At 40.2% G+C, this 104,880-nt stretch overlaps 3 protein-coding genes across 9 annotated transcripts; 1 reads left to right on the top strand and 2 right to left on the bottom strand.

The window, feature by feature from the left end:
• Positions 1–27,876: 27,876 nt before the first annotated feature.
• LOC122401286 (patched domain-containing protein 3) lies at positions 27,877–54,651 on the bottom strand. Its single transcript, XM_043403340.1, has 9 exons — positions 54,404–54,651; positions 39,680–39,956; positions 38,146–38,356; positions 37,574–37,759; positions 37,063–37,406; positions 34,494–34,694; positions 34,134–34,265; positions 32,262–32,575; positions 27,877–31,423 (listed from the first exon to the last, which is right to left on the bottom strand). Exons 1-9 carry the CDS (start codon positions 54,404–54,406, stop codon positions 29,975–29,977), a joined length of 3,117 nt encoding a protein of 1,038 aa, XP_043259275.1. The 5' UTR covers positions 54,407–54,651; the 3' UTR covers positions 27,877–29,974.
• A 12,879-nt stretch (positions 54,652–67,530) lies between these two features.
• On the top strand, positions 67,531–72,091 carry LOC122401327 (2-phosphoxylose phosphatase 1). Its single transcript, XM_043403407.1, has 4 exons — positions 67,531–68,582; positions 69,169–69,336; positions 69,423–69,988; positions 70,057–72,091. The coding sequence occupies exons 1-4, from the start codon at positions 68,492–68,494 to the stop codon at positions 70,798–70,800; spliced, it is 1,569 nt and encodes a 522-aa protein (XP_043259342.1). The 5' UTR covers positions 67,531–68,491; the 3' UTR covers positions 70,801–72,091.
• Positions 72,092–72,331: 240 nt separating this feature from the next.
• Positions 72,332–87,014, bottom strand: LOC122401326 (pericentrin-like). 7 transcript variants are annotated; one of them, XM_043403399.1, is made up of 19 exons: positions 86,778–87,014; positions 86,357–86,479; positions 85,980–86,228; positions 85,423–85,605; positions 85,022–85,357; positions 82,538–84,808; positions 81,817–81,957; positions 81,365–81,651; positions 80,603–81,282; positions 80,415–80,542; positions 79,815–79,871; positions 78,958–79,125; positions 78,187–78,252; positions 77,582–77,896; positions 74,174–77,512; positions 73,743–74,030; positions 73,414–73,593; positions 72,958–73,337; positions 72,332–72,881 (listed from the first exon to the last, which is right to left on the bottom strand). In XM_043403399.1, exons 1-19 carry the CDS (start codon positions 86,838–86,840, stop codon positions 72,761–72,763), a joined length of 9,375 nt encoding a protein of 3,124 aa, XP_043259334.1. In that variant the 5' UTR covers positions 86,841–87,014; the 3' UTR covers positions 72,332–72,760. The 7 variants fall into 7 exon arrangements, with proteins under 7 accessions (XP_043259334.1, XP_043259335.1, XP_043259337.1 ...); XM_043403400.1 differs by having other exon boundaries at positions 79,815–79,868; XM_043403402.1 differs by lacking the exon at positions 78,187–78,252.
• Positions 87,015–104,880: the final 17,866 nt, after the last annotated feature.

The following is a 104,880-nucleotide window of genomic DNA, read 5'->3' as shown; positions in this document are numbered from 1 at the left end:
AAACCCTTCCTTTTTCATTGTCATTTTGCCAAAAGTCATAAAACTAAGATAACAAAGCCAACCAACGATCGTATATTACATGATATTACACGAACATTGCTTCGTTGCTCCTAAAGATTCTTAAAAAATGTTTAAAACACACAAATAAAGAAAATTAAATTTTACGCAACATATGTAGTTAAATTTTGTCTAACGCTAACGTCGTTTTGTTCGTATGCAAATTGGGAAGCAATTGAAAGACTAAAGTTTCTAAACTATTCGCGCGAGTTGTTAGAACTTCTCCAAGGCTGAATATTTAACAACTCGCGGCTAAGACTCAATGTCAACATCCACGCATTTCTTTAACCTCGAGAAGTCAATACATGGAAGACATTGAACATAGTTTAGCTCGGCAACGCTGTGGAAATAATTGGGCCATAATGCCTATAACCTCCTGGTCCGAGGACCGTGAACTTGATCTACCTCCTCACAACTACCAGAGGGTTATTGGACTTTGAATAACTAACCTTTTAATAGTTATTCTAACCAAAAAGAAACGGGAGAATCCCACTCGTCCATACATAAACCTGCTAAATTATTTTTTAAATTCATGTAAGGAAATTTGCTTTTGATATTCTGGTCTAGAAGTTTGGAAAAATCAATTTTTTCTTATTCAATTTTCTTAGAGTATGTCTCTGAGAAAATGTTTGCTGCAGGATTTGTTTAAATGTATTACAACAGTAACGTTATGGGTACTTACACGGTTATGTACTGGTGGAGATATTCTAGTTGCACATACACAAATACGGTACGGACTGATCTATACTCGGTTATTCGACTCGACGTTTAGAACATACGCGCCAATATACAGATACCTGAATAAACATATATAAATGTTTATTCAAGTATCTACATGAAGGTGTATCTTTGTATACATATATACAGTGTAGATACATACGTTAAGCGTCATGCCGAATAACTGGGTATAAATCAGTCAGTAGCTGCATAACGTATTCGTGTACGTTCGCGAGTATGCATATATCTCTCCTGGAACTCGATGCAGCGCATTGAAATGTAATTATGCGCTCGAAACGAATGAAACTGACTTGTGTGCCGAAACTGTGCGAATGATCGAAGCGTAACCGAAGTTTCTACGAGGATGTGTTCGCACAGCGCGCCGAAATCTGGAAAATCTGACCTGAAATCGGAAAATGGAGTCCTTTATAATCTTAAATAAAAAATATTTCCTATGTTACCAAAACTGTTCCCGTTTAATCGATTTCAGAAAATACTTTTATCGTTCCTTCAAAATTACCGAATAATGGCTCTTAATAGGTTGGATATATTACCAAAAAGCTATCGTTGCGCGCAAGTATATTAAAATCGAAGGTGACCAGTTTGAGATCCTAGCCTCGTATGCCGAGCAGCATGCAAAGACATCCGGAATGCGTGATGTTATTAGTGGGAAGACCGGTCGAGACGCAAGCTGCATACCTAACGTTGCATCCGCAATTGCAATTGCGATCTACTCTCAACGGATGGATCTCGACTCCCAGGACCGGATAATAAATTCTCTGTTCCTTCTTGCGGACAACCGGGAGTAAAAAACCTCGTAAAAACTACCCCGTTCCGCACGTATTCCACATTTCGTCTCTGTTCCCCGATGAGTAATCGACCCTCCTTCTTGATTCCGTCAGGATCTTTCAGGAGAAACGATTTATCGTGCCCATGAATCATAGCTTTGATCGATAGAACTGTTTTACCTCGTTGCCGTACAATAACGGGTCTGACCCGTTACAAATTCCTAATATCAAGTTTCACAATCATGAAGCTCCTCACTCATCGTTCAAGTCTTGTATATTAAAATCCACACATTTTTACATTCACAAGGTATATAAAATAAATCTATTCTTTTTTGTGGCCATTCCTTGTACGAACAAATTTACATAAAATTGAATAGTATACGTTTGAAAAATTATTTGGAATTAAATCGTACGTCAAGTTAACGGGTTAACGGCCCTTGGCGCCGAGTGTGTTTTCTAAAACAATCAAAATTTTGAGCAAAATTAAATAATTACAATGTTTACTTTCAAAGCAGAAAGAAATTAACTACAAATTTTAAAAAATTATTTTTGATCTTAAATGCTTATTTATTAGTTTAAATCCAAAGAAATTCCCCTCGCGACTAGCAACGCTAACAACGATTCTGAAAATAACTTTAAGGAATTGTCAGTCTCGATTTTCTGCAATAATCGAGGTAAAACTAGGAGGAAATTGGACAAGCAAATATCTATCTGTAAACAAATGGAGGAAATTCCCTTGGAATATCAAAGAAGACTGAAAAGCATCCCCAAACGAACTACCACGATTAATACCGTTGTTATCCATTTCCAAGTTGTCTATTTTCAGCCGGAACTCTTTTGTTCTAATCGCGGAGTCCCTAAAAGGCTTCTTCACAGAGGCCAGCCCGAATTAATCCCTCCTGCCGGCAAATACGACCCTAGTTCCTATCTCTGGACCAGGGGATCGGGATCTGTTGTTTATTATGCTGACCTCCCTCTCTCTCTCTCTCTCTCTCTCTCTCTCTCTCTCTCTCTCTCTCTCTCTCTCTCTCTCTCTCTCTCTCTCTCTCTCTCTCTCTGCTGCTCATTCTCTGTACAGGACCACCGACTGAAACGTTGCAATTCGACGAGGTCTCTTCCCGGATAATAATAGCAATGTCATTCTAGTGTTTTGTGTAAGGGAGCTTCATATGACGTACGTGATGCTTTTGAATCCTTTGGGGCACGAGACCTAAAGAACGTTCAATTCGGGGTGCTCGAGGGAAGTCCATTTCGTTGTAATTACCAGAGGATGTTTATTAAACGGTCCATACGCAACACGATTTCAAGAGAAGTCGTTACAAGACACTACCCAAAGATACAACAACTTATAACGAAGCCTTCAAGATCAATTTCTTCAGTATTTTCGGTGGGAGGCACTAAATTGTATAGAAACGATTCGAAAACGAGAAAGTTATTGATATGCAAGTTAAACCACGCGAGAATTTTGTCGGGGCAAAGCTATAGAAATTTTCTGTGGTCCGGTATTTATTTGTTTCCCAGCTGCAGTTGTCACGGTTGTAAAAACATGGCAAAAATTGCGTTAGAAATCTGCGTTACACGAGAGCCGACATTTAAACTTATTCGTAGCATTTAAATATTCAAAATGAATTCATTGGAATTTTTACGAAACATTGTAACATTAAACTACCGATAGTCTGAATACGTATAAAATATTCGAAAGTTAAACCTCTCGAATATTTAATTATTCGAATATTTTGGCTCCAGAGCGACGAGTTTTAATCCGGAATAATTCTTCTCGAGGAGTTGGGATGCGAGGGGTCGAGTCACTCGTAAATCTCTGGAAAATCTTGAAAGATTCGGTGCCATTAAATGGCGATCGATCAGGTGACGGGCGGACTGACTCCGCGAGCGCGGATTTTTCAAACGATCTCATCGAATTCGATGGCGAGCCGGGATCGAATCCGCCTTCGAGCGGTGTAATTCGTTAAATTACATCGATTACATGCTCGATCGACCGTCACGGAGCTTCCACCGCGATTAATTGACGATTCGATTTCGCTGCAACGGATTCAGAAGCCGAGCATTTTATTACCTTATCCGTCGAAAATGACTTCCACGACTGTACCTCTTCTTCCAAAATTTTGTTCGTTTTTTTTTTCTTTTACCCGCGCTCCGGAGCCAACGGCCCGTTTCGTCACGCTCGTTTTTCCTCTTTAACCCCGGCCAACGCAGGGAAAAGGTCACCGGTGTTCCCGTTTTCGTCGAATGCTTTGCCGCCCTGAAAAATCGCCTCTAGCCGTGAAATGAAGATTTACGCGGCCACTATGTCGCCGTGAATGTCTCCGAGTTTGACCACCGACCACCAACGAGAACAGAACGTTTCCACTGGTTAGGCTCTTGGCGCTTCGTACTTCCGTTCTTCGAAAACTGGCTGTCGGTGATCCGTATCGTTTCTTCGTATCCGTGGGAACCACTAAATTCGTCTCTAACTCTGAAACACTGTAATTTGCACCTTCAATACTTGTTCATAAACAGAAGGAATTTCCGTTCTGTATATGTATCAACTTTTCTGCAGATATTACTAATTTGAAGAACTCAAATTCGCCATAAATCGTTTCACAATTAGTCGATCCTTTAGAACGTCGAGCTGAGCCGATTCTTCCGCTTGAAATTTTACTCCACCACCACCCCCGCCATCCCTTGGAATTTCGTCTAATCTTCTGTAAAGTTCGAGGGAAGTCCATGTTAGCTTTCGATTACGCCCGTTCCAGGTACTTCTCCGGCTTCATAATACTCGATCTCCGGAAATTAACCTGCTACCAGATCGATTATCCAACCGGTGATAGCAGTATGGATCTCAAAGGATGCGTGCACTATAACTCGTACGAACGGACAGACGGCTCGCAGCCAAGAATACGAACGGAAACTTCAGCCTCTCTTTATGGAAAAAGCTTTACCCGGCGTTCGACGGAATGTTCCGTTAAACTGTCGAAACTCATCCTTTTGGGACAGAACGTATCTCTTAGATTGTAACGTATGAAACGTCCGTTCCTACGTTCCGCATCCTTTGGCCATCCGGAACACCGCGTTGCAGTGTCTTTCGTGGCACCGATTGCACCCCGTGGATATCCGCGGCTTCCATTGCCGGTAGATTCCAACTCACGGTTTCCCCGATCCTTTATTCCCGTTTCTAGAAATTCCTTTGCATACCAATCGCTGTGGAAGAATCCCGAAAGCAACCGGGCGTCGAATTTCTTCGCCAGTTCCGAAATTTCTGCCTCGAGATTGGCAGAAATTAACTTTGCTATGAATCAACCTTTCATCTTGAAGAACGATTTTCAATTTGGACGAATGGAACAGAATACAGAACACGACAAATAGATCTAAAAATGATTAGAAGACTGAGAGCTGGGAGCACCTACTCTAATAATTTCTAACGTCAGAGAAGCATGTAGGAAATACTATTTTATGGAAGAATGGAACAGAATATAGAACACGACAGATAGATCTATGAATGGTTCTCAAGAACGTACAGTGATTAGAAGACAGACACTGGTGGCACCTACTTTAGCAATTTCTAACGTCAGGAAAACAAGTAGAAAATACTCTTCGTTGTTTGAGAAAGAGTCTAAGTGTGTAACAAAATAAGAACTAACTCGGTAAGAAAAAAGAGAACATTTTCGAGATCCAAGACCCAAGTCCTGGCTTTATTTTCACGATACCACCGCCCTTGTCCCGTCGTTATGAACGAAGAAGACGTTCGGAGCCTGGATACTCAGTGCAAATGGTTTCACGGTGTATAAATAAATAATGTTGATCGTAAGTAGACGGTCTGGAGCGAGTCTAGATCCACTCCCGGTTCGCCGGGAACGGCGTGTCCTCGTCCTGTCGGTCCTGATCAGTCCTGGAAAGAAGCACAACCTGCGCTAGGTCGGCGGGAGGTTGCCAGCAGGTGGCAGGTTTGCCGCGTATCGATTTCTTACGCATCCAGCCGGGCTTGGAATCGCTATAGCGCCGCTCTCGAGTAAAACGGCCCCGAAGCGATCCTTCTCGACGTATCTAGCACCTCCCTGCGATGTCCGATCGCCTCTTACCCGTCTCTTTCCCACGAGGGAAATTAGACTAAAAGAGAAGGCGTTATCCTAGCCGAACCCTTCGGCCAATTTCAGGGTAAACCTCGATTAATCGAAACGCGCTACGAAACGGACGTTCCTGGGGTTCACCTGGCAATCTGGGGAGGCGTTCTAACGAGCACCCAGCCTCGGTTCCCAAATAACCCACAATTAAAGGATCCGGAACAAGGTCCAGGCACGGCTGGCTCTTCAGAGGATGGTCAAACGCGGGGCTCGAGCTTTCTGGATGCTCAGAAAATTCTTAATCAACACGACAAACCGTCACTCGATTAAAGACTGTATTCTTCGTGTAATTTTATTTACCCAGCTGTGGATTAGTCCTCTTGCTCCAAACTTTTCGAATCCACAGTGTAACGCCAATCTAAAGTATATAATAGTGTAAAATGTATAATGCATGATAATCTCAAGAAAAATCGCAAAAGAAAGATTTATGAACGCATAACAACTCGACTCACTATTCAGGCAAAATGGCTGCGTACTTAATTTCGCAACAGGTTCTCCGAACGAGCGTCGCCCGATTCGTAGATTAATCGTTCGTAGACGCGACAAATATTCGTCTCGTAGCCGGTGGAACACGGCGCGGAACGACGGCGTCGACATTTTCTCCGACTAAACGCGGAAGAGGCCGTTCTCGACGCTGCAAAACAGATTTTCCTCTCCGCGGAGCGATGCAATCTCCTCCACTTCGATTTCATGCCACTCGTCTCGAGCCTTTACCAAGTCCTCGAAACGGAACTAATTAGCGACGGGCGTATCGTTATTGTGAAGTAAGCGTCGCGAGTACTCGACGAGCGAAACTTTTAAGCAATTTCCACGCTCGAAGTTGCCCGATTATTTCGTGGCTGTTTGGATACAGGCAGGAAAGGTCTGAATAATTCGAGAACCGATGGTCGGTAAGAAGTTTACGGAACAACCGTGCAAAGATAAGATCGGCCAGGCTGCAATTACGAGCCTCGTGTTTTCGCAAGCGCGGACCGCGAGCATGATCGCTCTGCCAACGAGTAAAAACCAACACCGGAGACACGAATCGCCCTGTTCGATGCTAATCGAACTAAAACAAACGAAGAAACATTAACATATTCGCTCGCGATCCCGCGGAGCATTTTAAAACGCGTGTCGGGCCGCGAAAGAGCCATTTTAATCATATATCAAATGTCTAAGAATTCTACGTTTTACTGTTAATCATTTTTAAAAATTATTCGAGTCCAGTAAACTAAGTAAATATTGTAAATTTGTGATCGAAAGGCTAAGAAGAACTATATAATTTTAACAAGTTTACGTTCAGATATTCCAAGAAACTGCGTTCAGTGTATTATTTTGTCTCCAAAAATGATATTCGGTCTACTTTTTCCCTCAACCGACCGTATGCGATGTTTTAATACGAAAATAGTATATTCGTGTTCTTTAATATGAAAAAGCAACATATACATATGTAAAAGTAAATTATATTTAGTGAGATTAGCACTTTGACCAGCTTTGTGGGATTTCCGACCAGTGCTCGACCAGCAGCCATAGCCTAGAGCTATCTGTACCACGCGTCAGAATTAATTTCATCCGCTAATGAAAATTAACATTTTTATATTTTCCATTATACTTTTTGCGATGGTATTACCAGAGAATCGATAAAGCCAAACGATACTGAGCTTAAGCACGACCTATCAGCAGTTAGAAACATTTAACCAATTATGTGTAAAGTTTTTTACGTCCTGCGTTGAAGCAAGGAAGATAATTGAACACCCCGTAATCGCTGTTTTAATTTTCTATCCATGAAATTAAAAACAGAACGAATATTAGAAGCAGATAAAAACATAAAAATATAGCAAAACGAGTCTGTTACAGCTATCTGATTTTATATTTATCGTGTGGTTTTCATTTGAAATCTCTTAAATTACATTTTTTATTTGTTTCCTACATATTTCAAGCCTTCTAAAATTGCACTGTGGAGACCGAAAGGTTCGTAATGGAGACGCGGAGGTGTCCAGGGGAGGTCTTTATTGTGTCTGAAGGAGCGATAAAAGTCAAATCTGAAAAGAGTGACCGAACAACCCCTGTCCTTCCGAATCGCTAATTGTAAGATCCATAAGATCGGGGGAAGGATAAAAGCGGTGGCGGATTTGACTGTTAATCGAGGCAGACAGAGTGAAAATAAACGCCGGGGCCGATGTTCAGGTCATTGTTTACGTCACCAGACTCCCGCAACCTTTATTCGACGTGGTTCGTTCGGTGATTTTCCTTTTATTCGCGCCTTATTGGCTGTACTCATTAGCAAGCTTCGTATCAGCTGCATTGTGTACTCCCCCACCATCATCCTCTTCCTTTTCAACGCAATCGATTTTTAATTTGGAGAACGAGTCTATTACACGGGACGAGAAAACTACACTTTCTCTGTAACCATTAGCAATATTAACAAAATGTATACTCTCCCGCGTGTAAAAAAAATTTCAGAAAAATATTGTTATGGAAGAACGCGTTTCGAGACACTCTGATCACCTTTATACTAAATTACACCCGACTCTTTAACGACCAGCATAACCTTTATCGGGTACGACGCGACTTTTAGTCTCGAATAGTAGGTTACAGCCTAATTCTTGCTTATTCTCAGTTATATCGTAGGGAATAACTACAATATCGGAATTAAAGCGTGGATTCACAAATATAAAAAGATTTCTAAAAAATGTTCAAAAATCAATTTTCGCTGAGGTTTCGAAATCGGGTGGACGAAAATGTCCCCCAGGGGTTAATTCTCGATTTTATAGGAAAATTTCGGCCCGTAAATCGCGAAGAGTTACAGCGGTTTCCCCGGGAAAAGCGAGACTCGGGTGCGTTTCGGGGCAAATCGTATTCCCTTTAGCTCGAACTCTCGCTTTCGAGCAGGACGATTATTTCGCGCTACAGCAGATGATACATTCGACGTCTCTGCGTTGAACGTGGTTTCATCTGGTACAATACACGCGTCCAAGTGGCCGAGATTAAATTTCATTTAGCCGTGCTTCACAACGGCCACTTTAATCCGGCCGTTCCGGGGGGCTCGTTGAAAGTCGTAACGTTCTTGACCGACAGCTATTTTTCCGCGTCATCTGACTGTCGTCGTGTCGATCTAGATTATCGATCCCTTCTGATAGCGAACGCCAACGCCAAGTAAAAGCTTCGTTCAAATTCCATTTACCTAGCCGTTCCTCGCGTTCCTTGTTTCCCGCAATTTACGAATTCTCGAACCCGAAAGATCGCCGATCCATCGTGTCGATCTCACAGCGATTCTTAATTAATCCTTACCGACAAATGGAATTTTCGATGACTTTGTTCGTGTTGCAAATATATAACAAATATCGTAATAGTTAAACTTGTATCGCATAAATGGATAAATGTACTTTAATATAAAGATAGAAATCTGCTAAAATTTAATTTTTTACGCCTGTCAAACTTGAAATTAAAGGCCTAAACTAAATTTTTGTTTCTCTGGTAATTTCCTGTTTACTAAACGAATGTAATGATTTATACTACATGGGGACTGTCCAGTGCTAATATTAAATAATTAAGTTTCAGTCCCACTGTTGCATAGACGAAATTCAAACTACGCTTAATTTGATATGCGCGAGACAATATTTCGTTTATTTAAAAAAAATCTGTCCGCTTCTGTCGTTCGATAGAGCGAGTTTTCCCAGGAACAAACGAACGAACCGGAATTCGTCGCTCGATTTTTCGGGGTCGAAACGCGTTTGTTTGCTCTTTTACGGAGACGCTCTTTTGTGTTATTGTAACAAGCGCGAAACAGAAAGCAAAAAGAGGAAACAAGGAATGAAAATGAAAAGCACACAAAGGCTGATTCGCGTTTCGGCGAAAGACGCGGCCCGAATTTGGCAGCAGCGAACGGATTATACACTCGCCCGAAAAAGTCTCCACCTTAGATGCTCGCTACCCTAACAACCATAATTTTCATTCAAATTTCCTTAAAATAGAATCTTCGGTAACAAATATCAATTCTATATTTCTTATTTGTGTTTCATGGGTGAAGAATTATAAGAAACAAATTTGCAAATTTTGACATGATTCTGATAATACTTATAATTGTTGTAGCAGTATTTACATATCAGTAAAATTTTCTTCTAAACTTTTATGCAGTGAGCAGAAAAACTGAACACACATACGACATTTTAACAAAAATGATTCTTTATTCAATATTTGCATGTAGACTACAAAAGAAATGAAATAGTATTATCTACAATCTTTTGGCTTTTCAAAACAAATTTAACATTTGTGATATTATTATTTCGCTTGGTACAATTCTTTTTCGTGTAGTTGGTTTGGCACCGCAACTAATCTTTAGTAAACATTTCAGATTTTGGTACACTTAATATTTCGCCCATAAACTTTCAACCTTGATAATTGCTTCAATACGTTTAGGTATACTTAATACTACAGTTTCGCAATACTCTGGCGCAATAGAATCGCATCAATATAACGTTATGAAATCATTACCTAAAGATATAAAGAATAATATCATTTTCCAATTAAAATTGAGTTTATCAACGGAACTAATTGCTAGAAAATTTGCTGTTAGTCAGGGAGTTGTACATACAATACAGAGAAAATGTAATGAAGTCCCTGCATCTTTTGGAGACCGTCCAAAATTATTATCTTGTCAGGATAAGAGAAGATTGACAAGATAAAACTGTTAGAAAGCGATGTTGGAAAGGAAATTAGTAAGTGGACATCTCGAAGAGCATTAAAAGAAGCCAATTTTACAGCAATGAAGAAGAAAAAAAAACCTGCCCTACTAAAAAAGAATGTCAAGGCACGTCTGAATTTTTCAAGAAAACGTTTAACCTGAAATATGGAGTAATTTGGAAAAGAGTAATTATTTCCAATGAATCAAAAATCAATCGAATTTCATCGGATGGATGTTGTTGGTGTTGGAAAAAGCAAGACGAGCCTCTTATACCACGTCATGTGAAGCAAACAATGAAATTTCGTGGTGTGTCACTTATAGTGTGACGATGTATTACTGCGTATGATGTAGGATTACTACATCGAATAGAAGATACGGTTTACCAGTATACGTAGAAGGATATTTTAGAAAAAAATTTACTAGAAACAATTGAAAATGTGCCAGTATCAGAGTTGATGTTGTATTCCAACATGACAACGTTCCTAGGCATTGTGCGAACAGCGTGAAGAATTGACTGCAAAGTCAACTATTTCAAACCATGGAATGGCCTGCTCAAACACTCGGCATAAACCCCATTGAAAATGTCTGGACATACTTAAAAATGAAGTTATAAAATAAATATAATGCTCCCCCAATAACGATAACTGATTTGTGGCATAGAGTGCAAGAACAATGGTATTCTATTACACCAGAGTATTACGAAAATGTAATATTAAGTATGTCCAAACGTGTTGAAGCAATTATCAAGGTTAAAGGTTTATGAACGAAATATTAAATGTACCAAAATCCGAAATGTTTACTCAAAATTAGTTGAGGTGCAAAACTGACTACATGAACAAAAATTGTACGAAACGAAGTAATAATGATATCACAAATATTAAATTTGTTTTGAAGAACCAGAAGATTGTAGATAATACTAAGTATTTTGTCTTCTTTGTATCCTATATGCAAATATTGAATAAAAAATTATTTTTGTTAAAATGTCGTTTGTGTGTTCAGTTTTTCTCCTTACTGTACTTATTTGACGCTTGTGTCCGGATAAGAATTTCAAAAATGTTCGCTGTGAAATAAATAATTAGAGCTCGATGGTAGTTTAAATGGATATAAAAATTATAATCCGTATAAAGAAGGGTGTATAAAGTGTACTTTTTTAACAGAGTGTAGATATAATCGGGAATCGAGCCACGTTCGACCTAACGGGCATGGTTATTGGTCTGAAACCTGACTACATAACGTGTCCATCTAGCCGATATAGCACCGAACACGTGGAATTTTAACGACCAGCCGAGACCCGCACATTTATTCCTCGAACGTGATTTTAATAACGCGTTCCGGCTGGCTAAAACTCTAAGGATGGCACTCTTTGAACTTTTAGAGCGCGTCGATCTTCGCGATCCAATTCCCCGGTGAAATAATTCCCACTTTTAAGAAACAAAATCGAGGTCGTAGGCTCCGAAGCGGGTCACGTAACGATTCTTATCTGCCACCGACAAAGGAAAATTGCACGAGCGGTTTTTTAACTCTCCTCAAAATAAATAATTTCTCCTCTCGGTTCACAGGGAAGAAAAAAAAACACAAATTTCCGAGTTCGAAACCTTTTGTTCATTTCTTAACAAGGAAAACATCTTGAAACGTTTTAATCTACAGAAATGGAAGAGTTGACTATTAATTACAATAATCATTGATCTGTCTGACGTACCTTTAGATATTTCTAGCAGATCTATTTTAAGAATTCTAACTAAATTAACGAGTAAATGGATCTTTCCATTTACGGATAAATTAAATTACATGACCAAGGATAAAATAACCGAGAAATATGTTGTCACACCTGGGAAATAATCTATTTAAAAAATTTTTAGAACGATCGTGGATCCTATCTGGTCTTTGAACGATTAAAGCTCGGTTAGGTCGTTCGATGCGACATTCTGCTATTTTTCCGGCCGTAATCGAGCGAAATGAAATTCGCGAGGGCATATCAGGGTCTCTGATATACCGTGAACGTTTCAAAGGATGGACGAAGAGAAGAAAACGTCGAGCCGGTGCTCCACGATCTTCTTAACTGCACCCTTCTAATACATGATGCTTTTGAAAAGATTGCTTTTTTTAGAAGAGTTTTTTTTAAGCGGCCACTTGACACCATTCGCTGTTATAAGCCTTATCCAGTCTCTCTCCGTCTCTCTCTCTCTCGTACAGAACATCCGACCGGCAGTTTCTGAACTCTATATGCCGAGGTTGCCCCTAACATCATATTAAAGGAAGATATATCGTTCCTCTATGCCTGCGGGCCTCGTAGTGTGAACTTCCTGTGTCCCACGATTGCGTAAATTATCCATCCATCGCGGAAGCTTATTCTTTTTTTGCGTCGAATCTCCCAATAGATCGTATTTATCCTATTTTTTACGTACAAGACGCGCTACGTGAACGATCCAAAGCGTGGAATTCTGACGTCAAATCCTGATTAAATCACGTCCAACGGGACGGGAAATAAATAAAATGGGTTTTCACACTAAAGCGTAAAAGACTCTGGTCGAACGGACCTGCGGCTATACACAATATTACCAACAGTGTAACAGAAATTCTTCAATAAAGTTTCGTGAGATGGTCATGATAAAAAAATCTATAAAATAACGGGACATTTGGCAAAGAAACGGTTCCGTTACAGGGAAAAACGAGACAAATGGGAACACTAGTATAGTACGTTGGTGTTTTCTTTGTTATCTCAAAGCTTCTGACCGTCTGGTAAGAACGTCTTAAAAGAAGGCGCAACGAAACGCGCGCTTGATCGGCGGGTCACGTTGGCCGCAATGATCGTGGACCAAGAGACTAACGATTGGTCGGTTCGGCCGAGGGGACAACGAGTCACTTCCGCTGACAATTGCGTGTTAGTCCATTTGTAAGTAACTCCGATGATTACCAGCGGATGCAGCCCGCATCTTGTTACAGGATGCAATTCACGGCACACCGGGCTCGTTTCGATCGTATAAATCGTCGACTCGATTTTACAGGGAAACCTGTCCCACGTGCACGGCCGCGCGACGAATCGAAACGAATCTCGACCACGGGACGGGAGAGACCTGCCGGTAGTTGGGCGGAATTAAAGTTCAAGGACGAACCCCAGCCTCGGCCCCGGCCGGCATTCCCATGTCGGCGACGCAACCGTTCGTCCCTAGCCTGTCATCGATGTAATTGAAACCAGCCATCGGGCCACCTCTGTCCCGACCCGTGCAAACCTCTCCTGACCTTTCTTCTCCTACAAGTATCGCTGACTCCGGCTCCTTGGGCCAACGACCGTCGCTTTTGGGTATCGATGCATCGATGTACCTGCGGCTCTTTTGGCCTGTAATCGTCCGATTCGAAGATCACGAGTCGCTGGATGCCCTATTCCAAAGGGTGAAGACCTAGAATTATTAACAGACTTCGTATCATCGTGGAAGGGTTGACAATCTTAACTCCAAGTAGCATCGCATACGAGAACGTTTTCCCTCGGGTCTTTCCTATTACGTTGAACCTAGATTAGTGTACTTGGGGCTCTATTGGCCTATAATCGTCCGATTCGAAGATCGTGAAATCTACCCCATGGTCGCTTCATTCCAAGGGTTGAAGATCTAGAATTGTTAGCAACAACTTCGTTCTTCTCTGCTTAATTTGAATCCATGTTACTCCAGCTACTCGTCCCGAGACCAACTCCGAATCGCTAGAAAATATTACAGACACTTCAGGACAGTATATTAACCTCAACATTGCAGAAATTACAAAAGCGTGCCCTTTAGTGAACCGTTAAACCTACCTCGGGGGATAACTTTCGACGTAAACAGCGGCGGGGGCGGACACCGCGTCTCGAATGCGGGGCAAAATGTCGATCTTGGAAGTAGCTGGTATTGCACTTCGTAACGAGCGTCGGGTACGCCGAAATTCGCCGGGCGTCTCGGAAGGTGTTCCATCGAGTTTTGAGGTTCCACTCGAGACCAATGCTGTTTGACATCTCCTCCGAGATGTTTGGAGAGTTCAAACGTCTCTCGGTCGGGTCTTGGCTCCGTTGGAAAATAACGCCCGTAACTTCCCGCCGCGTTTGGAAGTTTAGATAAAGCTGGGGATGTTCTCGATCCGGGCTCAGGCTGTTAGGAATACGTAGGCACGGTATCTGGATATCCACCGTCGGTTCAACGAATCTGTTAATTCGCTCGGTTTATAATCGAATCATATCTGCTCCCTCGGGCGCAACGGCGTAAGGGTTGTCAGACGTTCGTATCCCCGGCTGGATCGACGCAAATCGTGACGCCATTGATCCCGGGAAGCATTCCGCATTGGCCAGAATTCATTTTCCGTTTCTTCGGCGATACGACTCTTTGTGTTCTCTTTCCCTATTTACTCTGTCCCAGTTTCTGCGGGCTCGGTCCTGCGTAGGCTGGATCCTAATTGCGCCTCGAGCAGTCGTACTCGTTAACGACACCGTCATATTTCCGTGGTCTCTTCAATTACCAACGCGTTGCAAGTGTTTAAGCCGTCGCGTGACGTCGAGACGCCGTCAACGTATGCTTTAAACGTTGCCGCGAAGCCGAGCCAACAGTGGACGAACGAAAAAATTATTGGGTCGAACGTTCAACAAGTCCTCGTTCATCTGCAATTCTTTTATTCGGGTCTGAGTACCGATCACGCTCTAAGAACCATCGGTTTAATACACTAACAGTCTCCTTATTATTGAAACAATATAGGGAAACAGTATTCGAATACTCTCTTGCGAAAGTAACACACGGTATTTCGTCCGGAATGCAATATTTTACACGTCGCACGCTAACCTGATCTTGTGTGACCGGAGAAGGGTAATAATTTTGCACGCAATGTACAAATTAAGTTTGTTTACTTTCGAGACGCAACAGAAAATACTTGGAATTTTTATTTTTGTCATGCCCGAATTAAGGGATGTAAATAATTCTTTGAATGTAACATTGTAATTAACGAAAAACACATTGCTATGCAGTCCAGAATCTAATAAAGAGACCTAAGGGATTAAATCTAAGAAAACCTAGTTTACGAACGAATCTAACATTTTTATTCGGCATTCGAGAATAAAATGTGCGACGACTCTGGCGGTCGTTTCTCGCTGCGTTTTATTGCCCGTACGTCAGGATCGATGGAAGCAACGCATTATGCTACGGAAGAAAGAAGAAAACGCTAGGGCAGCGAGCTAACGAGAAATAAGGGAGCAGATAATGCTATTTATTATCCGAGAATTTATGGTATATCGCATCGAGACGCGACCGATTTTCTTGGTAGCCCCTGAAAACTTTTCCGCGGCTTTCGCTACGTTTAATTAAAATCTTTTTCGGTTTCTTTGAGAACTGTCGTCTTCAAGCTCGACGCGAAAACACAAAGGAGAAGTTCGTATCCGCGCTCTCGACGAACCAAGTTTCGCCTTTAATATTCCTGGCATGTAACCTACGAACCTTCAAATTCCGACACCATAGTTTCATACGAGGCTCTTGCTTGACAAAAGTTGCTCCCTTTTCTTAGTTTTGTGGAAAATGAACTTTCCTGTACGACGACATTACTCGCGACTTCCGTTTGAGCGGAATTCTACGGTGAAACGTTTATTTAAACATTTCTTAGAAATAAAATAATCATGATTGGCCGTGACTGTCTCATTGACACCGGTTCTCTTTAAAATACAGTTCCCCGTAGTTGGTCGCAACTTCATTATGCCATTTCGAAGTTCTATTCTCGCGATCCAGGTCACGATAACTTGCACTTTGCTTAGATCGATCCGCGATATTAACTTCAAAATAAATTCATAAAGTTACGTAAGGGGCGAAGCGAGATCCTATGTATCCCGGAACTACTTTGTATTTAAATTCAAAATATTCGGAAAGTTTGGTGCAAACGGTGTCGTAGACATTTTTAGAAATCAATCGTTTCCATTTAAAAATATCAACAAACTTAAAAAATAATAATAATAATTCTAGTGGCCTATTTATTTGGATAATCCTGTGGCGTCGCCTCCCATGCTCGCCACCAGAGGGGTCGCGCTCTCACAAGCGCTCGACCGACCTCTCGGTTGCTAAATATATATTCCTCGACCAACTTCCTAATATCCCACTCGTCTAAGGCAGGGTCTGCTAGAAAGCCTTACTAACGAGCCCACTAGCAGGCCCGGACGAAACGCATCCCCTCCTTTCCTTTTCTGTCCTGCGATTCTGACGAGTTCCTACTCGCAGCGAAGCAGCGCCACAATCCCTTCTTTGGAAAAATTATTCTCATCAAAACATTTTAAAGAAAAGTGAATGTCTTCTGCATAAAACGTTCTGTATTCGCCTAAATAGAAAGCGAAACAAACTTGGCTGGGCGTTAAATGATTCTCGAAGTAGTTCAGATGAACAGTGTTGCCAACGGAATGTCTGATCGCATGGAGGCAACATTCCTGGTAGGAAAAGGGTTGTCGAGACTCGGATAGGAATACTGCTCGCCCGACTAATAAATGCCAGCGCCGCAGGCTTTCGAACGAGGCTCTGTTATCAGGATTCTCCAATTATTGGAACTGACGCGTACTCAGTCGGATAACGGCTCCGCTGTGCGCTAGAGGTAGAAAAGAATGGTTGACGTTAACAGCGCGCACCGCCCTGGCCTCCGACCAATATTCAAATATCGACGGACAATATTAAACAGCGATAATGACGCCACGGACACCGGCACTCGTTCGCTTCTCCACTTTCATCGGGTTAATCAAACGTACCGGGCTCGTCTTACAGTATCTTTGGTCCAGCAAGGACGAACATTTACCATTTACGACGACCGTGGATCCGTTATCCCTTTCTGACCGACAGCAATTCTATCCAAGATTCAGACCTAGAAAAGACAATCGTTGATCTTAGAATACAAAATTTGCTATTACGATGTTCCTTGCAAGCTTATTAAATAATTTTAAATAGAACTTACTCGTGTCGCATCGTTCTGCTTGTTCGAAGACTGGCTTGGTAATATCATATCTCCTGGAGCCATACGATTTTATTTATGTATCGGTGGCTCGAAGCGTTGCAGCTGAACAATGGCTTTTGCTATGCAAATTAGGCATCGACCCCCGCGATATCAATTCACCGCAGGAGCGTCGTGTTCCCGATACCCCAAGTAGTTTTGCAATTTTTCCGAGCTAGTCGTGTTTCTTACCAACGGAATTACGCTTCTATCCGCAGAAACAGGGGTTTCGGCGAGCCTCGAGAGAGGAAACGAGGGTTCTGGCCGATTCTAGCAACCGAGTTGCCGGTGGTACGTGTCGTCACGTGCACCCCAGCAGTTGCCGCCGCGAAATAACATGTTTATGCGTGAAAAGAAAGAGGCGTTGAATGCACCGGTGCGCTCGAATGCACCCGTGCATGGGGTTCCAACGTCTAATACCCGAAGAGCCAGAATTTTCCTCTCACGTTTCCCCCTCTCTCGGAAATAACACTTTCCGATGGGCCGAACGTTCCTCCTTTCATTTATTTTTAAGCGACCGAAAACTTTTTTCGCCCGCACGAGTCGGTTCCCGGAATGTTGAGAGTTTTCAAATAGATTAAATTCATTTGGAGTATTACTTACCCCCTTTTCGGCCAGCTTGCCCCTAACCTTTCTAAACCCCGAGATTAGGGGTTGGTAGGAACGTGCGAGTCGTTCCCTGGAAAACAAAAATGCATTGGAATACGACAAGCTTGTATTCGGGAAAATAACGAATCGATGGACTAGGGGCTAGAAAAATGGAGGCTCGGGGAGCGTCCAATCGATCGCGACGCGGCACGTGAGCCACGCGAAATTACTGCTCGCAATCGTCTCGGAGGAAATCCTGCGATGGAATCGCTCGATCGGACGACACACTGTGACTAGTTATTACTTTTAAACAAAATAAATCCTCTGCGAGAAGTCGAAAATTTCTTTTTCCTGTAGACTACCGTAGAAAACTAAATAAGCACCTTCCAGAGCGAACAATCTTTCTCAAAGTCTGATTACTTAATAACGAAAAGAAAAAATAGACTCGGTCAGCCAAATTCATAACAATATTTGTTAATATAGCAAAATTCCGATTGTCCATCATACTTGGAGCTGGAGTAATGCCGGAAAGTCAAATATGCCGGATAATTGGACTATGTCTACATATGACGTGATAAAAACGAGGAATATAATCACAAACGAGGTATACGAGTAGACGTTACACCCAATGTATTTTTTCGGCCCATTTTTCAGGGACTCTGGAGCCCCATTACCATTTTCGTGTCAGTCGCAAAATTACCAACAAATTATAGCAATGAACACAACAGGAAGTGAGGCAGAAAATTAAATTACAGAAACATTTCTGACTATATATTCGGTAAAGAATTTTTTTCTCGAAAATGCGTAGGATTTCGGGAGTATGTTCATTCACCAAAAATGATTGTAATTGACCCCCGCAACCAAAAATAATTTTCTCAGAACAGTTTGAAATTTTTTTCGCCCAAAAATTTCTCCACCTTTCTGCATGTTTCTCTAATGTGCGTAAGATTTCGAAGGTATGTGTATTCACCAAAAATGATTGTAATTAACTTCCATAACCGAAAATAATTTTTTTAGAAGGATTTGAAATTTTTTTTTTGGCCGAAAAATTTAGACACCCTTGTCGATTTTTCTTAAAAATTAATTTTTCATTTTTCATAAGGTTGTTTGGCACTGTACAGAAATGTTGTCTAATACTTTTTTTGTAGGTACCCATGAGCACTACGTCAGAAAAAAATTTCATTGAAATACATATATTTACTATTGTAAGAGTTACGACCGTTTGAAAATTGGACCACTTGTATGGTGTTTTTCTCATTTTGCGGGGCTAAGGAACAACTTTTCGAATATTTTTGGAATTGATACATATTCTTCACCAAAATACGCGTTGTTTGCCGTTTGAAACATTAAAATCCCCCAATCCGTTCAGAAGTTATGAAGTTTTAAGGATTCGCATAAGAGGAACCATTTCTAGCCAAAAATTATATTTTCGGTAAGGAATTTTTTTCTCGAAAGTGGGTAGGAATTCGGATCGTATTTTTGGTCGTATATTTATTGACCAAAAATGATTATAATTGACCCCCGCAACCAAAAATAATTTTTTCAAAACGATTTGAAATACTTCAATTACGCCAAAAAATTACAGCGTCTACCCCCTGTCAATTTTTGTTAAAAATTCGTTTCGATTTTCAAGCACACTCGTGGTTAATGTAGTAATACAATTTATTAATAAATAATAAAAGTCCTACGCTTTATTCGTCAACTGTCGACGTCACTGCTAGATGCATGCTGCTGTGACTTCCTTATTTGTCAGAAATCCGTAACATTTACCCAAGAATAGTCGGGGTAAATTTGCCTGATAATCGGAACTCTACTGTATATCAAAAAGAAGAAATTGCTATTAATTTTCTCCTTTTATGCTTCGAGTGCTCAAGCATCGTACTGTTATGCCGTAAACTGCAGACTCGTCCAAATATCTGCGGCGTCACAATATTAGGATGATTTTGATTGGGAAGGATTCAAGCACTCGGACAAAGATATCAGGATATACCCTAAAGTTTATTAGGGCCAGGAGGCCCAGGAGGGCCAGGAGCGATACGCTTTTGTAATTTTTGGTTTAGGTACAGCCGGGTTAGGTCTGGGCGTATGACGCATTTGTTTTTACCCGTGAAGGAGTCAACAAGTTCGTCATCTTCTTAGTGTATCACTTATGACTAACCTTATTGCTATGAGTAATACTTATTTCTATGGGGGCCTACGGCATGGCAGTACGACGCTAATCTTAAAGACTCAGCTGTTAAGGTCCGTACTTTAAAGCTTCAAGAGCTCAAGATTTCTACAATTATATTACCTCACTGAACGCCCTTCCTTTGGAGCCAGCTAAAAACTGTAATAAGAATACGAGCTTGAGCGGACCGGGCACAAGCAAAGTACTTTGCGCCAGAGTAGTTGTTAACACAGTTAGCGAGTGATTAAAGTCCTCAGTAAACATTCGCGAAGCAACATAGAAGTTGCAAGCGCATCGCGAAGCAATGTCTGCACATACACTCTTACCCAATTCGACTAATCCAACGTCAGGAAGGCAAACACTTTGGTACCCGACGGTCCAGTCCGGGCCACGTCCCCGATGGTCCGTGTTCTTTTTCAACCTAGAAATTAAACGCATCAACATTTATGAAACGTTTCCCCAGCCGAGGGTGAAGCACAATTTGCAACAACGAATTGTCATCTTTCGCGGAAAGAAATGAAAATTCCCGGTGGTCGTCGGGGGAAAATTGAGCGCCGAGTTTTGACGTCAACGCGGGTGAAAGCGGGTCAAGCTCTTTGGCCGTCGTAATTATTTTGCGGAGCGGGGAAAAGTGGCGTCGTAAATAATTCTGATGCAACATTTACCGTGCCGAATTTAAACGGATAATTCCGTGCCGTAAGTTGCGCAAAGAACCAGCGAAACGAAACTTGTTACGCGCGAACGTAATACGTATTTACCGTGAAAGCGGAGTAGTAGACCGGCCACGCTCGCTCGAAGAGCTGAAACAGAGACCCAGAAGAATTTCATCCAGCCGCAAGCTGGAAGTAATGCAATTTGAGATTGCGCTGCGATAATTGAAATGCTGATGTTCCACTCCAATAAATCAATTACAGGCTTGCTAATGCTATCCGCGATACACCCAGATTAGACTTCTTAGACCATGGACTTCTTAATTTAAATCCTCCCTTCGAGCTAGGACATGTTTTGGTAAAACATTCTTTCTACTCTACAAGCCTCTTTGTGTCATCTTAGAGGCGACAGCCGAGTGCAAAGGGTTAGTAATTATTAGCATATTGACCTAGCTAGGAATTTCCTGATTTGGTTAAAAGTTAAGTGCATGGGAATATTAAAATCTCTGCAATTCTGTTGCAAAAATTCCGAACTATCTAAACAAGCCCAATAGGTGCGTTTGCTTGAACCGAGCAGTTCCGTGTCAGGACGGATAATACAAATCGGCCTTTGAGGGTGAAAAAAAGTTGACGGTTGTCGTGCGGGGGTCGGAACGGGAGGCGCTGGTTAGGAAGACACGAGGAGCAGTTGCGGTTGTTACGCCTGTAGAGATATTGATCGGGCAGGTCACGCAACAGGCTGCTTGTCAGGATACTCGTCAGGTTTCTCCCAGCCAGGAACTCGCCCAAGGATTCTCGACGATATCTCACGCGGCTGAAGGATCCGCGGAGCATGCTCGAGTGTTGCATAACCGTCGACATCGTTTCCATTAATAATTCACGTGCTGAAGCCGATGCACATTTTCGGCAGGATGATCCCTGTGCAGTCGTCGACTAATTCCATCCGTTCGGCACCCGAGAATTACTCGAACTCCGTCGACAATAGGACTCTTTGACGAGCAACGGCCGGGAGATTCACGGCAAAATGAGTCCATGAACGAATTATTCAAGGCCGAATATGAAACGCGACACCTCCGATTACCCGATACGCCAAATTTTGTGAAAATTTGCACGACCGTGATTGGCAGACCACGTTCTTTTTAATTCGCTGAAACCAGCTCTCGCTCGCAGCTTTGCCCAAATGTTTTAAAAATGTCCGCTAATGGATTCTGATCTACGGATTAATTCACGGAACGTAAACGAAAGTTTGGTCGCGAATAAATGATACGCTTCCGGCCGGTAATTCGCGAATGAGATTTATATTTTTTTTAACTTTCGGGAGCCGTTTGAATTTGAAACATTTTTTTTTTAAATAATCATCGGACAATAGCGTATTTCGTAATTTTTTTCGTGCGATTCAAAATATCGAAATTAGTATTTCGTTTACGAGGATCGAGAAAGATGAGAAGTTAATCCAATATTCCGCACAGAACTTTTAAAACGCAGCGGAAGAGAAGCAGAAGCTTCCTGATGAATATTTTCGTAGGCGCGCTGCGAAGCACAGATGTTCCATGACAGAAATAAATCTGGCATTTCTACGCTGCCCGGTAAAATCGGACGATCCTGTCTTTGTAGGCGTCGAAGTTTTTAGCATCCAGCCTCCTTGCCACTCTGACTATTCCATTTTGTTCGATCGATTCTACTCGAACTACGCTCTGGAGCAAAACTAAACCCTTTGCACTCGAATATCGTCTCTAACGGGACAGAAAGAGATTATGTAGGTCAATATTACGCACGAGTTCCTCGGAGTTTTTGCTACCTACTAAATAAATCGTATTTGTCTTTCTACTAACTGCTAATATAAAAAGTAATTCGACAACGTTGATACGGATATACAGGGCGTTCGGCCACCCCTGGGAAAAATTGTAACGGAAGATTTTAAAGGCCAAAATAGAACGAAAATCAAGAATACCAATTTGTTGATGGAGGCTTTGTTAAAAAGTTACTAACGCTTAAAGTTACGCCCGTACTGAATTTTTTTCTCGAAAATACGCGGGATTTCGGGGGTATATCTCTTGACCAAAAATGATTGTAATTGACCCCCGCAACCGAAAATAATTTTTCCAGAACGATTTGACATTTTTTTTTCATTCAAAAATTTAGGCACCTACCCCCTGTCGATTTTTCTTAAAAATTCGTTTTTCATTTTTAATTTTTGTAGATAGCTATGAGCTCTACCTCAGAAAAATATTTCAATGACATATATTCACTATTGTAGGAGTTATGGCTCTTTAAAAATTGGATCATTTTTATGAGGTTTTTGTCAGTTTTCGGGGTAAAGGAGCAACGTTTCGAATATTTTTGGAATTTCCACATATCCTTCACCAAAATACGCGTTGTTTGCCTTTTAAAACATTAAAATCGTCCAATCCGTTCAGTAGTGATAATGTTTCAAAGATTCACATTTTTGAGGAACCATTTCAGGTCTCAGATTATATTTTCGGTAAAGAATTTTTTTCTCAAAAGTAGGTAGGATTTCGGGGGTATGTCTATTGATAAAAAATGATTATAATTGACCCCAGCAACCAAAAATAATTTTTTTAGAACGATGTCAAATTTTCCAATTTTGTCGAAAAATTTCACACCTTCTTGAATTTTTTTCTAGAAGGTGCGTGGGATTTCGGGGGTATATCTATTCACCAAAAATGATTGTATTTGACTCCCACAATTGCAAATAATTTTTTCAGAATGATTTGAAATTTTTTAATAATTTTTTAACGAAGCCTCAGTTAAGAAATTGATATTCTTGATTTTTGTTTTATTTTGGCCTCTAGAATCTCCCATTAAAATTGTTCCCAGGGGTGGCCGAACACCCTGTGTAAGAGCGATAATGTTCAGAAATTGACAGTAGATTGGAACCGGCTCGAAGTCAATGGATTAAAGTAAAACCGAATAAATTCGAGCACAATATTCCGGTATAAAAACTGACAATTTCTTGAACCGTGGTTGAATGCTGCGGACGCAGACGTCGACAACATATTGCTGTTCCATGAATACAGGTTTGATTGGACGTCCCATGTCCAATAACGTTGTTGACGTTTGCGTCCCGTTGTCAGGTTGTGTTGGTTCGCCGTAGAATGATGTTCATTCAGTGATATCAGGAGGTACAACCGCCAATAGGAATTCATCCTCCAGGTGAAGGCAGATCAATTTGCCCGATCAACGGTTTGCAGGACACGAATTTAGACGCGGATATCCGACCAACAGGGTCTAATCAAAGTTTGCTTTGCCGTTATAAATATACCATCTCCCAGGCATGTTTCGTGGCCCGAGAAGATTAACCCTTCGATAACCCGGCTAAAAATTGCAACATAGTCGCCGTGATAGAATCTGCCTAGGCCCCGAAAATAATTTCGATCGATACAGGCGATGTACCTTCGTTTATATATAGAGAAAAGTTTTGAGGAAAGTTGTTGAATCTATACCACTCGCGTTTTTTAATTAATTTGAACGAGACTGGTACACTCGCGAAACAAAACATTTTAGTAAAATCCGCGACCCGCAATGGAAGTTTTTATAATGTAATTTTCACGAGTTATGAACGGGAGCGTATATCTGCGAACTATTTTTAACATTACCCGGATTATACAATCCTGGATCAAGGTAGAAGAGAATTTTTACCTTATTTCAAAATTTTTTTCCAACAAACTGACTATGCTGACTTCATTACTATGCTTTTCAACGTATCGAACCGATCCCAAGTTGCAGGGAATGTCAAACACTTCTTTTCCCCGACTCTTCAAGCTTCTTCGCTTAACAGTTTGTAACATTCCTCGCAACATCCAAAACTAGGGATTAGTACACACTTTGACTGACTCTGCAAGTAGAATTTCAATAAAATTACGGATAAAAATAACAGTGTTCAACACGAATTTTGTTTTTCCGTACCCACTAGGTGATTCTTGTAGAGCTTCGTACCCTAAACACGAATCTGGAAACGGAATTGCTGTATTACCCTCAGTTTTCGAAAAACACGAGTTTTTGTGAAAACGTACAATTTTGGGCAAAAGCGAGGTATTACGCGAAAATTAAAAACATCAGATAGTTCCAATTAATCTTAAAAGATAGAGGAGAGATTCCTGAATATGCTAACATCGATAGTTATAATATTTTGTGCTTTTGAACGGTTGTAAATGATCGCCAAAGTTTGAAAAAGTGTCGAAGTACATACTTTATACACAATACTTTTGCATATTTACGAAAAGTTGTTTACCTGACACGAAATCTATACACAGGATCTGATTCTGCAGACATTTCTGAAGAAGAAACTGTTCAACAGAAGTATAGAATCCGTTCTCAATTGTCACAGGTCGAAAAAATGTGTATTGGCAACGCGTGCACGGCGTTTTACCGCCACGCGGCCATCGCTAGCCTACCTCGGCTCGGCAGTGCCGTAGCTACGCATAATGGATGCGACACCGATAATATCTTAGGCTCCTAATTCCTGTATATGTTTATCATTTTTTATTTTTTAATCTGTTTGTGGATTTGTACAAAACATTTCTCGATCATTTCCATTACTAAACAATTTCAATGTTCATTGTATATATATGAATGGTTTTTTAAATATAAAGCCGTAAAAAAATAAACAACATTTTATTGTTGGGTTGCCTCACAGAATAGGAATAATATTCCTAAGAGCGAAGTGTGAATAGCAAGGATTTACTCCAGATCTTTCTTAGAAAAGCGTACATGTTCGAGTGATTCCATTGATAAGTTTACATGGATTTTGAAAATATAATTCAGTGATTAGTATCCTAGAGTATACAAATATATTAAGCAATAAAAGTTACAAAAAAAAAATCAAACATATGTACTATATACAGAGTGCATACCCTATTGCACCATTATACCAGTTTCGATTGTAGGTAGCTACGGCACTGCCGCGCCGAGATAAGCAAGCGATGGCCGCGTGGCGGTCAAACGTCGTGCACGCGATGCAAATACACATTTTCTCGACCTGTGACAATTGAGAACAGCTTTTACACTTCTGTTGGTCAGTTTCTTCTTCAAAAATGTCTGCAGAATCAGATCCTGTGTATAGATTTCGTGTCAGGTAAACAACTTTTCGTAAATATGCAAAAGTATTGTGTATAAAGTATGTACTTCGACACTTTTTCAAACTTTGGCGATCATTTACAACCGTTCAAAAGTACAAAATATTATAACTATCGATGTTAGCATATTCAGGAATCTCTCCTCTATCTTTTAAGATTAATTGGAACTGTCTGATGTTTTTAATTTTCGCGTAATACCTCGCTTTTGCCCAAAATTGTACGTTTTCACAAAAACTCGTGTTTTTCGAAAACTGAAGGTGATACAGCAATTCCATTTTCAGATTCGTGTTTAGGGTACAAAGCTCTACAAGAATCACCTAGTGGATATTGAAAAACAGAAAAAAAAATTGAATTTGTAGAACAGTGTAATTTGTAGTTTGAAAAAGTAAAGATCACATATTTAGCATGAAAGAGAGGCGAATCTTTTTAAAAGAATTTCTTAGAGGAAGTTTCATTTATATTTTCCAACATGACTGCTCTTACCGCGGTTATACAAACTGCAATATGTTAACGCAGCTTTAGGAAGAGAGGAAAATAACATCGGGCTCTTCAACAATGGAGCTTTTTCAGCAAGGTTTCTGTTTTCAACCGGTCACAAACTGTTTTCTCTGACAACAAATTGCTCCGTCGTTCCAGCGCTGCATTCGATAGCTCGAGGACTTATCACGGGGAGAGGGGGACGAGATAAAACGTTTAAAGTACTTCTGTGTCGAAACACGATAAAAGCATTCAATTCCTTTCGACTGCTGGTGCTTCTGCAAACGCTATCTCTGTCCTCCCAATTGAAGACGGGTCGAAGACCGGGAACTGGCAAGTTGGTGGATTGATAGACTGCTTGAAATTTTACTGCCTTCGGGAAGCGTGAGTTCCTCCGGAACTTGGACTTTTAAGATTCTCTTAGCTCGTATCTGGGAAGGTCTTCCTCGATGATGAAGTTCGACGCTCTGTCGCAGAGAGTCCTCCAACTTCCGAAAGTCTCCGGAGTCTTAAGAATTTTGAGGGGCTACGAGGGTCTGAAAAATATTGACATTCCGGAAGAATCCCGATGGAAACGTGTACAAGGATGTCGCGAGACGTTTCTCGCGGTCTTTCACGCTCGCTGAAATCCCAAAGTAATTTCTGGCTTGGAAAAAACCCTTGAAAGGAGCCGAGTTACGCGGAACGGAAAAAGCAATAGTCGAAAAATGGCGGACCGGCTTCCGAGTCGGTATTTCCACGGAGTTTCTTTCTCTTTTTCTTTACAGGAAATCAGAATGCAACTTGGGTGCGATCGTATCCGTGGAAAATTGGGGCGCAATTCTTATTTGTAAGCTCATTTCTACGGAACGATTCAAGAAAATGTTGCAAGAAGAGCATATAAGTTAAAAGAAACGCCGCGAAAATCTCAACCCGAAATGCAGGTTTAGGGTGAAGAAAATATCAAACTCCGTACCTCCTTAAATATATTTTCTGAGAGAAATCTGATCCGCCGAGTCTGGGAAACAGATATTAAGCGTAGTAAAAGCTTGTCTTCATTAAATTCCACTCCAAAGAATTCACACGTACACCACATTCTACCACGTTCCAACGTTTCAACACATTTTAAAAGTTCTTGAGCGGAACGCTGTTCGTGAGTAGAGGACGCTAAGTCCAGTCCTGTAGTTTTGAGTCGGTAACACAGTTTCGTTGCATACGCAAAACCCCATAAAATATTAGGTCAATCCTGTACCCCTGTAATCGTACACTATGTAGATGATTCGATCTTTCACTATCGAACAAGCTTATCAGATTGTTTGACAGAAAAGTTTCCTTTCTAATGGGATAACACCGACAGCCAGCAACTTCGGATCCACCAGGTTCTGTTCCATGCTGTTACCTTACCAATACCAATCTCTAAAATAGTTGTTTACACTCTCTGTTACATTCAAGTTTTACTAAATTAGGGTAGAAGGTCCATAAGCTGAAAAGCAAGAGTTTAAAGCAGTATTTTATGGAAAGCTGTGTTCCACATTTTTTGGTAGCGAAAGGAATTGGGAAATCTTGGAAAACATTACTCGTGAAATCATTACCAGAATATATTTCGCTTACAAGAATTTGTCCAATGGCAGCTGCCAGTCCGCGATAAACAATGCACTCTGTCATTCATAAACATGAATACTCGACCGTTGCTATTTTCAGAAAGAGTCCTGCCGTTTTCCAGAACTCCTAGTAAATTCATTCGCTCATCCACATCAGAGTTCGTAAGAGAGCCATGCAAACAACGCTGGTGTGTACCTGGGATCTCAAAAACTATTTGCATACATTGTATGACGATTAGCATTCACGATAAAAAAAAGTATGACTAATAGAGAAAGGAAGGGGCCCAAAAGAAATTTCGTATCCGATAAAATTCATCTTAGAGGCCCTCATCCACAGCCGCGAGCACTCTCAATCGACTTCACCCACGCTTTGTACCTTCGCGTCGCCTATTTTATTCGAAATCACGTTCATTTTCTCAGTAAGACACGCACCATTTTTTATTTTTAACAAGCGAACAATAAACATTTTCCTGACTTCAATTTTTCCTCTCCCAACGATTCAACGATAAATCGACATATATTTGGATGTACAATGTAAGAATGTAAAAATGCGTTATAAATTATTTTTCTTTACTTTTAATTCATTGGGGCATTTTCTGAAGTTTGAAGACGGGTCGAAAACATTTATTATTTGTTCGTTAAATTTTCAAATTTGCGAAGATACGTTTAGGTCGAGGGTTAAAACGTAGGTCAAAATGAGAAGGGTTCGCTTCTCCATTGCGCGTTTTGGTTTGATTTCTATTGAGCAGGTTTGTCGTTCGTTGCAAACAGTTCCTTAAACACTACGTAAAAAGTTCCATGATTCTCGGATCCGTAGATCGCAAACATCGAACAATCGCGAGGAACCATTAAAATTGAAACGAACCGTCTTTCGCGATTCTTCGTTCACTCGTGCGCGGATAACTCCTGCCATTTTCTCGCGCAAACCTAACGATAATAGTGTTTACTCGTATAAATTTAAAAAAAAAAGAAAGGAAACCATAGATTAATCGGGCGACGAGTTCAATGGTAAATGGACGTATCATGCACACTCAGTGTAATTATATTTACGATCTAGTGCTAACATTGTATTAGGGAATGGTCAACTATTTAACCCTTTTCGCTCCAATGACGCCTCACAGTTCAGTTTAAGTTTTGTTTATGATAACACAAACACTGTCCGTGCATCAAATAGAAAAATTTTGTCGAAAACAGTTCCTAGTCAAACCAGGTTCCCATGCCCCTTCGTAAATCGTCGAAGTCTCTCTTTATAAATTATATAAATATCTATAAGAGCCAACGATTCGCAGAGACGACTTCGGAAGACAAAAATATATTAAAGGTAGTTGGATACGTGAGATGAGTCCTAGAAGGAGTTAACAGAGACGAAGAAGGGATGAAGAAATTCGTAACTAAACGAATAAGGCTACGTTCTAACAAAGAACATCACCCGAGTGACGACTGTCGACGATGTTCCTCATAAGTCACACGCTTATCGTTCGGGCCGTTGAAAGTAAAAATGATGTAAATCAAAAGAATATTGAATACAATGATAATGTACCTTCGTTCGAGGATGGTATTATTATTTTAAATTAAAACTTAACGGTAATTTACAAAAGAAGAAATGCAATATTTTACAGAACTTCCAATTCGTCCAGAAATAAACCTTTCTTGACTTACGCCACTTCCGGCTTTCGGCGGCTCGATTTGTGAACAACGAAAAACTGATTCGAATTCTGTATACCGAAAATGTATACTGAAGAGTCGGGCGAGAATGCCTCCGGAAGAAATTCAAGCACGACGATCGGAACGCTGCCATAAAAATACGATCTTATTGTTGCCCGAAGGACATTCTTCGTAGCTGCCCGCAGTAACGCGCCATGATGAGACACTCGTTGCTCTCTCGTACTCGTCCATAATAGCTTAACGTCCTACGTTAAAAAAATCTATCCAAAAAAAAAAAAACGTATCTGACGCGCACTTTGAAAACAAGTCTTTTTTCCCGATCGACCGACTCACAGATCCACGGTTCGTTCCTCGATCGGCGATCGGTTCACAGTCCTGGGGTTCCTTGAACCCGCTTCCGTGAATTCGACGCGGAGCCCGGTGAGTTTGAATCCCAAATTCCTTAAGGATACCGTGGATCGGTCAAGTACCTTGACGAGTGATGGATATTATGATAAGACCTACTTCTCCTGTGGTCTCTTTGGAGCTGATTGGCTGGCCGGTGGGCGGGATACGGGCCCACGAAGGGCACCGTCCTGACTGCCCGACGTTCCTGATCGGCCTGAAGCTCCTGCAACGCTCCAGCGTAGTCCGGAGGCGGCGAGGCTGGCTGAGCGGCTGTCTGGAACTGCGACATACCGTAAAGAACCCCGATGGATCTTCTCCAGACGTCGTGACGCCTCTGGTTCTCTTGCTCCAACTGGCCCTCGCGCGGTCTGCTCTGCGAGGAGCCACTCTCCGTCGAGTTGCTGTCCTCGCTGGTTCCCAGACCGGGATCCCTTTCCTCGAATGCGGCCAAGCTGGTCGCTGGACTCCCTTGGAGACTCTTCGTGGCTCCTGTGGGATGATAGTAGGCGAGACTCGGATGTGGAATCACGTACGGCTGCTGGAGTTTGCTGGCCATGTCGTTAGCTTCCATCCCCAGCTTCCTCTGTTGCGCCTTCTCCGTTTCGTCGACCTCCGAGGAGGAAGGGCCGAACAGAGACAGCAGAACGGGCAGTAGAAACATGCCGTGCATGGCTCCTATGAAGATTACTAGGAAGACCATCTTGAAAAATACCATGAAGATGTAGGTGCCAGCTAAGAGCAGAGCGACCAGGCCTAGAATCGTCGAAGTGGCGCCCTGGACTATCGGCAGTCCGAGACTGTAAAGACTTTCTTTGACCTTCTCGTCCGGCGTTTTCTGTTTGGAACTCATGTACGCGTAGCAAATGTGGGCGGTGAAGTCGACGCTGAAACCTATGCACATGATCAAATTGATCATGGATATGCTGTCCAGGTTGACGTCCCAAAGGGCCATGTATCCAGCGACCCCCAGCTCAATGGAGATGATGCAGAACGCTACCCAGAGACAGCACAACACGTTCGGTATGAAGATGAAGCTGATCAGCATCATTATCAACGCGCCGAACACCATGCACTGGATGCTGGTCGGCTTCACCAGCTCGAACTGATCGAAGAACACGAAATACGGATGGAAAACACTGGCGTTCAAGGGAGAATCCGCGCAGATGCGACGCAACTCTTTCACCATGTCCTTCTCTTGATTGGTACCGGTCACGTTCACCGCCTGGATCACGAATCTGCTGGCCACGATGTGCTCCTCCGCCTCGTCCAATTTCACGTCCAACGAGAATACGCTGTTCGGCTGCAGCCAGCTTTCTTTCAGCATCGATATGAAGCTCTTCTCGTCCGTGGTGTCGTTCACGAGCCCGACAATATTTCGTAGCCAGCTCTCCGTGTAGAACTGGCCGCCGCTAATGTACTTACTGGCCTCCAGGGACCTCGTCAGGTCCTCCATTTGTTGCTGGATAACCGGGTCGCTGTAGTCGTACTCGCCGCTCACCACCACCTGGAATATACAATAGAGAAACGTGACACAGCCGTTTTCTGGCGGACTATCCCTCCTTTCTACGTGACAACGATCTAAGGAAAACGTTCTCCGGGGACGTACGCCGTCCTCTTGTTTTCTGTCCGTGTTATCCGAGTTTAAGCTTCGTAAACTAACGGTTGAATGACAGATGGTCTAAAGTAGGAGCCGGATCGCTTCTAATTAAAGGTGTTCAGGTAATTTTGTCTTGTTATGATCTTCGTGGAGGGTTAACATATAGCGATAACGTCTGATATTAATTTGATTCGAGAACCGCAAGCGACCTAGAACGACCATCTCATCCGGGCGTCGAACGAGTTCATCTAACTGAACTCTAGTCAAGGAATGCGATGCTCTTAACGGTACTCGGACGTCCGAGCAAGTTCGAGAAGATCGGTGGCACAAATATCGCGAAAGTGCCGATCTGATGCAACCAGCCCCGTCACTTTTCCTCGATTCCGCGCCACCTGTAGCCGCGGCGCCCGGAGAAAGTTGTTGGCGCGGATATATCGAACGTAGCAAACGTGACATAATTGAGAGTGTCGGATCATACGTCACGACAAAGCGTAACTCGTTCTCCGGAGGCTGCCCTCTCGATTCCTGCTCGAACGCCTAACGAGACGAAAGGCTTTCTCTGTTCCACGAATCCGGGAACACAGCATAAAGTTTGCACCGGACGAACAGGTGTGGCTCTAAATCTACTCCAGCCGCTTATTGATCAAACACGTTACTTTTTGCTCGCACAAGCTAAATAACCACGTGCTTACGGAACCGAGGAAAGGCTCTACGAGTCTCATCGTGTTCTAGCAACGATACCAACCTGTATCCGGTAAGGAAATTCCCGGAAGTAATAGTCCTGTCGGTCGTAAAAGACAATGGAATAAGAATCGTTCTTGGAGAGCTTGCGACGATCCAAGCCTTCCTGAAGAGTCGTCAATCCGTAGAGGGCACCGGCCAGGTAGCAAGCGAATATTAGAATGATCACGACCTTGATCGGTCGGCAGTTCAGCGCGACGGCCAGGTAATCGCGGAACCAACTCATGCAGCCATGTTCCGGGTTATCGATCGGATTGTATGGATCATCGGGGTCCACTCCTCCGGTGCACAGAGCTTTGTACAGCCAAGATCGATGCGCTGAAAAATAAAAATATCACCGATCACCGTCTGGGTTAGGTTGTACTTCGAAACTGAAAGCACACCACGAAAAAAATCGATGAAATCATCTTTCGGCGAGGACAAAAATATCTAGCAATCGTTCATGCAATGTCACGCGCCAAATGGCAATGTTAATTTCATTAGGACGCACGTTGTGTACTAGTAGCATACTTAGGCTCGATGACATACGATTTTTCTATAAATAAATTTATACAGGCGTTAAATCTACTCGCTAACAGCTTTTCAAATTCTGTTAACAGCGTCGGTGGATCGTTGACAATGTCCGAAGCTTGGAGAAAGCGTCTCCGTTACGTAATACGTTGTGATCTAACGAATTAACGACGGTCGAACGTAACCACGCTTTTCTGACGTAACACCGTATACCTGCACAGATCTTAAATCTTGTTTTTTTTTTCTTTTAATCGAATCACGACGAAGAAACATGTTTGGTGACGATACCGTAGCCGGAGAAAGTTTATACTCGACGATGCATGACGATCCAGATCCAGCGATTTATTTATGCGTGGACGATCAATATTTGCAAGTTTTCCTTCCGTCAGGATCAGGAAGAATGCTTGGAAAAAATTTTAATGCGTACACCTATGGAGAAATTGTAGTTTCTTTGATCGATAATTTGTTAACTTTTTGCTCGAACGCCTGATCAATTCCTATGTTTCTTCGTAGGAAAGATTTTTCTAACTCTTCTATTGTCAGAGTTTCTTTAGTAAATTAGAATGTAATATTCGCCACTTGTGTGGCCAATCGCTGTCCATTTATCTTTACTTTATATTGTTTATACCAACGAATGCCCCTCTGAACTAAATATTGGCGCTTGTATAGGATAATAAAAGTAGTTTCGGAATCACAACACGCGACATCGGTTTTTAAAGGATGAAACATTCGGTTCGAGAACGTTCGAATACTTTCGTGAGTCACTGTATACAGTCGTTTAATGTAGAAAGTATCGTGCCACGGAGAATAAATGAAAGTTCAAATAAAAACGCCACGAATGATACGTTCGAGGCAGTGGAGCCCGTGAAAGTATTCCGGGTAACGTCTTCTTCGGCCTTTTAATGCTCGCTGTTCCTTTCCGCCTGTGTGAACGTCGTTATGCGTACGTGTACAGGTAAACACGATGATTACATCGGATGCAGTAATCCACAGAAATGACCCCCCCAGATTGCCGGACTCTTACTTTTACCGGCAGCAAAAATTCCTGAATATTATTACGCAATCAAGGAACGCGCATGTAACAACTTCCAGGCTAATTTCCAATACTTTTTTTATCGTCGTTACCTCTATCCAAATCTATTTGCACTTAATCGTGACTCTTTCCTTTTGCACTAGCTAAACATCGTTTCTGGGCACTGAACAAAATTATTCTTAATTTCTAAAACTGTGAATAACATCGTAGAGGAACCTCTCGAATCGCCGACATGATCGACACTTTATTTCTAGGCAATTGTAAACTATACATATAGCTTGAGGATTAATTGAAGTGGCGATGTGTTAATAAAAACGTAAGATATGTACTTACTGGATTTGGAGAGCGGCTGGACCTTACAGCACACGATGCTGTGAAGATTCCTTTGCTCGCAGTAGCCACTGATGGCCACGCAACCGGTGAAGAACGTCAGATGGAAGAGAAAAGTGAAAACCACCGCGAATCCTGATTAAACAAAGAAAATTCTTTGAATTTGCATAATCGGAACCGTTGGAAAAGTAAAGAAAAAAGTCTAAAACGATTGGACTAATTCTATATTGTGTAGTAAATTAATTAAAAATGGAATAGGAAAAATTCAAACGGTGAAACTAAAAGTACATAGAAAAGGCTTTCCAGCTAATTGAGTATTTTTAGATGAATTTCCAACTGTCTGGCGAGGCTCCGGAAACTCACCCGAATAGATGCAGAAGATCTGAACCGATGGGAAAGGCGAGAGGATCCCGATGAAAAACGATATCATATCGGTCAACGAGGTGATCGTAATCGAGACAGCAGCCTCGCTGAGAGTCGCCGCCATCCTTTCAGGTACCGGTTTCATGATGCTGGTCCGTCTCCAAGCTGCCAACATCACGAACGTATCGTCGATTCCGATTCCTGCCAACAAATCATCTTTGCTCAATTTTATTTGCTTAAATCGTTTCGATCACTCTGGAGTTAAAAGAATGAACCCTCACGGTGAGGTGAAAAATTCGACAAGGTTCCAAAAATAAGTACTAGAATAAATTTTAAATCGAGTACCATGGAATTGTCTAAAAAGAAAACGATTCTCGTAGAACACGAATTTAACGTGTTAGCGAACAGTGGTAATTATCGAGACAATTTAATTCGACATCAGCGATGCGAGAAAGGTTTCCGGCCCGTGAAGATAACATACGTCCTTGCCGGGCATTGAATAAACGACTTCTTGCATTTATTAGTAGCTATAAATTGCCGTCGAAACGTAGACGGATGAACGACGGGGTGAATCACGAATAAAACATCCATTCTGATTCACTCTGCGCTCTCTAACTGCCGTCTCGTTATCGCGATAATGGCACCGCAGTCGTTTTTGTAATAAGAGACGATGACAAATCGCTCCTCGACCGACACGATCGCTCATTTTTCTCCAACGCGTACTCCCGCTTGCCGATAATCCACCCTAAATGTACAAGCTTTCCTTCCGAGCGAAACTTTTCCATTTTTTGGCGAATCAAACTAATCGTTGGCGAGCTTGACAGAAAGGTGAATTTTCCTGTAGTTTAAATATTTTATAGGGGACGATATCTCGAATGATTTCCTCCTAAACAATATGGCGGTTAATTAATTTCCGAGACATTAACAATCGTTGTATTTGTAAAAATGACGTAACAATCCGTACAATTAATTCGTTCTTATATCGAGTTTAATCAACGACCGTGCGTGTCGGTGAAATCAGTCACGGGACGCAATTCTCGTTGACGAAATCCTTGCAACATTCGTTTTTCGTGCCTCCTTCGACTCGATCGACCGACCACGAACGGATCATCGAACGAACGTCCTGGGATCACGAACAGTGATTTGCGTGAAAAGCGGAAGTATCCTTGCGCGACTTTTCCCTTTCCTCGTCATGCCAGCCTGCGTCAAAGCACCGATCAAAGTCGCTTGATTGCCGACGACGATTGCACTCGTGCACGTTCGACCGGATCGTTGCAAAATCCGTACCCTCCATCTTCTTTTTTTCCACGGCCCGGCGCTTTCGACGGAACCGTATCGCGAGCCACAAAGCGGTTTACAAAGTTGCACGAAATAGAATCCGATTACATGATAATTGCACAGTTTTTACACACTTTACAGAATCACGGTTACAATCAAATTACATTTTGTTCGACTCTGCCGCCCGGATTTCACGCAGTCTATGGATTCTTGAGAGTTAAATTATTGGAGCTTTTTCAATAACTCGAGAAAGAATGAGAGATACTTAATGAAGCTGCGAATATTCAAACTGTGTTCGAAGAATAATAGCCACCGCAGGGACATGCGAAATGTATTCGGCAGACGTTCGATCGTGCTCGGTTTCAATAGAATTCATGTAACAATTTTCATTATTCATCTCGCGGGAAGAAAAACCCACTGGTAACTTTCAAATTATCGGAAAATATGCAAATTGTCAACGACGCGACTCGCATTTTTCGATGCCTATCTATCATAAAGGAGCCTCTTTCGACTCCGACGCGACGGTGACTCCAATGACGATAATTATGATATACATATATAATACTTTGGAAACTAACGTTCACCGTGTATCGCTAATTAAACATTAATCAACGGGATTTTTCCGTCTATAGAAATAAATAAAAAAGCAGGACAACCGTTATACAAAATTTGATACGTTCCCCTGATATTGGAGATGATTACCGGTATGAGAACCTCGAGCACGTGCCCCATGTATTACGTGAACCGCTACGTCGCGGAATTTGTTTACGTAGAATCGAACCGCGTTGTGGAAGAAAGAAAACGCGTGTGCACAAGTACGATACCCCTCGCGTGGAATTCGATGGAAATGAGAGTCGTGCAATGCACCGCTATTAAAAGTCCTTAGGAGACACCTGTCGGCGAATCTACGCTCGAAGAATACTGATCGGACCGCTCTGTGTCATAGGAACAATCGACAATTGAAGAGCCAGGGTATAGAATGGTACTCAGCGATGCAAAGAAGCCATTTGCAACAAAATGTATGCATCTAGTCCGTCGCTGTTAACAGAACAAAGGTGTTCTTTGTGTAAATAATCGATACGCGTTGAAACGAACATCGAAGTAATTCGTTATAGTCAACACAATTGTGTCCTTACGGTACAAAACAAGTTAGGTCTGGCCAAAGTCGAAGAGGGTCTCTGTCTTTCATGGTAGGCTTAAAAACATAAACATAGTTGGCCCCCCGGAACAAACGGGAACAGGAAACGGTCAATTTCCAATGGCATATCGCTGTGTTTAGTTTCTGTCTCACCTATCATAAGGAACGGCGCAGCCAAATTGAGACCAATGAAGTCAACGCCCAAGTAGATGCAGAGGCCAAAGGCTGCGACGGTGGCCATGGCCGCGGAAACGTTTCCGAGTAGTCCCAGCCAAGGTTTGCTGCGAACCCAATCGGTCATCATACACGTCACCACGGAAAAGAGAGCCATGAGGATGAACGTGCTCGAGAAATAGGGTACGATGGTCTTCGTGTTCTCCTCCAACTCCAGCTCGAGGGTCCTGGAGGCGAACCTCGCTGTGGCGATGTGCTTGAAGACACCTTCCTCCTCGACTTTTCTAACAGCCTCGAGGAACGCTTCTTCCCAAGCCGCCCCACTGTTTCGAAATACAGATTCAAGTTTTTTTATAGCTTTTTCTGCTAGTCTTTTCGTGTACAACGTGTCTACGATATTAACTGTTACAGTATACAGGACTTCAATTCTAATAAAATATCTGTAACTCTGAAAATTTGATAACAAAGGGATATTTTTCTTTCATCTTACATTGCATTTTGACGGGGGTTTTCAGCTGTAAGGAAGTACGCGAGTTGCACCGACGGCGCAGACTCTACAACTCGGTCCTCGTTGATCACGGTCCCACCGAAATAGACTGGTAGGAAATGAAACACCCAGGTGTCTGGGTGAAACGTCATCGGGAACGTCAGATTCAGTTCCCGCCTCTCCACAGATCTGAAAAATGCTACCGACTAATTATATGAGCCATGGACGTAACGATTTTTCACGCAATAATCAAATAATTCTCTGGAAAACAGGCGTATGGTACATTTCATAAATTTTGGACAGCAGAGAACTCGATTGACTGTTCGTTGCAGCAGACGAAGGAGTAACGTCATTTTTCCATTAAAAGAAATTAATAATAATCCACCATGTAGAAAGCGATTTAAAATGAATTTCATTAAAAGAAACAAATGTTTACAAAAACGGATGGAGGTTATCGAACGTAGTGGCTGCTAATTAAACGGTTAAAGCGATTGGGATAGTATCGAAACCATACGAATTTTTTAGGACGACGTAATAACATTCGTAAATTCGACAGAATGTATGCCAATACTTACCCGATGATGTCGGTAAGTTCTAGAACTTCGTTCGAAAAGCATTGGTCCAGCCATCTGGCGCAGATTTGTTCGTAGGTGAACACCTCACCCTCGTACGTTGCTTTCACGTTTCTAATCACTTCGTCTAATTGGACCAACTCGTCGAAGACAGCTGTCCTCAACAAATTCTCGTCTCCATCCTTCGACGTTATAATCAAGTGACCGAATCGACCTGGAACAAGCAGAAAAAACCACTGAAAATCGTTCAAAATGCTGACCAAAAATATTTGTAGTTTCGACTCGAATTTTCAATGCCAGTAAATTAATTCGTAAACTACAATCGATCATTATTGGATGTATGCAAAAGTTTCTAACGTTTCTATAGAAAATTTCCTCATTAATATGTTGCAAGCAATATGTCCTTCGTTTATTTCATTTTATTAGCAATTAATTATGTTAATGCTTGGAGCATTGATAAATTGATTATCTGAATTTCAACCATCAACATTGTGCGTCGATTTATCGTAGCATAACAGCGTGGAAGGTATCAAACAGACGCACAGCAGACATTGTATAGTGTTCAGTCAAGGGTTAATTAATAACTGCCCAATGAAACGAGAAAGTTTGCACGGTCGTGTCGTTAATAACTAAGGTTAATTCGTAGCAGCACGTAACAGTGCAAAATTACATAGCAGATAACGCAAACAAGGAAGCGTACCACTAAGGCCGTTGTCAGTGAATTCCGTGCACTTTCTCCTTGAACTTTAGCAACATGCCTTGGCCGTGTTTACACGAAGCTTAATCTTTCAATGGAATGAACTTGATAACATTCCTCCGGGCTACTACTATCGATACACATTCATCTCTCCCACGCAACTGTAACTCAACACTCGCGGTAGACAAATATTATTCGTGAAACGTTATAGGGGCCAGAAGGTTAACGATACGATTGTTCCAATGATAACTTGAGACTGTGTGTGTCGCTCTTCTACAACCTATCGCGACTTGAAACCACAAAACGCACGAAGAAGTAGGCTGCATGTTACCAGAGTACAAAAATTACTGTGCCTCGTGGACAGAGACAAGTAAAGCACGTGTTTATATGAGCTTATTATCTCGTCAAATAGTTTTTTTGTATTTGCACTACGAGGTTCCATTATCAGGAGACGCAAAAGCTTCGTGCGTGTGAACTTAATGAACTAGCCTTCCTCGAGTGTGTGAGTGTATGCGAACGACCACACGATCGGTCGACCGAGATAAAAATAGCGCGTAGTAGGAGTCGCATCAATGAACTTTAACTTCTTGTATCTCGGTGACCAACCTTCAGATTAGAAAATGGTAAAGGTTTTTCCGAGTTCTCTTCGCACGAATAATTCATTCCGATGAATTAACTCCTACGTGTTTACTCAATGCCGTCATGCGGGCCAGAGTTTGGGAAAATCCGTACGCTGAGTAGAATTGAAATTAAATTCTATTAAAATTAAATGGCCGTCGTAGCAGTTAACGCGTTAAATTGTTTCGACGCTTAAGCTCCTCGATACAAAGCGAAACCCACCTGGCCTAGTAATGCGACCTATGCTGAAATGGTGACTGTAATTGACCTTGAAGTAGTGCTCGACGATAGCCCTTTCCGTTTTGCTTGGACCATTGGTCGGCGAGAAGAGGTACTCGGGATCGATCTCGTAATGGATCCTCTGGTAGCCGGTGAAGCAAATGCAGGCCAATAGAATCGGAATGACCACGAAGTAGCCGGGATGTCGACCTACCACGAGGCCCAATTTGTGAAAGGCTCGGTTCAAGAAGTCGTCCACGCAGGTCAGATTGCTCCATATCTGAAAAACAGCATGACGAAACGTGTTTTAAACTATAGATTTTAAAATTATAATCGATGTACGTGTAAAAGTTTACTGTTGACTGGTCATTGTTTACTCTGACAAACTCCAAACTGTTAACGATCTCGGGACAAACATCGTTGAAAAATCAGAATAGATGTCATCGAATGTGTCACGTGAAAATAAAACGACGAGCACCTGATTGGTCTTTTGTAGTCTTCATTGTATTTCAATTCGAAGTTCTATAGATTCTTATTGGAAAACCCTGGCGTCGTTTCGCGAATAGTAACGATTCGTAGCGATTGCGAAACGGAAACGGGAAGAAATTGGACAAAACGAACGCACGTGTCAACGAAAAAGTTGGTACCGCTAGCGGTTACGAAGGCACCATTGTGTCTATCCTAAATAGCGCGACTCGTACACATTGCTCATGAAAAAGCACACTTAGTTTAATAACGCAGACATCCGTCCCTCTTCTTAAGTAACGAGTGTACCGTCTCAACAGAAAGCCGCGTTTAATTTTAACGATGGGAATGGCAGACATCCGTGCTATTGAGCACGACTCGCCGTTGTCATTGCTTCTTCAAAAAACAATGTCCTCGTAAACATTAAAAATCTAATAACACGCTATAAAAAATAATAGCTTTAGAAACGATTCTATGTGTAAACATAGGAAGAATCGTTGACCTTGCAACGAGACACAACTTCATTTTTATCGAATCGAAAATACATATTCTCATACAGTGGTGGTTATACGGATCCCTTCGTCAATTATGCATTTACGTTCTTTCGATTCTGTGTCAACGAGGAGAAAAAATGGCCGGAATTCGATCGACTTTTGACGACAGACGGGCAAGTGGGTTAAGCGAACTCGAAAAACGAAATAATTCGGTTGAACGCCATTGAAGAACGCTCGTAAAAGCGACGGTCGGACTTGACCCGAATCGCGTGCAACAATACGCGTTTAGCATACCGAAATCGCGACGAGATCATCGTTGACTATTAATTCGGGACGAGATTGCGAGAATTCTCGACTTACGAACCGCAGGTACAACGAGGAAACGTATTCGTCAGCTTCTAGGAAACGTACAGGACTCGTGTCGTTCTAGAAATAGCAAACGCAACGACGAAAGGAAAAGCATCGAAGGATAACGAAGCAAAAGGCGACAATTGTGTCGAAGAACAAAGAAGGATCGAGTAACCGAACGAACCACGGTGGTTCTCGATTAAAGACCATGGGGCTCTTGTTTGATTTTTCGGATCGATATCCATTGTCTGGCGACAAAGGAGCTCGTCCTTTCGAGATCATAACGCCCGCATCCAGGATCGCGTAACAAACCGGAAGGGATGAATCGATTCCTGCTACACTCTTTTCTCCGGCATCTCTCGTGTGTGGTACACAGAGCGGCGGATCTAGAAAAGAGGATTTCTCGTTGAATCACTGTTATTCGTGTTGGACGTTATTCAAATAACGAGTAAGGGATGAAAATAATTCGTTCTGTTACTACGTATTGAAAAACCAGTGGGAAGTACGGAGCGAGAAAATAATCGAGGCGGGACTGTACATTGCTGCAATAATTGACACATTAAAAGCACGAAAGTTGCTGCAGTTGATACTTTTTGTTTCAATAGTAGATACTTGGGGAAAGCGCTAAGAAAGTAAGTGGCATTGAATGTTTTGTGCAACGACCGCCTTTATTCTAAGAATAAAAGGTTCGATGATAACAGGATTGACTGGTCGTCTTAATCAAGAGTAATAGTGAAGAAAGTATTGTCGTTGCGATTAAAAAATTTGAACCAGATAATACTGTTCAGTAACATTTAACAATGATATGCCTTATAATATGACTCTATTACTGATTAATAATAATCTAAGTATATAATTGCTCTTATTCTTTTCCTTTCTTACACATTGCAAGCTGGATTTAGCAGGGACGTATTCTATTACGGATGTAATTCGATCGGTTTGCAATTACAATTCCCGTGGTCATTCGATTGTAATTCCGCACAACTCCAACGATAGATAAAGGGAAGTTTGAGGATTTGATTGAAACTCGAAAGCCACGATAACCGTGTATATACATCGAACGGAAGGACATTGGCTTCGGGCACGGATTCGAGCGCGAACGACTTTCTAAAACCACTTGCACTCGATTCGAGCTGGTTTTTCCACGCCTGGTCGAGGTTGATCGTAACCGACCCGACAGAAAGATGACGTGGGATCATTTCGCGAAGTTCAGAGGCCATTCGACGAGACCAACGCGCGTCTAGCGATCTTTCTCCGTCACGGGGAAAGCAACCGGTCGGCCATTGAGTAACCAGCCGCCATTCGCGCTCCTTTATTGGATCTCTGTCGATTGAATAACGTTCGCGTAACGATCGACTCTTTTGTGTCGCAGCCAAAGAAATCCTAACGGTCTTAAGTAACTATTCGAACGATGCTAATTAAAGAGCTACCAGGAGCCGATTGTGTAAACTCGCGGAAAGGAAAACGCGGGCTCATAAAGTTTAGTCGCGCTCCCCAGAATCATTTGCGTGAATGGTGCATGTAACGCCGCTACACGTGCTTGAACGTGTTTTGAATCGTGTTCAACGAATAGTCCAGTCCGCACGGAAGATTGCTACTTCGGTATTTGTACCTAAAAAAGTGGAAAGTCAGTTTTTTTATAAGTTCCTCGCAATAAAATTGTACCTCGTATTTGTACATTTTTTTTTGGAGGAACTATTGTTAATCGAGATTAAATTTTTTCTGGGGATATAAGAGGACGGTTTTAAATCGCGGAAAATAATTTTGTTACAACGATTCTTTTTATTATTTGTTAATTAATGTAGAATCTTGTTAACCTATACAACAATGTCCCCCAATCTTTTTATTATTTGTTAATTAATGTAGAATCTTGTTAACCTATACAACAATGTCCCCCAAGTATTTGTATTTGTTGAAAGAAAAATATATTCCCAGGCTCGGATTCTCACGAAGAGCAGAATAGAATACTCTACCGAAGTGGGTTCACTTACTTCGGAGCCACCATATATATACACAATTTATGCAAGTAACACATAAGGTCGGTCAAGGTCGATGTCGGTGAAACGTCGTTCGTGAAAACGTTGTCGATGAAACGTTCGTATTTTAAAGAAACCCGTGAAAAACTATGCAGAGATTAGTAAATTTTTAGAACATCGTTTTATCCTAAAGAAGGTTTCAGAGAATGGATAGCTGTTAACGTTCTAGAAAAATTTCACTTTCCTGCATGCGAGGAACGCACGAGGAGAAGTTATGAAACGTACGAACTATTAAGAGTGGAAACAAAATAGATCAAACCTTAGATTAAGTGTAACGAGGTTAGAGTACTAGCGAGGAACTTCTTTATTTCAAAATTAAACGCTACGATATGTACGTCCAATTGTCTTTGGTGTTTAATAAATACAAAAGTAACGTGTTCGTCGGTAGCCTCGATGTAACCGGAAGTACGACGTAACCGCATTAATGTACAATTCGTAACTCTAATTGCTACTAAATATTAATTTAAAAAAAAAAACCTCCATTAAACAGTGAAAGCAGTATATATAATATTAAGAGGAAGGAGGAAAACATTAAATAATAGAGTACTTTAAAATGTACACGTTATGCCATTTGTGGGTTAAATAATACATTATATAAGAAGAAAGTTGGCGAATTTTCCCGCTGACCCCTGGATTACCATAGTATTATTTAAGGACACTTTGATCTCAGACAGAGACGCTCTAATTACGAATTTAATGACGAGAGTGGTACTCGCAAGCACGGTAATTCCTTCGACCTTAATTTATTCTCAAAGCTGCGATTCATCGAACGATCGGGAACTCTGGTCACGAGCCCGCGCGTCCAATGGCGAGAATATCAACCGTTCAATTTCACTCGACGATCCTTGTCCTCGAAATCGCGCCAATTACGCAATCTGGCAAGAAAAGGTTCCCATCTGCACGAAAAATTGAATTACCTTTCCAACCGTAGAGTATCTTTCAAGTAACGACAATTATAAATTCTATGCAGAAAAATTTACTCGCTACTCTCTAACGCAGAGTGTTTCGACGGAATTTTTGTACCGATATCTAGAATATCTTCCACTTAGACTAATTACTAGTAAATTTCCTGAACCGAAGGAAACTGAATAAAAGGTTCGTGCAACGGCGATTCGCGTAGAAGAAACTTAAAATATTCTTTTCGCAATAACAATGAGGATTAACTCAATCAAGTTATCATTGTGTCTCGCGTGACAGTCGAAACGAGAAAATTGCGACAGATGCCGTAGCTCGTTACACGTCAACGTAAATATCGGAATAATTGCATTTCTCGATGACGTTGTTCGCAATTTCTCCTAGTTTCGCGACGCCAGAATGGCCGCGCTCGAATCCTGAATTCGTTCCTCCATTTGGAATTCTTAACACATTGGCGACCGCAATAAGCATGTTTACATTAACTGTATGCGAACTGAAACCAAAGGCAACATTAACAGACGCTAAACAAGTCAATTTTCCGCTAGCTAATACAAGCGACGAAGATAATTTTACGAAATAAAACAAAACGTTCCCTTTTGTCTGCCAACGTGACGGCGAAGTCGAAGCAGAAGATTTCGATTTGCTTGGCAGGCGTCCAAGAAGAACGAAAGCAACTCTTATAAATAATAAAATGGAAAATTCTCTGTGCTCGGTCACGGGTATGCTTTCACGTCGACACGCTGCAGTTGCTTACACTTAAAGTAAATCAACTGCTTTGCGCGTGGACCTAGTACATACTACCAGATGTTCTAAATTACACGTCTAATCTGTACAGGTTGTACTAAAACACGCGAACGTAACATCGGGGGATAATAAAACAAATAACGATCAGAATCGATGCTTGTAGGAAATTATAAAGACTCGCTTGTTACTCTCTCTGTGAACAGGATATTTCCTAAATAGCTATAATAACTGCCTTCCTCCGTGTGAATTTCCTCTTCGGTAAATTAGTAATTTATCATATCGATCGAGGGATTTACTCTCGGTAGTTACTGAAAGTAGAAAAGAAACCTGGTTATTAGAGCAAAGAACAGAAAACTGTTTCCACTCGTATTCTAGTAAACTTTTAATACGACAAATTTAAGGAAAAAGGAATTTCTACGTACCCGTTGAAAGTAATGGAGACCCGTAAAATAATTTCCTATTCGACTTTTTAATCTTTCAATTCGTACCCAAACGCTGGTTTCTATGTAATCCATATAAGATTCATAGTCGATGTCGATCAGAATCAGAGATAGCTGTTTGACGAAACATTAGTTTTTCGCGAGTGACGAATATTGCTAACTTTTTTTATTCGTTATTCGAAATAACTTTTGCCCAACGGGGTTTTGCTCGCGACGAGGAACGAGGAAAATAACGAGGCGTTGAAATGTCAACGGCGATTGCGTAAAAAAAATGGCTGGTTCCCTCGCGGAACGTTGTTTGTCGCGTTCCAGGACTTTTGCCGCGAGAAAAACGCGAAGGAAAACGTCGATCGATTGCGCGCCCTTGCGAAATCGCTGCGTTCGACATCATCGTTATCGTATCTTAACCCTCGCGGTCAAACGAGCCTCGATTGCTCGTAAACAATCTCTCGTGCGTGACCATTTTTACCTCGTTCTCGAAATATCACGTGGCAACGTTAACCATTTAAGTATGACGCCTATATTATACATATACAAATCCAAAAAGCTTCGTTTGCTATCGATGTTTAAAACTTTACATAATAACTAAAAAGGAAAATTCTTCATTATTGTTAGTACTGAACCAAGCATTTATCATCCCCCTAATTCTTCTATGTTTCTTTTAAAAATTTTCCCTCGTCATATTTATTGAATCTAAGTAGTAATATTTGAAAAAGTAACCACCAATATTTGAATTTAACTTTCCTTCTCGTAAATAGAGACAAAATGGAGATTACGTTTGACTGTTTCGATGAGTAATAGATACTTGTTGTTTACCAGGGATAATTCATCCGTTGTACCAAAGGTATTAACACAGTTTTAGGTCAATTTCGCGCGGCATGCGTGGATGAATGTTACGTGGTGAAACGAAAGTAAGCGCGACTCGCGTTACTCAATGATTTCTACTAGCATAAGAGGCAGTTTCGTCGACAAACGGGTGACGAAACAACGTCGACGCGAACCTACCCTGCTTCCACTTCCACGAACGAAATTTCTTCGGTAATGTCGAGCAACGTTACTCAATGTTTATTAAAAACCTTCAGAGAACGTGGAGACAGATTAAACGTTTGCTATACCACGGTAATAGTTCTAAAAAATTCCAGACTGAGTATTAGAAATATCTAGAATCGCAATTTCATGGATATGCGCATAAATTTGAAAGTTCTTTAGTTTGATTTGTGCGGACCACAATGTCTGCTGAATACGAACAGAACAAATTCTTTTCCACTTTCGCCGATACAATAACGATTTTCTAGCGCGATACGATTAATTTTTGTTATTTTTTTATGAAATAAGCAGCATACGAAACTCTAAATGCTGAACGTTTTCCCCGTGTTTTCATCGGTCGTCGCAAAAACTTTGAAACCCTTTTAGCAGCTCTTGCCTGCGCGTCGAGCAATTATCTGTTGCTTCTGGACGGGAGAAAGAAAGATGAAATTTTCACATCCGACCATTCCTTTTCAGAATGGATCGTCGAACGGCGTTGCAGGTGCGCCGAAGAAAATAGAAACGAAAAGACCCAACCGGGGTCCGGAAGGATGGCTGTTCCACCCTGGAATGTGAAACATTTTCCGGGGCAATTTTCGTGAAAACGACTGACCTGGACCCAGGTAGATCTCTTCCAAATTCTGGGAAAGGATCGCCGCTGGTCCAAGGAAACTAATTTCGGTAAGAACTACAGGCCAGGAAACGTACTACTAGGACATTTGGCTCCTACGCGACTGGAAAATCTACTATTCGCTTCTGTAATTTTAAAACATTAAGAGTTCGTTCCAATTTTGTACAACGAACGTTCGTAAACTGTGAATCGAGTTTAGGAAAGAAAAATACCGTTTTTGCAGGTGAAAGAGAACAAAACGAGTTACTTTGGGTGAACGAAAGTGTTTCGAAAGAAACGACAATAATAAAAACAATTATTCGTCGTTATGCAAACCTAACGCCCCGTGAAACGCGAATACGCGACGATTTCCTTATCGACTTCTTGCAAAATTCATTCCGAGAACCTTTCCCCGCGAGGATCTAACAAAAAGCAAACTCGTTTCGACAAACGAACCCGTCGTGAATCGGTACAACTGTCCCCGGCGGGATTTACGTAAGCTTTCCATTATTTTTTCCGATCGAAGCGAAATTAGGGTGCACCTTAAGAAAGTATAACCGTCCTTCCCCGTGATTATCGTGAAACGAGTGTGTTCGCGATACATACTTTGCATTTCTCGTCAACGAACCGCTTTGAAGCTATTCGAAAGCCTAGAATTCTCTCGAAACTCTACGATCGGCCTTTAACGATCGTAGTCTGTACTTGAATTGGATAAATCGTGCCTTACGTTTTTGAAACTGGATTCAAACAATTCTTTTGTATGCTATATCCTATCTCGGTAAACGAAAAAATAAATAAAGGGCATAATTTAACCCATAAGTGGACTCTCAGTCTCGACTGAATTATTTTACTTAATGTTGATTTTTACCAATTTGGTAAATAGAAAACTACTTTTCTTTAATGCATTTAAAAAATAATGAACTAATGGAGGATTACATAAATTTTCAAATAATTACATTCGCAGATATTAAATAATTAATAGTTTAAGCTTGCAGAGGGTCGCAGCGATCCCAATAATCCACTTAAGGGTTAATAAAAAAAAATTTTGCCAAAATTGTTAATCGCTCGAAACGACGAAAGTATGCTAAACTAACGATCGCTTAGGTTTAGACACCGACAACTGTATTTCGCGACCCGTAATACGTTTCTTCCACTCGCATTTGCATTCCCTGTACATTCAATTGCGAGTTATGAAACGTGTCGAGCACCGCGAATGCAAACGATGCCACCGATTAATAATATCTTCGACGGCGTCAATTAATCGCAAAGACATCTCCGGATCTTTCTAATATTTCGAACCGAATTTTAACAAAAAAAGAAAAAGAGACAATCGTACGTTGTCGCTGGAAACAATTCGTACAAATTTAGCGTCAAATTTACGGGGATGAACGGCTATTATCGGCACACTCGATTATTAATCACCCGAAACTGTTAGCGGGGAACCATTACCCGGCGCGATTATTACACCAATCACGTTGCTCAATTTGTCATGACGTCAAACTAGACTGAAACTGCGATCCATACGCGATTACGATCGGTCACAGAAAGGACGTGTCGCAAGTACCGCAGACGCTATTCGAATTATTTAACGCTATAACTACGACGATTTTACACATACCTCCGCCAAAAAGTATCCTACGACGCCTAAAAATATTTTTATCGTGTCAAAAAGTAGATCGAGGAAAAATGATCAAACTTGAAAAATAACCAAGTTGAAGTTTGAAAGAAATACCGGTTAGTTTACGATGAACACGTAATTACGTAATTCCCTGTTAAAAAAAGTATCGAGCTATTTATGCAAAAGAGCTATCAGTTTAATAGTTATTTACGAGTGTCCGTCGTAGACACACGCCCCGCTGGGCGATTGTTGCGAGACAAATGGAGTGCAATTGGTAATTTTAGCTGGAACGTATTAAAGCTACATCATCCGAGTGGTGTAACAGTACACGTAAGTAATTCTCTCGACGAGGAAGAAGGCTTTTTCAGCAGTGTGCGTATAATTCCGGCGATCTTGTTACATTAAAGACCAACCGAGCGTAAATACAACGTATTCTTGCGGTTCCAGCCACGACGTTCGCCAACAAAGAAAGCCATTTCGTTCTCGGTCCATCGAATAGGCATCTTTAAGAGACTTAAAAAATACGTATCTTCAAGGTAAAATTTTGAAAATACGTATTTTTCAACAACATCCTATTAACGCTATCTTTTACCACTAAAACTAGCGAAATTATTTGATTGTAATGTGTCTGTGAACCCGCTTCATAAATTTACTAAAATAGTGGATAAAATATGAAACGTAAAAATTGCAAAAATGGCTCCTGGTAGGTGGTATAAGATTTTCATTTTTGATCAGAGAAACTAGAGCAAAAATTTAACGTTCCTTTTCGTAGGATCACGCTAGAGACTGGAATTGATTACTGCGACGAACAATACTTATTTGCAGTTAACCGGTATGATCGGAGTTCCATTATAACTCGAGGATGAATAACCAATAAAGCTCAAAGAGATACTACCGCTCAAAGTATACATAAATACATATGCAAAGTTTGAGAGAAGTGTGTCGAATGGTTTTTGTTTTCTTAATTTGCAACGCCTGCGTTATCTCGAAACTAGACTACCCCCTTGACACGTTGACCGCCATGATGGTCGCACGTGACCAGAATCTCCTAGAGATCTAACCAGACAGAGAACATTTACAAAGTTTTCCAGATAGATTTAGCATTGCAAGATTCGTCTAATAGATCCTGTCTTAGTCGCTATTATTAATTGTTTGTTAACTCTTCAGACACAATCTCTAATCTATTATACATGTATACATCGAATTGAAAATGGCGTCCAAAGCATAGATCTAAAACCCTACTATAAATCTTTAAACAACATATTTACGATTGACGATACTATAAAATCATATACATTGAACATTACCTTACATTTTACATTAAAATTTAAACAAATGCCAAGGATGTAATAAAGTAGTGTAAATTGTGACGCGATTCCATGCGCGAAAGATCGCGATCGAATCGGAAATCTATACACGAGCGCTGCGGAAGGAAAAAAATGCCATTTTGTTCGACCTCGAGCTCACGCCAGATAGTAGATACACTTACACCGATCACAAGCTGCAAAATTATGCAGTCGCGTGCCCTTTTTTTTCTATATATCCTACTAGTAACGCGTTGCAAAATATCGCGGATCAGGCGTGGAAAAATCGGGACAAGGCTGCCACAGCGGTCTCTGAAAATAATGTGCATAATTTCAACGTGGCCATTATTATTACGCGATCGTTGCATTTCTCTAACGTGAGTTTAGATAGAAATTATCACTTATTAATTATGCGATTCGTTCCTTTCTCCCGCAATGACCTCTTGGTATTTTTACAGGAGTGCAAAACCGAGTTTATCGTTTTATTTACGAAAAAGTACCATTATATTTTGTGAATCCCGCACAGTTAACAATAATCATTTCTGTTATGGCAGGAAACTTTAGGAAACGATGATTCATTGCGCTTATCTTATCTTCATTTCGCATCTAAATATACAGAGACATTGTCTAGTTTAAATTATATTACGTAATCGCCATCGCGGAAGCTCGTCGCACGATTTCATTTCGAGCGTTCAAATCACCGGATCGCAGCGAATAAAACCATGCTAGAAACGACTGAAAGAGACAGAGAGACGTTTCCCCGTTTTCAACCGTTCGTTTATCAGTACTCACAGCGCGGCAAAGAACCTTCTGATCGTGAAATAGGCGCGTTTTTCTATTTATTTTTGTTTTTCTGCTACCCCAAAGTCATGCTCTCTTCGGTTAGAAACGCTTCTGTAGGCAAACGTATACCCGGATATCCGGGTAGCCCGACGTCCGATTACTATTATACTTTCAACATAACCCAATTATGCAAATACAGTGTACGAGCACCGTTTACGTAAATCGATTCAATCGTTGTTGGGTACATTTGGATTATAAAACTTGATTTTAGTTTTTTATTTCAAAAGATTCGACGATTAGATACATGTTACATCGCCCTGGGTACTTTCGGGTAACAGATAACGCGTTGAAAATAAATTTCTGAAGGCTAAACGCGATCCTAAATACAGAGCTAAAATAATAAAAAAAGAAATTTTGTCTCGCGAAATAGCAAACCTAATGTCTGAATCCGATTGATAGCTTATGGTCATCGGGCGTTTGCGAATTGTGGATTAGGACGAACGGTACGATGTCGAACTAGAAATCATCCATAATTTAATAGAAAGTGTGCCAGAAAAATAATGGCGATAGCGGATAAAAAGGGAAAATGGACTAAATATCGCGACGACAGTTTTACGCGTAGACTCTAATACAATCTTCTAATTTCGATCATCCTCTCGTACCCTAAGTTCAAAATCGTTTCGTGACGAGATTAGCGTCACGCGTGTTTACACGTTCACTTGTCGCTGTACGTTTTCCCCGAAAGCAATTTAATTTTCACGTATTAGCGAGATCCTCCCGATGTTACGAAATAACCGTGAAAACTCGGTCACGATTTTTCCAAACGTAATCCGTTTGCGGTCTCCATCGACAAGGTCCCCGCGTTTAATACTTGCTCGTCGACGAGCAAATCCTTTTGTAGCTCGCCAACAAAAGCCTCTGGTCAAAGCATCACGAATCACAGAAATTGCAAATATTTAATATGCTCGAAACTGATCTCGACAACGATAAAACCATAAAGTATGTATTGTTTGGTATTATCTAATAATATGATAAAATAGACGAAGGGAATATGTTGTTGATTTTGTTGAGAAATTAGAGGCAGGATTACGCTTGAACTGAATCGACCGATTAATCAGCTTCAGAAATGATAACGTAACGTCGATCGTAGCAAGTGCTACACGCATCGATGGGTGTTGCGCAACTATCGATGGGCACCATATTTAAATTAGAGAAACGGAGAGAAAGAAAGTCGTATTCCTCTCTACGCGAGCACGTCATCTCCGTTTCCTTCTACGCGGCCACAGCATCGTGGACCAGTCCTTCGTAACCGATAAATTAAACTCGGATATCTCTTCCGGTTTGAAAGCATGATATGAACACCTTCGTGCACGCTGTCTTTTGAACGCTCGCGGGGAAAAGTGATATTTGCTTTTACAGCCATCACGATTCGCCACAATGGAGACCGGTTTCGTCTTCCTTTTCCACTCTAAAACGATCTTACGACAATCGAAAATTGTGACTTTGGTCGATCACGAATCTAGAAGAGCTTCAAAAGGGTGGGGAGAATTCCAGCTGGTCCTAAGTCGATAGGAAAACTCTTCCGCTACTACAATAAGAAACTACACACAAACTTTAGGATCGACGTTAGGAAACAAAGTCTAAAGCTACACGAAATTGTTCATCGCTTTTTTTGGATTATATTTTCGATAAAAATATTTCAAACCGTTCGAATAGTTTTTCATCGTTCACGGAAACCGAACGAACGGTTTAAGACGTTCCAAATGTTCAGGAACTGCCAATCTTCGACAATATTCGAAACTTTCTACGAATTTCGAACAGTCCGTACGGACTTACGAGCGTGGATGAAATTTACGCGCCATTAAACAGGCGTGTGTAATGCTTCCAGTACTTTTACGATGTTTCTAACAAAGAACGATAAAGGAATGATTATCGTTGCATCATTGCAAAAGCGATTCGCTAACCCTCTGCAATTACTTGAACGACTTGGAAAATGTTGATTTTTTTTTATTGCAGTTCCCCTGCAAACTGATTTCCCAAGATGAAAGTCGACAAATTTTCTTTCGAAACGGATCGAACGACGTCTTTCCCCCGCGCCTTCGTATATCGTATAAATTTGCTACGACGAAATATTTTTGTTTACCGTACGATCACGAATTCGATACTCCGTGTAAAACTTCGCGAATGTATTCTACATAATAACGCGTCTGCTACGAACCGACGACGATAAGAACGAAATTGTTCATACTTCATTGCACGCCGTTAAACGCTCCAACACAACGAACTTTCTTTAGAACGCATAAACGAGGGAAATGCAGCACTCGACTGTGACTTCGAGTGCAATCCTAACCCATGGACAAGTCGCGTTACCTGGACGCCACAAAATTATTTCAAATTAGACGAATAAAGATTTCATTCGTTGTTCGAATAACGCTCAACGCGATTAAGAAACTCTTAGAGACAGTGACATACTGTCGTTTCGAACAGACTTTGAACGAAAAATAGAAAATTGTAATACTTTCCAATGAGAACACAAATTAATCTAGACGGTCCTGATGAATTTGAATTGGCACGATTTACACGAGAGTCGAAACCATAGGAACGTGTACAGATTTCGTCGATGGAAGTTTAATCAAGGTCAAAGCGCTAACTCGTTGCAATTCCGTTTGCAAACTTTCTTGATCCCGATCAAACGACTCCCGACTCTCGAGCGACCCTTGGCAAATTTTATAGGGATTGTTGGGCGACGTTCGCGTTCCAAAAGAAAATGCTAAAAATAGAATCGCAGCGTCCCCTCGGCGTTAATTCGCCGATAACGAGTAACTCGTAATTCCCCTTCGTACCGAGGTCAACAGTTTGTTACGGGGACGATGATGTTCAAAAGGGTATAAACACCGGAGGTTGATTGACCGGTCGCCGCGACGCACATTGCACGGCTTACCTTCGCAACATAACAAGAACAATCGAGTACATTAAAAGTAATGGCAACGATGATAGTTTGAACGCATTAACCCGATGTTGTCTTCGATCGTTCTCGTCCCGCCAACAAAGGGGCACCGATTGTCCAACAACGAGTTCAAACGGTTCCAAACGAACGAAAACACTGTCGGTACTTGGACAACTTCCAAGGAGATGGTACCGGGGGTGCCAGAGAAGAAAAAGAAACTGCAGAAACGTTTGCAAAATATAAAATAAGTTTGACAAAATGAACGATAAACAGTGGCTTTTAAAAATTGTATATCTAATGGGCCAAGCAATCGAATGCAATAACAGACATTGGTCGTAGTGCCTTAAAAAATATTACGTCCCACGGGCTTCCAAAGTATTTTGGTTTTGATCTGACCCACGGTTGAAACGGTTATCGATCACTATTGTAGGTCGAAACTACGAGCACGTTCCTTGTAACTGAGCGAAACCAACGCGATAAACGATCTATGGGAAATCGAAAGTTAATAAACTGGCCAACCTGCGTAAACAGACTGGGTAACGGAAGTAGTTACGATAGGTAGCACGAATTAAAATCAAATGGAAACGACTACGTGGCGACTCGGCCTCAATCCCCTTTGGGCTTAAAATTAACTATTTAATAAATAGAAAACTGCATTTCTACCGAGCTCAGATTAAATAGTATATTAAATCTGTCATTCGTGTTTACACAATTACCACCTGTTAAAACCGATAAACTTCCTTGCAAGGCGATTACGTGCTTATGCATTTCGCGTAATTATGTTTTCGATGTTAACCTTTGGGTACTTTTCATTACATAAAGGAACTCGTGTTTCTAATATAAAGAAAAAGCGACGGGAGTACAAACGTATACTGTAATTCAGGGAAACGGTTACTCGATATGGATACTTATCCACAATTTCATTGGTGTCCCTTTAGGAAAACTATGCTCCGATTGTTTTCAGTCGTGTATCGAAAAAAAAACAGTAGCCACTGACCATGGTGGTATAGTAGCGGGATCTTCTCTTCCCCGAAATAACAATTCCACGCTTAGTTGGCTGTGTTGTCGCGATGGCCACTTATTGGTCGTTGAACACCGAACAATCTTGGCGCGTTTCCGTCGAGTGGTTTCACCTGCACATTTCCGGGCACCGGCGTGTTATTCTCGGCGATGTAAAGCAGAGTACGAGAAAGAGAATGCCCGCTCGAACGCTTCGCCGAGAAATGCTGGATTCGAACTGGTTGCCGCGCGGTTCGAGACTCCCGCTTCCAACCACGAACACGCGCCGATCGTCGCCTTTCGTTCCTTCTCGACGATTCTCGGCGAAACTCGGCTCGCGTCGATACTTCTTCGACCACGGTTTCGATCTTTCTCTCGTTCCTCACGACCGCGAATTTCATTTTCGCCGGTTTTTCCAACGCTGACGCGTTCCGTGTACACCCCGTGCCGAGCTTTCCGTTCAAGCAGACTTGGAATTTCCGTTGCAAATCAAACGAATTTTTAAAAATCTTGTAATAAAAATTTTTCAACGAAAATCGTATTCAGGTGATTTGTAACTACTTACATTAAAAACGGACCATTTTAAGAAATATCACATCGCAAAGTCTCTAAATAATGTAATATATATCTTCTGGATCTAATTCTAATTCCTTAAATATCGCAATATAAATAAGTCTTGTTCGAAATCATCATCGTCAGTTATTTCTTCGGTGTTTGTTGCAAACGTACAGTTGCGGACAGAATTAAGTGGACAGGTAAAGGAAAAACCAAAGTAGTATAACTATTATGGAATTAAGTTTTATATATTATATACTTTTATGGTAGATAGATTATTTAACTTATAATTGAAATTAATATTTACATTTGTGTTGAAATAAGGTATATTTAACGAAAATGTTGATTAATTGCCGAGGGACGAAAATAAGTGGACAGGTAATAAGATATACAAAAATATAAAATCAATATTTAGTGTGACCACCCTTTACTGCAATAATTACTTTTAAATATCGTGGAATGCTATTTATCAGATTTTCAATGTAATTTTTGTCAATATTTTCAAACGCCAATCGTAAATACTTAAAGCAATTATTCTTATTCTGCCGTTTTTCTAATCGCACGTTTGAAGTCAGTACCCTCCATAAATTTTCGATTAGATTCAAATCCGGACTTTGTGTCGGCCATTCCACTAATTTAATATTGGAATCCTCAAAAATATTTGTTTTTCTTTTAGCAGTATGCCTCGGGTCGTTGTCCTATTGCAAAATATATTCTTCTTCGAGCCCCATTTTTATAACTGCCTCTTCTAAATTTTCGTTTGTTATTCCAATATACTTGTCTGTATTCATTATACCGTCGAACTGTATCAAATCGCCAACTCCATTCCATGAAAAGCTCCCCCACAACATTAATGACCATCCACCAAATTTAACGGTTGACGTAATAATACAGCTTTTTGTATGCTTCGTTTCTGTTCCTCCATGCACGATAATTTTTTTTTAATTGCTGCAGTTTAAATTTGTTTTCATCGCTCCATATTATTCTTCTCTAGAATGATATTGGTATATTTGTATATTTTTTAGCAAAAAACGTTTCGTTTTTTGTTGATTGTGTTAATGTGCGGCTTACGTTTGGATTTATAGTATCTTAACCCCGTATTCTGCAATCTTTGTCGTACTATTTTCAATGACGCGCTTAATTTTAACATTTCAACAATTTTTTGCACTGAGATTCTTGGATTTTATCGACATTTACGAGTAATTTGACGATTTTCTCTCGCGATGGTACAACGTTTACGTTCGCGACCTCTTCAATTTTCAACGGTACCATATAGTAAATATTTTGCATAAACTTTTTCGACCGTACTTTTAGGAAAACTGTACTTTTTTGCTACTATACAGTAACTTAATTTATTTTGACAGTTCGATATAATCAAATTACGAATTTGATTTTAAAATTCTTTTCTTACTGACATTCTGCTGTTTCCTTACAAATAATCTGTTTCATGCAAAACTTATGCATCAACCAAATAGTTCATTTGAGACTACTGCGTGACAGTGAAAATGGTACTTCGCGCTTGTTTACATTTTTCGCGTTGTAATAACATTTTGAACGAGTGTCCACTTACTTTTGTCCCTCGACAATCAACCAACATTTTCGTTAAGTAAACTTCATTTCAACAAAAATTTGAATATTAGTTTCAAATATTCGCTAAATAATATATGTACCATTGAGATATATAATATATAAAACTTAAGTGCATAATAGTTACACTACTTTGATTAAATTTAATTCATACTTATTTCCCCTAACTGTCCACTTAATTTTATCTGCAGCTGTAGATGTTAATTTTAAAAAAATTTTTAGACTTCAACGATCGATTGTACCATTTACACCGGGTCACCTGTGTCATCCATCCATATTGACAATTATAATTCGTTCGGTGTATTGTCCAGACTTTGCTCTACTCGGCATCACCTATTCCTGGCAATGCAATGGCCCACTTTCTGAGGAGGAAATGATTCAACAATAATTACGAAATCAAACGTAGACGTGCGTAGTTCTCTTTGCATGTGAAAAGCCAGTGCAATTGTTTATAAAACGGTCGCAGAAAACTGCGAGGGTGAGTCAATAATTACCAATTTTAAAAACCTGTTTTGAAATGGTATTGGCCAAGAAGACATTGGTACCCTCTTTGTGAGAAACGTTATAACGAAAATGCTTTCTTACATTTTATATCATAGTAAGTTTATTAGACTGTTAAAAGATTGATTCTATGACTCTGAAAATCGATCACAGAACAAGAAGAGCAGAAACATGCTGGGTGGAATTAGCCACGGATGATTGAATTGCTGCTAGAAAATACATTATTGCTGGGGAATGCCACTCCATGGAGGAACAGTTGCGAGATTACATTAGAAAGGGACCAATTCACGAATCTCCCAGCGGACGGACGAATGTAACGCGCAGCATCCACGCTAGACGGAAGTAATGAATATCGCTGCGCTTATCTAGTTTGATACTTCCTTTCCAGCTTGCACGCGTTTATGCACACCAGACTGCAGTCAGACTTTCTATGGAAGCGATTGGTCAGCTTCGATTCGACACTCGTTAACATTCTCCCAAAACTGTAGTGAAATTTAAACTCGAACCAGCCATTACTTTGATTCGAATCGAAGAACAAGACATTCTCGGGTCTAGCAAGTTGCCACAAAGCAGAATGGACAAAATATACTTCTATAACTATCTTCTTATTGTTATTCTCAAGATTAGGTTGATAACAACGTATAGCTGTAGCTAAGAAAGGAAAACATATTGTCTTCGTTACAAATTATATCCGCGAGTCCGAACGAGCACGACATTACACTCACGATGTGCAAAATCTGCCCGACAACCTCTTCGTGATACACATCAATTAATACCAATGTCGATAATACATGCGTACATGGACTTCATTTGCAATGTGCATGGGTAACAATATAAAATTAATGAGTGCTTTCGTCCATGTGTTTAACCCATCCGACCCATCAGCGTGTACAATATTTCTTGTATAAATTATTATAATTTCCGGAGGAATTACCATTTTATATCGTAGTAATTACTGCTAGAAAATACATTATTGGAGAAACATCATTGAACTGTTTCTTTCTGATCTTGTCTTGTAGCAATTGTTGTTCTAACGAACGGACTAATAGATGCTTGGTTAAAATCTGGAAAATTGGAAGAAAATTCTGCAGAGACGGAAGAGGAAAGATTCCATTTAAATTGAAAGAAACATGAGTAAAGGCATTAAAGAAAAGTTGCAAATTTGGAATGGTGATCATCGGTGACACGAGGTTAACGTAGCCTATAACGTTCCTATTAATTCCACACAATGACAAAATTCCTAGTATGTCATGGCCGGTCGTACGCCATTGTTGTTTTCAAAATATCAGTCTCACTATGGACGATAAGATTGATTAACGCACGCGTTATGTATACAGTTCGTACGATTCTAAATGCAGTAATGCTTCGATAAAACGTAAATCGCATTCCCAGGCTCTGGATTCATAAACCCAGCCGATCGAATTTCAAAGCGTACGGATATGATACTATTATTATTTTTCATTGACGAAGATTCACGAAAAATAAGAGAAATAACTAAAGACTCCTATTTATGTATCCCTGATCTCTGGTGAATTAGATACTCGTAACGTCTGACGAAACACCGCCTAAATTAGTAGCAATCTAGCAACCATAAATTGTCCAGCAACAACGTCGCTTTCGTCCTCCGTTGTACTATTTTTCATCGTCAGATTTCATTCGACGGTCATCGTCGGTAATAATGCGACCCCTAATCGCGGTATCGCGAGGATATTAATCTGATCTTCGTATCCGCAATGAAAGCTCAAGAACCTGCGAGTGAAACGAACATAATGAGCGTTAATGAAACTCGTCGCGGCGTGCAGCCCGCGTGCGTTTGTCGCGCGTAACGTGTCATTTACCAGCAATTTCTCCGCTAGTACACGTAGTGATACGCAAATTACAACGAATTAGCCGTTTCTGCTATCACGCGTGCTCTTATCGAAAACGGAGTCTGAAAACCCACGCTCGCAATGTCTTATACAGGCTATTCGGCCACCCCTGGGAAAAATTTGAATGGGAGATTCTAGAGACCAAACTAAGACGAAAATCAAGAATACTAATTTGTTGATCGAGGCTTCGTTAACAAGTTATTAACGTTTAAAGTTCTACCTTTAGAACGACAACCTGCAAACAGCTGCGTTCGCGCAATACTAATTCTCGCCACAAACAAGATATACGAGTAGACTTTACATCCAATGTATTTTTTCGTCTCATTTTTCTGGGGCTCTAGGACTCCATTAATATGTTTTGTTTGAATTTTGAATCATTAAAATCCTTCAATCCGTCCAGAAGTTATTACCTTTTAAACATACGCACGAAATTTTTAGGAAACATTTCTGGCCACACATTATATTTTCGAAGAATAATTTTTTGGTAATTATTTAGAAAAGGGCGGGTCTCACCGATTTCGATGATTTTTGAATATGTTGTAGAAATCAACATTTTGACCAACTTTTTCCTATACATATAACCGCCGCTCGGCCTTAGTTTCCGAGATTTTTCATCAAAAAGATCGCTACTACTACAATGAATTCTGTCTATATGTACATGTCTGTGGCTCTGTATTGCGTCAGTCCACGATCGTCGATTTTTTCTCTTGTTTGGATTAGTCGGCATGACAACCGACGACAAATAATGTATAATGTGTCAAGCTAAATCTAGTTCTGCATTGCTGTCAAAGGTTCGAATATTCTGAAGTATGGAACTCGCCAAATACATTATGTAGGCTATTTAGGTGAATTCTTCTTCCGTCGACAATATCATGTTAATGATCGAATAATGAAATTTTTCGAAATAATGGCTGAAATCTTTCCCACTTCTGATAATATCAATAAAGAAAATTGAAATAGAAAATGAATGCGTGGCCGACCGCCTTACGGCGGCCGGTATAAGAAAATCTAACCCAGACTTAATTCATTATATTAGTTACTAGGTAGAATAGTTAGGTTTGTGTTAGGTCTGGGTTAGATTACTTTATACCGGCCGCCGTTAGGCGGCCGGCTACACAAATCGAGTTTTTAAGCACACCCGTTATACGCATCCATTGCCGGCCGCCTCGATGTATCTATAGAAACAATAAACAATCGGCGAGTCAACGCTTACACACACGCTGCCACAGGCACGTACGTATAGATAGAATTCATTGTAGTAACAGCGATCTTTTTGATGAAAAATCTCGGAAACTAAGGCCGAGCGGCGGTTATATGTATAGGAAAAAGTTGTTCAAAATGTTGATTTCTACAACATATTCAAAAATCATCGAAATCGGTGAAACCCGACCTTTTCTAAATAATTACTCTGAAAATAATTTTTTTAGAACGATTTGAAATTTTTCAATTTCTACGAAAAATTTGTCCACTTACTGAATTTTTTTCTCGAAAGTGGATAGGATTTTGAGGGTATGTGTTGTTACGAACCAGGGCCGTGCAGCGCGCGTGGCCGGCGAGTGCGAGAGAGAGTATGGAATATGGTATCAATTTGTTAGTTAGGTGCACGGACAAACCCGATGCAAGATCGGGGGAGCCGCTCGGATAGTTGATAACGAGGACGAACCTGATGTGTAATCAGGGAGCCTCTAGGATGAAGTCTCGAACGGACGAACCTGGTGCGAAACCAGCGTGCCGTAGGAGGGTGAAACGTCGTGAACGAACCCGATGCAAAATCGGGGAGTCACTAGGATTCTTGATAACGACGCAGACGAACCCAATGCGAAATCGGGGAGCTGCTAGAAGGTTGAAACAAACGCAGACGAACTCGATGCGTAATCGAGAAGCTGCTGGGAGGTTGGATAAATCACAGACGAACTGATGCGAAATCAGGGAGCCGCTAAGATGGTATTAGATTGCGTGGACGTACTCAATGCGTAATCGAGGAGCCACTAGGTTGTAAGAATTTGTATTTGGATTCAGGATATGTTAATTGGCCTCGTAACTTTCAATTATTAAATATAATATAACCCGAGTGGCAAGGTTATATTATTGTGGGAACGTTTAACTAATAATAATCGCTTTATATAATGATGGGTTAAAGAAATTAGGTAACTCTGATTTAATAATAAAACCAAATATATTCTTAAACCAACAAGTAAAATACAAGTGTTTTGTGTATGTTATGTCGCGTTCAGAGAGTGATTATATTTCCCTAAAATGATCTTGCGCGATGTTGACGCACTGGCGATGCGGGGGTAAGTCGGTTGAAAATAAAGGCCGTAATAGAATTTATACCGGTTCACGGATTCTATATGGTTTAAAATTGATACGAAAGGGTACTGTAGCCCGATCTCACGAGATATAACTGTACGATTCCGATCCCCCAAGTAAGAAAATCAAGAGGTTTATATACCCAAAAATCTGTAGGGGAGGATTCAGACGCACGTTAGGCATTACCATATTTGGTAATCTCCGAACTTCGTTAGTCACCGAGCAGCTTCATCTCGTGAAAACTGACTCTACATTCCAAAGGGTAAATAAGTAGCAGAGCGTTTTCCTAATGCACGCAAATGGTACGGAAAAATTGGGGAACGAAACGTTGGGCACACGTAACAGTGTATTCACCAAAAATGATTGTAATTGACCCCTGCAACTAAAAATAATTTTTTCAGAATGATTTGAAATTTTATAATAACTTTTTAACGAAGCCTCAATCAAGAAATTGATATTCTTGATTTTTGTCTTATTTTGGCCTCTAGAATCTTCCATTAAAATTTTTCTCAGAAGTGGCCGAACACCCTGTATAATAGAATAATCTAAAAGAAAGGTGTCCCTACCGATCCAGCATCCCTCCCTTCGACACTATCAAGAGCTCCAAAGAAAAGATCACGGTCAACTTTCTGAAAACAAAACTATGGGAAACTATGTAAAATAAAATATTTAATATTGATGCTATTTTCTATGTAGCGAATTATCATTTCGTCGCAATATTAAGGCGGTGCGAAGGTCGTCTTTCGAATCGCCACGATAATCACTGCAGGATAAGCAACAGTCAATTCGAAACAATGCCGGGACCTTCTGCCGAACAATGCTGAGGTCATTAGCGACTATATAGATATTACACGATTGTCTGCTATTCTATTTTAAACAGATAATTATACGATTTCTTTGCTTCGTCGTATATTAATTTAGACTTCGCTAAAAAAATTGCAACGCTTCCTAAAATCGTGTTTTTCGAACAAAATGGAATCATGCTTGCTATGTTACACGGCGTAGATGCTCGAAGCGATCGATCCCGTTCTGACATAGAGCTACGTAAAAAGTAAATTTGGTGAAAAAGGATCCCTGCGCGAAGGAGCTTCTATCGTCAACAATGGACGGATTCCACGAAGTTAGCAGGTGCTGACAATCGTATCGAGGACGTGAATCAGTGTTGTTCCGGTACCCTATACCTGAGCAGGTACTCCGTGGAATTCTCGGAAGGAAGATCTATCCCCGAAGACTTTGTGAAAAGTCGGACAACTCGGGGCAGTGATTTTCACGACTTCGAAGAATGGATGCAAGGAGAGGCTTCGCGGAGAAAAATACAGCTTTGAGATTGCTCGTTTCGAAAAAAGAATCTACGATCGACGCACGCTGAGAAAAAGGCCAGAAGTTCGACGTTGTCGCAGAAATTTATTTATTATTGTAGCACGGCTATTTTTGATACAATCGAAATAAAAATCGGCAAAATCTCGTGGACGTCTACGTCGTAATTTGTTGCGAAATTAATTAGAAATCCAAGTGTCAACTGCACCGAGTCTGTCATGGACATCAGAGACATCAAAACCGCAACTTTCACTCGGATACAATAATTTTCTTCCATACGACACGTCGCTTTTCGAAATCACACGAATTCCTAACGTTCCATAACTTTCTCGGCAAATAACAAATCACTAAACGCTGATGAAATGTTTCGCTGACAAACTGAGAAAAAGTAAACTACGCGGTTGCAGATGTAACAATTCGGTCTACGCTAATGATAAAACGGAGTATAGGACGTTTTGCATGTAACTGCGTCGATCGGAAACGACTCTATATGGAATTACAATAACATCGACGAATTCTAAGAACAACGTGTCTAGAGTTTGGACTTATGACGAGTCAGTAAATCGATCGTAACGTTAAATCTAATGGAGTAAATTTAAAAAAGGAACAAATAAATAAATTTTAAATCGGAACGTATCCTATGTATACCGATACATCTGGATCATTTTCGGAATGATTAATGATCCAAATGTTTAGTCTTAATTCCGAACGCTACGAGTGCTGAAATGGTATTCCGGTTCAAACCGATAACGTAGAAAATGACACGGAAACGGTAATGTGGCTCTGGCTAAAGTCCCAAAATCATGAGATAAAAAATAACATTGCTAGCTAATATTTATTCCAGTTTTAATAATTTACGTTTTAGTAAATATACTAGAACCATGTACAACAGTTACGTAGGTATACATATTACAACTGTATAGTCCAACGAAAAAGAAATGGAACAGATTGTATTAGGTTGGAGAAAAAGAAATCCATTATTTGTCTTGGGTCAAATATGTACCGTTTTGTTTTATAATTTGTTGCCATTCGATTTCGTTTCGTTTGGCTAAGAGTTTGCAGATGGAAATTCGATCCATCAATTCGTGTGGCACCCAAATATCGAGCTTCTTTTTGAATCTAGCTGTTTGCAAATAGTTTAAAACTGTTTTGTGGTCGATCTTTAGTTCCTGGGCAGTACTACGACTGCTAATACGTCGGTCTACTTCGATCATTTCCATGATTTTATCGACATTTTCGACATTGGCTGTGACAGTATCGGGACCATAAACACCATTCACAATTCCAGTCTTCTGATTTGCATTTTCGCCTTCATCAAAGCAAAATTGTAAAATATACTGAATTTTTTCGTTGTTGACTTCCATCTTTTACACCATGTAACTCACAACTAAATCGACCAACCAAAAAACTGGAAAAGAATTTTTTTAGTACGGAATGCCACTTCCACTACTCAATTTGTTGTTTTGATGTGAATATGACCTGCAAAAGGTTTCATTTCAACTAAAGAGTTATTCCCGTTGCATAGTACTGATACCACAGACGAGGTATACGAGTAGACCTTTCACCCAATGTATTTTTTCGGCCCATTTTTCTGGGGCTCTAGAGCCCTATTACCATTTTCGTGTCACTCGCAACGTTACCAACAGATTTAGAAATGAACACAAGAGGAAGCGAAACGGAAAATGAAATTACAGAAATTTTATTATTTTTTAACAGAATGAAAGCTGTACGGTCCATCATTGAACATCAATCGATTAAGATTATTTAAAGAGTTCAAGGTTAATAAAATACCTAAGGATGCATCTCATTGATACGTACACCGCAAATCCTCCATTTTTTATTTTAAATTGCAATACATCATTTATTTAAAAATTAACTCGGTAAAAACGTATTTGCGACTCGAAATCAGTGTTATCAGACCGCGCAGCGGGGGCCACTTTCGCACACTATGCCCAATTGCGTGTACTTACGTAAGCTCGTAGAGTTTCGGAAGAGCCGAGAAGAACAGGCTGATGCTCGCTTTCTTTCTCACTCGTACATCGCTGACGTCGCTTACATTTCTCGACAGCAGGCCTGGGCATCGCCACCCGTTCGAATCATCAGTAAACGACAAAAGCCATCGTGACTGACAGCCCTTACATTTCTCCAAATCAGACCTGGGCGCTTTTTGAATATTCGTTGACTTTCCATACCAAGCGACCATGCATTATACTATATGAACGCACGTCCATAAGCATAGTAAAAAAATGTCTTTTTTAATAGTTAAAATATGATCAATTTTTGAAATCTTTTTTCATTATCGTACTTTGCTTATATGCGCCTACATAGGTCGGAAATTAAGAAATGCCTGGGCAGCCGAGATTCGAAATCGCATGCCGGTGATGCAAGGTCGAATTCAGTTGTGTTGAGAGCAAGAAGAGTAGACTCACATTCGCCGCCTTTCTTGAATCCCCGAAGCTAACGAAGCGTCAGAACTCATATACAAGGTGGTTATGCATTAGTGTGTGTAAGTGGAGGGGCAATTTCCTTTGGGTACGGGCCTGCCGTCTGATAATACTGCACTATCTTTTTCAATCCCTCCCATAGTCAACTCACATGTATTTACGCACACACTACAGCTGTTTGTCTATCAATACTAATTCAATGAATAGTTTCTCAACTGACCGCCATCCATGAGAAGAGGCCGCTAAAATCATCTCCGAATTTTCAGATCGGTATGGCAGTCAGATTGGGCCACGAAAGTCCATAAGGTGAAAGATCTACTCGTATACCTCGTCTGTGGTGAAAGGTCTACTCGTATACCTCGTCTGTGGTGAAAGGTCTACTCGTATACCTTGTCTGTGGTATAAGGTCTACTCGTATACCTTGTCTGTGCTGATACAATAATCCTTGACCGACCGTTTTACAAATCAAATAAACCCTCTATCGTGACATATTCGCATAAGTAGACCGCTTCTAAATAGAATTAAATGCAGAGCATTCCGTAATAGAGGACCGTGCAATCTATGATCGCTTCGCAGCGGCGCAACGACGGCGGTGGCAATGATCTTGCCCAAGGCTGCAAGATCAAGCACAGCGATACGCAATCATCACCGGTGACGACGATAATGAGATAGACGGCGTCACGTGATTATAAAATTAAATTTTTACCCTGCAACCTATGGCATGTTACGAGATGCCAGTCGAAGTCCACGCGACTCAAGGTATCTTATTGACAGAAATCGTCACTTTAACACTGGTTTAATCGAAGATATTCTATATCTTTATTATTGCGTAATCCCTCCAACGTGTCGCTTTGAACTCTCAGAAGTGCATTCCTGAATAGAGCATCGGAAAATGGAGGCTACAATTTTCCATTATGACTCTACCTCTTTCTTATACATTATCCTAGACCTCGATAAACCTGTAATAAACATAAACGACTCATTACTTTATACCATATTTACACATAGTCTTCTATTCAGTCTTCTGCCTCCCATAAATCGCATGGTTTATCTAACACTAAATTCTACCAAAATTTCTTGCAGTTCATGTACATCATTCACTTGCGTTGAATATACGATAGATTTTCAATGGCTTCAAAGAATAATTAAATAGCATGCTATCTTTTAACTCCTTAATCCTATCTTGCAAGCACTATGATCCTAAAGAAACTTCCATCGTCTTCAGAGGTGATTCGATCGACCCGTGAACCTACACAGCCGCTTACACTGACTCCATTCAGCTGAAAGACTTCTTCTACGAATCTTACAAGCGTCTACTTGTTTGTCAAGTACTAAAACCCTTTTTCATAGCGTACCAAGCGGTTTCGTCGGGATCCGACGAGGGAACGGATGCCAACGTCACTTGCTCGCTCCACCAGGAGTGTAAGTATATACGTATCTAACAGTAAATATATTCCGTTTAAGGCTGATGGCTAGATTGTCAGTAGTTGACTACAGTTAGTCTCGAGCTCTCATATCAGGCCAGTTAGCTCGAGTTACTCGCCGCGTAGCTCGACTCGTGAAATTGTAATCGGGCCCGTCTACGTCGTCTGCCGACTGATTGCCAATTCAACGCCCCCGCGACGCTATTCGCTCCCTCTGTAGGGGAAAACGAAAACTACAAAATATGCAACGACTCCATAACTAAGATTCGTCCCTCGACGTTAAAAACTCCTTCGCTCGAGGCATTAAAAGCTTAAAAACCACTCTAGTACTTTTCTTCTACTCGGTCATCGCGCTTTTTCTTATAAAAGCGACCTGAACTTTTATCAAATTTACATATTTAAATAATGGTGGCTCTCCTAGGGGATGGTTATGCAATAAGACGATATCGAACGAGTTAAACCTAACCCAATAAATTTGTTTAGAGTCTTGCATTCATCGGTAGATTTGGAACGAGTCAGGGATGGGGTAAGACGAGATTCACAAGCATGCCCGAAATCGGAAATAGATACGGTGGCGCCTGCGCTCCTAAGTCGCCTACTTTTACCCCTGTAACGATAGGCTTGCGTTTGACAAACATTCACTAGACGAATATCAAGAAGATACGCCTGTATTCCACTAATAATAATACAATTATTCATTGTCTGTGCAAACTTGAATCGTTGGAAATATTAAGCACCGCCTAGTAAACAGTCTAATTGCTTACTAATGTCTGAAACGGTTACAAAGTTTCTAACTGTGTTAAAATCTGCAGGCGTAGAGGTTTGGAAAGTTTTATAGAAAAAATTCCATTTAGTTACATTTCAAACGACAAAATTTCTGTCCAGATGACTGTAGGTACTTTGTTTGCGGTCTTCGGTCAATTGATGATTATTTTGGCAATTTATTGAATACCGCGTACTTCCTGTAGATGGAATTAACTTCTCCGCACCTCTCTTAACCGCGGATCGAAATGGATTTAAAACCGAGGACAGACCAATGAGAACATTTGTGGGCTGCGCATGCGAGCTTCGATAACCTACTCCTGTCGCAAGGAGTACTGCTTACCTGCCAGTCGGAGAAAAATGTTCCGTTGAGGTTCAGATTCTACTCGGTTTTTGTCCCCGACGCGAGTGAAATTTCGTCGACGGTGTAACGTCAGAAATGAAATCGTTAAGGGTGCGGAACGCGAGGGTGATTTAATCGGCATGTCGACCGAAGAACCACTACATCGATCGTCACCTGGTGTACGATAACGCGATCTTACTCTCATATCTATAAAAATGTAAATTTGGAAACATGAAAGTCTGACAACGGTAACAACAAAAGAAAAGAAAAAGAAATAAATCAAACGTTTCCAAAAATATTAAAGGTGTAACCTAAACAGGGATCGTTTATTGGCCCTTGTAAACTTTCTCTTTGTAAACGCATCGTCCATAAACCGAAAACAACGATTCTGAAAGTAAAGCTTAAAACCTGAAACGAAGCTAATCTATTGTGACGAATTTCCATTCTTCTGTAACAAAATCGAATTACAAATTAAATATATACATATAAAACAACCAAACCCTAAACAATATCAACGAAGAACGTCGGTATTGTTTTCGCAACCGGCGATCAATCGTTGATAGAAAAATTCATCTCGTTCGTCGATCAAGAACGCGCCAAGTAAACGCAAAATATTAATCGGTAATAAAATACATTTGAGGAACGTGAAAGAAATGTTAGAGGATAGCCAGGCGACGGCGACCACCGACTTCCTCTTTTGGTTCAAACCGGTGTCCAGAAGTCAACGAAATTTAGACAATTGTCTTCTCGATATCGTTCCCACGATTCTTCAACATTCCTCGAGGTACACGGCAAAAGAATTATGTGACAGAGTCGCCAAAGAAAGAGGATGCAGCCTGGAGCTGAGTCGTTGAACCGAGTTCATTCTGTTTGTTTGGCTCGGTGTCATTGTCGTCGGTCACGTCCTCGTTGTTGTCATCGAGGCCGTGATATACGGATCAGGAGGACCTGGCTTCGGCCAGGTACAATTGCAAAATGTTGGCTGAAATGGTTCGACTATCCTACCAGCATCGAGCATTTTACTGCTACGTGACCCTCAGTGTCTGGATCTTCCTTCTCGTTGCTGGTAATTTGGAGAACAAACTGCTTAACATTCTCTTTCGTTCGTACCATTCGTTTCCTTTTTTTCATCCACTCTACAGCATTACTTCAGACGCATAGCACATCCATCCATTAATCGTCTGCAAACTTACTTAAAAAATGTCAGAAACGTTGTAATCATAAAAATCGAGGAATTTGTTTTATCTTTATTTTTCTATCTTAGATGTAATAATATCGAATTAATTAAACATATAACGTATGCCTCCGAAGATATCACAGAACGTTGTTTCATCGTACCGTAAACGGTCAATGATAAACACACGCAGCAATGAGATTAACTTGTGCATACACGATTTCGTGTAATCGGCTTTGACGGCAAGCTAAATGCCGTGTACGTAAACACGACTGTAGAACCCTTTGACATTTCATAACTTTCCCTTATTTTTTTTTTAAACGACTTATTATTTACGTAAAAACAAGTACACCTACAAGCTTTCAATCTACAATACCATCTCGCTTTTTTCATTTGTTTTCTACTATGTATTTTGAATGCTACAAGTATAATTACTACACTATCTAAGAAATAAAATTATATATTTTAAACTCTATAGGTATGTACAAATATATTGGTGTAGAGGAGAGAAGTTCTATGCAAACGAAAGTCCTGGGGAATGATATTTCTATAAGGGAGTTTCCTAGAAATTTAAGAGCAGATATGAAAACTAAAAAAATATTTCGATTTTGTAATCAACCTAATGAAATTATCGCTGAAACTGAAGGTACTATGAGTGTTATGTTTGTAATAACATTAAGTAATTGCTACTATGGAAGCAGTACAATAACGGTGCTATTTGCCTGCGTACAGGAAAATTGGATGGGAACCTAACATTGAGTGGTATTTTGGTATTTATACGGCACGGAGACAGAGGGCCTTTAGCTCACATTCGAAACATAAGCATAGTAAATTGTGGTGGAGACTTTGGTTCTACACCAGAATTAGAAAATCTATATCAGAACTATGTAAACTTCCTGCAAAATGTCTCCAGTTATTCCAGAACATCATGGGCACAATTCTTAGGACCGTTCCATGGTTTCCCTATGTTACCTGCTAGTTCTAAGGATTGTCGAATTGGCCAGTTGACGACACTCGGCATTGGACAACTTTTAAAAACTGGAATTGTTCTTAGAAATGCTTATTATCATAAACTCAATTTGGGAAATGGCACCATATCCAATAAAGATATTATCGTCTATAGCACTAGGTATCGAAGAACAGTCCAAAGCGCAGTTGCCCTATTGTACACTCTTTTGGAGACCGATGGTTTTCAAAACTTGGCTAAAGTAACTATGCAGGAAAGTCAAAGCTACGCATTTTGTAATATGGATTGTGCATGTCCAGCTGCTGAAAAATTCTTCAAACAACATGTAAAAGTAAGTATATTGGAAGAAACATTTCTAACGCATTTTGGGAGATCGTCGTACAATGAACGTTTTCACAGGAAATGTCAGATCATCTCAAATCCCATCCAGCAGTGGCAGAGCTGATAAAACAGGCTTCCAATGCGGTCTTTGAAATCCCCGATCAAGCCCAAACGATGGATCCTAATACCTTAAAAGATGCGTTATTAACATATATTTGTCACGGTGCTTCCCTGCCTTGCATGGACTTTGACAATCAACGTGTCTGTGTAAAAACGGAACACGTAACGGGTTTGTTCGCATACACGGAATGGGAATCAAAGCAAGTGGCAAAAAGCATCAACCGTCGAAAGTACGGATTATTAAGAGCGTATGGGCTACTTAGAAGCATAGTTTCTTACATGTTACGCATAATATCCGAAGCAAAACCAAAGATAGTTCTCTATTCTGGACACGATAAGACTCTTGAGTATCTGGCAACCGCTCTTGGAATTTTCTCCGACAAGTTAACAATGCCACATTACGCTTCCCGCTTTGTCATTGAAGTTTACCGCATAAATCCGAGGAACGAAAACCACGTAGCCAGTGACTTTTACTTCCGCGTAGTAGTAAATGGTAAAGATTTCACACAGAAGATACCTTTTTGTAAAAATGCAAATTTCTACAGCGCAAATTACGTTGAACGTTCGGACGTTGAAAGGACGCGAAAAGATTCAAAATTATGCCCAATAGAAACGATCATTCGCCAACTTCACGACGATTACTTTGGACCGTTTAATGCAACGAACTTTAAAGACGCATGCACTAATCACAAACACGGATAGTTTAAACAGGAAATACATTACATTGGACATTTCTTAGCGGGTCAATTGCAAGAATGCATGCACCAATCACAAACACGGATAGTTTAAACAGGAAATACATTACATTGGACATTTTTTAGCGGGTCAATTGCAAAGATGTGTTCACCAATCACAACGGCGGTTATTACGTTTACTTTTCCTCGCAAAAATATAAATCTGCACGACCAATCAGAAATGCAGAAAGTATGCAGTTCGTGCAATTCACTTCCGTTATAGCTGCACCAATCACAAAACGTAAAAGAGACTTTATATTTAAATTCTCTTCGCATATACCAATCGCGAATCCTGTTAATTTGAATACGAAGATATAATTTGGAACGGGTTAAACACTTAAATAGTTTATTTCATAATTTTTTGTACACGGAAAGTGAAGAAGGCGACTAGAATTGTTTTTCAAGCTCTTCCGAATAACGACCTGAAAATTCAAATCTTTACGAGTTCGAATGGAGCAAATAGTGTTATATGATATTTTACAAAGAAAGTATTACAAATTTCTATAAGATTTATTACGATTAAGTACGATTCGTAAGACGTAGTTTCCAATTAATATGGAATTGGTAATTTGCTACTGAAACCTCAAAGTATAAAGTAAAAAGAAAAAGAGAGTACAGAATTATTACTTAAACTACATACGATTTGCACTGTTGAAATTGTAACTGTAAACGAATAATAAAAAAAAAAGCCTTACATTTTTAGATTACGTTTAACGAAATCGGACGTAGCTTTAGATATATCAAGAATATACAGGATGCCTTAAAATATGCAACAGCACCAGAAAAGATAATACTTCTTTTTAAGTTCTATTACGTATTTTATAGCACCTTGTATAAAGCTAGATGATTGCCATATATTTTATCACGCATCTTATTGTAAATATGTAAATAACATCTAACTTCTATAAACGACGATTGTATTCTGTCTTTTCATGCATCACTGAATAACAACAAAATCATAATTAGTTATCGTTGCAAAGAATGTACAAGAAATAATAGAACTCTGTAACTTGCTACCTACATAACTGTTGATTAGTATTATTTTCCAATTAGTTTGTGTAAAACGTTCCATAGTGTAAAGATCCAAGACTTCTTTTGCATTGTAAAATTAATTCTTGTTGTACATTGGGTCCAGAATCCTCATAACACAATGATTACACTAAAGTGCTGTTAAACAAGTATCCATTGGGGGAAAAATTGCACATTTCAAATAGTATTGCAACTGGTACAAACTGAGATTATATTTATTGAAAAATACACAAAGCAACGAGTGTTAAATGTCTTGTTGAATTGAAACAATAGGTACCTTTTGTTAAAATATACAAATATATCAATATATCGATATGGCGAAAATTATTAATTCCTTTCTTGTTAATTCCATAAAAAGTCATTCCATACTTTATTCATAATATAAAAACGTACATATTGTCAATAAATAAATATCAGACACTTATTACAATTTACAAGGCACATGTTTGCATTCTTAAAAGGACTAACAATATGATTAAAACTATAGTTTATCGTAACTTTGGTAAAATGTGATAAATGAGTACGTTTATTTAGAACTAATGTATTTGTTCTTCTCTGCAGTATTTAAAACAAAGATACTAACGTAAATAGCACACGGTAGATTATGATAAAATAAACGTGCGAAGGCTTGACGCGTATTAACAATTGCAGTCTGTATGCTATAGTTTCTATTTACTCTGTAAGAAAAATACATGAAAGAAAGAATAAAATTTTAACAACATTTTTGACTAAAATGCCCCGTTTACAATTGTTTCCATTCGTCGACACAAATGGGAACAGCAATCCCATGCAAGCCATGCACTAGTGGCTGCATTTAAAATCATGATACTTCAATCACAGTCTCTGAGCATATTTCACGCTCGTATCTTAATGTTTACAGGACTTAGACGTTCGTAATACTATTCTGGAAGAATCTGACGACTCGCACACTCCACCATTGCTAAACCTAATGTCTCTTGAATATTTTTTAACCGTTGATAATACTGTTCAAGCGCAAATTCTCCAAAGCCACCATCACCACTGAAAGGGCAATCAAATTTCCAAAATTAAAGTATTCGCTTTAATGTTAATATATGCTCACAATGTGCGTACTTACTTTGATGTCGGTTTTTCTCGAACGGGAGGCGAATGATTCGTAGTAACTTTTTGCACCGGTATAAATGCCTGATCCACATTCCATAATAACGTCTTGACCCCTATTCGTTTGCCAATAGATGACCTCAAAATCAACCATTTCATTCTGTGTATACTGACGAAAACCAGCGCTGCACTCTTGAAACGTACTTTCGGCGATTTTTTATTGCGAGCTATGATAGTATAAGATCGTTGTTCTTTAGTTAACTGAGATAGAATCGTTAACGTGTTTTCTTCTGAAAGCTGGTAACCGCCTACAATGGTTAATAAATAACGTTTTTGATACGTTAAGGCTTTCCGTCTACTTTCTGCTCGCATATATTTTCCATAAAAGTGGTGCAACTGCAAAGACAAACATTATTATAGGCAAATACAAAAAGAAAGTAGGAGGTAACTATATCGTGAAGCAAAAAATTACCTTGTCCACATAATCTGGACTTAATACGTTTACGTCTTGAGAGCTTCTACTTCGCTTCACTTGAGCTTCAAGTAGTTTTACCCGTTGACTAAGTTGCTCCTTCTCTTCCCGTGCTTTAATGAGCTTTTCTTGAAGCACACTCTTTTCATTTGCGTACTTTTCATTGATATCGCTAAGATCCTATTAAACAGAGTGTTGGTCATTAACACTTTCGTTACAGTCATGTTGGCCATTGTACGGGATAATCAAGACATTTTACCGCGGACACAGTGTAACATTTGATACTTTGTATTATGCAAATTATTGGTTCCTTATTTAAGTTATATTACCTTAATTTTCTGTATAAATTTGGCAGGTACATTCTTCTCTCCTGTAAATTTGCTTTTCAATTCTTTTGAAAGATCTGATTCCCTTTTAATGGTCGCTCTCAGATCCTGTTGCAACTCGATTATTGTATCTCTTAACTTCTGCTCTTCGTCCTTGCAGGCGGACAATCTCTTAAGCAAATCTGTTTCTCTTTCTCTGAGAGTCTCCAAAGTTTCAGCTAGTTTCATTTCCCGTTCAAGGGATTCCGTTACTTCTCTCTTTGATTGTTTCATATCAGCTTCTAAATCCATCTATCCAAGAAAGAATCTTAATTAAAAAATTTTCAATTGCGTTGCAAACGGAACGTTATAAAATTAAAGTAATATAGGAAGCTGGTAAGTTGCGAACTCACAAACTTGCAAACTCACCAGTTCCCTACAGTATGTATACTAACCATAACTTCCCTCGCGTTATTTATTTCCCTTCTTAATGCCTTAAGCTCATTATGTTCGGTAGTACTTTGCTCCTGTCTTCTATTTTCTGTATCGGACATAGATTTGATCCTTTTTTGTAGCCACTCGCACTCCTTCTCTCGAGCCTTGAAATCCTCTTTGGTACGCCTGAGATCAGTTTGCAGATGGTCTTTGATTCCTTCGATCAAAGCCAGGCTACTTATCAGTTTCTCTTTTTCGTCTACTTCCACCTCTAACTGTTTCTCGAAACGATTCTTTTCCATCTGCAATTTCCTTACAGTATCTCTCAATTCCGCATTATTTCGCTCTGCTTTCTCAAAGTTTTCTACGAGGGTCAAGTATTTCTTCCGCTCGGTTTCCAAAAGGTCAGTCAGTTTTGGCAAGTCGTCCGCTTTCTGAGACTGTACGTGATCTTTCATCAAGCTCAACTGTATTTCCAGACTTTTGTGTTCTTGACGTAATAACGAAAGGTCATTGCGAAGTTTCGCTTCGTTGTCTAGAGATGTCTTTAGCTTATGTTGAAGGAATTCGATCAACTCCGAATCTTGAATATGTCCAGACTTCATCGCTCTATGCTCCTTCTCAATTTGAATCTTCAACGATCGGATTACGTTCTTCTCAGACGACAGTTCTTCGTCGAGTTTTGCCACTTTCTTAGACTCTTCTGCCAAATTTGATGTAAGTTGAAAGATCCGTCCTTCGTACTCCGCAATTTGACATTTAAGTATTCCTCTCTCAATCTCTAAATCATCTTTCAGATTCTTTAATTCTTCGTTAATTTTATTGGCTTGACTTAATTGCAATTTCAGTTCCATACCTCTTTGTACTCCTTCCTGATGATCTTGGTGCTGAGTTTGTTTTTCTACTCTGCACGCATTATCCTCTGCATCGCTTTCAATAGCATTCATAATTTGCCTGTCTAGATGTGCTGACAAATTTAGTTCTCTCTGTACCATGTCCTCGATATCAGTATCGTCCTGTAATCGTTGTGCAGATAATTTTAGGTCGGACAATTCGTGGCTCAATTTTTCTACCACGTCTCGTAATTCAGTGTTTAGTTTTCGTTCGTCTTTCAGTTTCCTTCTTAATTCCACCACGTTTCCAGATTCCTTCATTTTGTTCTGTATCGTCTCCAAAGCCCTATGCAAGCTTTTGCTGTCGTCACTCATCTGACGTATAACTTTATCCTTTTCCTTCAAATATTCCTGCAAATGATGTATCTCTTGATCCTTCTCATTTGAAGGTGAAGATGTTCCTGAGAAGCTGCTACGTCTAGCCATATCTTCCAATCGTCTGATGATTTGATCTCTATTATTCAGACCTTCCCTCAGTCTCTGAATCTCGTTCTGACACTCCATGATCTCCTGCTTAGACGATTGATATTTGGTCTTAAACTCGTACAGCTGTTTGTTCTCGTTCTCTATCTCGATGTTGCGCGTTTGAATAGTTTCAATAGTGATATCTTTCTCAAAGATCGCGTCCCTCAGATTTTGTAATTCCTTTATTCTTTCCTGTAACAAAGTACTGAATTTTCTTGCCTGTTCTTGTGCCTTTTCTTCCGTGTCCTTCAGTTTTGTATTTTCCAAATTTAATTCCATTATAATTTTCTGATTCACTTGCATTTTATTCTTATGCTCTTCGATCTCTTCGATTTTCAATTTTAGAACATTCTCTATTTCCTGCAGATCTTTCTTTATTTTACTTTCGGACGCGTGCGACAACTCGTATTGGTTCTGATAGAAGCATTTGTCTCTCGCGAGTGTCTCGACCACTTCCCTGAATTCTAGCTGCTGTTCTTCGTAATGTTTTTGCAAAGCCATCAAGTCTGTCTCGCGTTTTTCTAGAATCGTTGATTTCATCTGTAACTCCTCCCGCACAGTTTGCAATTGATTCTCCAGGTTCTCTATTTCCTTAATTGTCTCGTTAATGGAAGTCTGCGTATGCTTTATCGATGTAACATACAATTTGTTCTCATTATTGCTCTCATTCCTACCATCGGATTCTCTTTCTGGGGACTCATGTATCTTGTTGTTTCTTTGTCTCGATTGTAAGAGATGATCTGTCTCGTCCATCGATACGCTGTTCCCTGAAGTTTTTGATTCAAATCCACTATGTAACAATTCTATACCTACAGATGGCTGATTAGGTGTGGCTGACGAACTCTGAGAATGAGTTCCAAGATCCAGAGGCGGCACTTGTATGACCATATTAGAAGTATTAATTAAAGGCACCATAGACTCGTCTGCGTTTTTAGATGACATAAGTGAACTAGGAACTTTGAAAGCAGACATATCGGGAAGTATTTGATTTACGCTCATCCCTCGAATAGCTTCTGTCGTTTCTTCGCATTCCGAATGAAGAGACAAAATATCACTCAACGTACGAGCACTATTCTTTGCGTCTGCTTGTCGCGCCAACTCTCGTAATTGCGTTTCGTCCAAATTTAAGGAGGAATATAATTCAAGTTGTTTCTCTTTCTTGGATAAATGTTCCTTCAGGTGATCTATCTCTTCGTTCTTGTCTGCCAACATACTATCGATCAACCGTGGCAACTCTAACTGAGCGTGTTCTTGGACACCGACCTGTGCCTGTAGAATTCTCTTTTCTTCCTCGGCAACTTCCAAATGCTCTTTCAATTTTTGGATTGTAGTGCCCTCCACCTGCACGATATTTGCAATTTCTGCTTCTTTCTCTTGCAACAGCTGATTAACTCTGTCCAATTGATTCTTCATATCCTTCAACTCCAAATCTTTGTCGGCAATGGTTCGTTCTAACGATTCAAATTTCGTAGTGGCTTCGTGAAGTTGCAATTCTAAACGCGACGTAGCCTGTCTTTGAGCAAACGGGGCATTTTGTTTATGTTGTTCCAATCGGCCACGCATTACTTCTATTTGGAACAACTGTTCGGATGCAGTTTGCTGCAAGATCTCTTGTTCAGCCTGTAGGTCCTCGTTCTGATTCTTGAGAGACGACACTTGCATTTCTAAATCCTTGATTCTCTTGAACACAACTTCTTCGGCCCTGGCATGTTTCATCATTTTCTCCTTGAGTTTGAGCAATTGATCGAGAGGCAACATTGGCGGTAAAGTAGGATCGTCCGGAGTAGGACAACGCGACGCATCTATCTGTTCTCTGATGGAAACATCTTCGCTTGGTTGACTCAAACTCAAATTAGAGCTACACATGTGAGCAGATTCTAAATCTTTGATCCTCTTGTCCAATTGTATTTGCATCTCGCGAAGTTCTGTTTTCATTTGCTTTAACGCAGCAGAATTGACGTTAAACTGTTCCGAACTTAACTTGTGCTTTTTTAATTCCTCCTTGAAAATTATATTTATTAAATAAAAAAACATATTCTAGGAAAGTTTAATAAGTTCTCCAAAACTTACCTGTAACAGACTTATATGTTCGTTGAGATGTTTACTTTCACTACCCATTTTAATCGAATCCAGTTCCTGTACCAATTCATGTTGGTTCTTAGTTTGGACCGCGATCACTGTTTCTAGTTGATTTATTTGAATTTGCAATGATTCTTCTTTCTCTGTTTTCATTTGTAGTTGCTGTTCCAAATCAGTAATGATTTCTCTGAGCACCCAGATCTTATCGACAGCTGCTTTCAATTCACTCTCAGTTTCTGTTTTTTTAGCCTCTGTGTCCGATATAAGGGAGGACATCTCTCGCATCTGAGACTCTAGAGCCTCCACCTGAATTTCATTCAATTCTTTAATAAAAGTTTTTAACTATTATTTCAATCTATATAACCACAACCATAACTAGTTATGAAGAAGCACCACCAACGTGTAAAGCATACAAGTATTTTGTTAAAGTGAATATCATGTTCAGATACAAGCTTCCAAACCAAATATAATTGCATGCATAAAAACTAACTTGATTTTTATTAAAGTAAAATCTATATTTTATACTGTCTACCATCCTGTATATCTGAAATCCTGTCGAATATACTGATCAATATAATAAATAGAATACAACTCACAGCTATACTGATGTCAGATGCTTGAAGCACAGGGACGTCTGACGTTGGTTCAGGTGATAGTGTAGTCTGCTTTGTGCAACAAACAGAAAACCGAAACCAGAGTGCAGGAAAACTCGTGTTAATACAATTAGTGACAATGCGTGTTATAAGCTGTCTAATTACAGTGTAGTACAGATCAGTATTTCTCAAACTTCATCTTTCCGCGAACCTTTATAAAGAAAATATTTTGGTGGACCAATGTTTACCAAAGCAATGCACAGAACTAAATGTGAAAATATTTAGTGTGTAATACTATAATACACTTTTATTTATCTCCCTCTGCCGAGGTTTGCGGATCACAATTTGAGAAATGCTAATATACATAACGACGGCTATAAAAACAAAATAAGTTGACATGTAAATTCCCATAAATTATCGATTAGCTGAATTGTTTTTAAATATTTAAAAAATCAGGAAAGATTATGAGAAAAAACCCAATCCAAAACAAATAAAAATTATTAATTTAAAGGTTTAGCTCTTATACTTGACTTTCATGTAACCATACAATTAAATTACAACTAAACCAACAATTATAAGTAGTATTTTATATTTGTTTAATTTCCAAAAAAGCAGTCACGTTGAGTGCGTATAATTATTTCAGTTTAAATTGTATACCGTTTTAGTTGAAGGTATAATTTTAATTTTAAATATTTCGTACGCGTTTTAAAACTGCGGCCACCCTTGATTGTCCTTTCTTCTTTTATAACGAATGCAAAATATTCATAAACGTACCTCGGATGTGATGCGTAGATCCCGTTCCTTTTCGCGTTCACGATCTTTAAGTTGTTCTTGCAAAATATGTATTTGCTTCGTGGTTTCATCTCGTTCCACTTCTCTCTCGCTTGCCTGTTCATCCAAGAATCTTCGTGTTGCTTTTAATTGTTTGTCTGCTGCCTCGATCTATACATTTTTGAAATATTAAAATTGATGTTGAAGTCAACTTGAAAAAAAAGGTAATAATCGAATAATTTATAAACCACACATTGAATTTAAAATGAGTAATAAATGTCTGTTAAAAAAATACTGTTAAATAAATACATAATAAAATTTGAATACATCATCAACGCAAAATATTAGTTCACATCCGACAATGAGTAAAATGCAATTGCAGTGAACACTATAATCGGCATGCCTCTATAATTTAAAAAAAGAGTGCATTTATGCCAAACAAAAAAAAAGCATTCGAAAGGAATATTCTGCAAAATTTCTATCTTTTTCGAGTCGCATCTAACACTTAGTGTTTTACTGCTATTAAAAAGATTGTATAATTATCATAAATTGCTAGAATAAAAAAGTTACTTTACAGTATTGATTAGATACATGCAAAATAAAAATAAAAAAACAATACACCATAATTATACATGCTGTGGTTAATTGGTAGGAAGTTACTGTTATTTTCTGTTATGATTGTTGTATTATGAAATCAGAATGGTATGACGATTAGTGAATTTCCAGGCAGAGCGTTTTATAAGAATGAAATAGATTCATAGCGTTTTCAATTTACCGTTAAAAATTGTTCAAATGCGGTTAAAATTACGATTAACTTACGGAGCAGCTTTTAAAATAGTATTAGTATTTCTATAATTTACCTTTCGGCGGCAAACCCTGTGAATGTATGGGGGAGGAGTAGGTTCTAAAGGCACCTGCTGGCAAGATAACAGAACGCCGATCAATTCTTTAAAAACTGCATCACAGAGCCATACAATTTTACCCGTCGAATTTTTTCATTAAAATATATATACATTTATTCATAATATTTGTAATAAATTTTTTCCGTCACTTTGTGATATTTGAACAAAATTGCATTTGTTATCTGAAATATTTTTCTTTAAACAACCAATTAATACGTATTTAATTAAGAATTAATCAAAACGAATAAACTTAGAAAACTTTTCATTTTTAATCGGAACAAAAAAGTTGTATGAAAATATATATTTATACGAATAATGAGACTGAATATGGTAGAACACCGTGATTTTACTATTCGCTATGAACAATAATATCTTGTGCAATATACGAATACTAAAGCTCATAGATACAGATAAAACATGAATATTATGAACTACCAAATACATAACTCATTTTCAATATGCAATACACCACAATTTCGTCTTATGTAGCATACCAATTCTATGTAATGAAAATTCATGCAATTGGTGCACTCATCGGAGGAGAAACATTAAATTTACCTGTTGTTGCAGGTCTTCTTTCTCTTTTCTTGCATCTTCCATTAATTTCTCACTTTGCCTGCACAATTCCTCTATCAGTTGTAACAGTTCTGTACTGTCTCCCCCTCCGTTCGATAATACATGCCTCGCTAGAAAATGAATAACACTTACAAACGATATTTATCATGAAGTCGACTTTACAATGTTACCTTTTTCTTGTAGTTGTGAAAAATCTTGCAGCGTAATGTCGCTGGTAACTTCGTTGTTCTCTCCATATCCTTCTGTTATGATTTCTTTCTTATTTTCCAGGTTTATCAACTTTCTCTGGAGATCAAGGATCGTAACTTTTAGTTGTTCCGTTTCTTCTTGGTAACCTACGATCAGGAATTCTGCATGGCGCAACTTCAAAGTAAGCTCCTCGTTCACTTTATTTATCCATGTAATCTGCTTTGCAAGTGCGCTACGTCGATCACCATCAGTGGTCAATGTAGTACCGAGAATTTCAGCGCTTTCGGTCTTCAAACGACGTATGCAATTGTTCAATTCTTGTTTTAGTTTCTCAGTAATATCATCATTTTCCTTCATTATAGTTGGCAAGTTTTCGGTATCGCTGTTTATTATAGATATTATTTCGGTAGTTTGCGGAGCGAAATGAACTCTCTGAATCCTTATCTGCGAAGAATTTAACGCAGTGCTAGAGTCTTGACTTTCCAATTTTTGAATTTCCTCAACCTGGGCAGACTTTTCACTACTAACACTATCGCATAATTGTCTTTTAAGAACTTCAATGGTAAGAGTGTTATTCACTTCTTCTTCGCATATAACGAAGTACTTTATTAACTCTTCAACCAAAGTCTTGAGAGTGGCACATGTTTTACTCAAACTATTTCTGTTGGATAAAAATGGAAAATGTATCTTGTAAGTACAATAGGGGCTCATAAAAATGTTTAATCCTGTTAAGATGTAAATACCTTTCTTCAAGAATTTTGCGATCCACGTGCAAAATTTTGTTAGAATCTCGTTTTCCGTCATAACTAGGACCACTGTCTACCCTAATTTTATTCAGTTCCTCTTGATGGCGATCAATCATTCTGGCTACGTTACGCGAATGCTCCTCTTTCAAACGACATAGTTCTGCAGTATGTGTTTCTTTCAGCAACTGCATTTCACGTTTTGCGTTGTTGGTAAGTTTATCACGCAATTCTAGTAACTCTGACGACCAATTGTCCTCTGCGTCCGACTCGACCATTAAAAGCGCCTGTTTAATAAATAGCATCAGTGTAAAAATAGTATATTAATTCACTATAAACACTATATTTAAATAAATTTAACCAAGTCCTATTTCTTGCAAGGAAAAAATGTACTTCTTCTGTTTTCTGCAAAATAGTTTGTCAGAAATTCGCGTGTTTAAATCTAAAGCTACCTGAATTTGTTCTTGAAGCGCATTGACAATATCCACTTTAGCTAGTGCAATTTGTTCTTCCAATTGATGGTTGTAGGCCGCTCGCAGTTGCGTTAATTCACCGTTTTCCAACGCACCCGCATCCCATTCTGTTTGACAATGCTGCATGCACACATGTATGATCACACAATAGCATGTTAGTTACAAGAGAAACTACACGTCGCGATTCTATTTAGTTTGAAGGAACTTCTTAAGTTCCAAATCCGTAATTTCTTTCCAACTATACACTCTATTAATTGGAAGCTACTCAAACATGATCCTATAGAACTACAATTCTTTAAAGCAATAAGTCCTACTCGTAACTTCGATGACCGAAATTGTTTAAACGCTGATCTTTTCCAAACGCAAATTAAGAAAACATATACATAGCTTACATTCATTACAAATTGAAATATCATGCATTTCTCTCAAAACTATTTGGGACTTTTTGATTCTATTTCAACAAACATATATTATTCCCTTCTACTGAGATAAAACATACCAACTATGAAGTGAAACCTCCTGGTTACGGAGGTTCACTGTATAGCAAAAGAGCAAACAAAAAAATGTATATTTTTGTTTTATATTAAGCAACTTTTTCACACAAAGAAAAATACTCAACCATTAACAGAAAAAGTAACACACATGAAGTTCGTTAATTACGTAAATAATAAGTACAAACACATTTAAATATTGCACTTACCTCATTCACCGTATTTCGTAAAAATCCATGCCTCTCTCCCCTGCTATCATACAGATCTCTTTCATACCTATTTTTCTGATCTTCTAAAGCTTTTTCATAATGCAATTTTATATCCTGCACTTCAATTATTCTATTTTTCAATTCTTGTTGCAAAGCTTTAATAGTTGTCTCATATTCAAGCTCCGACTTATTAAGACTGTTAAAATTGTTTCTATTAAGCTGCAAATGTTCATCCCCTAATGGAGAAGTAACTCTCGAACTACGTTCAGAAATGTTTGAAACGTTCAAACAGTCGCCAGCACCTCCGAAATATAAACCTTCTGTTAAATCTGCCACTTCACTGTCATTATCAGACATTTTCTTAGATTGTTGGCTAAATATTTCTTCAGAATATTGCTTCTCCATTAGCAAACATTTCTGCTCGAAGTACATTCGTAATTCTTCCATTTCTTTTGCGTGGCGCGTTTCCAATTCGGCTTTCAAATCATGCAGCTCGGTAGTACCTCCTTTTACGCTTAATGCTAATGATTGCACTTTATTAATTTCTGCCGCAGTTTCAGCTTTTATCGCATTTATTTGTTCATTATGAACGCAAATCAATGCCTCGATCTCTTTGTGCAACGACTCTTTGTCTGCTCTCAATTGATTCACAAATTCTTGTAACGAATGAATGCTTTCTAGTTTCTTCTTCAAAATTCTATTTTCTTCCAATGCACGTTCTTTTTCGATAGACAAATCCTCCGAGAGCATAGAATAACGGTTTAATTTGTTTTTAACTTCCTCATAATCGACCAGTTCTTCCTTCAATCGTTCTAACTCTTGTAACAATGTCTCATTTTCTTCTGTCGCTGATGCAAGCTTCGCTTGCAAAAGCGTTATTTTCTTAGTGTCAAGCTCTTCGTTATTCTCGTAGAAAGCTTTATTTGTGTCCGTACTTTGATCGTGCGTTGTGTTCATAGAAGCATTCATAGTTTTATTTGAATGAAATTGCTTCATTAGATTACTACTATAACTTGACGTTGATGTTGAAACGTCAAGTTTGCTGTCGCTTGATGCTAATGTTTGATTCAACTTCTCTTCCACCTCTGCGCACTGAGCCCACGCAATGGCCAATCCATTTTTCAGGTCTTGACACTCCTCCTCCGACTTTTTAAGCTTTTCCGTCAAATCATATATGTTTTTCGTAGATTCTGCGAGTTCCATTACTTTTTGTTCGAGTGACATTTTAAGTTTTTCGATCTCCTGTTGATCCTCTTCAGTTTTATACAATAATTCACTGACAGCATCTCTTTTACTTTGACCAGATAATCTATTCTGCTCAATCGTTTGTAAAGAATTCTGACCATTCGGCTCTTTCTTTTTCAACAGGCTGAGCTCAGACTTGTATTTATCACACATATTCTTCATATCCTTCAACTGTTTCTCGTATGACTTTTTAGTGAGATTTGCTTCGTCTAGCTCCGCTTTCGTTTTGCGGACATCATTTTCGAGACCATCTATTCGATTAACTAGAAGCTTCTCCAATTCTGCTTTCTCTTCGAGTTTCTGCTTTGTTAATTGATATTGAATCGCCACTTCGTCGAAAGTTTGATAACTGGTTTCGTTTAATTCGCTCAGTGTGCTTACGTTTATACCACTCAGTCTTGACAAGGATTTTTCCAAGTCATAAATTTTGTTATTCAAAGTTCGTTCGTGAACTTGACTGTTCTCGATCAACGACTGAGCCGCAGAGTATCTCGACGACAAGTCATCTAGTTTGAACTTCAAACCTTCATTCTCGACTTTCATCGTCGCAGCGTCTGTTAAAGCTTGTTCTAAAGAACGTTCTATACTTTCTTTTGATTCTAGAATTGCAGTTACAGTAACATACTTCGAAGTCATTTCTTCCAATTGCAGTTTATGCAATTTGATTTGTTCGGCAAGCATTTCTTTTGCCTTTAGATGGTCCAACTCTTGCGTGCGTCGTGATTTCTCATACTGCACTTTTAGCTCATTTAGTTTCGATTTGTATTGACTTACTTCAGCTTGAGCTGTTTGCTGAGACTCCGAACGATTCACTAATTCTAATTTTAGAGCCTCAACAGTTTTTTTATAGTGACTCATTTGAGCTTGGAAAATTGAAAGCTCTTTGGCATGCCTAGTTTCCAAATCGGGTAACTCTTTGTTTAAACGATCAGCCAACATTTTATTTTCTTCCTTCAACTGTTTCAACAGGTCTTCATACTTCTCCTGAATATTCATAATTTCTATCTCTTTTTTCGCTGATAACTCCTGAAAAATAATATGCAACAAATGATCTCGAAACGTTCAAGGCAAAGCTTGTATGTACAATAAATAAAGAAAAACGATTAATCGGTCTTAATTAAGCTTGTGTATTTTAAATCTGAGTCATCTTTCAATTCCTTATTCTTAGGTCATTATTAATTGCTTTTCTTTATTTATACAAAGCTATTAATAACAGGAAAATAATTTCACTCAGCATACTTTTAACTCCTGTTGATGACGCGTCGTATTCATATTAGTTTCGGCCGTAAATTTTTCTAAAATATGTTGCATGTCCTGCTTTATTTTGTCAACGCGCGCCTCATACTGTTTCTGCTGCTCCAAAGTCTCGGCAATGTTTAAATTTTTGTCAGCTGCGCCACTACGAATTTTTTCGTTTAAATTGTTTATTTGCAATTTGTAGTCACTGATTTCAGCATTTCGCGTTTCTTTTTCCATTTCTAGCATTTGTACGTGTTCTTGAATTTGTGTCAATTGGCTGGTCAATTTTTGTATTAACGATCTTTGATCACTTAAAGTTGTTTCTAAGATATCATTCTAGAAAAAAAATCAATCCATGCATGGAAATTCAAGATTTTCACAATCTTTTTCACAATGCTTACCTTTTCTTGTAAATCCATATCATTTACTGTGCCAGCATTACTCTTGCTGGGTATCTGTATGGCATTCATGGAACTCAATTGATTAACAAGAGTATCTCTAGAAGATAATGATTGTTGTAAGGACCATGTCAGTTCTTCTATCAGGTTATCACGTTGATTTATTGCTTTCTCAAATTCTTGCAACTGTTTAACAAATGCACAACTATTAGCATATACTGTGTACATAAATAAACCTCCCAATATTTTTTCAGAGAACTATAGTAGTGCCCATATAAGTGACAGCATCTTTGCCCACTTAATTGTTCGCGGTTATCCCATCAATTCTTAGAAGCCAAGCGGCTTTGGGCATCGAGCATGTCAAGCATAACTTGACGCCAGTCGTTATCGATACATTGTACATATGGTTTTGGGTGCCAGCTATTATATCTTACTCGCATTTATCCTCTTTCCTTATCTCCATTGAATTCTGAGAAGTAACCATGCCCACATAAATGATCGCGACCAGGCCCAAGCATGGTCAGTTAAGTGGGCACTACTGTATTAAGGATATAATATACCTTTGTATGATACAAGGATATAATATCTCTGCCATGTATACTGCTCTGTGAGGAATTTGGAGACGAAGCCTCTGCCCTTAAGTGATCTATCTCTGCATGTAAAGCTTCAACTATGGCCTCTTTTCCCTGTAGTAACTCTTCTAATTGAGCTACCCTTCCTGCGAGACCTTCCAAATCACCATCTGCTTCCCCTTCACTCATACTAACACTACTTTGTGTCATATCTCTTGAAGAAACACCCTCGTGCACCTATATTTTACCAAAATAATATTTCTGTACCTTCTTAAACAGTTTATATGTATTGATAGAATATCTTGTATAATATCCATATAAAGTATAAATAAATTTATGATCATTTTTTTGAAAGTTATTCTTACATAAGACTCTCTGTGTCCTAAAGATTTATCATTATGGAAAGATTCTATATCGGATGCTTCGTCCGTTTGACTATGGCCTGAGCCTTTAGCTTTGTTAGCCCTTTCTGCCTTGTATTTTTCCAACTAAAATCAATATGATTTTTATTCTGAATGAGCAGAGCTTCTATTATAAATATTGTACAAAATTCAATAACTATACAAAGGAGAATTTTTTATCAAAGCTAATTTGTACATGTTCCAAGGAACTCCCTTCCCTTTAACAAGGGGCATAACAATTAACGATTAAACGTTCTTTAACCCATGTTATTGTAGTACAAAATGGGCGAAAAAATAACATCACAAGTCTAATAAAACTGAATAGATAGACCTTAGAGACATGAAATAGATAATGTTAAACAAAGAGAGAAATTGTTTGACCTACCATCTCTCTGCCCGCCTCCAAAGAGCGTCGTCTACGCTCATCGTCGTCATTTGCTTTACTCATTTAACGAATAAAATGATATCAATGATTGTTTAATTAATAATTTAAGGATGAAACGATCTGAATTATTAACTGACGAACAATTATCAGTTTGAGCGACATCCGCTACATTTCAAACCACGTGTTTCAATCGATCACTGTGAAATTCCGTAAAACGTTTGTTGACCGTTGTCGATTTATAAAAATACGAATTAATGTAGCGTCCGGTACTCCACCATAGATCTTTGATTAGATAGATCGTGATCTATCATCGTAACGTAATATGATGAAAGCATTTTCAACGAAGTTACTAAACATTTCAAGTATTGCAAAGTGTACTGTTACGCTATCACGTGAACGTAGGTTTAATGCACATAGCGCCACAACGGGAATTAATTGTAACCCGATTACTCACCGTCGAGTGCAGAGTCATGTAACTGCGTTTTAGTTAGGAGCGAAATCCAAACGGACCAGCGTATTGTAATAAACAATACGATTGTATGTTTTTCAACGTGGGCGATCAAGCTGGGGAAGGTAGAGAGAAAGGAAGGCACTTCTTTTCAGATACTTAGTTTATTTTCTAAAGACCACGACACATCGGAGTTTCCGTCGTTCCTTCTTTTTGTTTATTACGGACCGTGCCAAATTAGCTATTTCCGTTAAGAGTTTCAATGGTCTTGACACACAGCAGGGCCTCGCGACACTTCGCTTCGAGTTTCGTTTATTTTCACAAGGGTCATAAATTTTCTTAAGGGTTGTTTAGGCCGCTAGCCTCGTTTTCTCTCTCGACTCCCACGCTCTCTCTCACGCGCGCCCGCTCCGAACATGGCTGCGTAGCCTCCACCTTCGCTAGGCTCGGGGGTGGATCACCGATCGAAGACGATTCGGACGGATGGGGCAGGGCACAAACCCCGATTGGACCAGGACAACTCAGAGGAAGGATCGAGAATTTTCCAGAGAAGGGACTGTTGCGACGCAGGATGACGATCGGGCTTGGTGTAACGCGATCGTTTGCGGTCGCTAATTCTCCGTACCAATTAAGGTGCGAAGGGTGTGAAGGGATGTGATTTTTGACACAGTAGATTAATAATTAACTTTTAATTGAAACAATGATGATACAAGTATGTCTGCGTTCGGAGTGGTCTTTACGTGTGGTCTGTTTGCTGGTTAATTGATTGACTGCTTTCGTGATATACGGATAAAGAGCTCCTAGGCGATCGGGGCCCTGGCTTATATGTATACCCAGAGATGCCAGAAAAGCACCGCCGGGTGCACACGCACACATGCCAGATACGCGTACGTGAGCTCGTGGAGTTTCGGAAAGTCGACAAAGGCAAACTGACGCATGCCCTCTTTCTCGATTCTCCGAAGCTGCCCGAAGTAATTTCGGATCGCCTCGTGGGAGTCGAGAGAGAAAGGCTCACATTTGCCTTCTCGCTCTAAACAACTGAAATCCGACCTCCCGTCAACGGCATACGATTTGGATTCTCGAGCCGAGATTCTCGACTGCCCAGGCATTTTTACTTTCCGACCTATGTAGGCGCACATAAGCAAAGTACCCATAATGAAAAAAAAATTTTGTAAAATTTATTTTACGGAAATACACGTTTTAAGACCTCCTGATCATATTTTAATTATTGAAAAAAAAGAAATTTTTTTTTATTCCCATGTATGAGCACACATATGTATATTATTAATACGATTTTTGAAAATCAAAATACTTTAAGATTGAAAATTAATAAATTAAAATGAGATTCCACTCTTTACCAGTATTGTGCACGCTGTGGTATTTTTCAATAAGAAGAGTTCTTACTTTTATAACATAATGTTGTATGACTAACTCATAAGCCAACATAGATACCGCACTAGAATCATCCTTGCACAAACATCCCAGTCATAGGTTCCAAACTCCAGCCTTTATAGCCTCCTGTACCCGCTTACTCATCCTGTACCCGGTTACTCATTCCGTACGCCACCATTGTCACCCTCAAATATATAAACGACGCACATTTTTGGACTCAGGTCAGATCTCTGTAGTTTGTACTAACGTGCGGAACTTGCCGTAACGATCGAATAAAACCACCAGTCTCTCTAGTAAAGTGTTGTTCTTAATCCCGCAACCCGGGATCCAACACAAATTTTGGTGTCAGAAGTGGGATTGTTCTGACGGCCTTTCATCCAGTTGCATTTGGACAGACGCTGTCTCACTGATGAAAGGGCGCTGATTTTCATCGGTTACATCGGAACAAGAAAAAAGAAGAGACTCCGAAGCTCAACACACAACTAGTCGTATCTTCTGGATTCCTTGTGTATCCAGCACCACCGTGAGTTGCAGTCCAACTTCGGAAGGAGGAAAACTTCGGAAAAAACCGGTCGCATCGTAAGTACTGAACTCCAGATATTCTCAGCGTATTATTTTTTTTTTCTTTTCAAATTTTCGACATAAAATCCTATCCTTATATCCAAAATGTCTCGACGTAATGAAATTAACACAAACATTGATTTTGCAACGGAAATATCTCTAGACCACTTAATAAGACTGTTGCCGAAAAAATTCGACGGTGACAGAATAAAACTACGTTCGTTTATTAAGCAAGTAGACGCTGTTTTTGAATTAGCCAGTCCTTCGCAAAAACCGATCCTTTTATTGTTCGTGAGGAATAAAATAGAGGGTAAAGCCCGAGATCAGATCGATATACATTGTAATCTCACCACTTGGGAAGAAATCTCTGAGCTGTTGTTAAAATTGTATCAAGATAAGAAATCTTTAGATCAACTTATGGAAGAATTAAATTCAATTTGCCAAAACCATAATGAAAATATTTCGCAATTTTACCAAAGGCTAGAGGAACTCCAATCGAGAATTCTAGGTTCCATTCATGCAACAGACTGTGAGGTTAACACATTAGCAGGGCGAGTAGCAATGGTAAACGAAATGACCCTCAATCGCTTCGTGTATCATTCTCACCCACAAATATCGCAAATGTTAAGATACCGCGACTTCGTCAATATCAACAGTGCTCTTACAGCAGCTATGGCTGAGGAGAAAGCTTTGCGTTTGAGATATGATAACCTTCAACATTGTAGAATTTGTAATAGGTCAAATCACAGTACTAACGACTGTTATTTAGGGAAACAGAGATCGCCTCCTAGTAGAATAATAAATTTCAACCAACCGAACCGAAATGATGCGTTCAGTAATATAAAACAATGTAGATACTGCAAAAATTTCGGCCACAACATAGAAGAATGTAGGAAACGGGAGTTTAATAATTCGAGACAAAATAACGGGTTTTATCGTCAGTCAAACGCTAACAATTTTCAAAGGAGCCCGCAACAACCGAATCTTACTAATTCGTATCAACATCGACCAAATTCCAGTAACTCATATCAACATCGACCAAATTCTAGTAACTCATATCAACATCGACCTAATCCTAATAATTCACACACATATCAAAATCAATCAAATTCCAGCAATTTTCGTACACATCAGCAGAATCCAAATTCCCTTAATAATCACTCTCAAAACCCACGAGATGTTAGGTATCAGGAACAAAATCAATTCCCTTCCAATATAAATGTACAAAATAAACCTGAGTTACATAATACTGTGTCAAGAAATTCTCAAACTGGAAATTTTCATCAGGCACATTACCCACCGGAACCTCCGAATTTGGTGGAAGAAATAACAACGGAATTCAACCTCATGAGTACACGATAAACTCTTCGAGTTCGTCTCTACCCAATAACGACCAATTAGCTATACATACTCTTTGAATCAGACAATTCTAACAGCCCCGATAAAATCCTAAAATTTCTTGTTGACACGGGTGCTGCTATTTCTTTAGTTAAAGCAGACAGTATAACCAGATATGATGTTAATAACAGTAATTTCACTATACTAAACGGGATCGCGCTAAATATGTCTATTCAAACTCTCGGAGAAACCGAACTCACTTTAAACATTAAAGACAGGAAAATTTGTGGAAAATTTCAAATAATTGATTCCCCCAGTAACATTCCTTTTGATGGCTTGATAGGTCACGACTTCCTAAAAGTCCACAAAGCTACAATTGATTACCAAAAAATGACTATGTCGCTAGGAAATATACCACCCCTTATACCCTTATGTCAGAATACTCTTCTAAAATCCGTTAATATAATTAGACTTAATGCTCGAACCGAGACAGTAATTCCAATCAGAATATTAAACCCCCAGCAAATGCAAACAGGGACGATAACTGCGCGAAAATTAAATAACAACGACTCTCTCCTAATACCTCACTCAATTGTTCGAGTACGCGATGACGGTACAGCACTGACAACAATAATTAATACTTCTTCTAAACCACAAGTGATCGATATGCCTGAATTTTCTATCGAACCAATCCCCAATCATTCCTTTGTTTATAGCTTAGCCGCTAATCGAGAATCAAATTTCACTGAAACCAGATTACGAGTATTGAACGAGAATTTACGATTAGATCACCTAAATTCGGAAGAAGCCCAATCCATCAAGGAAATTTGCACTGAATTTTACGACGTATTTCATTTACCAACGGATATATTAAGTCGAGCAACAGTAGATCCTCATACTATTCCTACAACCAATGAAATACCTGTACATGCAAAACTTTACCGTTATCCCCAAATCCATAAGACAGAGGTAGACAAGCACATCGAAAAAATGCTAGATCATGGCATTATTAAACCATCTACTAGTCCTTGGTCCAGCCCACTCTGGGTTGTCCCCAAGAAACCAGAATCGAACGGAGAAAAAAGGTGGCGAATAGTAATAGATTACCGAAAGCTAAATGAGAAAACAATAGGTGACGCCTATCCATTGCCAAACATCGAGGACATTCTTGATCAATTAGGACACGCACAGTATTTCAGCATTCTAGATTTATCGAACGGGTTTCATCAGATTCCATTGGATCCTAGGGATAGCCAAAAAACAGCATTTTCAACATCAAAGGGACATTATGAGTTTACTCGAATGCCCTTCGGTCTTAAGAATGCCCCGGCCCACTTTCAAAGGGTCATGAACAACGTTCTAACGGGTTTAAATAGTACACAATGTTTCGTGTATATAGATGATTTTGTTATTTATGGATCCAATTTAGATGATCACAATCGCAAGTTGAAAAACGTATTTCTTAGACTTCGAGAGCATAATTTGAAATTACAACCAAGCAAATGCGATTTCTTAAAAAAGTCATGTGAATATTTGGGTCACTTAATTTCTGACAAAAGTGTACAGCCAAACCCAAAGAAAGTAGACAGTCTGCAAAAGATTTCAAAATTGCGCAACCAAAAACAAGTAAAAATGTTCCTAGGTATGATAGGGTATTATAGAAAATTTATTTCAAATTTCGCTACGTTAGCGAAACCTCTAACTCAATTACTCAAAAAAAATGTGCCATTTGTCTGGACCGAAGAACAGGAAAAATCGGTCGAAACATTAAAAGAAAAACTAATCAGAAAACCGATCTTACAATACCCCGATTTTTCGAAACAATTCATTCTTGCCACAGATGCATCCAATGTCGGTATAGGTGCGGTACTTTCTCAAATTAATAACGGTCAAGATCTTCCAATCGCTTATTATTCACGAACTCTATATGATTCGGAACGTAATTATTCAACTACGGAAAAAGAACTACTAGCAATCGTCAACTCCGTAGAACATTTTCGACCTTATTTATTCGGTAGAGAATTTATTATCTATACTGATCATCGTCCACTCCAGTGGCTTTTCAATTGTAAAAATCCACCGTCAAAATTAGTCAGATGGCGGCTCAGATTGGAAGAATACCAGTATACCATAAAACACAAACCAGGAACCGCCAATTCAAACGCAGACGCTCTCTGTCGACTTGTTACTCAAAATTCAATAAATATAAGCACACACCAAGCCCCATCCTACAAGGATTTTATCAAATACCATTATATGAATCAAGATTCTATATCCTATGAAGTGGAAGGAGGAACACTATCATCACTTACTGATCCTATAGTAGTGTTCGGTAAACGAAAGCTCGCTCATTCCGCTGGCCAACTCGAGTTGTTTCCGGTCCTTTATGTTGCCAGATGCGGGATCGGTACTACGTTGCAAACGTCTTCGAGTCTCTCGCATCTGGCAAATGTCAATGTAAAAGAATAGCATTTTTGGAAAACGAAAGAAACGCGACACTCGAGTTGACCAGCGAAGGGCTATATTGTTCCGCGGGTGGTACGGTCGTCGAGGCCAAATGTAGGCACCGACGACAACGGCCATCGCCGACACGCGGAACAATATAGCCATAAAAACAGACGTAGACCAGACGCAACCCCTTGTTGCGTGGATAATCCGGAGTTCCGTTTCTTCCTCGATAAATTAACGCGGCCGTCGACTTGGGGAGGAAACCTCGGCCACCCTCGCCAGCGTGGCCTGGGACTTTCCTCCACCACCGAGGTGAAGGAGGAGTTTGCTGCCAAACTGGGGCAGGAAAATGGGTCCTCCTCTCCCAAGTCGATGGCCAATCAATCGACTCACGATTCCACAGAGGAATTTGCAAAACACCCCCAAGTGTACCTCTTGGAGGGGATCTAAGCTGAGGAGGAAACGGACTCCGGACACATTTTGCATTCTAGTTTCAGTCGTCAACCGACAAACCAGTTTCAATTCTCGGTTCAGTCGTTAACCGACTAAGTCTCACAAGTCTAACTAACAAGTCTGTAACAGTACAGCAGTTTTACTTGAGTTGAACGCATTTTGTTAAAGTAAGCGCGGGGGAAACAGTTCCTCCCACAGTTCAACGCGCTTGAAAACATTCATACAGTCCACTTTGTTATTATTAAAAATAAACCATTTGAAAACTCTCCAACACGACGACATCGCATTCACTCCAATCCGACCTGCAACAATTCGGGCGCGAACAAGTAGTGTTTTGGTCCCAAGATCTCCATGGAAACAATCAATATTCAAGCTATATAGAGTCAAAATTTAGCATAGAAAATCTTAGACCAGAACTAAATGGACTGTCTAAAGTCCAAGATAAAAAGCAGACATTCTATCTTCTATATCCTCTAAACTCACCTTTTGATAGACTAGAGTATAAAAATATATTCGAATGCTTTTTGAAATTGAAACCGTTAATAAAAACTCAGAAATTCATTTTTATTCCTCCCAATCATAAGAAATATAGTAATGTGGGATCGGGAAGATAATGACTCCGCTCTGTTCCGTTCCGCACAATTGTATTGTTGCTGTCGTACAACGACGTGACTCGTGGTGCGGGTTACGCTCGACTCTCTGGTACGATCATCGCCACCGTACCAAGAGGCCTTCGAAAACAAAAGACGGTCAGAGACGACGACAACGGCTTTTCGGCTCACGCGGCTCTGGTCGTCTCGTGTGCAACCATCGTCTCGTGTGCAACCATACATTGTAGCGGCTTCGAACGACTAAGGCGTATGTGGTGCCTTGGCCGCCACACTACCCCCCTGCCAGTAATTGGCACAATTACGAAAAATTGACCGACTACATTACCACTACCATTTACTCTATTATATAAAATACGTTATCCTAACTAAGATTTACATTACAGTATTTGAACAGAGTTGAAAAAAAAAGGAATTTACATGGAGTTTAATATATAATACGTAATACCTAAAAATACATGAAAGTACATAAAAGTGATGGAAAAAAAATAAATGGTATATGATACTTATTATAATAATGCGCAAGCCTTAAGTACTACCGCGTAATTTGAAATCGCTCGGGAAAACGTACGCGTCTACCTGAACGCGTAACACGTTGCTGTATAACCGGCGCATTGTCAGGTACGTTTGTTTGTGTGACCGGCTGATTTTCTATGCTCACGGGATCCGGTCTGTTTTCTGCTAGCATATAAGCAGGCTTTAGCCTTTCAATTGATATATTTATTTCCTTACCTCTAATGTTTATTGTAAATGTTTTTTCGCCTCGGCGCACTACGGCGTATGGACCTTCATAAGCGGGTTGTAAAATAGTTTTGGCTGAATCTGTTCGGATGAAAACATGTGTTGAACTGCTAAGATCTTTGAAAACGAATGTACGATTAACGGAATGGCGTGATGCATTAGAGGGACTCAATTTAGAAAAATGGTTGCGTAGTCTATTAGTAAAATCGGAAGCATTTTCTGTGCCTTCCGCTGAATGCGAAGACAAGAACTCTCCCGGTAATCTTAATGGCTCGCCATAAACTAATTCCGCTGAGGTAGCGCCGAGGTCTTCTTTCCAGGCGGAACGAATACCGAGTAGAACCGTCGGAAGTATTTCTGTCCACCTGTCGGATCCGTGGCACCTTATAGCCGACTTGAGCTGTCGGTGAAAACGCTCTACCATCCCATTAGCCGCTGGGTGATACGCCGTTGTGCGAAGGCGTGTGGATCCAATTAAATTGTTCAGCGCAAAAAATAATTTGGATTCGAACTGCCTACCCTGATCGGTGGTAATCCGTACGGGAGCACCAAACCGCGCTACCCAACCGTCATAAAAGGTTCGAGCTACGGTTTGGGCCTCCTGATCGACCATGGGGAAGGCTTCCGGCCACCGCGTATATCTGTCTACACAGGTCAGACAATACCTGAAACCTTCGGACACCGGTAAAATTACTATGTCTAAATGAATGTGTTCGAATCGCGCAGAAGGTTTAACAAATGTAGCCAATGGTGCAGTCACATGACGGGAAATTTTTGATCTTTGGCACGGTATACAGCAACGTGTCCACGTGCGAACATCTCTTTTAATCGACGGCCAAACATAACGTTGCGTTATGAGCTTGATCGTCGCGTTAATACCTGGATGTGATAATACATGTAACATATTAAAAACTGCACGTCGGAAAGGAGGGGTGACATAAGGTCTTACATTCTTAGTCGAAATATCGCAAAAAATTTCGGAAGACGTGCCAGGCAACGAGACTTTGCGTAATTGCAGGCTAGATTCGCTATTCAACAACCGCTGCAACTCCTCATCCTGGGCTTGCGATTTTGCCAATTCTTCGAAATTAATCGAGTGGTTAACCGTTTCCACTCTGGACAGTGCATCGGCAACGACGTTGTCTTCACCGGAAATATGTTGAATATCTGTAGAGAATTGCGCAATGTAATCTAGGTATCGGAATTGTCGAGGAGAGCATTTATCTAATTTCTGTTTGAAAGCGAAAGTTATGGGTTTATGGTCTGTAAAAATCGTGAAATGTCTGCCTTCGAGCATATGTTTGAAATGTTTTATTGCTAAATAGATAGAAAGTAGTTCCCGGTCGTAAGCTGAATACTTCTTTTCGGCAGATCCTAATTTCTTAGAAAAGAATGCTAATGGTTGTCGTTCGTTGCCGACGCACTGATGTAAAACAGCTCCTACGGTGTAATCAGAAGCATCGCAGGTAACCGACAATGGAGCGTTGACCGCAGGATGAGAAAGCAGGGTTGCGTTTGCTAAACTATTTTTGGTATTTTCGAAAGCCTGACGCGCTTCCGAAGTCCAGGCTATCAGGGTCTTGCCCTTTAAATTGCCGGCTAGAAGGTCGTTCAAGGGTGCTTGAAAGCGAGCGGCATCTGGGATAAAACGGCGGTAAAAATTAAGCATTCCCAAGTATTGCCTCAAATCCTTCGCGTTTTTCGGAAGGGGAAATGACTTTATGGCTTGTACCTTGCCGGGCAAAGGTTGAGTGCCGCTTTCATTTACCCGATAGCCTAGAAATTTAACTTCTTCCTGTCCGAACGTGCATTTATTCGGATTAACAACAATGCCATAATCTTTTAATCGTTTAAATAATAATTCTAAATGGCGCAGGTGATCGGCTTGGAATTCTGAGGCGACCAAAATGTCGTCTATATACGCGTAACAAAAATCGAAACCGCGTAAAATTTCGTCGATAAAGCGCTGAAATGTTTGCGCGGCATTTCGTAACCCGAACGACATGTACGGGAATTCAAAAAGCCCGAACGGTGTTGTAATGGCCGTTTTTCCGACGTCTTCCGACGCAACCGGAATCTGATTATAAGCTCGGACGAGATCTATTGTGGAAAATACCTTTTTGCCACTCAGTTGTTGCGCAAAATCCTCAATGTGACGCACGGGGTATCGGTCGGGAATTGTCCGTGCGTTTAACGCTCTATAGTCACCGCAAGGCCTCCAAGCTTCTTCGCCCTTCTTCGGAACCATATGAAGGGGTGCTGACCACGCACTCTTCGAAGGACAAGCGATGCCCATCTTCACCATCGCGTCGAACTCCTTCTGGGCAGCCCTGAGCCGGTCCGGTGCAAGCCGCCGCGGCTTGCTGGAAACGGGTGGTCCAGGGGTTGTCTCGATGTAATGCACCGTTTGGTGCGTAGTCCTCATCGGGGTGCCGCTAGGCCGTGTAAGTTCCGGCATCTGCATCAGGAGCTGGTGGTAAACGGTAGTCCCTACTACTGTCTTCACCGACGGCGTTTCATCCTCGGCTCGTGTTCCGCGGACCGTTAACGACGTGGTCCGATCGACGAGGCGACGATTGCGGATGTCCACCATAAGATCGAAGTGATCGAGAAAGTCTACCCCGATTATGGGTTTTGTAACATCCGCAACCACGAATCGCCACACGAAATCCCGTCGTAGGCCGAGGTGCAGGTTTAACGACACTGTCCCGTAGGTGTTAATTACACTCCCATTCGCCGCCGCCAGCTGGTACTCCGATCTTTCTCGCAATCCGCCTAGCAGGCGGCGCGGAAAAACGCACAAATCGGCCCCGGTATCCACTAAAAATTCCGTCTTCGAGCTGTTGTCTAAGATGAAGAGGCGGCGTGATGCTGGATTTGTGTCGCTGGCCGCCATCAACGACTCCCTAGGTCGTTTCCCTGATCCGTGGCGTTCCAATTGCACGGTGCAACGCACCTCTGCGCGGCCGGACTGAACCGCCAATGGTATCAGCATTTCCCTTGATGGTCCATTTGTCCTCCCGCGGGCCGCTCTCGCGATCGCGATAGAGATCGTCTGCGGTAGCGCGAGTTTGGATGATTTCGGTGGGTCCACCTGCGACGGGAAGATTGCCCCTGGTCCACCAAGGATTCACGGATGGCAGAAATTTCCTGCCTCAAGGAAAGAGCCAATTGTGACATCTTAATATTTAACATAGCCTCGATGCTCGGGCCCGGCGGGGGTATTTGGCAGGATGCAGATACGCCCGTAATCGCGGCCTCCGTGACGTGTACCCGCTGTGTCATCGTATCCGCAACAGCGTCTGCCAACTCTGCCACCTTATCCAGCGGGGTGTCCCGCTGCGTGGCTAAAATCACCTGCATATTAGCAGGTAGTCGGCCCATCCAAAGCGTCCGCAATACACCGTCCGAAAAAGCCGTACCGGCCAATCCGCGCAGGTGACGAAGAAATTGGGACGGTTTTCTGTCCCCGATTTCCTCGTGTTCCAATAACCGCCGCGTTTTCTGTTCCTGCGACGCACTAAGCCGGCGAATGAACTCATTTTTTAGAGTCGTGTACGGATCCGCGGCCGGGGGATTCATGATAATGTCTCTTACTTCCGCGGCGTGTCGCGCACTTAACGCGCCGAGAATGTACCCGAATTTCGTGGTCTCCGACGTTACATTGGATACCTCAAAACTTCTCTCTACCATTGAAAACCACATCTCCGGGTCTCCCGGACAAAACTCGGGTATCCGTACAGCGACGCGATCAACTGCCAACGGCACACCCGCGGATGTCCCTGCGTTAACGTTAGGGTCAGTCATTTTACCAGTCTTGGTCACAAAAAAAAAATAGTTTCACCGCACACACACACCGCGCTTACTATTTGTCAGACCGTGTCCTTTTCTTATGTCCTTAACACTATACACTTATTTCTCTACCCTAACTAATATTGTCCGTATACGAAAAATGTCCAAATTTTCTTAAAAAAACTTTACTTGCGCGGCGAGATCACGTCGGGGTCACCAATGTGGGATCGGGAAGATAATGACTCCGCTCTGTTCCGTTCCGCACAATTGTATTGTTGCTGTCGTACAACGACGTGACTCGTGGTGCGGGTTACGCTCGACTCTCTGGTACGATCATCGCCACCGTACCAAGAGGCCTTCGAAAACAAAAGACGGTCAGAGACGACGACAACGGCTTTTCGGCTCACGCGGCTCTGGTCGTCTCGTGTGCAACCATACATTGTAGCGGCTTCGAACGACTAAGGCGTATGTGGTGCCTTGGCCGCCACAGTAATATCAAACTAGATCAATTAAGTGAAATGTTAAAATTCATATTTCCTAACACCGAAATCCGGCTGTTTCATTCCGAAAAAGTTAATCCGCAAGCACCAGAAGAAATACAAAAAATCTTAAAAGAAAATCATGATAGTAAACTAGCCGGGCACTACGGTTTTAATAAAACCTATGCAAAAATCAAAGAGCAATATTTTTGGCCTTCTATAAAATCAGACATAAGGAAGTATATACAATCGTGTCATTCATGTCAAATGAACAAGACAAATTTTAAGCCTATTAAACAACCTATGGAAATAACTACAACAGCCGAAAAGCCTTTTGAGAAACTAGCCATAGATATTGTAGGACCACTACCACTCACCGAGAGCGGGAATAGATTCATCCTTACTGCACAAGACGATCTGACAAAATTTTGTTTTGCCAAAGCCATTCCAAATCATGAATCTTTAACTATTGCAAAAACATTAATGAATATATTTACCCAATTTGGAATACCACAAACCTTTTTGACAGACCAAGGCCCAGATTTCATGTCCGAATTAATAAAGGACCTAGGAAATTTATTAAAAACAAGGCACATCTGCACAAGCCCATATCACCCCCAAACCAATGGAGGTCTAGAAAGATACCATTTAACACTGAAAGATTATTTAAAACATTATATAAAAGTCAATCAAACAGACTGGGACGAATACATTCAATTTGCAACCTTTAGTTATAACACTTCAATTCACAGATCCACTAACTTAACACCATACGAACTTCTCTTTGGACGAAAAGCATATCTACCCTCTTCCATACTGAAAGAACCAGAATTCCATTATACCTATGACGATTACATCCGTTCATTACAAAATAAACTAAACACCTCTTTCAAAACAGCAAGAGAAAATCTAATTAACTCAAAAAATAAGAGCAAGGAACACTACGATAAGAAAATTAACCCGATAAAATTTAAAATCAATGATCTTGTATGTATATACGAAAAACGAAACAAGATAGGCCTTAGTAAAAAATTGTCGCCCAATTTCAAGGGTCCATTCAAAGTTACACAAATACATCCTAACAACACAGTAGAACTCCAAATAGGAAAAAAAAGAACTACTCATCACTCTAAAGCTGCGTCCCCACTGGATCGGCACGGCTCGGCATTTGCCGATAGCTGCGTCCCCACTGGGTCGGCACGGCTCGGCATTTGCCGATCGGCACAGCGTTCGGCAAAAGGCGGCACGGCCGTGCCACTGCTATGCACCGCGGCAAAGCCATTTCAGTACACAAAAAATGTACAGTGACGACGAAGTAATAACTGGTGCTGCTGCAGTTATAGTAATAGCAAATGCAAAAAAAATGCCTAAAAAACGAAGATTTTGGATGCGTCCGAGTTTACGTAGCAGAAGAATATACAGGGTGTTCGGCCACCTCTAGCAAAAATTTTAATGAGCGATAGTAGAGGCCAAAATAAGACGAAAATCAAGAATACTAATTTGTTGATGGAAGCTTTGTTAAAAAGTTATTAACAATTAAATTCAAAAATTTCAAATCGTTCTGGAAAAATTATTTTCGGTTGCGGGGGGTCAACTACAATCATTTTTGGTGAGTACACATACCTCCGAAATCCTATCTACTTTCGAGAAAAAAAATCGAGTAGGTGCTGAAATTTTTCGGCGAAAAAAAATTTTTCAAATCGTTCTAAAAAAATTATTTTCGGTTGCGGGGATCAATTACAATCATTTTTTATCATTACACATACCTCCAAAATCGTACGCACTTTCGAGAAAAAAATTCCTTACTGAAAATCCAATTAGGTGTCTAAATTTTTCAACGGAGAAAAAAAATTGCAAATCGTTGTGTATAGCCATAAAACAGCTGTCAAACACGCGCGGCCACTCGTCGCGTCCTAATCCGGAGTCCCGTTTTTTCTTCGATAAATTAACGTAGCCTTCGACTTGGGGAGAAAACCTCGGGCACCCTCGTTCTGGGGGTGACCTGGAAGTCTTCCTCCACCACGTTCAGGTATGAGGAAAGAGTTTTCCTCCCAAACGGGGTGTGAAAATGGGTCCTCCTTCCCTTAGTCGATGACCAATCGGTCGAGCTAAAAGTTAATACCAAATTCGGTTGACACCCCCAAAATCGCGTATCGGAGGAAGAAACGGGCTCCGGAAACATCGACTATGCAAAAATATGGGCACGAGGAAAAAATCTTTCGCCTATGACCATATTTGGTTACAAGACGGGGCTTTATGGCCCTGCCTGGGCCTTTCAGAACTGGAGGTAGCAATCGTCGCGCTGTGAAATTTTCCGTTCGATCGCGAAAGAATACCAATTTGTTGATGGAGGCTTTGTTAAAAAGTTATTAACGTTTAAAGTTCCTGTATCTTTGTATCTCGATGATGGTTTTGGAACGAAATTGACATGAAACTTTCGTGCTCTCGTGTCTTGGCACGATCTCTTTTGATGGTTACCGACATCGTGCCGATCGACTCGTCGGCATGCCGGTCGGCTTTTCAAGCCATGCTATCCAAGACGATGCAGTGTTTGGCTTTGCCGAGAAGTACTTAGGGTGCCGATCGGCCGTGCTCGATGACAGATGCGGACGCAGTGTAGACGCAATTCTCGGCTTTTGCCGATCGGCCGTGCCGAACGGCAAAAGCCGACCCAGTGGGGACGCGGCTTAACTTTCTCAAACGTTATGTTCCAGATGATTCCGACAATTCTGCTGCTATTCCTTCTAATTCCTAATACCACCTCCGAGACACTATACACTAATACACCCCTCATCGACACGAGTGGAATTTTTTATAGGAAGTTAGGAGAAGCGAAAATCTCGAACACCGAACTACATCTCATAACATATGTCAATATGACTTATCTATCTCAAGCGAAAGCTCTCTTAGATTCCCATTTTGTTAAATCGCGAGAAATTTGTAAATTATTATTAAAAGAAGTCGTAGTAACGAAACAACAAAAGTCTCATTGTGAGCAAACCCTACAGTCTGTTCAAAACGAATTGCGAAATATAGATGACAAAGAAAAAATACTTAATGGATTAATAGGACACGATGTAAAGCAACGTAAACGACGTGGATTAATTAATGGAGCGTCTTATATTTTAAATTGGCTAATTGGCACCCCGGACGCTGACGATGCCCAATATTACTCCAATAGCATAAAAGCCTTATTAAATGAGAACAGGCAAACTCAAACCCTATTAAAATCTCAGATACAGATAGTTTCGAGCACTATAAAAAATTTTAATAACTCAATTCAGTCTTTAAAACTTACAGAAGACACCTTGAACAGCAACATGAAAGTGATTAATAAATATATGACAGAAACAGATAACCATATTATAAACCTCGCGTTAGAAGCAACCATCATGGAACAAGTTGCCACCTTACTTTCTCTATGCATTCAAGTCTCAGATCATTTTGATAAAAACATAGAATCCATTAACTTAGGAAATCACAACATAATTTCCCCATTCTTAATAACTCCAAAGGATCTTTGCGAGGAACTGACTAATTACAAAGGTGAATTTGAGCTAATAATCACACCGACCTACAAGAATTTACCTAAGATATACAAATTAATGAAACTCCACAGCATTACGATAAACGAACTCGTAGTATTTGTTATAAAATTACCACTCGTAAAAAGAACAAATTTTGATCTATACAACCTGATTCCATTACCCATTCAACATCAAAACATCTCTATCTTCTCGTTCATCACTCCTCAAACCCCGTACCTACTCCTTTCCCAGCAAAAATCCAACTTTGCCGTCCTGTCGAATTTGAAAAGCTGCGTTGAATATCTGGAAGGGAAGTACGTGTGCAGCAACGTAAACTCAGCTAGAACCACAGAAGAGTCCACTTGCGAAGTCTTGCTGCTGTCACCGCATGTAAAGCAAATACCACAGGACTGCTCAATAAAAACAATAAGTGCCGAAATGGAGATATGGAACTACATTGGAAGCAACCAGTGGCTGTATATCCTGCACAAGCCGACTACACTCACAATCATCTGTGGTGAGAACAACAACGATCACATGGAAGACATTGTTCTAAAAAAAACTGGCATGATACAACTACACAGTGGTTGCAAGGGGTATACCATGCTATATTCGTTGGAACCCACAAATTACGTAAATAAAAACATCAGTCATTACGTTCCTCGAATCAACTTAACCGAAGACGATTGTTGTATTCTAGCAAAAAGCTATTTACACCATAAAACTGCATCATCCCTGAAACCTATAAAACTCACAAATATCGATCTAAACGAATTAAAGTTCAACAGCAAAAAACTCAATGATCTCGACGGACTACTAACCCATCGTCTGAAGGAGCCATTTATCGTTACCCATACAAATTGGTACACGATAACCCTAGGAGTAGTAGCCGCCATTCTAATTCTCATCCTTTGTGGAAACTGTTGTCGTTGGTTTGGCTGTTGGAACCTGCTCAAGCGCCTCTGCTGCTTCACCAGAAGCCCCAGAACAGGGGAAATCGTGCCACCAATAATTAAAAATTTTGTTCACTGTAACTTCGATTCAAGCAGTCATAGTGAACACAGGGACCATTCTAACGACATGGTCCTGTTTGAAAGGCGCGGAGGGGAACAACGTTCCTCGGAACAAACAACATCTACTAGCGTCACCGAGGAGAAGACCATGGACCAGCAACAACCCAGAGCCAACCCATACAACCTACGATCCAAGAATGGACCACGAACGCGAAAAAGTTCAACTCCTTTGTAAACCTTTCATCAAATTACTTTAGTATATTTATATATGTAATATCATATTAGACTAACACATCTATGTAATATCATATTAGATTAACACGTTTATTCCTTACCATCAAACTAGTTTAGTATATTTATATATGTAATACCACATTATATCGTAGAGGTAAATCATCTATCATTATAATATTTAAATTAAGCTTACATATATGTATAAAATTTCGTATACAATATTTAATTGTAAGTTACAATACTCACCGGCCAAACTAAGAATGCTAGATCGCCAAAATCCTCATCCAAACATTATATATAATTATATATAATCTTTGGACTAAAAGGAGGGAGGTGTTGTATGACTAACTCATAAGCCAACATAGATACCGCACTAGAATCATCCTTGCACAAACATCCCAGTCATAGGTTCCAAACTCCAGCCTTTCTAGCCTCCTGTACCCGCTTACTTATCCTGTACCCGGTTACTCATTCCGTACGCCACCATTGTCACCCTCAAATATACAGGGTGTTCGGCCACCTCTTGCAAAAATTTTAATGAGCGATAGTAGAGGCCAAAATAAGACGAAAATCAAGAATACTAATTAGTTGATGGAGGCTTCGTTGCAAAGTTATTAACATTTAAAGTTCCGCCTGTAGAATGACAATCCGCTAAACAGCTGGTTCGCGCGGACGGTTGCGGCAGGCGAGTGCTAGTGGTTCTCACGCAGCATGAAAAATTCTGATTACCGACATTATCGACAGCCTTAGATTTTTGTCCACTTATGGGAATGCGAACACCTTACGTTGAATAAGATTCAACCTGTCTTATGAAAATCCAGAAGGGCATATCAAAACTCGTCCGACGAGATTTTCACAGAGAAAGGGTGAATGCCAGTTCCAATACACAATGTTGTGAACAAAAATCACCCACATGCGATTATACACGCCCCACGATTGTCCACAGTGTCCACAAGTATCCACAAATAATCCTTTCAGGCACTAACCACTATGCAATTAAATAAACACGTACCGCGATTATGTTATTCGTGAATGTCTACGTGTACGTGTATCACGATTCTTCCGAGTT

This window comes from Colletes gigas, unplaced genomic scaffold (assembly GCF_013123115.1).
Source record: "Colletes gigas isolate AHSC1104 unplaced genomic scaffold, ASM1312311v1 Colletes_gigas_Sc00023, whole genome shotgun sequence".
In the NCBI taxonomy this organism is placed as follows: domain Eukaryota; kingdom Metazoa; phylum Arthropoda; class Insecta; order Hymenoptera; family Colletidae; genus Colletes; species Colletes gigas.
The sequence above is the reverse complement of the archived record's forward strand: the minus strand, read 5'-3'. Positions and strand labels throughout refer to the sequence as shown.

Excerpts from the sequence above, each read along its gene's own strand:
- LOC122401286 (XM_043403340.1), bottom strand. Across the intron at positions 34,695-37,062 it reads TGCGCCGTTCCTTATGATAG|GAATCGGAATCGACGATACG; the intron begins GTGAGACAGAAA and ends ATTTGTTGGCAG. Across the intron at positions 34,266-34,493 it reads GATCTTCTGCATCTATTCGG|GATTCGCGGTGGTTTTCACT; the intron begins GTGAGTTTCCGG and ends TTGTTTAATCAG.
- LOC122401327 (XM_043403407.1), top strand. The coding sequence starts at position 68,492 with ATGTTGGCTGAAATGGTTCGACTATCCTACCAGCATCGAGCATTTTAC. Across the intron at positions 68,583-69,168 it reads GATCTTCCTTCTCGTTGCTG|GTATGTACAAATATATTGGT; the intron begins GTAATTTGGAGA and ends TAAACTCTATAG. Across the intron at positions 69,337-69,422 it reads AATTATCGCTGAAACTGAAG|GAAAATTGGATGGGAACCTA; the intron begins GTACTATGAGTG and ends GCCTGCGTACAG.
- LOC122401326 (XM_043403399.1), bottom strand. The coding sequence starts at position 86,840 with ATGAGTAAAGCAAATGACGACGATGAGCGTAGACGACGCTCTTTGGAG. Across the intron at positions 73,594-73,742 it reads AATTTATACAGAAAATTAAG|GATCTTAGCGATATCAATGA; the intron begins GTAATATAACTT and ends TCTGTTTAATAG. Across the intron at positions 73,338-73,413 it reads GTCCAGATTATGTGGACAAG|TTGCACCACTTTTATGGAAA; the intron begins GTAATTTTTTGC and ends TTGTCTTTGCAG.